General features: G+C 35.2%; 1 protein-coding gene and 1 pseudogene across 2 annotated transcripts; both read right to left on the reverse strand.

Annotated features, from left to right (window-relative positions):
* Positions 1-30,804: 30,804 nt before the first annotated feature.
* On the reverse strand, positions 30,805-87,817 carry LOC131144288 (F-box protein SKIP19-like). 2 transcript variants are annotated; one of them, XM_058092839.1, is made up of 3 exons: positions 87,283-87,817; positions 31,085-31,738; positions 30,805-30,938 (listed from the first exon to the last, which is right to left on the reverse strand). In XM_058092839.1, exons 1-2 carry the CDS (start codon positions 87,606-87,608, stop codon positions 31,117-31,119), a joined length of 948 nt encoding a protein of 315 aa, XP_057948822.1. In that variant the 5' UTR covers positions 87,609-87,817; the 3' UTR covers positions 30,805-30,938; positions 31,085-31,116. The 2 variants fall into 2 exon arrangements, with proteins under 2 accessions (XP_057948822.1, XP_057948821.1); XM_058092838.1 differs by having other exon boundaries at positions 30,805-31,738.
* Positions 87,818-88,074: 257 nt separating this feature from the next.
* Positions 88,075-88,260, reverse strand: LOC131143844 (large ribosomal subunit protein eL39-like; annotated as a pseudogene).
* Positions 88,261-144,179: the final 55,919 nt, after the last annotated feature.

Consider the following 144,179-nt stretch of genomic DNA (forward strand, 5'->3'; position numbering starts at 1 on the left):
TGGTGCAAAGGATACTATTCCTCGAAAGAAAAAGGAAATGAATAAAAATGACACTCCAAAAGAGGTCATTAACACTCAAGAAGAGGTTAAAAGAAATATAGATCAACAATCTCATATTTCTACATAAGCAATACCATAAGTGGTTCCGGTACCGAAAAATTATGAGATCACATTAAAATTTGGAAATACACGGAGAAGAAATGAAGTTGTTATTGACAATGTGTTTGCATATCTTTACATGTGGTGATACTACTAACTCATGGCGATCTGTAAAGCAAACGATCACCGCTACCTCTTCAAACCATTCAGAAATATTGGCAATTCACGAAACAAGTTTTGAATGTGTATGGTTGAAAACTATAATCCAATACATTAAAAGGACAAGTGGATTATCACTAGAGAATGGCACGCCAACAACATTGTACGAGGACAATGCAACATGTATTGCACAAATCAAAGGCTAAAGAAAGGAGATGTTGACATTTGTAAAATTCGTTCAAGTGAAGACTCAGTTGATTTATTCACAAAAGTATTGTCAACTTTAATTTTCAAGAAGCATGTACATAACATTGGAATGCGACAACTTAAAGATATTTCTTAATTGATTGTATTTTTTAAGGAAAGTATGAATATTGTACTCTTTTTCCTTCATTAAAGTTTTGTGCCACTGGGTTTTCCTTAACAAAGGTTTTAACAAGGCATATTCATAGTGTATAGTCATCCAAGAGAAAGTGTTTTAAAACATGTATATTTATGTGGATGATTATCTAGATAATAGGTTACAACTTTTGGTATGCCCACATAATGGTTCATTATATGGTTAACCTTTGAGATGTCAATGTATTTGCCTATATAAGGACATGTTTTACAATAAAATGAGATAATAAGTTGATTAGTAACATATAGTTCTTGAAAAACTAAACTGTTGAATTTCTATAATTTTAAATTTTTTTTTCTTTTTTTATTTCATTTACAACAGTTTTTAAATTTTCAAATAATTACCAATACTATTTTAACTTTTTTAAAAATAAGATTGCATTTGTGTAAGTTTTTGGGAAAAATAATAATAATAAAAATTGAAATTACTTTGTGAACGGGGTTCGGGTGTGTCCTGAGTTTTGTCAACCTGCTCCTGAAATAAAAATAATTTAAAATACCCAAAAGTCACAACGCTCACACGCGCTTTACCATTATCCCTTCGTTTCCAAGCATTCAGAGTCCAGCCAACCTCCCACGCCATCGCCGCCCTTCCCCCCAGACCCTCTTTGCCTTTCTTTGACCTTTGCCTCCCTGCCTATACTATGAACCCTACAATAACATGAACGGCTCGCAGCTGTCTGACGTGGCGGCCCCACGTATGCCACGTTTCAGGGACTGATTGGAGGATGGTAGCTTTATGGTAGGGTAGGGATCGGACAGCAGGGGGACAGTTCCTTTTAATTGAGCTGGTACGACTGCCTGCCCGGCAGCCTCTCACGTGAACTCCCCGCACCCCATGTGTTCTCTCTCTCTCTCTCTCTCTCTCTCTCTCAACATATATATATATATATATATATATATATATATATATATATATACATGTGCGCGTACAGATCCTGGGTGACTAAATGGATGAGATATTAATTAACCAGTTTATAGAATTAATAGTAACTAAATATAATATATACACCATTGTTAATTAATTAATTAATTAATTGATTTCATAATATATTATTTTAAAGATAATAATAAAGTATAAGAGTATTATGCTTGTTTTGCGACATCAAAAATATGCTAGTGAAATGACATTTCAAAGAATTTTATTCTTAAAAAATGATAATTGTATCGAAAAAGTATTTTATTTAATTGGCATTATAATATTTTGAAAAATGTATAGACCATTCTTATGTCAATATCTATGCAAGATGAGAATTCAAATACTTATTTTAAAAAAGATAATAATTATGCTATTGACATATCTCTAACTAATATTCGAAAGTAGTTATATTTTCAACATAAAAACTTGCTAGGTGCTAGAACTTAATTTTAATTATATTTTAAAATTTTTAACACGTATAAATTTAAAACAATTTAACACTCATGCACTTAATTTTAATTATATTTTAACAAGCATAAGTTTAAAACATTTAAGACTTAATAGTTGATTCACTTCACGATAACAAAATTTTTATAAAACTTATTCATTGGGGGTAACAATATAATGTTCATATTATTATTTACTATTTCTTAATTTATTCGTTGGGAGTAGCAATATAATGTTCATATTATTCTTTACGATTTCTTTTTCTTTCTTTTTTCTTTAATTACATAAGAACTTCAGTTACCAACAAGCCCTTCAAACCTCCTGGTGCGGCACCAAATCTACGGACCAGCGTCCTCCCCTTCGACCTCGCTGATCGGGTAAAGTCCGAAATGCAGACACGATTTTCATTATCAACCACGAGTCGCGTTGACTCACAGAAAACTCTCACCATTCACAGTCTCCATTGGCTCACAGAACGAACTCTCACCATCCATGGTTCTCATCGGCTCACAGAGTAAATTCTCATTATCCACAAGTACTGCTAGTTTTGTAAGTATATCTACTTGAAATTGAACCCCTCATATTCCTTTTCATTGATTTATTTTCATCGCATCATAGCCGTGAAGGCAATATTTCTTTTTCTCAAGAATAGTAAAAGGCAGGGATGTCACCGAAGAGTTTCATAATAAATAAACATCCACGGCATTTTCAAGAATCTTAAACCAAACGTCACCTGGGGTGTCGGTCCATGAAAAGGGCGTGATCATGAGAATAAAACTTTCCTCTTTACCACGTTGTGTGTAGAGACGCCTGCTTTCTTTGGACCCACAAATAAATAATAAACCGGAGTTTAAATTAGTAAGGGAGGGGACATTGGGAGCCGGCTATGCCTAGGTTATGCCACACATGATTCTTAATTACCGCATGATCGAGGCTTTTCTCCAGCACCCAAACAGCTTAGCTTGTTTTAGTGGCCCCTCCTATTTTCTTTCTTTCTTTTTCTAATTAATATATCTATATATATATATATATATATATATATTTTTAATGGACTCTCTTGGTTTGGTTGCCAATAGCAAGATTAGTGAAAAGACAATGCAGTAGTTCACTTGCAAAATTTTCCCATGTTTAGGGCGTTTGATTCTTGATTCAAAAATGAGTTTTTATATTGTTATTTTTTAAAAATAAAAAAAATAATAATGGTTTGAAAAATTATTTCTGAATAATAAAAGTTGTGAAACTGTAATGGGTTCATTTATGTAAATATTAATTAATATAATAATAAAATAATAATAATTGCTATTATTTTAGGAGATATCGATACTTTGCATTTATTTATTTATTTACGTTTTTAATAACAAATTTATCCATTCGTTTTTTTGTTTTTCAAGTGCAAAAGGTAAAATAAGAAAGAAAGGGTGAATTAATCATTTTATTGTGAAAAAAAAAAAAACACTAAAGGGTAAAACAATCATTTTAATACATAAAAAATAAAGGTAGATTATCAATGACATTTTTTTGGAATCCCAATAAAAATTTCCTATTATTTATATTCACATTATTATAAAGTTATATGTCTACACCTTACGTTTTCATTGTATTTGAAAAAATTATGTCTAAAAGCACAAGAAAACCTTGAAATTTTTTTCTAAAATTCCACTATAAACACAATACACAATGTTTGAAGGGGCGAATCCCTACACACTTATGAAGAAGCTCTCAATTGAGAGGTGCTACCTCTACAAATCAACCTCCTACCCTATCAAATGTGGTCACACTTATCTAAGTAACAACCTTCTAGCAGAGGATCAACGGTGTCAACATGTTATAGAGGCTCAAATTTATCAGAGTGAATCTTTGAATTGCCTTGACGTGGATGACAAACTTGAAATGAGAAAATGGTGTAATGGGGTTATGTAAGAACCCGAACCGTGATAGGTGGATTTAATTAAAATAAGAGAGAGGTAAAAAGGTAATTAAATAGGCTTCGTCGACGAAACCAAAGTTCGTCGACGAAGGCCTTATATTTCTCGTCGACAAGGAGAGGTGTTCGTCGACAAGAAGAAGCCAAAAGGTATTGTGAAGTGCGACGAAATTCAAAGGCTCATTGACGAGGAGAAGCTAAGAGATTTCGGGAAACCGGTAATATCAGGATTCGTAGACGAAGCCATCATCTCGTCAACGAGCTGACTATATGGTCTCGTCAACGAGGGCGCCATTCATCGACGAGGGCGGCTGGGTCAAAGGAGCTATAAATTTCTTTTCTCATTACTTCTCAACTAAGAAAACTAAATATCTTCTCTCTATCTCTCTAGAAACTCTCCACACACTTCCTATCTCTAGATTTCTTCGTCGTTTATTATCTGATTTGACGATCCGAAGTTACCACGAGGATCAGTGAAGGATTTTCTACAAGTTTTGCGGATTGGAAACTCGTTTCAGAGATTTTTAGGTTTTGGGGAAAAATCGAGGTAAGGCTCGGTTTCTTTTCTAATATGGTAGTTAGGTAGAGAACGAAATCGTGAGTATATTTTGTACTGCGTTTTATAGGTTTTGAAAATTCAGTTCGCTGTTTAGGAGCCGTAGAGTTTGAGATTGGTCTTTTGGGCGAAAGGTAAAGGAATACAGTTTATATTGGTTATTTTTGAAATCAGACTCAATAAAACTGTGGTTCACGGTCCTGTATGCGTTTTTGTTACTCATTTGGGGGGATCTAACAGGTAAAACTATGAGTTTTTTATGATTACAGTTTTTGGAAAATGGGGGTATTGGGCTTCATCCTTGGTTTTGTTGAAAACCGTATGTATATGATGATTTATACTGTGATATAAGAATGGTCGTGCCTTGACTTATTTAAACTGTATGTGTTTGAAAAATCATGATTTTATATTACCAAATAGGTGTGGTTTGTTTGATTATATAAGCATGCATGGTTGTGTTTTGTTGAAATGCAGTAGGAATTGGGTTCCAAATTGTTCCAAGTACGAAAGAGTATCTGACTCTATATTTGATGGTGTGTGTTTATTGCCTGCCATGTAGACAAGAGTGTCCGGCTCTATATCCAAGGACGTGAGCCTATACTGACTGATCACTGAAGGGTGTTGACCCACCAGTTTGCGCCGGTACGTTGCCATGGGAGTCTGGGACTAGCCATGTGCTGGTGGTGCCGTGTATTGCGGGTTGGTTACGGGCTAACGCCCGATATTGCAGACCGAATTCGGGGCAAGGGATGTGATGACACCGGTAAATCATGGGCATGTGTATGTGTGTGTGTGTGTGTGTGTGCGTGTATGCACTGTACTGGAACTACATTGTGAAAACACTGGAAATGCTTTTAACTATGTATATTTTTGCTGTCACGATAACACTTAAATGTCACACACCAATGTAACCTATGTTTGCCTTATTGAGATGTGTCTCACCCCTACTGTACCTACATTTTTACAGGTCCTTCAAGTAACCGGAACTAGCGTCCTAGTTTTGAAAACATAGTCGTCAATGTACTGCGAGTAGCGCGTGGGTAAGTACTAGGACTTTTGTTTCATGGGTTGTTGTTTTGGGGTATGTTTGGCACCCGGTTGTACATTTTGTATGTGTGGAGCCTGGACTCCGTTTCTTGTATAGACTCTGGTATGGTACCATGTATGTATAGAATGACCTTTTTCCGCTGCGTACATTATGTTGCGTATGAATGTGTTTAGGGTGCCTAGGAACCCCACGGGGTCGGACCCTCATTCATTGTCCCGTGTTTTTGAATGGTTTATATGATACAGGGACATGTTAGATTACATTTTTACCCTTAGGTCCCATTTCCGGGTTCGGGGTGTGACAACTTGGTATCAGAGCTAACAGATTGTTAGGTCTTGTAGACTTGGTTAGGCTTAATTGTGAGTACATACCAGAGTATAGGATGTTGGAAATTGGTAAAGTTAGTTGAGGGTTGTTTTGTTGTTAGGCTGGGACTTGTCGGAGGTATTCCATGTTTTTCCTGGAATGACGATTTCAGTAAAAGCAAGGTAGACCATTGATAACATTCGTGTCGGTGTGATAGGACAGACCTAGACCTGGTAGGAAGTAGTTAACATGATTAGTGCTAGATAATTGTGTTAACTGTACATCTGTACGTGTTATAAGAGTATTGATTAGATTCCTATTGTGTCGCAGAATGGAGCCCAAGGATAATGACTTGGGAAGTGGCTCCGAGGAGACTGCAAGTGATAAGTCTCCTACTGTGCCTCAAGGATTGACGAGGTAGGTGTTACGGGAGATCAAGAGGAGTGTAAGGAGACATGAACGCTTTACTATTGCTGCGGGGTGCACCATTGAGAGGTTCACACATATGCACCCTTCGATGTTCTCTAGGGGACATAACCCAACGATGGTAGAGGACTGGGTGGAGAAGACTGAGAGGATCTTGGAGGTCCCGCACTGCACCGATAGGCAGCGAGTCCTCTATGCTACCTTTCAGCTATCTAGGGAGGCAGGTCGATGGTGGACTGCGGTGAATCTACTAGAGAAGCAGAGGGGCGATTCTGAGGAGATGTCATAGAGCCGTTTCAAGGAGGTTTTCTTTGACAGATACTTCCCGTCTTCTGTATGTGATGCTAAGGCGGATGAGTTTTCTACTCTGACTCAGGGGAGTATGATGGTGCAAGGGTATACGGCTCGGTATATAGAGCTGTCCCATTTTGCGTCGTGTTTGATCTCAAGCGAATACGAGAAGACTCAGAGATTCAAGAAGGGTTTGAGGAAGGATATCAGCAAACTAGTGGGTATGCTTCAGATTCACGAGTTCTCGGTGTTGGTGGATAAAGCCACTGTGATTGAGACTAGCATCCGAGAGGATGAGGTGGAGCAGGAGTTGAGGAAAAGGACAGTACCTTCTGGTTCTCAGTCGGGATCTCGTCAGGGGTCATGGAAGAAGAAGATCAAGGGCTTGGGTTACCATCAGAATACCGAGCCCCAGGGTGCTCAAATGAGCCATACCAGTGATCATTGTACCAGGTGCCTCCGACGACACGAGGGCGAGTGCCGATCTTTTGGGGATAACTGTTATAACTTTGGTCGGTTAGGCCACATGGCTCATGACTATCATGCATCGAGGAGAGATATGCCTACATCCAGTGTGATCCGGGGTAGCAACCAGATACCTCGAGGAACCATTCAGGCGAATACAGCTCCAGCCAGAGTATATTCTCTTACTCTAACGGATGTTGAGCATAAGGGGAATGTAGTGATAGGTACCTTATTATTGCTTTCAAATAAGGCTTCTATTTTGTTTGATTCGGGTGCAACCCATTCATTTGTATCTGTGAGCTTTGTTAAACGGTGTGAGGTTGAGACCCAACTCTTGAACGAGGTGTTATCTGTTACTACACCATCTGGGAGTATATCATTTTATAGTAGGATGTTAGAAGACTGTCAAGTGGTAATTCAGGGAAGGCTGCTACTGGTGAATTTTATGGTGTACGACATGTCGGGGTTCGATGTCATTCTAGGGATGGATTGATTATTCTCCAGTTATGCTATGATCGACTGCCATAGGAAGGTGGTAGTGTTTAGACCTCGTAGGGAGTAGGAGTATGAATTTATGGGATCGTGTGTGCATTCAATGCCACAAGTTCTATCAGCATTGCAGGCGAGGAGGTTACTCTTGGATAGGTGTCAAGGCTACCTAACTTGTGTGAAGGAACCGCCGCGGGATGAGTTGAGGCTCGAGGATATTTGGGTAGTCAGCAAGTTTCCAGATGTGTTTCTAGATGATTTACCCGGTTTATCTCCTATTGGCCTTACAAGGTTTAAAATCTTGTTATTTTGTTTTGACGCTAACAAACAAGTGAAATTTAATGTATTTGTGTAAGTAATGATATTTCAGGGCTCATATATAAGAAAGTAAGGTCAAAGTGCTCACAAGGATCAAATGAAACTTAAATGAGTCAAAGCATGGATTTAAAGGGGGAGCCTTGAAGTGCTTACAAAGATAAATGAAGTTTAAATGAGTCAAAACATGGATTTAATGATATATTAAACCTTGAAGAATATGAGGACATGAATGAGTTATTGAAAGCCAAGGAATATTAAAGTCAAAAGAGTCAAAGAAAGGCAAAGTGATAAAGCTCAAAGAATATGGAAGCTTGAAGAAAAGATGGACTCAATCCAAGGACAAAACATGAAGACTCAAGAACCTAGAATGTTAATGTCTTAAAAGTCTCATGTAAGTGCTTTAATGTATAAAATATCGTTTGAAATATCATGAAACTCTTAGGTTAACTTCTTGGACCTAGATACCTTTTAAAATACTTGGAAAATATTTTTATAAGGTCAAAAATTATTTTAAAAGGGTTAGAAACATTTTTGGAATGCAAAGCACCAAAAAGAGTTTTTCCAAATGCTGTCAGTTTTTATACATCCGCATTGAGGTGAATTTTTCTCTATAAAAAACTCCTTATTTTAAAATGTGTTCAACATGAAAGTTGTAGTATTTTCTATAATCCTTCTTTTGACACCAAGAACACTTACTTTGGAGTTATAAAAAAAAAAAAAAGTTATGGCTAAAATACTGAAACGGGGTCACAGCTAGCAGTCATCCGAACACTGTTCACGGGAGGAACTTCAGCTGACTAAATAGCACATAGAACCACTTCAGACGTCCGAATATTTTTTGGGACAAAATAGAAACATGCAGTAGCAGTTCAGACATCTGAACTCAACACTTCAGACATCTGACCCTGTGTTCAGTTCATTTTTTAAAGGGTTTCAGGAACTTCAGATGACTGAATTCAACTCTTTAGTCATCTGAACACTGTTTAACGGGCAAATTTTTTAAAATCTAATATTTTAAATTATAGCCATTTGAGCTCTAAATTTTCTAACTTGGGAAATTCTCTAAAGAAACTTTAGCAACAAGGAAACTTGTTTGAAAGCCTATAAATACATGATTTTGCAAATCAAAACACATCCAAGAATTGGAAAAATATGTTTTGAGAAGCTAAAAACACTCTTGTTCTTCCAAAGTTCTCTTGCTCACTCATTGCAAATCTCTTTTGCTGAGATATTCTAAAGTGCTAATCCTTCCTTCTCTAAATTCCTACTGCTAAACCTTATCTAAGAAGGATATTAGTGAATTCTACACTTAAGTTTCATTGTATTTCATATTGATATTTTACATTCAAGTATATAGTGCTGAAATTGTACTAACTTGCTCTTTGAGAGAGTATACTTGTACGCAGATCTTATATTGTGTTTCTTGTAATTCTTTAACGTTCTAAGGATCGTTTGGATCATTGGCTAAGTAAGGGAATATTGCTCAGAGAGGCGGGCTTTAGCCTAATTAAGAAGTGACCAAACGATGGCACATCGTTTGGAGAGGTGGGCTCTAGCCTAGTGAAGGAGTGTTTGAGCGTGGGGTATCGCTTGTAAAGGTTTGGTTCCACCCGTCAACGGAACAAGTTTAGTGAATCCTTTGGTGGTTTGCTTGCCAAAGGTGAGGACATGGGCTGGGTATAAGCTAAACCTCATAAAAATCTCCATCTCAATCTCTCTTTCCCTATTCTTTATTTTCAATGCATATTTAAATTGTGTGGATGGTTTAAATTTGAAAATCATATAAACTATGTATATTTGGAAATCAAACAAACTTAAAATTGAATTTTGATTTGAGTTGCGGAAACCGAAAGGGAGTACGTTGGTTACACCATATTTTGCATAAACCATACGGGAGTACGCTACTTGGTTAACATCCCAAAGATAAACTTATCAAAAGTTTATTTGAGTTCTAAAAATTTGGAAAGAGTGATTGGATTCATCTATATAGGGCTTTACATAAGCAAGCATAAATTTTCATTCACTACAAGGCTTGGTTCAAATTTGGCTAATATCAACAAATAACCATTTTGAGTTTTTATATTACATAAGTGTTGTGTATTGGCTTGTTTTTTTGCTTTCTAATTATAGTTAATTGGTTTGGTTAAATGGTTGGATGTTTGTATGGTTAAGGATTAAATAAAGAAACTAAGTTCTTGAGTGCTTAACAAATTAAATAAATAAGTCACAAATTGGTTAAAAGAAATAAAATAAGTTTAAGAATTCTAAAAAGGAATTAAAAGAAATTTTTAAAAGCCAATTCACTTTCCCCCCTCTTGAGAAACTATTCCTAATTTCAATTGATAGCAGAGAGGGGTTATAGAAAATCTTAATTAGTAGCTGTAAAAAAATCTTAATGGCTAACTTGGGTGTAGCTCCCTTTGGAGAGGGACAATCTTCAATTAGGCCACCAATCTTTTATAGTTTGAATTATACTTTCTGAAAAAAGAGAATGCAAATATATCTCCAAACTATGAATTGGAAAGCATGGGAGGCTGTCATGGAAGGTGACCAAATTCCCACTAAGATAGTTGATGGAAAACATGTCCCTAAGGAGAAAATTTATATGACAGATTTAGACTATAAGATGCTGAAGTAAATTCTAGTGTCATGAATACTCTATATTGTGCCTTGGATGCTACTGAATTTAATCGAGTAATGACATGTAAATCAGCTAAGGAAATATGGGATAAGCTAGAAGTTACTTATGAGGAACAACGGATGTTAGGGATAATAGGGTTGATATGCTCACAAGCCAGTATGAAGCCTTTAAGATGAACCTAGATGAATCAATTACAAATATGTATACTAGATTCACTCGCATAATCAATTCCCTAAATGCACTAGGAAAAACCTACACTACTTATGAAATGATAAGGAAAATTCTTAGAGGGCTACCAACCGTATGGGAACCAAAAGCCACTGTCATAATCGAAGGAAAAAATTTGAAAAATACTTCCTTAGATGAACTTATAGGTTCTCTCCTTACATATGAAATGGAAATGAATGAAAAGAATGGAAAAACCAAAGCCCAAGAATCAATAGCCTTTAAAGTCTTAAAAGAAAACTCAAGTAGTGAAATGGATGAAGATGAAGAAGCCTTCATATCTAAAAAGCTAGCAAGGATGCTAAGAAAGAGAAACAAATTTAAAAGAAGAAATCAAGACTCCGAATCAGAAGAAAAAGATATCAGCAAAAATAAGTCAAAGAATAAAACTCATAAATGCTACAATTGCAATAAAACTGGACATTTAAAACCAGAATGTCCACTATTTAAGAAAGAGCCTGAAAAGAAAAAAAGAAGGCCATGAAAGCCACTACTTGGGATAGTACAAGTAGTTCGAAGAATGAAATAAGTGACCAAGAGATTGCTTACACGTGCTTTATGGCATGAGATAATGAAGAAAGCTCCTCAACTAAATCTTCAAATAATTATTGTAGTGATGAATCAAGTGATGAGGGTATGCCATCTTATGATGAACTTCAAAATGATCTATTCAAAGTACATAAGATGCTGATAAAAGCAAATAAACAAAACACCTCATTGAAGAATAAGAATGAAAGTTTAATAAAAGAGTTAGAATTCTTAAAGAATGCTGAAAGAGATAAAGACTCAAAACTCAAGCAATTAGAACATAAGTACGAATCAGCAATGAAAGAAATAGAATCCAAAAATCTTACTAAAAAAGAAAAAAACAACTTGAAAATTGAGAAACTAGAAAGCAAGAATGACCAAAAGATAGAAGACCTTCGATCCTTATCCTCTACTATGTATGAGAAAGATATGAATATTTTTGAATTAAAGGATAACATAAGAAAATTATCTCTAGAGTTAGAGAAATCATTAAAAAATGTTGATAATAAGAAATACATAAAGTTAAATGATCTCAAAAATCAAATCAAAGATAAGGATAAAATTATTTACAACTTCACAAAAGGAATGGAAAATCTTGATAAGATGATTGGCTTACAAAAAATGTCTCTAAATAAAGAATACATTGGTTTCAATAGAATTGAAAATAAAATGAAGAAGAATTCTTACATAGGATATTTTTCAAAAGAATCTAAAAATTATACTTGCACATCTTCTAATGCCTACACAAACACTATATGTTATCAATGTAAAAAAAAGGGGCATATAAAGTTTGAATGTCCGTTTAAGAGGAAAGGTGTTAAAACCAAATAAGTATGGAAAATAAAAGAAATCTTCCTTCAAAAATCCTCTGGACCCAAGAAAATATGGGTACCAAAAATAAAATAATGATTTCACATATATATAAAATAGAAAATGACATTGTTGACCAAAATCATAGGATGACTTCTTACAATGCTTAACTTAAGAAAATATAAAGAAAATATCAAATATGAGCTTATTATATAAGCACCTTGATGTTACATGCTACATGTTTACTTGCCTACATGTAATGTATTGATATGCTATATGCTACATGTGTATTAATTAACTTGACTTGATTTACATGGAAAAGTATGACTCATTATGTGATGACCCAAAAAAAAAAATATATATATATATATATATATATATATATATATATATATATAATTAAACTACAATAATAATAAAATAATAAAATGGTCATTAAGTTAATATCAATATAAAAGTGTTTTTCTGTAAGATCCTTGATTCCATGTTTGATGCCTAAGAAAGACATTGTCTTAGCGAGTGCTCAGAGACCATTGCAACTCAATCGCTTCCTGGAGGTTGGCCTGATCAAAATGGAATTTCATAAGATAAATAGGATAGACACTATTTGTACACGTAAATAAGTATATATACATAAAATAGTGTTTTGACAAATATGATATGTAAAAATATATAATAAGATAATAATATAGGTATCATATGTGGGGCCTACAAAACTATGTGGGGTCCACATGAGTCCCGGAGCCACAAGACACTGTTTATATACGTAAATAAGTACATAAAATAATGTTTTGACTGATATAATTTGTAAAAATATATAATAAAATAATAATAATATAGGTATCTTATGCGGGGCCCACAAGATTGTGTAGGGCCCACATGAGTCCTGAAGCCGTATGGAGGTTTACACAAGTCTCAAAGTTATGTAAGATGCATAAAATCGTATAAGAGTTACTCGAGTTACGTAAGATCCATTTGAGTCTCGAAATTGTATGGGGCCCACAAGACCAGATGGGACCCACATAAGTTTTCAAAATTTAAATTTAATTTTTGTTCAAAAATAAATAATAAAATAAATAAATACTAAAAATAGTTTAAAAGTAAAAACAATGATAATAATAATAATTAAGAAAAATAATAAAATAATAAAATAATTAATTAACTAATTGACTAATTAATTAGGTAAGTGATTAATTAAAAATTTATTTAATAGGAATGGTGGTAAGCACTCACACATGGCCTCCATCCCCATCCCATACTCAACCCATACCTTGCCCATCCCTTACTCATTCTTTAATTTTTAAAAAATTATAATTTCACCCATCTCCCAACACTTTTATAAATTTCATTTCTACCTCAAAATTTTCCTATAAATAAAGAGCTCTCAACCTTCATTTTTCACAATAATTTTCCAAGGAAGAGAAGGATTAGTGAGTGAAAGAATTTATGGTGGAGAGAGAATTTTTGAATAAGTTTTCAATCACCAACTCTTTCCAATCTCATTTCTTAGAGATAGTTACAGTGTTCGTAAGGACGAAGGTAAGTAAATTCTGATTATGTTAGTTTTTTTTTTTATTTAAAATTTATACCCGAGTTTATTTTATAAGTAAATTTCAATTATGTTAATTAGTTCCACAAAATTTTCATGAGTTTGTTTTTATGCATATTTAATTATACCAGTTCTATCTTTAATATACTTGTATCTATTTTTGGGTTAAGAAATGTTCTAATCCCCTCGGGTAAATTTTCAACATATATTTCTATTCAAAAATAAAATTATATATATTTTTAACATAACAATTGTGTGGCATGAGTTTATTTTTACGTTACATTTTTTATGAAAATATGAGTAAAGATGAGATTTTTACGATATTATTTTAAATTACATAAATTATAATAAGATAATTTTAAAACCCCTTATGGCAATGAAAGTTTAAAGTTACAGATGGTCGGTACTGCAGCTTAAAGTTTATACGGATCAGAGTGCACCCACACTGTTTACAGAGTGGTTATTTATGTTAATGGATTTCTCCTCAGTGCACACCTAGTTCCGGATCAAGACTTAATAAGGAAAATCTCACTTAAAGTTTACGTACGTTAATTTAGTTTGGTCACCCAACTAGCTAAGTTCAGTTTTCGAACCGCACAACCCAGTCATGGAAGTAAACATGACTTACGGCAAACAGGGCTAAGGGTGATTTTTTCTATAATATATGTTTATACATATTTAATTACGAGTACAAAGTTACTGATGATTTGAAGGAAAAGTGTAAGTTTACATAAAAAGGATCATTTTGGTGCTTAAATGACGATCTAAGGAAAACGTATAAGGAAAAGTATATGTATGTTTATCATTAAATGTTTATACAGTTTTAAAGTTAAAAGTTTAATTTAACAGTTATAATATATAATTATAAAATTTTACTATTATAATTGATGACAAAAGTTTTCTGCAGAAATTTTTAAATTTATATTTATTTTAAAAAAATTTTGAAGTTATAGTATTAAATATTGTTTTACGAAATTTTTAAAAAGCTCATTTTGGCCACACACTAATAATAATTTTATTTACTTACTGAGCGTCGTCTCACTCTAAATCATATTTTTATTTCAGATAACTCTAAAAAATATGTTGGAAATCAGGCTTAACAAGCATGCAGGTGGGGATAGAAAAATAAAGATTTGTTTAGAAATATTAGTATGATGTCAGATATTTACCCTTGTGTAATTTTTCTTCTTTCGAAATAAATGATTGTAATATGGATAATTAGCGCTCTGATTTAATAAAAATTGAATTTATTTTGCTTCCGCTGTAAATCAATAGTAAAAAGTTAATATCTCAAGCCCCTCGGGGTTGAGGTGTTACACACTATGTTGAAAATTGAGAATAAGATTATTGAGCTTAAGCATAAATTTTTAATATAAGGATAATTTTTGAACATGCATGATTTAATGAATCACATGGATAAACATACTGCTCTTTATCTATGAGCTATGAAAGATATAGTAGTTATATTGGTATCCATGAACTATACATTATGTGATATTAAGCTTTGATATCTATAAAGCATTTTTAGTTTCACATATTAAAAATTTCAATAGATATCAAATCTAAAAGCTCACTTGGTATGACAAAATCAAATTATTTATGAGCATGATTATGTCTACGAGCATGATGTGACATTGATGATCTTAACATGATATTGATATTTGATACATGATATGATTCAATATTTTATATGGGATGATAAAAAAAAAATTAATAACAAAACTAAATGTATTGAATTCAGGAGGAGTGTCATGAATCATTAATCAATTGATATCATGAATTAAATTTTAAATTTTAAATTGGTATCATAAAAACCATCAAATTAATATCAGCTGGTATCTTGAATAAATGTTGTGAGCTACACACTACCCATGCTATATTGAAAAACGATAACTTGAGTGTGTACATATGTTTGGAATACATGGTTATTGATATGCTTAAAATGATTTGTATTTGAATTTAAATCATTTTTTTTTCTTTTTGATTGTTGTCAAAAAGGGGAGAAGTTGTGAAACAAAAATTGAGCATAATTGAGCATGAACATTATATTTATTCAAAAGAAGTATTTAAGTATTTAATATTGATTGAAAAAGCTTGTAAAACCAAAAGAAAGTGATGAGCATGATTGATGAAATTAACATTGATCGTATTAAGATGAAACTTATTGAAAGGGGGAGCCTTTTTAAGACTTACTCAAATTTTTGCTCCTTGTTTGTCTTCATCAAAAAGGTGGAGATTATTGACCTTACAAGTCTTAAAATCTTGTTATCTTATTTTGATGCTAACAAACAAGTGAAATTTACTATATTTGTGTGAGTAATGATATTTCAGGGTTCATATATGAGAAAGTAAGGTCAAAGTGCTCACAAGGATCAAATGAAGTTTAAATAAGTCAAAACATGGATTTAAAGGGGGAGTCTTGAAGTGCTCACAAGGATCAAATGAAACTTAAATGAGTCAAAACATGGATTTAAAGATGATATATTAAACCTTAAAAAATATGAGGACATGAATGAGTTGTTGAAAGTCAAAGAATATTAAAGTCAAAATAGTTAAAGAAAGGCAAAGTGAGAAAGCTCAAAGAATATGGAAGCTTGAAGAAAAGATGGACTCAATCCAAGGACAAAGCATAAATACTCAAGAATCGAAAATGTTAATGTCTTAGAAGTCTCATGTAAGTGTTTTAATGTTTAAAATATCGTTTGAAATATCATGAAACTCTTAGGTTAACTTCTTGGACCTAGATACCTTTTAAAATACTTAGAAAATATTTTTATAAGGTCAAAAATTATTTTAAAAGGGTTAGAATCATCTTTGGAATGAAAAGCACCAAAAAGAGTTTTTCCAAATGCTTTCAGTTTTTATACATCCGCATTGAAGTGAATTTTTCTCTATCGAAACCTCTTTATTTTAAAATGTGTTCAGCATACAAGTTGTAGGATTTTCTCTTAACTTTCTTTTGACACTAAGAACACTTAATTTGGAGTTATACAAAAAACGTTATGTCCACAATATGAAATGGGGTCACAGCTGTTAGTCATCCGAACTTTGTTCACGAGAAGAACTTCAGCTAACTGAATAGCACACAGAACCACTTCAGATGTCGAAAGATTTTCTAGGACAAAAAAGAAACAGGCAGTAGCAGTTCAGACTTCTGAACTCGACACTTCAGACATCTGAACCCTACTTCAAAAATTTGACCCTGTGTCCAATTCATTTTTTAAAGGGTTTTAGGAACTTCAGATGAGTGAACTCAACTCTTTAGTCATCTGAACATTATTCAACGAGAAAATTTTTTAAAATCTAATATTTTAAATTATAGCCGTTTGAGCTCCAAATTTTCTAACAACTTGGGAAATTCTCTAAAGAAACTTTAGTAATAAGGAAACTTGTTTGAAAGCCTATAAATACATGGTTTTACAAATCAAAACACATCCAAGAGTTGAAAAATCTGTTTTGAGAAGTTGAAAGTACTCTTATTCTTCCAAAGTTCTCTTACTCACTTATTGCAAATCTCTTTTGCTGAGATATTCTGAAGTGCTAATCCTTCCTTCTCTGAATTCCTACTGCTAAACCTTATCTAAGAAGGATATTAGTGAATTCTACACTTAAGCTTCATTGTATTTCATATTGATATTTTACATTCAAGTATATAGTGCTGAAATTGTACTAACTTGCTCTTTGAGAGAGTATACTTGTACGTAGATCTTATCTTGTGTTTCTTGTAGTTCTTTGACATTCTAAGGATCGTTTGGATCGTTGGCTAAGTAAGGGGATACTGCTTAGAGAGGCGGGCTCTAGCCTAATTAAGGAGTGACCGAACGAGGGGACATCGTTTGGAGAGGCGGGCTCTAGCCTAGTGAAGGAGTGTTTGAGCATGGGGTATCGCTTGTAAAGATTTTGTTCCACTCGTCAGCGGAATAGGTTTAGTGAATCCTTTGGTGGTTTGCCAAAGGCGAGGACGTAGACTGGGTATAAGCCAAACCTCGTAAAAATCTCCGTTTCAGTCTCTCTTTCCCTATTCTTTATTTTCAGTGCATATTTAAATTGCGTGGATGGTTTAAATTTGAAAATCATATAAACTACGTATATTTGGAAATCAAACAAACTTAAAGTTTAATTTTGATTTGGGTTGCGAAAACCGAAAGGGAGTATGTTAGTTACACCATATCTTGCGAAAACCATATGGGAGTACGTTACTTGGTTAACATCCCAAAGATAAATTTACCAAGAGTTTATTTAAGTTCTAAAAATTTGGAAAAAGTGATTGGATTCATCTATACAGGGCTTTACATCAGCAAGTATAAATTTTTATTCACTATAGGGCTTGGTTCAAATTTGGCTAATATCAACAAACAACAATTTTGAGTTTTTATATTACATAAGTGCTGTGTATTAGCTTGTTTGTTTGCTTTCTAATTGTAGTTAATTGGTTTGGTTGAATGATTGGATATTTGTATGGTTAAGGATTAAATAAAGAAACTAAGCTCTTGAGTGCTTAACAAATTAAAAAAATAAGTCACAAATTAGTTAAAAGAAATTAAATAAGTTTAAGAATTCTAAAAAGGAATTAAAAGATACTTTTAAAAGTCAATTCACCCCCCCTCTTGGGAAGCTATTCCTAATTTCACCTTCGGATCGTGAGGCGGAGTTCTCAATAGAGTTGCTATCAGGTAAGGCACCGATCTCTAAAGCTCCGTACCGGATGGCTCTAGCAGAACTTCGGGAGTTGAAGGAGCAGTTACAAGAATTACTGGACAGAGGTTTCATTCGACCTAGTATTTCGTCCTGGGGAGCTCCAGTACTATTTTTGAAGAAGAAGGGTCGATGCGCTTGTGCATTGATTACCAAGAGATTAACAAGGTGACTGTGAAGAATCGCTATCCTTGACCTCTTATAGATGATCTCTTTGACCAGTTGCAGGGGATACAGGTCTTTTCGAAGATTGACTTGCGGTCAGGATATCATCAAGTGAGGGTTAGATCTGAGAATGTGGTGAAGATGGCTTTCCGAACCAGATATGGCTACTACGAGTTCTTAGTCATGCCATTTGAGTTGAGAAATGCTTCGGCAATATTTATGGATCCGATGAATAAGGTTTTCCATAAGTACCTGGACCGGTTCATGGTGGTATTCATTGACGATATTTTGGTATACTCGAGGAGTTTGGAAGAGTATGAGGGTTATCTGAGGTTAGTATTACAGGTTCTGCGGGAGAAGAAGTTGTATGCTAAACTAAAGAACTGTAAATTCTGGTTGGATCAGATTGCATTCCTAGGCCATGTGGTGACTAGTGATGGTATATCAGTTGATCCTAGCAAGAACAAAGCGGTGATCGACTGGGTCAGGCCGAAGAATGTGTAAGAGGTTCAGAGTTTTCTAAGACTGACGGATTATTATCGTCGATTCGTGGAAGGTTTCTATAAATTGTTTGGGCCTCTAACTCAATTGACCAAGAAGGGAGTGAAATTTGAGTGGACCAGTGATTGCAAGCAATGTTTTCAAGAGTTGAAGCACCGACTGGTCACTGCTTTGGTTTTGACCATTCCTTCGTGGGATGGCGGTTTTATGATCTATAGCGACGCGTCTCTAAAGGGTCTAGGATGTGTACTTATGCAGCAGAGTAAAGTAGTAGCATATGCTTCTCGGCAATTGAAAGAACACAAGAAGAATTATCCTACAGATGATTTAGAGTTGGCTACTGTGGTATATGCATTGAAGATCTGGTGACACTATTTATACAGTGTGCAGTGTGAGATCTTCACTAACCATAAGAGCTTCAGATATTTCTTCATGCAGAAGGAGTTAAATATGAGGCAGAGGCGGTGGCTCGAGTTGATCAAAGACTACAATTGCACCATCAGTTATCACCCGGGGAGAGCTAATGTGGTAGCTGATGCATTGAGTCGGAAGTCGGAACCTATAGTGTATCTGTAGTTGTAGCTCAGCATCACATCAGATAAGATCTGGAGAACTTAGGTATAGAGTTGGTGCATGGTGATCATCAGGCTTTCCTTACTAGTTTGGTGGTTCAGCCGACTTTGTTTGAACGTATAACAGCGGCGCAGACTAGTGATGCGAAGTTGGTGGAAGTTATGGAAAAGGTACAGCAAGGATTAGCTACGGATTTCAACATCTCTGAGGGAGGTGTTGAGGTTTGAGACCAAGTTATGTGTTCCAAACGATGATAAGATCAGAAGGACGATTCTAGAGGAAGCATATCGTTCGTTATATATGGTACATCTTGGTAGTACAAAGATGTATCGGGACTTACGAGAGACCTTCTGGTAGAGTGGTATGAAGAGGCAGATTGCTCAGTTCGTGGAGTAGTGTCTGACATGTCAGCAGGTGAAAGCTGAACATCAAAGGCCAGTAGGGCTGTTGCAGCCTTTGCCTATTTCGGTGTAGAAATGGGAGCATATTTCCATGAATTTTGTTACCGAATTGCCGCTAGCGTTTCATGAGCAGAATGCTATTTGGGTGATCGTAGACAGATTGATGAAATCTGCTCATTTCATACCAATGAAGGTTAGCTATCCTTTGAGTAGGCTAGCAAACTTGTACGTGCATAAGATTGTTAGGATGCACGAGGTACTGGTATCCATTGTATCAGATCGAGACCCGAGGTTTACTTCTCAATTCTGTACGAGCTTACAGGAAGCGTTGGGGACGAAACTTACTTTCAGTACAGCGTTCCACTCCCAGACTAATGGACAATTGGAGAGGACGATACAAATCTTAGAAGATATGTTGCGAGCTTGTGTGTTAAACTTTGGTGGTAGCTGGATACAGTTTATGTCACTAGTGGAATTCGCTTATAATAACAGTTTCGAAGCTAGTATCGAGATGGCACCGTTCGAGGCTTTGTATGGTCAAAGGTGTCGATTTCCTTTGTGTTGGGATGAAGTTGGTGAACATCGAGTGTTAGGATCTGAACTTGTGCAGCGGGCGTCTGAGAAGGTGGGTTTGATCTAGAAAAAGATTAAATCAGCTTAGAGTCGGCAGAAGAGTTACGCAAATATTCGCCGCCGTGAGTTAGAGTTTGAGGTGGGGGGCACGGTATTTCTATGGATCACTCCAATGAAAAGGGTGATGATATTTGGGAAGAAGGGCAAGCTGAGCCTGAGGTATATCGAACCATTCGAGATTCTTGAGTGAGTGGGTCTAGTAGCCTACAGGATTGCACTACCCCGAACACTCTCGAGGGTCCACGATATGTTTCACATGTCCATGTTGAGGAGATATGTGCTGGATCTATCACATGTTATCAGTTATGATGGTTTGGAGATTGGGGATACTTTAGCGTATGAGAAGATACCTGTTCAAGTTCTGGACCGTAAAGTTCAGAAACTTCGTACTAAAGATATATCATTAGTGAAGATATTGCGACGAAACCACAAGTTGAGGAAGCTTCTTGGGAACTGGAAACGGAAATACACCAGACGTATCCATAGTTGTTTTGAATACGTGTACGTTATCCTGCTTTGGGTTGGGATAGGTGGTTAATCATCGAGAATGTGTATTGTGAACTCCTGAGACAGTTTATGTTGTAACCACGGTATTCCTCTGCCATAAGTGAGGGTATGTATGTTTGTGTTATGATGGGGCTGTGCTATAGTAGTCGCCAGCTTTCTCTAGAGTTGAGTGCATGTGTGAGTGTTTGATTGTATGTATAAGTTCATGAATGAGAGATTGCAAATTTTGAGGATGAAATTTTTGTAAGGAGGTGAGACTGTAACAACCCGAACCGTGATAGGTGGGTTTAATTAAAATAAGAGAGGGGTAAAAAGGTAATTAAACAGGCTTCATTGACGAAGCTAGAGTTCGTCGACGAAGGCCTCATATTTCTCGTCGACGAGGAGAGGTGTTCGTCGACGAGGAGAAGCCGAGAGGTATTGTGAAATGCGACGAAATTTAGAGGCTCGTTGATGAGGAGAAGTTGAGAGATTTCGAAAAATCAATAATATCAGGATTCGTCGACAAAGCCATCATCTCGTCGACGAGTTGACTATATGGCCTCATCGATGAGGACGCCATTCATCGATGAGGGTGGCCGGGTCAAAGGAGTTATAAATATCTTTTCTCATTACTTCTCAACTAAGAAAACTAAATATCTTCTCTCCATCTCTCTAGAAATGCTCCACAAACTTCCTCTCTCTAGATTTCTTCGCCGTTTATTGTCTAATTCAATGATCCAAAGTTACCACGAGAATCAGTGAAGGATTTTCTACAAATTTTGTGGATCGAAAACTCGTTTTGAAGATTTTTGAGTTTTGGTGAAAAATCGAGGTAAGACTTGGTTTCTTTTCTGATTTGGTAGTTAGGTAGAGAACGAAGTCATGAGTATATTCTGTACTGCGTTTTATAGGTTTTGAGAACTCTGTTTGTTGTTTAGGAGCCGTAGAGTTCAGGATTGGTCTTTTTGGGGAAAAGTAAGAGAATACAATTTATATTAGTTATTTTTGAAATTGGACTAGGTAGAATTGTGGTTCACGATCCTGTGTGCATTTTGGTTACTCATTTAGGGGGATCTAATGAGTAAAACTATGGGTCTTTCATGATTACAGTTTTGGGAAAAATGGGGTATTATGTTGCATCCTTGGTTTTGTTGAAAACCGTATGTATATGATGATTTATATTATGATATAAGGATGGTCGTGCCTTGACTTGTTTAAACTATATGTGTTTAGAAAACCATGATTTTAAATTACCAAATGGGTGTGATTTGTTTGGTTATATGAGCATGCATGGTTGTGTTTTGTTGAAATGTAGTATGAACTTCCAAATTGTTCCAGGTATGAAAGAGTGTTCGGCTCTATATCCGAGGGCCTGTGTTTATCGCCTGCCATGTAGGCAAGAGTGTCCGGTTCTATATCCAAGGGCGTGAGTCTATACCGGCTGATCACTGAAGGGTGTGGATCCACCAGTTTGCGTTGGTACGATGCTATAAGAGTCTGGGACTAGCCATGTGCTAGTAGCGCCATGTATCGCGGGTTGGTTACGGGCTAACGCTGAATATCGCAGACCAGCTTCGGGCCAAGGGGTGTGATGACACTGGGTAGATCATGGGCGTGTGTATACGTGTGTGTGCGTGTATGCACTGTACTGGAACTATATTGTGAAAACACTGGAAATACTTTTAACTATGTATATTTTTACTGTCATGATAACACTAAAATGCCACACACTAATATAACCTACATTTGCCTTACTGAGATGTGTCTCACCCCTACTGTACGTATTTTTTTACAGGTCCTTCGAGTAACCAGAACTAGCGTCCTAGTGTTGGGAGCGTAGTGGTCGGTGTACTGCGAGTAATGCGTGGGTAAGTGCTATGACTTTTGTTTCACGAGTTGCTGTTTTGGGGTATGTTTGGCACCCAGTTGTACGTTTTGTATATGTGGAGCCTGGACTCCATTTCTTGTATAGACTCTGGTATGGTACCATGTATGTATAGAATGACCTTCTTCTGCTGAGTACATTCTGTTGTGTATGCATGTGTATAGGGTGCTTGGGAACCCCACAGGGTCAGATCCTCATTCATTGTCCTGTGTCTTTGGATGGTTTGTATGATACAGGGACATGTTAGATTACATTTTCACCCTTGGGTTCCATTTCCAGGTTTGGGGCGTGACAGGTTAAGAGGGGGGTCAAAAATTATCAGCGAAGTCGCCACTAACCTACTACTCTATGTGAGGTTAGAACACCTATTTAATTAGTACTAATTGATTTGGTCAACTAGTTACACCTAGGGTCCAAGGAACCCATAGTTGAAGGTCTATAAACTAAAGTCAAGTTTAAGAGTTTACTTATGTGCCCCCTATGCACTCGTTTTATGAACGATACGTACTAAACTAGCTTAATTACAAGTCTAAAAAATTGGTATCCTTCGCTTTATTCACATGACTTATCGATTTAATATTGTTCCACCTTGCATTCCCATAGTATTCTAATTTGGAACGCAAGGTTTCCCTCACTTTGAAAGCCAATAGAGGGTGCTATGCATCTTACTGTTAGTCATTTTTTCACCAAACATTTCGTAACTTAGCCGAACAATTCAAGAGTAAAACTAAAACAAAGAGAAAGGTAAAATTATACACCACGATTGACTAGCTACTTAAGGGTGATTGATTGGTCTTTGTTATCCTACAATGCAGGAATCAAGCCGGTTGTCATCCCAAAAAGAATTTCAAAGCGAGTTTTAGAAAACATTTAATTTTTTGAATTTTTTGAGAAATCTCTTTAAAACAACTTGAAAACTCTTGAAGATACTTGAAACCTTATAGAAAAATCATTTATCATTTCATTAGAAAGTTGATTTTTCAGTACAAGCTTTGTAAACAAAGTTTGAAATCAACAAAGAAAAATCTTTTTTTTTTTTTCCACCCTCAAGCCACTTCATGGCCGATTGCTTTGAAAAAAGAAATGATTTTTCTATAGTAGAAACTTGAAAACTTTGTAGATTTTTGGTTGGAGAACCACAAATCAACCTTAAAATCACATTTAAAACTTGGAGAACATCCAAAAGTTGCATTCACGAATGTATGATTCCATGAACGTTTGGAAAAAATCTTTGAAAACTTGAAAACTTTTTGGAAAACTTGAGTGAATTTGCTCTTAATCATTAGAAGTTTGGTTTTTTTAATTATTATTATTATAATAGAAAAAGAATTAATATGATTTGCCTTCAAGAAACTAATTGGGTGGGGGAGAAAGTTAGAAAAATTGATAAATCAGGATTTAAACTTTGGTACACTAGAAAAGAAAAACATAAGAATGGAGTAGACATTATTATTGAAAAAAACTTAAAAGATAGCATTGTGGATGTAACTAAAGTAAGAGATAGAATTATAAAAATCAAGATAGTATTAGGACAAGAGATAATAAATATCATTAGTGCTTATACTCCTCAAGTTGGCTTAGCAGAAAATCTTAAGAGACAATTTTGAGAATATATGGATAGTATTATACAAGGCATACAAGAGACTGAGAAAATATTTATAGGACGAGATCTAAATGGATATGCTGGAAGCGATAATAAAAATTATGAGAGGATACATAAAAGATATGGATATGGAGACAAAAATAAGTCTGGAGAGATGATCTTAGACGTTGTTATGTCATGAATTCAGTATAATGAATACTTGTTTTAAGAAGAGAGAAGAATACTTAATAACCTTTAAAAATGGACAAAATAGAAGTCAAATAAATTTTTTTCTTCTTTTAACTAGGAGGGTAGATCATTTATCATGCAAGGATTGTAAAGTTATTCCAGGTGAAAGTTTAACCACACAACATAGAGTCTTAGTGTTAAATATATATATATTAAAAAATGGAAGAAAAAGGATAAATAAACTAGTGTCCGAGACATAGACGGTGGCAACCTAAACGGAGCAACTCTACCTATATACCTCCTTACCCAGCTTATTTACCCCCCTCAATCCCGATGTGTAGGGGCGCTTGGTGAGCTACAGCAAATTCGATAGCTAGCACACTCCTTCTTCTCTTCATCTATTAGATATGCCTACTCCTAAACCCAGATCTGTCTAAAGCACCGAACTTTAGGACTAATTACGGGAGGACGTCCTTGTCGCATCGCCCCCTCAGTAGGTCGGGCCTTGAATTTGAGCCATGGCATAATAAATTAAAGAGGATTGGTAATCTGATACCTTCATGGATAATAGTTTATACTTCACGAATGAAATGTACAATGATGGGAATAGAAATAATTCATTCAGGTAGAGGTATACTAATAAAGTAATGACTACCTGATTACTAGAAATTATTAAAAATTCTGATATACAATTTTTTGTATTTTCTCATGCTATTTTGGGACTTATTGTTTATTTTTTATGCATGACTTTCTACTTTGTGCTTTCACTAGATACATACTTTCGCTTATGGTTGCTCTTTGCCTTAATACTTATATGTTTTTCTTGCTATCTTACTTTTTTTTATTGATATCAAGAGGGAGAGAAATTTTGGACAAAAATTGAGCATGATAATTAATCTTGAATTATGACGTGATGTGATATTGAGCTAACCTTGATATATGAGCATGATATGAAATTGATCTTGATATTACAAATATTGTTAAGGTGCATATTGTAAGATGAAGCCTTTTTGAGGCTTACTTATTTTTGCTCCTTGTTTGTCATCATCAAAAAGAGGGAGAGTGTTGGTCTTACAAAACCTAAAATCTTATTTTGATGATAACAAATTAGAGGAACTTAACATATTTGATTAAGTGATGATATTTCAGGACTTAAGTATGGAAAACAAGGTCAAGTGCACACAAGGATTATTGAAAGCTTATACTCCAAAGAAAGAAGATCTCATAAAGCTTGTATTATTAAAGCATGGATCCAAAGATGACTTGATGAAACTTAAAGTAAATTGAAGTTGGAAGTCAAGATAGACTCAAGAGATGGAAAAGCATGAAAACTTAAGTGGTAAGAATGTATAAGTCTTAAGAAGTCTCGTGTAAGTACTTCAAGCGATTTTAATATGGATACATGAAGTTCTTAACTTAATTTATTGGACCTAGATACCTTTTAAAATACTTGGAAAATATTTTTATAAGGTCAAAAGTTATTTCAGAAAGGTTTAAATTATTTTTGGAATGAAAAGTACCAAAACAAGATTTTCCAAATTCTGTTCTTTTTTTCTACATTTGCATTGATAAGCACTTTTCTCTATCAAAAACTCCTTATATTAAAAAATGTTCAACATGAAAGTTGTGGGATGTTCCCTTAGCTTTCTGTTGATAGCAAGAACGTCTAATTTAGAGTTGTATAGAAAATGTTATGACCCAAATACTGAAGAGTAGTGGAAGCTATCAGGCGCTGGACAATGTTGACCCAAGTGACTAACATGTAGACAGAATGATTTTTGGACAACCCGTGAGGACTTAGGTGACCGACTCTTCATACCTAAACGACTGACTCTTTATACCCAGGCAACTGACTCTTCAAAAATTCAAATTTTAAAAATAACGAAAACTTTCCAAAAGTGATTTCTTGGCCACCAAACTTTGTGAAAACTTGGGAAATACGTCAAGCAACTTAGGCAACACGAAAATATGCTTTTTAACTCTATTAATACATACTAAACATAAGGATTTTATACACCAACAATTAAGAAATCGGCTATTGTTTGAATTCTTCCACATTCAAAAAGTTCTTGCTGAGCATACTTTGCTGAAAGCTTTTGCTACGAATTTGCTGAATTAAAGCTTGAGGTTCCTATGCTTAAATTGAGATTTTTCAAAACTAAAAAACCTCAGTGTTATATTCTTGAGCTTTATTTATTTATATTGATTAACTGTTGAAGTATATTGTGCTATAAATTTTACTAATTTGCTCTTGAAGAGTGTCTTTCTACACCAAATTAGCTTCTTGTTTTTCTTGACAGTTTAGGATTGTTGAATCGTTGTACCGAGCGTGGGGTATTTCTTGGAAAGTGGGCTCCACCCTAGTTGAAGGAGGTATTGTAAAATGTTGCTCCTGCCCATCAAATGAGTGTGTAAGGTTGTTTCTACCCGTAAAGGAGTGGTAAAGTGGAATCCTTGGGTGTGTTTGCCTAAGGTGAGGACATAGGTAGGTATAGTCGAACCTCGTAAAACTAGTGGTGTCACTCTCTTCCCTACTCTCATTTAATTTTCAGCTCATATAAATTGCGTGGTTGGAATTAAATTTTTCTGTTCATATAAACAACATGGATTGGATTACAAATTAACTGAAAATTAATTTGATTGAGATTGCGAAAACCAAAAAGGGAGTACGTTGGTTGATCAATATTTATTGCGAAAATCATAAGGGAGTACATTGATTGGTTAACACCCAAGACTCATCAATTGAAAGTTTATTTAAATTCTGAGTTTTTGGAAGAGTGTTGGAAATTTCAATTGTGCTTTATATTGAGAAATCAAATTTACTAATACAGGGTTTTTTATCAGTTACATTCTTAAACTCTACTTTGAGTTACTCAATTTTGCTAAATCTTGGAAGCATTACTGAATTCATTCTATATTGTGAATCTTGTTTTGAGAATTTTGGTTAGTTGAACTAAATTGTTGAAAGAAGTATTCAAGTAGAACTCTCATTCATAAAGGTTTACAACTAAATTAATTTTCCGCTGAACTTGTGATTGTAAAACAACTTTATATGTGTTTGCTGAAACCAAAAAGAGTTAAGAAAGAACTAATTAAACGGAGTATAAAGAAATTTTAAATTTCCAATTCATCCCCCCCCCCCCCCTCCTCTCTTTGGAATACACCTTCCTTTTCAAAGGTCAACTTAGACATTCCTTAAAAATGTAGGTCTAACACCTAATTCTTACTTTCTTGAACATAGAAGTGAATTTATCCACTGACTCACTTGGCAATTGTTCCACTCTTTGGGCGAGATCACCTAGTCTCACCTTAGGTTTGGCCTTGAAGAAGTTCTAATAAAATAGATCTTATATTTCCTTGAGATACGTATGGATCTTTCATGTAAATTCATTGTACTTGGTAAAAAGTGACTTGGTAAGCGAGGCAAGGAATAGATGTTGCCTTAGATTGTAATTTGACCTTGCCTTTCGATATTTGGACCACAAATGGGTTGTGTGCTTGATAGTGGATTTGTTCTTTCACCTGGAAAGAGATCAAAATATAGGATTTTATACCCCCTCAAAAAAGGGTATAAATGGTTAATATCCTCTTAATCGGATTTTAATAAGGAATTCTCCTAATCATTTTAATTCTTTCTCCAAAATTTGGGTTCACTCCAACTATATGATTACGGTGGAAATTGATTGACCAACCTCACGTCGACTACTGAGGTGGCTAGTTAAAAGTCACCTCCATACTATAGGTGAGGAGCATGACTTCTAGATGGCATATCTTTTAATCCAACTCATGTCACTCTTCAACCCTATCAGTTAGACTAGTTTCCTCTTAGTGCTAGCCCACTAGCCTAATTTCCTATAGTCGATAAGCTACTAATGTGGATGACTCATGGTGTTTCCCATAGCCTTTATAGAACATCAATTTTCTCAAACCTTACAAGGCATGGCTGGGGTTTCTTAATAGAGGTGTTCAAGTTGGTCTTATAAAACTCTTTGAACATATCTTTCATCCAAGCCCTTATTTCAGCTTGAAGTCCTCCACGATGGTATTCATGATGATGATGACCTCCTAAGAGATATGTGGGGCCAAATATTGGTTCTCCTTGGCCACCTGTTCTTATGGTTGCCAAATTAGTATTTGTTAACCTCGTAGGTGTCGACAATATAGAGGGTTGGAACTAAGTTTCTTCCCAACTCCCTCTTGGGGGTTATCCTGAAAAAAACTGTATTGGTCTATATCTTCAATGGTATCCTGAGAGGGTACCTTTAGGGTTGGTGCCACTAGTACCACCCTTTATGCTTCCTGTGGGAAATAGTGGTATAACACATCTTGCGCAAACATGCCAAAAAGGTGTTCAATCAAAATAGGTGTCAAACATCTTTTGATATGTGGTGAGAGGTGATTGGTTATTAAAGATGCTTGAATGTGGATGAAATGGGATCGTTACACCAACTCTCGTCAAAGGTATTAAGATAGTTGCCCTATTACACAATGAGCACCCTTGTCAAATAATGATGGTAGGAAACTATAAAAACAATCATAGAAATCATAGAAATTCATTGGAGGGAGAAAAATAGGAAAGTAAAGAAACTCATATTAGAATACGAAAGTAGAGAACAGGGAATAGAGCAAAAATAGAAGATAATAAGAGAGACGGATAAATTGGTACTGGACCATTTTGCATTGGGCTAATTGTATTATTATATGAGTTGGACTGAAGCTTTAGAAGCTAGAAATTACACATATTTACACCCCTATTGCAATCAAACTTGGAGTTACATACAATCCCCAATTGTGCGTCATAAGCACATAGAGTATAAATTCACGACTTAGCTAATCAATGACCTCTTAGAAAGCTAATCTTAATTTGCCAAGCATTTGAAATTCTTAATATAAATAGAATCTCTCTAAATGCCGACACTTTATTGTACTTTATTTTCTTTCCTTTAAGAACCAATTTTATTTGTAGTGTACAAAGTCAACTATTTGACTAATTTTATTTCATAGACAAGGCAGAGGTAGCCTTTCGCATGTCTAAGCTGTGCATGCCTCATCCACCCGTCTATTAAGTCTTTTCTTTAGCCAGCTGAGGGCAAAGATCCTTGGGCTATTAATTTGTTCCTCTTTAGGGAAACACTTGACTCACTCTTGAGTAGCTGAGGTAGGTAGCTAGTTGGTAGTACAATATTCACCTAGGCGAACTTGGTTCAACTTCATTTTCCTTCACCTATTTAGGATTTCACTTGCTAGACATAATTTTTTTTAAAGTGCTCAATAATTGCACAATCTATTAGATTTAGATTTTAATGAATATGAAAAAAAAAATTCAAAAATTCCATGCTCCTAAACTGAGGTGAAAGTCTTATCAACCTGTGTTCAATATACTCAACCCCCAACACTACCTTGTCTTTAGGGCATATATATGTCTAAAAAGTTCTAACTCAAGATCTCTCCAATTCATCAAAAATAGGCTACAAGGAATGAAAAGAGCTTCACATATTTGTTGTCTTCGAACTCTAGTTCACATTACCTTGCTACCTACTCGAGCATTAGAAAATCCCCCAGAAGCCAACCTTGAGCATCCCGTCTCATGAAGCATCTCTCCCAAGAACCAAGGTTAAAAATTGATAGTTTGCAAAAAATTGAATTTCAAACTATCAAGACACCAATGTTAAACCAAATGACAAACACACAAATCTTGAATCAAACCCATCTACAAGTTGTGCGAAGTTACAGAGAGGAACAAGCCGGTTGCACTATATGCCTTGTGGGCTCTAGATGTCCTTGACCTCAATGTAAAGCTGAAACACCATAGCCAACGCAGCCCCACAAGCAAATAAAAAACAGCCTACACAGCTCGACCACTACTAATGCATATGCTATTAAAAGTAGGTCGCACTCGTGGGTTGTGCATATTTGTGCCATGTTTAAAGGAATAAACAAGGACAATAACAAGCAAACCAAATAGATAGGCGCAGAATCTAAAGGAAGTTCTGAGAGTTGGAAGAGGGGACCGGGCAATTAGGCATCGCTGCCCCGCATATAGCAGACAAAAAACACATGCTGACAGGTTGGAATTATAAAACAAATGAAAATAAAACAAAGCATATATATATTTATTGCAGGAAATTGCATATGCCATTCACAGAGAAGCAAATGATAGCCCCACTATGATGCCATTCCAGACTGCTACGGATCTCCATCAAGAAGGCCCCAACAACACCATCAGCTGTACAAAATCAAGCACCACAATCTTATCGAAGAAAATCTGGGCTATATTTCAGAGAAGTGCAATTTTTAAGTTTTCAGTTTTAGCTTCACTGGAAATCTTACAAATTAGTAGAGCAGAAGTTTGCAGGCTTCTGGTTTCCTCACCTGGAAAATTTTGAACTTAAATCAACAAACTATTATTCCAACTTGAAAAAACTGCCCCCATAGTCGGAGAAATCACTGCCACCAGAGAATTCATAGTACTCATCATCAGACAGGATATCAAGATCAGAAAATTCAGATGGGTAGAGCTCATCAAAAGATCCATAAGACCCAAAAGAACCATCATCAGGAATCGCAGCATCAAACTCATAGTCATCTGTGGAGTCATAGGGGCACCGCAATTCTTTAATCCTCTCCGCACATGTTTTCCTCAAATTAACCCCGAGATTAACGTTGAAACACTGGCGCAGGTCAAGAGATTCAAGGTATGGACAACCATCAAGAATGGCCTGCAAGCCTTCATTTGTTAGCTTATTCCCAAAGAGCTGGAGATGGCGTAACTCATGCATGTTTTCTGCAATAGCCATAGCCTCCTCGTCACACTCTATGTGTGGGCGTTTGAAACCATGACTGTTCAGTTTGAACGATTTTAGGAGAGGACAACAGCGACCAACAGCTTCCAGAGCTTCTATTGAGAATGAGCAATAAGAAAGCTCAAGTTCTCCCAGAAATGAAAGCTTTTTAGCTCCTTCACTCAGCCCATCATCTGAAATGCCATGGCAACTCACGAGTCTAAGACATCTGAGATGACTTGATCTGCACACAGGTGAAGGAATGACACAGCAACAATCAGCAATTACATTTATTTTTAAAAAAGTGCATTTAAGGTCATGTGATTGGGCGACCAGCTTTGGTGCAAAATTCATGCCTAAAAATCCAACAAGCATTACAGTCATACCAGTGGCATGAAAAAAATGCAGACATGAAAATGCATGAGCTTCAAATTAACCAGCCATGGCCACATGTGATGAATCATAAAAAAAAGCCAAAAATTGATCAGAGCATGAAAAAAAATGCAGACGTGAAAATGCATGAGCTTCAAATTAACCAGCCATGGCCACATGTGATAAATCAAAAAAACAAGCCAAAAATTGATCAGAGCATGAAGAATAATGCAGACATGAAAACGCATGAGCTTCAAATTAACCAGCTATGGCCACATGTGATAAATCAAAAAAAAAGCCAAAAAGTGATCAGAGCATGAAAAAAATGCAGACATGAAAATGCATGAGCTTCAAATTAACCAGCCATGGCCACATGTGATAAATCAAAAAAAAAAGCCAAAAAGTGATCAGAGCATGAAAAAAATGCAGACATGAAAATGCATGAGCCTCAAATTAACCAGCCATGGCCACATGTGAATGAAAAAACAAACCAAAAATTGATCAGAATGGAGAACTCCCATTCTATTAGTAAATAAATTCTCATAATAATATCTATTACTTCCCTAGAGAGACTTTTATTGAGATAGAATAGTTCAAAACAGTTGTGAAAGGTGCCTTGGTACCAAAAAAACCCAGAGGCAACAAGGCTTTGCCTAGGCTCAAACCAGGTGTCTTCAATCAGGAACACGCCAAGCCTGAGGCAAAACAGGTGCAAGGCCCTTATAAGATGCATTTTTATCTGATTGCTACAGGCTTTATCTTTTTACGGCTTTGTCTTTTGCACATTTGGACCAACTTACTTGTGCAAACTGAACACATAGGTCAAATACCCTCAAGGGAAAAAATTGATAATAAAAACAAAATAAATAAATATGATTGATACTTTCTTCTTCTTCATTAAAATATTGGGATGCATAATTGTTCCATGTGTTTGCCACAGTTCATAGGAGTTGGTCAGCATGTTAAAATATGCATACCAAATACATTATTTTCTTGTACTACATTATGTACATCATTTATGACACTTGACTGTATATATGAACCTTACAGTACTTCTGTTCCTTTTAGTAGGATTGAACATAAAGCACATTATGACACCTACTTGGATTAGCACTTAAGTCACAGTTATCAAGAAACTTGACTGATGTACACGGCCCATTTTGTTGCTCTTATATCACACAGGCCAGGTTTCTTGATAAATGGAACTTAACTGTTAATCCAAGTATTAACCTCATGCACTCCAGGTTCACAACAAGAGAAATAATAGTTCTCGAGTATGAACATAATATACAAGCCTCTAATTGCCCAAGGCTATGAGTGGTTCAATCCTAAGGAAATATGGCAGAGAAGCTGTCAAAAATCCCTCGTTTGACACCAGGGCAAAAGCAATGACATTTTATCACACATTCACATTTTCTTGTCACTGCTGACAATTTAGTTCACTTTATGACTGCTGCAATTCTATTGTGAGTAGATTGTAGTATGGAGTCGAGCATCTTTTTGAGGGATTAGAGACAGATAGTATCGTGATCCAATGACTTGTTATAGCCCTAATCAAGTCTAGCACTCAGACAAGTGAACTTGGTGGTTGCATGGATCATTGGACTATAAGAACAGAGTGGGCAATAAAGCTTTGGAGATGAGGCTTAAAACATTTTTCCATCTACAAACAAGAGGGAGATGATGGACTTCAAATTTATATCTGAATAGGGTTGCCTATGAATGACCCAACTCAATTAGCACATACACTAGTAATTAGAATCCATGCAGTGGCCTCAGTGACTTATTGATACCGTACAGCAGGGAATAGCAGGGAAAGAGAGAAGTACGAGAGAGAAAGAAAGAGCAGAAGGGAGGAAGAAGAAGAAGAAGAAAGAACTATTTGCTGTAGATAGATGGAGAGAGAAGAGAGACATGGATTTGGAATTTTGATTACCAGTAACTTCAACATACAAGTATCAAATCTATTTCAGCATTCCTACCCTACAATTAACTAAACTACTTGGGAAATGGCTTTAGAGGTTCATGAATGAAACAAGGTCATTTTGGAGAAAAAGACCATTTCAAAATATGATCTACAACGACCGAACTTCTAAAGAAGTTAAAGAATCCAATCATGTAGGAGTTGGAGATACAAATGGAACGACTGAGAATATTTTTTTCTCCTCTATCAAATTTGACATGAGGAATTGAGATAATATTTTCTTTGGCATGACATTTGGTGTTGCCCTCTCCTCTTAGCACAAGGTTTCCAGCCATTTTTAGTTCCACAAAGATGCACTTATAGTAGTTGACTCCAACTTTCAGCCAATGGGATTACCTGGGACATCCCACTTGACAAGAAGACCCATGATTAGGAAATTGGAACCATTGTAGACTTCTTTGGCAGCCTGTACAAACTTCGTTACGAAAACATCCCTAACGAACCAAAGTGGACCCTGGACAATAGCGGCAACTCTACAGTCAGTTCCAAAAATAGGAATCTCCAGCAGTAACCAGCAGAAAATTATCCTGGAGGCTCATTTTGAAGACACCTGCCACCACAAAGGTTGCTTCTTTTGCATGGGCTGCAACCCTAGGGAACATCATCATGGTCAACAACCAGCAAAGAAGGGAACTGCCCCTTGCAACAAAATGCAGCTTGTGCAAAAAAGAAGCTGAGACAATTGACTATATGCTTCTACCGCTATAGGACCAGACACATCTGGGATCTGGCCACTGCACTGAACTGGCAGCAATGGGCCACTGGTATGAGGGGGGGAGGGGGAAGAAATCCAGGCAAGGAAAGGAATTTCGGTCAAGTAAGGACAGCTTTGGCTCTTATACCCTGAACCCTTTTTTAGATTGTGCGGAAGGAAAGAAATGGAAGAGCTTTTGAAGGATCAGCTACACCACTGAATATAATCAAAGACAGATGGACTAGCACTAAATATCAGTTGGCATAGTGGATTGTACATTACAGACATCCACACTGTTCTTAAATTTTTTGACACCTATATAACGAGTACTTTCTCTTTTGATACTGTTTTGTACATGGATGGCACCCTTTAATGAATTCTGTTCCTGATTATTTTTTTTATAATAAAAGAAGATATATTAGGAATAGAATATAAAATCATAGGGAGGATACTAAATCCTCAAAAAGGAAAATAAAAAAGGAAAAGAAAAGCAAGAAAATAAAAAGAGGGAAAAATAAAAATAAAAAAACAAAAACAAAATAAAAACTGCCACAATCAGCTAAGAAAACCCCTCTTTAATCGCTTCCCGTCATAGTTCACCAAATGTTTCAAATTAGCTAATTTTTTTTTACCTTTTTCACCTTAGATTTGCCACTGTCAAACCTAACTTCATTTGCTCCTTCATCAGACCACATGGAGCCCAAGTCATCCAACATCTGTTCCCGATTATTAAAAATTAAAAAAATTTAAAAAAAAATGAAAAACGGAAATCACACTACAATTCTACAAGAAGGTATAATATATCAGACATGCACGCTAATGCACATATATTCATTAAGGAACTCTAGAAGACCAGCATGCTTAGTATTCTACCTTTTTGTAAACACAAATATCGCGAAGGAAGGTGGTGTAAGAAGTACAAACGCTGGGGTAAAAGCAATATCTTCAATGTTATAGGGATCTCACCACGGCATAAAGCTCTTTATCATGCATGTTGCATTTTTATTTGCCTCTTAAGAGTTTCTCATTTCCAAATTAAAAACTCTACCTATGCCTACCCAGGAGGCATCATAAGCAACCTCAAACACTACTAAACTATGCCTAAGTACATGTGCTTTTGTTAATGTCTCTAAAAGCTCCAACCGAAAGGATCAATGAAACTCCACTTTCTTAAGGCAATCAAAGATGGGAGCCATAATGGTGCCAAAACCCTAATAAATCGCCTATAGAAAGTAGTCGTGAAAGCTGCAAACTTAATAAATAGTCCTAATCTCAATCCACTTCTTAATAACTATTCCTTGCTCAAAAACCAAAAAAAAAAAAACAAGAGAGCACACTAGGATGGAGAAAAATACATTTTGTTAGGTTAGCATATAACATAGCTTCCTCAAAGTGACAAAACCTAGCTTGATGTCAAGCAACAAAGATTTAAATGGAAAGAGAGATATATGAGAAAGAAAAGAAAAGACTTTGATGAGAAAAATAAACACAGATTCTGAATTCAAATTGATAACTAACTCCATCATACAATTACTAAAAGCATCGATACTCCATAGTTAACTAACAAGCATGATTACAAATTAACCCCAACAGAATAGAAAATTGCACAACAAGAAGAACTAATACTTGCATCCTAATGTTCTAATTATACACCTAAAATATGTATGCTGGATAGGCAGCCTAAATAATGATTGCGGTTCTCTCATCCTCTCTTAGTTATTTTCCTAGGTGAACTTTGGATGGGGGAAGGATAAACAAGCTACGTAAGAATTCACTAAGGGTCTGTTTGGTATCGTTATTGTTTCCTATTTCTCCAGTGAAAAAACATATTATAAAAACACATTTTTTCTGTTATCAGTTTTCTGTATTTGTTGCCGACTTTTAGCTATTTTCCAAAAAACTGGAAACCAGATTTTTTGGTTTATTTTAATATCCATAATAACTTTTTTTGGATTAAATTATTCATTTTATACACTTAAATAAAAATAAAAAATTAAATGACATATGAATTTAAATATAATTAAAATAAAAATATACATAAATTTTGAAAAATAATAATAAAGCCAATTACAAAATACTTTTACTATTTTTCAATTGTCATGTCCAATAAATTTTTTATTGCAAAATAAATTTTGAAAGTAGAACAATTAAGTAAAATAATTATAATAAGTTTTATTTTTATTATATTTATTTTTTTAAATGCGTATTATTTGTAATTTTATTATTTTAATCATATTTTTATAATATTTTGATTTAAAGATGAAAATGAGCATTTTTTTAATTAATTTTTTAATTTGTATTAGTTTCATAAAAACTAAATAGGTTGTTGGTTTGTAGTTTTTAGTTTCCGTTTTGGGGTTTTTTTTCGTTTCTGGTTTTTGTTTCTCTAATTTTTGACGGTGATACCAAACGGCCCCTAATTCTCATATGCTCTCTTCTCTCTTGCTCTCATATTTCCAGAATTTTATTTTTTGGATTAAAAAACAATGCATTAACAACAATCTAAAGGGATACAGTGGGGGGAGAACAAGAAGTTCTCCAAACGACAAAAGAAGACAAAAGAAAACAAACAAAAAATTATAATAATGCTGCCTTCCAATCTCTAACCAGGTAAGAGATCACACACAGATTGGGAGGAGATTACGAAATTCTACAAGTATCTGTTTACAGATTGACCTAGTTGGTTTACATTGGAGAGCCTCGATTGGAATCCCATCAAGGTGAGGTCAGATCACTAGCTCAAGAGGCCAAAATGAAGAACAATTTAGGAAAATAGTGTTGGAAATGTGTAGGAATAACCTCCCCCCCCCCAGCTCTAACGAATTCACAATGGCATCTTATTAGGAGAATTGGGAGATCTAGCACAAGGACATCATGAGGTTTTGGGGGGAATTTCATAGAAATGTATTTGTGGGTATCAGTGCAAACTCCACCTTCCTTACCCTTATCCCAAAGAAAGAGAGATCTAATACTGCTGATTCAAGCAACCACTAGCTACCCTGTGAATGCAAGTGAAAGAAACCCGAATTGCAGTCCCTAAGGCATGGGTATTCAATCCTTATTCTAGTAATGTGGATTCAGGCAGGTTGTTCAATTTAAGAATGAAAATCTGTTTATGATTGTACTCCTCTAATCCCCTATTAGTTATTTTCCCAGATGAACTTGGAAAGGTAAGGACATATAACTTATCTCTTACTCTCTTCTCTCCTGCTCTCATTATTGCTAGAAATTTGAGATAAATTCTCAAGGTGTGGACACCCCATCCTTATTCTAGTAATGCAGATTCAAGAAGGTAGTTCAATTTCAGCAATATCCTGAGAAACTTTCTTTGTAATGATTGCAGTCCTCCCATCCACTCTTAGTTATTTTCCTGGATGAACTTGGACAGGGGAAAGGACAGATAAGGCATAAGAATTAACTAATTCACTTAGTCCCTTCCCTGTTTCTCTCATTATAGCTAGAAGTTCGAGACAATTCTCAAGCTGTGGATACTCGATCCTTATTCAAGTAATGTTCAATTTCAGTGATATCATGTGAATAATTTCTTTGTGAATTGTGATTATTTGAGCAATTTCTTACATATTTGGAGACCTTACGTGAAACACCTCAAACTGACTTCGCAAGATTCAGTTGAGTGTTTCCATGAGGTATGGGTATCATGTTGGCCTAACAAGGCTTAATCTCGTTTTTGATAATAACAAACAAAGAACTCTACTTGTGCGTTTAAGTGAAGTTTTAGGTTTTATATCTTACAAGCAATATGATAGCACAATGGAAGCAAAATGGATCTTATTTAAAACTTAAAAGCCATGAAGGATAAAAGCTAAATGAAGATTGGCTAAAGCTTGGATGAAGTTATAGCTTCAAGACATGAGGGCTTAATTTCTATTTGATGTGTATTGTATTAGAAGTCTCATGTAAGTACTTCTCAATGTTAAGATTGTGTACGAAGCTCATAGGATAAAATTGGACTTACAAACCTATTTCAAAAACTCGGAAAATGTCTTTTCGAAGTTTAAATATCTTTTCAAAAAGATTACAAATGAGTTTTGAAATAAAGAACATTGAATTCACAAGAATCTGAACAAACTGTTCTGGCAACAGTGAGTTCGGGCTACCGGACTCTTGGTCCATTCGACCGAAGTGGTACTGCCATTGAAAAAGCCAAGACAGTGTTGGTTCGGGCGACCGAACAAGAATGTTTAGGCAACTGAACAGGTTCGGGTGACCAAAGTCAAGGATCGGGCGACCGAAGTGCTACTGCCTATTTGAAATTCCTATTTCTTAATGGTTCGGGCAACCGAAGCATAAATTCCGGCGACCAAAGTGTCACGGTTTAAATTATAAACAGTGCGATTTCTTAGCGTTTTCAAAATATATTTTTTCTAAATTTTGGGCAAGTGATCAGATTTCAAAACCCACTATTTAAGGGCAAGCCTAATCGTGTTAGGGCAACCTCAATCAATCCAATCGCACATATTATTCATCGACTTCAACTTTCATAGCTGCTGTGCGCTATTCTTCACTGCTGAAAATCAAAATCTGGTTTTTGATCTTCGTTTTTCATATTTCTTAGTCCAAAAAACCTAGATTTCTCTTGAGCTTTATTACATCTTATTGTTGAGAGGTCATTTGTGTTTTAAATTGTACAAATCTGCTCTTAGAGAGTTTTCTACTTCTACGAAAATCTGTGGCTGTATTGCTTTTGAACTTTCGATTCAGGGATAGAATCGAACAAGCAAGAGGGTGTTCTTGCTTGATAGGTGTCTCTACCTACTGAAAAGAGAGAGGGAAATCCACCTATTGAACGAAGAGAATAAAGGAAATCCTCACAGCGGGTTGCTTGAGGCAAGGACATAAGCAAGCCTCCGAACCTCATAAAAAATCTTGGTATTCTTCTTTCCCTTAAATTTCTTTACTTTCTTGCACTTATAAATTGATTATTATCTGCTGTGAATGAATTAAAATTGATTTGGGAATTGTATGAATGCTGAGGTAAATTTGTGGATACTTTGAATGATTTAAATTTCCATTGTAAATCAAACGCTGCTGAAATTGTAAATTCAGAATTGAGTTATTCGGCTGAGATAATTTAATATTGATTGATATTGATTGGTAAATTGTTCAAATTCTAAAATAATATTTGTATGGTTAAATAATCTTATTGTCAATATTAATCTGCTATAGTTACACATTCAGATGAGATTTAACTTGCCGGGATTGATTGTTATTGGTTAATTAACTGTTTAAATACAAGAACAAATACTTGTGATTGATCATATTGGTATTGAAATTAATTAGTCAAGAATATTGTTAATATTGAGATTTGATTATATATTTAGGATTGCTGATTGGTATAGCTGTTCGCTGCTTAGTTTTTCGTCGTGATTGAAATAGTAAAGGTACGTGATAATTAAGTTTTAAAATGAATCAATCTTTTGCGTATTAAAATTTCAAAATACCCAACTCACCCCACTCTTGGGACTACACCATTACTTTCAATTGGTATCAGAGCATAGGTTGTAACATATCCTAATAGGTAGTTGCACAAAGATCACAATGGCGAACCTACGTGTATCCCCATTCGGTGAAGGACATTCCTCCACTAGACCCCCAATCTTTTGCGGTGTAAATTACACCTTCTAGAAACAAAGAATGAGAATATTCTTACCAGCGATGGATTGGAGAGTCTGGACAGTCATAATCCAAGGGAACTATGTTCCTTCTAAGATTATTGTAAATAAGGAAATTCTTAAGGAAGAAAACAAAATGAATGAGGCTGACATGAAACAATTACAAATAAACTCTAGTGCAATGAATGTCCTGTATTGTGCGTTACACGCAAACGAGATTAATAGGATAAGGGGCTGTAAGACTGCCAAGGAAATCTAGGAAAAGCTAGAGATAACATATGAGGGAACCGTAGATGTTAGGGATAGCAGAATAGACATGCTCACTAGTGAGTATGAAGCCTTCAAGATGAAGCCAGAAGAATCTATATCGAGTATGTATACTAGGTTCACCCACATTATAAACTCCCTAAATGCACTTTGGAAAAACTACTCAACATACGAAATGATTAGGAAAATCCTTGGTGGACTTCCACCTGTTTGGGAACCCAAGGCCACGGTTATAACTGAAGGTAGGAACCTAAAAGCTATAACCTTAGATGAACTCATTGGGTAACTTCTCACGTATGAGATAGACATTAATACAAGATCAACTGAAGTTGACAAAGCTAAGAAATCCATTGCACTTAAAGCTTCCAAGGAAAGCTCGAGTGACGATGAAAATGAAGAGATGGATGATGATGACCTAGCTTTATTCACTAGACGACTAGGTAGATTCTTTAAAAAGAATAAGAGATTTGCTAAAAAAATTTGAGAATCTAAAATGGACAAAAGAGAAACAAGCAAGAAAGAAACTAAAGCAGAACCTCCAACATGTTATAATTGCAAAATAGGTAGGTCACATAAAACTTGACTGTCCACAGCTCAAGAAAGAGTCTACGAAGAAAAAGAAGAAGGCAATGAAGGCCACAACTTGGAACGACTCCAGCTGAACAGCTCGGAAAGCGAGTCGAGTGATCAGGAAATAGCAAACCTCATGGCGTTAAATGATGAGGTAAATTCTCATTCAAACTCATTCAATGACTCTAGTGATGAATCTTGTATTGAATCTTGTGATAGCATGTCATCATACACTGAAATACAAATCAAACTATTTAAATTGCATAAAAGCTTTGTTAGAGTGTCTAAAAGAAACATCACACTAAAAAGCGAGAATAACATGTTAATCAAAAAATTAGAGTCAATTAACTCTGTTGAAAAAGAAAAGGACTATATATTGCTGAACTAGAGAGTAAGATCAACAAGATATCAAAAGAACTAGAGAACGTAAAATTACAAGTCACTTCTAAAAATGAGAAAAACTCAAAAATAACTAGTCTAGAAAGAAAGATAGAAGATTATTGGCCTAACAAAGCTTAATCTCAAGTTTTGATGATAACAAATTGAGAATACTTAACTTATTTGTTTAAGTAAGGATTTAGGCTTCAAAAGTGTTCTTAAGATCAAGTTCAAGTGTTTGAAGAGAATGAATGAGGATTGTACTTAAAGACATGAAAGATGATGAAGTTTATTGAAGAAAGAGTTCAAGATGGACACAAAGAATGGAAGCTAAAGCATGAAGACTAGAGCTTAGATAGTCTTATTTTACAAAAGTCTCATGTAAGTACTTCATAATTTCAATATGGATGTTTTGAAGCTCTTAAGAATATCATTGACATAAAGACCTACTTTTAAATCATGGAAAATATTTCTATTAAGTCTCAAATAAATTTTACAAGATTAAAGCTAAGTTTTGAAATCAATTTTTGAAGAACACAGTATTAGCAAGAGGACAGGCAACTGACATATTATCCTGATTAATAATAAAGCAAACAGATATGAAGCAGCCAACTGACCCTCTAACATTTAGTCAACTGATTTAACACTGATCTTCAAAACATGCTGATTTTAAGAAGCTCAGGCGATTAACCCTCGGGCCTTAGTCAACTGAAGTACATGTTTAAGTTTTAAACAGCGCTGATAAAGTTTCCAAAATTGATTTCTCAACTCCCAAACAAAGAGGAAACTTGGGGAAAACAGTAAGAAATTTTATCACTCTATAAATACTTGATATTTTCGAAAATTATACACAACATCAAAGCACATACGAATCAAATATTTTGAGTTATCTTGCTTAAAATCTTTCTGAAACACTGCTGTGCTATTGCTGATTTAATCCACGGATTTTTAATCTATTTTGCTAAGATTCTCAAATCTAAATCAAAACCCTGGTTATATTTTTCTGAGTTTCATCTTCTATATTGTATTTTGATTGAAGTATACTGAATTTCAATTATACAAATCTGCTCTAACTAAGAATACTCCTTGTACGAACAAAATTGTTTCTTGTTTCTATTTTTGTTTGACGATTTAGCATTGTTGGATCGTTGCCTAGAGAGAGGGGTGTTCTCATTAGAGAGAAATCTCCACCTCAAACGTAAAGAAATTCGAAATAAATTCTCACAGCGTGTTGCTTGGAGCAAGGACGTAGGCCGCTGGCCGAACCTTGTAAAAAATCTGGTGTTCCTCTCTTCTTCCCTTAATATCTTTAAATTATTGCAAGTATATCAACTGCATGTGTGATGATTGCTAAGAACTTATTGGTTATTGGGAATTGCTAGAATATTGATCAAAGGAACTATATTGATTGTTTGTTGTTGGATTAAACAATCAGATTATACTTAAATACTAAATTGCTAAATATTGGGAGCTTACTTAAATTTTGATTTTAATTGTTATTAGAATCAAGTAATTGACTGGTTGTATGATTGAAAATATTTTGAACACTGAAGTTTTAAGAATACAGCTGATCTTGAATATTGTTCATTCATAGAAGATTGAATTTGCATTGTGATAATATACATACAAAGAATTGTTGATTGTGTGGTTGCTGATTAGTGTTATTGTGTTTGTGTGACTGTTGGATAAGCTATTTGTAAACTAAAGTTATTAAGAAAATTTTAAAAACCCAATTCACCCCCCCCCCCCTCCTTCTCTTAGGAGTACACCTAAATTCTTAATTGGTATCAGAGCCCTAGGTTGTAGTAAATCTTAAACTAGAAGCTACATAAAGATCCCTATGGCACACGTAGGTGTATCCCCATTTGGCGAAGGCCAATCTTCATCTAGACCACCTCTCTTCTACGGTGTTAACTACACCTTCTGGAAACAACGAATGAGAATATTTTTACAAACCATGGATTGGAAGGTCTGGAAAGTAGTCACACATTGTGACCTCATTCCCACTAAAAATATAGACAATACCTAAAGAAGAAAAAGAAATGACGGACAATGATATAGAGATGCTGTAGATAAACTCAAGTGTACTGAATGCACTATATTGTGCTTAGGATGCCAACGAATTCAATAGGATCATGGAATGTAAATCAGCTAAAGAAATCTGGGATAAGCTTGAAACTACTTATGAAGGAACAGTTGACGTGAGGGATAGTAGAATTGACATGCTCACTAACGAGTATGAGGCGTTTAGAATGAACCCTGGAGAGACTATCACTAGTATGTACACTAGGTTCACCCACATAATAAACTCCCTTAATGCATTAGGGAAAAACTACTCTACCTATGAGATGATTCGAAAAATCCTTAGAGGACTTCCACCAGTTTGGGAAGTCAAGGCCACTGCCATAAAAGAGCGCAGAAATCTCAAGAATACCTCCCTAGATGAATTGATAGGATCACTCCTCACATATGAGATGGTGATAAATGAACGAAACACTGAAGGTAGCAAACAAAAGAAGTCAATAGCTCTTAAAGCTACAAAAGAAAGTTCTAGTGAGGAAGAAGACAACGAATTAGACGATGATGATAGTCTTATTCACTAGAAGACTTGAAAAATTATTCAATAAGCACAAGAGATTTGCTCGAAAATTCAGAGACTCAAAAACTGATAAAAGTGAAACTAGAAGAAAGAAACAAAGAATGAACCTCCTACATGCTATAACTGCAAGAAAGTTGGACATATAAAACTTGATTGTCCACAGCTAAAGAAAGATGCAAAGAAGAAGAAAAAGAAAACAATGAAAGCAACCACGTGGGAAAACTCAAGCTTAAGTGAATCAGAAAATGAATCAAGCGATCAAGATGTGGCAAGCCTATGCTTCATGGCAAGAGACGACGAGGTAAATTCCTACTTTAGCTCATCTGACGATTCTAGTGATGAATCAAGTAGTGACTCATTTGAAAGCATGCCTTCATATAGAGAAATTCGGGCTGAACTATTTTCTTTGCATAATAGGTTCATAAAAGTAACCAAAAGAAACATAGCATTGAAAGAACAAAATGAAAAACTAATGAACAAACTAGAAACATCAACATTAGCTAAAAAATAAAAAGACTCGCTTATTGATGTACTCATGAGTAAAATCAACAAGATGTCTCAAGAACTAGTAACCCTGCAAGTAAATGGCAAAAATATAAAAGACTCAAAAATATGTGATCTTAAGAGTAAAATTGAGGATCAAAACAAAATAATCTACAATTTCACTAGAGGAAAGGAGAACTTTGATAAACTGGTTGGATCGCAAAACATGTCCTTGGATAAAGAAGGAATAGGATTCAATGGGTAGGTACTGGATTCTGGTAGGGAACTAGATCAGGTTCTTCTGGAGGAAGTAATCTTTCTTGACGAAGAATTTCAAGAGCTCTGTCATAGATCCATAGGGGCTTAGGTTTAGGATCTGGACGCTGGATTCCTATTCATGGGCTGCTTGGGTCATCAGGCTTTTTGTGAGGAAAAGGTTTACAGGATGGTTTGGTTTCCTTCTGGTGTGATTTGTGGCAATCGCAATCAGGATCACACATTAAAGGGTCGACATCCCAGATAAAATGTAATTCAATTTTGTCAGTGTAGATGGGAGATCCATCTGTATTAACACTATTGATGGGAATGTCATCTTCAAAAGTGACAGGCTTTATCATCAAGGATTGGAAGACCGGTGGTGTGCTGGAGGAAGCACCATTTTTGGATTAAACACAGTTTTCACGGTTCCATCCGGCAGTCTCTGAAATTTCGGATCTGAGAGATGAATAGGTACTGACTAGTGGTGAAGTTGTTCATAGCTAGTAATCCATTCCAAGGGGATTAACTGCTTCAATTCGTCTCTAGGGATTTGCCGTGGTATCTACAGAATGGTTGGCACTTCATCTTCTCTTTCAACAGTGATCAGAATAGTGTTGTCAGACTATCCCGGAAGGGGAAGATCAACAGCATGATCTTGAAGTCTGTAAATAAGCTAATGGTGAAGAGTGGCCATGTAAGCAGAAGATATCTGAGGAGCACCAGTGATTTGAAGCTGAACCTTTATGCAATTCTTCAAATTTTTATCCCTTAAAGGAATATTGAAGTTTGGGAAAAAGGTGAGGCAGCGCTTTCAACCAGCTTGAAATGTAGTGAGAGAAGTTCTGATTGCAGCATGCTCATACTAAGTATAAGTAGTGTTGAGGAGAGTGATCCTGGCTGTAACAGGAAGTCCTTTTCTGCCATGTAGAGTGAGGAGAAGACGAACAGCTCCAAAGTGAAGGCGAGTATAACCTTCTCTGATCCATTGGCTGATCAGATCTTGGTCAAGCTCAAGATCAACATACTGTTCTCTAGAGGATGCTGGGATGAGGCATTTATCAAGGGTTGTGGTCTGAACGAATTCTTTGACTTGAGGTCTATTATGGGATATGAGAAGAGTACGGACTTGGTTAGCTAAGGATTTCTTTTTTCTGAAAATATTGTAGGGACTTACAAGTGGAAGAGAGGTTTCCTGAATCTAAGCAGAATCAAGAATATAAGAATATTCAAACTAAGTTGGTAATCTTTGAAGAAGTGGTTCTTTTTATGGAAGGAGGAAGAGAGATTGAAGAAGAAAGTCTGGCTGGGGTAATTTCCGAACTTTGAGGGTGAGAATCCATAGGTGAAGTTTTTCTCTTAAACTATTTGTACCTCGTTCTTCTAAAAATCACTTCTATGATCTTAACTCTCCTGGTCTCCAGGAAAGAACATGACTCTAATACCACACGAGAGTCGGGGAGCCCTTTGACCTTCCTAAGGAAAGCAACCAATCTAAGACCACATCTCCAACACAGGCCTTCCCATGGCCACTCAAACAGAGAACTCAGGTCTTTCAACCAAAGCCTCAAAACACTTTGCAAGCACATCTTCCACAAATACCTACAAACACACTACGTGTTTCTTGTGTAAGAAAAAAGGGGCACATAAAGTTTGAATGTCCATACAAAAGAAAAAATGTTAAAGTCAAGAAAGTATGGAGAGTCCAAACTAAAACTAAAACTAAAACTAAAAGACCTAAAAAGGCTTGGGTACCAAAAGTAACACCTTAAAACCCTTCTTGTAGGTATGTTTTAGTACCACTCCATCAAAAGAGAAATGGTACTTGGATAGTGGATGTTCAAGACACATGACTGGAGTCAAGTCCAAGTTTACCTCATTGATGCTAAAGAATGGTGGACATGTCACCTTTGGAGACAACAAAAAAGGCAAAATAATCGGCATCGAGAAAGTTAGTAAAGAACCCTCCTTAATTATTGATGATGTTTTATTGGTAGATGGGTTGAAACATAATCTGCTTAGCATTAGTCAATTGAGTGATAAAAGTTTTTGATGTAACATTTAAACAAGACAAGTGCATAGTTGAACATAGAGAAAAGCATGACACTTTGTTCATTGCAAATAGGGTTAACAACGTATATTGCATAAATTTTGAAAATCTAATATCTCAGGAAGTCACATGTTTCACAGCCTTGAATGAAGCCAGCTGGTTGTGGCATAGGAGACTAGGACATGCTAGTATGGATCTATTGTCCAAATTAGCTAAAAAGAACTTAGTCAAGGGTTTACCTAGCACTAAGTTTGTTAAGGATAAGGTCTATGATGCTTGTCAGCTTGGGAAGCAAACTAAGACAAGTTTTAAAAAGAAGAAGCATATTTCCACTGGTAGGCCTTTAGAACTTATTCACTTAGATTTTTTTGGCCCCACTAGAACACACAGTCTCGGAGGAAAGCAATATGCTTTCGTCATTGTTGATGACTACTCCAGGTTTACCTGGGTACTTCTCTTATCCTCCAAAGACGACGTGTGTAAGATGCTAATTAACCTATGCAAAAATCTCCAAAACGAAAAAGAGTATGGAGTTCTAAACATCACGAAGTGTGTAAGATGGTAATTAACCTATGCAAAAAGCTCCAAAACGAAAAAGGGTACGGAGTTCTAAACATCAAAAGTGATCGAGGTAGAGAATTCAAGAATAAAGATGTTGAGAAATTCTCTGATGAATATGATATAACTCACAACTTTTCAACACCTCGTACTCCTCAACAAAATGGGGTTGTAGAAAGGAAAAATAGGTCGCTTTAGGAAATGGCTAGGACCATGCTAAACGAGCATAATTTACCTAAGTATTTATAGGTTGAAGCGGTAAACACCGCATGCTATGTGATGAATAGAGTCTCTCTTAGGTCAAGCCTAGATAAGACCCCCTATGAGCTTTGGAAAGGAAGAAGACCAAACATATCTTACTTTCACGTATTTGGATGCAAATGCTTTGTTTTGAATGATAAAGAGGACTTAGGAAAATTTGATGCAAAATCAGACGAAAGAATCTTCTTGGGATATTCAATGAATAGTAAAGCTTTTAGAGTCTACAACAAAAGGACCCTTTCAATCATAGAATCAGTCCATGTAGCCTTTGATGAAGCAAACCCATCCTCAAAACCATCTGATATTGAGGAAGCTGAAATTAAACAAAGAATAGAAGACTTAGAGATTCAAGAAGTAAAAGATGAAAGTAAGGAATCAAGCTCATCCTTGGATAATAGCCCTCTAGATCAATCTAAATTACCTAAAGAATGGAAATTTGTAAGAAATCACCCAAAGGACCAAATCATCGGTGAACCTTCACAAGGAGTATCCACTAGGTCTTCGTTGAAGAATATGTGTAATCATTGTGCGTTCCTATCCCAAGAGGAACCTAAGAACATAAACGATTTATTAAATGATGATTCACGGATAGTAGCCATGCAAGAAGAGTTAAATCAATTTGAAAAAAATAAAATGTGGAAATTAGTTCCTAGACCCACTGATCACTCAGTAAAGTGCGTAACAAGGCTAGATTGGTAGCTCAAGGTTACAATCAAGAAGAAGGAATAGACTACAATGAGACCTTTGCTCCCGTAGCTAGAATGGAAGCAATAAGAATGCTACTAGCCTATGCATCTCACAAAGATTTTAAACTTGATCAAATGGATGTGAAGAGTGCATTCTTAAATTGATTCATAAATGAAGAAGCATATGTAGCACAACCTCCAGGATTTGAGGACTTTCATTGTCCTAATCAAGTGTTTAGATTAACAAAAGCCTTATATGGCCTAAAACAAGCTCCTAGAGCTTGGTATGAGCAACTAAGGGGCTTTTTGTTGGAAAATGGCTTTTCAAGAGGAAAAATGGATAGCACCCTGTTTATTCAGTCTAAAAATAAAGATATGCTTATCATACAAATATATGTGGATGATATCATCTTTGATGCTACTAATAAGGACTTATGTAAAGACTTTGCAAAATGCATGCAGGACGAGTTTGAGATGAGTATGATAGGTGAGTTGACTACTTTCTTGGTCTTCAGATCAAGCAAGCTAAAACTGGCACTTTCATTAATCAATCGAAATATATAAGAGACCTGCTCAAGAAACTTGATATAGAAGGTGGAAAGTCACTGGGGACTCCAATGAGTACTTCTATAAGCCTTGACAAAGATAAGCAAGGAAAGCCGGTAGGTATGAAAAACTACCGAGGCATGATAGACAGTTTGCTCTATTTGACTGCTAGTAGACCTGACATCATGTTCAGTGTCTGTATGTGCGCCTATTTTCAAGCAGCTCCTAAAGAATCACACCAAATAGCTGTCAAGAGAATATTTAGATAATTGATAGATACTATTGATTTAGGTATGTTGTATCCTAAAGACACAGGCTTCGAAATGATTAGTTATGCAGAAGCGGACTATGCAGGATGTAAATTGATCGAAAAAGTACGAGTAGTACTTGCCACTTCCTAGGACGATCTCTTGTGTCTTGGTTCTCCAAGAAACAAAATTCAGTGGCACTATCTTCTGCGGAAGCAGAGTATGTGGCAGCAGGTAGCTGTTGTGTACAAACTCTTTATATAAAACAACAATAAAAGGATTTCAATTTGAAATATTCGGCGGTACCAATAAAATGTGATAATACCAGCACCATTAATATTTCAAAAAATCCCATATCTCATTCAAGGACTAAGCATACCAATATTAAACATCACTTTTTTGAGAGATCATGTGCAAAAAGAAGATATCATACTTGAATTCGTAAATACAGATGATAAATGGGTAGACATATTCACAAAACCTCTTTTAAAGGAAAGATTCATCTCTATAAAATGAGAGCTAGGATTATTGCATAGTAGAGAAGTAATTTGAAAAGGATAAAGGATGAGTAGTTTAGTTAGGAAGTAAGTCAAAATACTGAAGGCCAGGCGACTGATAACTTACCCTTAGTCGACTGATCACTCTCTGACTTACTTAGTCTTTTAGGATCAGGCTCATCAGTCGACTGACCCCTTGAGGCATAGTCAACTGACTTGCTACTGGTTGTGAAATTTTAGAGAAATACAAATGTCAGGCGACTGACTCTTCGAGCACAGTCAACTGTCCCACGGCAGTATAAATATTAACTGTTCGAAAAACCCTAATTATTCACTCCTCAGTCTATTGACCCTGCTTCTCTTCTCCTCTAAACTCTTTCTCCTTCATCCACAAGTGTTCCCACATGAAAAATCCTCCAATTAAACCTTGCAATACATCCTCCTACTTCTTTCCCATCGTATTTTTTAGGGTCTCACCATTTAGTTTCTCCAAAAATCATGCCTAGAACGAAAACCACAGCAAATCTAGGTTCTACCTCTAGGACAAATGACAGCACCAGCATTGAACAATGGCTAGTGACACCCCACGCCAAGCAACTCTATCGGGAACATATTCGTGCTACTGAACCCATACTCGGTAAGTTTCAAGATGTTGCATTTTTTAAAGAGGATTTTCCCGCCATTTTGCCTATGTTCAAAGCTTTAGGTCGGTATCATTTTATTACATATCAAGCAAAAGGAATGTATCCAAATTTGGTTAAGCTCTTTTATGCCAATCTGATCAAAGGAGAAACAGTGACCTCCACCCAGGTCATGGATAAATCATTTGCCATTACTCCCCAAAACTTAGCTGCCGTTCTAAAAATCAAAAAGGGAGAATTTGAGTGTCCACCTCTTGGCCAATCATGGTTTATTGATCAAGACTTTACCCCTGAAGAATTTCTACCTTTGGTTATGACTACAGACCCTGTCTACTTTGGTCATCCTCCACTTTATAATCAACTGAACTTGCAGGCACAAATCCTACAAAAGCTCATTACTTACAAATTACAATATCTTGCCTAGGATAGGATCTCATGATCACGTTTCCTATCTTGATTGTTGTGTAATGTGGTGCCTGCTTAAAGGGAAAAAACTTGATTTACCAAGCTTAATTTTGAAATGGATGATTTCGCGTGAAGAATCCCAAAGAGTAGTTCTTCCATATGATGGAATTCTAACTCTTATTTTTTACCATCTTAGAGTAGCCACACCATCCACATTGTTTATCAAGCAAACCCATTATGACATATTTTCTTCTACCGCAATTAAACAAATGGGCTATGAACGACATGACCAGGGTTGGTTTCACAAAGGTGGTAGGAGACGTAGACAAGCTCCTAAACCACAGCAACATGCTCAGCAACCTGCACCTCATGCGGATGATACTGCTTCCTGGTTTGTTGCCTATCTGCAGCAGATGACTAATCTTTGTGATAAAGTACGTACAAGTTTTAGCTCTCTACAATCGAGTTATACTTCTATTGACCAGCGACTTGGCCGGATTGAAAATTATATGGCTGAATCATCTTCTTCACGAGGCAAGGCTCCTATGGAGACAAGCTCAAGTGAAAATGAAGATGACGATGATGATGAGGAAGGAACTGATGATGCAGATGATGCGTAGTCATTTAAATGAACAATCTTGGCTTGTAATATTTGCATTTGACACTATTTTTTTATGTTTTTCTTATGCTTTTATCATTTTCAAATGCCATTTTGTTGATTTTTGACTATCGTATTATGCATGATGAATGATCTATTTTGGTTATCATACTAAATACTCAGTTTTAGTCATTATGCTGGTTACATGCTTTGCACTTTGCACACGATTCTTGTTATCTTTCTCTTTTTGATTGATGTCAAAAGGGGGAGAAGTTTGGGCAAAATTGAGCATATGAAGTTGTTTGTATTGAGCAAATGAAGTTGATATGAATATGAATTTGTTTTGAGCAAATAAAGTTGATACGAATATGAAATTGTTTCATTTGAGCTGAAACTGAGCATAAAGTTGTTTGAGCTGAGCAACATTATGAGCATGAAATCTAATGATGAAATCTGATATTCCTGATATTATGTATATATTTCATTCAGGAGGAGTTATATTTGATAAATGATGATATCATATGAATTCTGATATGTAATCTCATTACTTTACAGATCTTGTTAAGAATATGTTTATTGTAAGGGAGAGCCTTATTAAGGCTTATTCACTTTTGCGCTTTATTTGTCATCATCAAAAAGGAAGAGATTGTTAGCCTAATAAGGCTTAATCTCAAGTTTTGATGATAACAAATTGAGAATACTTAACTTATTTGTTCAAGTAAGGTTTCAGGCTTCAAAAGTGTTCATAAGATCAAGTTCAAGTGTTTGAAGAGAATGAATGATGATTGTACTTAAAGACATGAAAGGTGATGAAGCCTATTGAAGAAAGAGTTCAAGATGGACGCAAAGAATGGAAGCTAAAGCATGAAGACTTAGAGCTTAGATAGTCTTATTTTACAAAAGTCTCATGTAAAGACTTCATAATTTCAATATGGATGTTTTGAAGCTCTTAAGAATATAATTGACTTAGAGACCTGTTTTTAAATCATGGAAAATATTTTCATTAAGTCCCAAATAAGTTTTACAAGATTAAAGCTAAGTTTTGAAATCAAATTTTGAAGAACATAGTATTAGCAAGAGGACAGGCGACTGATGTTTTAACATCAGGCGACTAACATATTGTTCTGATTAATAATAAAGCAAACATAATTGAAGCAATCAACTGACCCTCTAACATATAGTCGACTGATTTAACACTGGTCTTCAAAACACGCTGATTTTAAGAAGCTTAGGCGACTAACCCTCGGGCCTTAGTCGACTGAAGTACATGATTAAGTTTTAAACAGCGCTGATAAAAGTTTCCAAAATTGATTTCTCGACTCCCAAACAAAGAGGAATGTTGGCCTAACAAGGCTTACGAATCTTATTTTGATGATAACAAATCAAGGGAATTTAACATGTGTTTGTTAAAGTGATAATGTTTCAGAAAACAAACATATAAGTTCAAGATTGAATTTTCAAAATTCTCACAAGCATTATCAAAGGAGAAAGCTTACCAGATATTGAAGCTCGGATTTAAAAGAGAGATGAAATCTCAATGAATATTGAATCATAGACAACACTAATGAAGTTTGAAGCATATTGAGACATGAAATCAGGATGGACTCAAAGAAATGGAAAAAGCATGAAGACTTAGTGCTTAAAGTGTTTACATTTAAGAAGTCTTATGTAAGTACTTCATTCAATATCAATATGGATATATGAAGCTCTCTATGATACATTATAGACTTAGAGACCAATTTTTGAAAACCCCGGAAAATGATTTTCAAAGTTACATTTGATTTTTTCAAAAATTAAGGATTCAAAGTATTGAAAAATTGAAAATTGTGAAAATTTGATAGCTCAGCCGACTGACCAGAAAGCCCAGTCGATTGACAATTTTTTTAACTGAATTTCTGCTCCGATAGAATGGACCCAGTCGACTGACCCAGCCGACTAACCCCAAACAGAATAGGCCCAGTCGACTGACCTGCAAAAATTTTAAATTTTAAACAGCAACGGGAAATTTCCAAAAATAAGTTTTTGAATTCTAAACGTTGTAAAAACTTGGGAAACACTCCAAGTAACGTAGGAAACAAGGAATTACTTTCTAGAACTCTATAAATACTCCCTAAACCCAAGGATTTTTACTACCAAGCAATACAATCAGCATTCAAGCATTGATATTGCAAATTCTTCTAAAGCGCTCTCCTACTAAAACTCTTGCTGAAGAATACTACTGATATTTTGCTGATTAAAAGCCTACGGTTATTGATTTGCTACAGCGTTTCTCAATTCTAAGAAAGAACCTCCGGTGATATTCATTCTTGAGCTTCATATTCTCTATTTGATATTTGATTTGAAGTATATTAGTGCTCTAACCTGTACTAATCAGCTCTGTTTTGAGAGTGTCTTTGTACACCAAGAATTTGTTCTTGTTTCTTGTAGTTCTTTGACGGTTCAAGGTTGGTTGGATCGTTGTACCAAGCGTGGGGTATCACTTGGAGAGAGGGCTCTACCCTTAAGGAGATTCCGCCCAAAAAGGAACGGTATAGTGGAATCCTTAGGTGGTCTTGCCTAAGGTGAGGACGTAGGCTAGGCATAAGCTGAACCTCGTAAAAATATCGGTCTCACTCTCTACCCTTTCTCTTTAAATTTCCGCATATATAAATTGTGTGGTGTGTATTTGAGTGCAGGAAGCTAAAAGCTGAGATTGAGAAGACTTTTAATTTAGGGGGGTACGTTGATTAATCTTTTGCGGAAACCTTAAAGGGAGTACGTTGATTAATCGTTTGCGGAAACCTTAGCTAAAAGGAAGCAAACAAAATTTTAAACAGGGCTTTAATCAAAATCAACACAAGGCTTTCATTCAAACTCTACTTTGGGTTTTTGCAAACACTGAATATTGCAAGGAGCTGCGGCTTATACATTGGTATTTTGATTGGTTGATTAATTGGTTGTTTGGTTGGTTGATTAATTGATTGTTTGGTTGGTTCATTGTCATTGAATTGTGTTGATATTGAATTTTGGGTTGATCAAATTAAAAATTAAAATCAAACAACTCTTGTGTGTTTGCTAAACTTACTAAAGGTTGTGAATTTGTAAAAAAGACTCAAAATAAACTTTTAAAAACCCAATCCACCCCCCTCCTTGGGACTACACCTTAGTTTTCAAGGAAGCTTGGGGAAAACGGTAAGAAACTTTATCACTCTATAAATACTTGATATTTTCGAAAATTATACACAACATTAAAGCACATATAAATCAAATATTTTGAGTTATCTTGCTGAAAATCTTTCTGAAATATTGTTGTGCTATTGCTGATTTAATCCACGGAATTCTGATATATTTTGCTGAGATTCTCAAATCTAAATCAAAACCCTGATGATATTTTTCTAAACTTCATCTTCTATATTGTATTTTGATTGAAGTATACTGAATTTCAATTGTACAAATCTGCTCTAACTGAGAATACTCCTTGTACGAACAAAATTGTTTCTTGTTTCTATTTTTGTTTGACGATTCAGCATTGTTGGATCGTTGCCTAGCGATAGGGGTGTTCTCGTTAGAGAGGAATCTCCACCTCAAACGGAGAGAGGTTGTAACTTCACCTCGTAAAGAAGTTGGAAAGGAATTCTCACAGCATGTTGCTTGGGGCAAGGACGTAGGCCGCTGGCCGAACCTTGTAAAAAATCTGGTGTTCCTCTCTTCTTCCCTTAATCTCTTTAAATTATTGCAAGTATATCAATTGCGTGTATGATTATTTGATTGCTGAGAACTTATTGGTTATTGGGAATTGCTAGAATACTGATCAAAGGAACTATATTGATTGTTTGTTGTTGGATTGAACAATCAGATTATACTTGAATACTAAATTGCTGAATATTGGGAGCTTATTGAAATTCTGATTTTAATTGGTGTTTGAATCAACTAATTGATTGGCTGTATGACTGAAAATATTCTGAACACTGAAGTTTTGAGAATACAGCTGAGATAAACCTTGTGAATCTGAATATCTCATTGAAGACATATTGCAGGGTATTTGAGATCAATCTTCTGAAATCCTATCTTGATATTTCTCTTTGAAATTTACAGCTGATCTTGAATATTGTTCATTCATAGAAGATTGAATTTGGATTGTGATAATATACATACAAAGAATTGTTGATTGTGAGGTTGCTGATTAGTGTTATTGTGTTTGTGTGACTGTTGGAAGTTAAATTGAAAAGGGCAATACTTAACTAAGGTATTTGTAAACTAAAGTATTAAGAAAATTTTGAAAACCCAATTCAAACCCCCCCCCCCCCCTCTTTTCTCTTGGGAATACACCTTAATTCTCAAAGATCAATCTAAAATCATCTACGACTCCACAAAAGTAAAAGAAAATTTTGACAAACTAGTTGGATCTCGAAAGATGTCCTTAGACAAAGAAGCCATTGGATTTAATGGAATAGAAAATAGGAGGAAAAATAATCTTTACATGGGCTATTTTGTAAAGAGTCTAGAAACTATGCAAGCACCTCCTCAACCAATGCATACGCACACACCACATGTTTATTGTGTAAGAAAAAGGGACATATAAAATTTGAGTATCCATTTAAAAGAAAACATGTTATAACCAAAAAGGTGTGGAGAGTCAAAGAAACCTCTAAAACTAACCTAAAAGGACCTAAGAAGGTTTGGGTACCTAAAGCAACAACTTGAATCTTTTTGTAGGTATGTTTTAGGTCCACCCCTTCAAAAGACAAGTGATACTTGGACAGTGGATGCTCAAGGCATATGACGGGAGATAAGTCCAAGTTCACATTGTTAACCCTAAAGCAAGGTGGACACGTCACTTTTGGAGACAATGCTAAAGGTAAAATTATCGGCATTGAGAAAGTCAGTAAGGAACCCTCTTTAATAATTGAGAATGTATTATTAGTTGAAGGTTTAAAGCATAACCTGCTTAGCATTAGTCAACTTAGTGATAAAGGATTTGACATAACATTTAAAAAGGATAAGTGCATAGTTGAAAATACTGAAAAACATGAAATGCTGTTCATTGCAAATCGAATTGAGAACGTATATTGCATAGACTTTGAAAACCTAGTATCTCAAGATGTAAAATGCTTTACAGCCTCAAATGAATCTAGTTGGCTATGGCATAAAAGATTAGGATACGCTAGCATGGACCTCTTATCCAAGTTAGCTAGGAAGAACTTAGTTAAGGGCTTACCCAGCACAAAGTTCACAAAAGACAAAGTCTATGATACTTGCCAACTTGGGAAGCAAATCAAGACAAACATTAAAAAGAAGTAATTGATTTCCATCGGAAGTCCATTGGAGTTAATTCATCTAGATTTGTTTGGCGCCACTAAAACACAAAGCCTAGGAGGAAAGCAATCTGCATTTGTCATAGTAGATGACTACTCCAGGTTCGCCTGGGTATTATTCTTAGCCTCCAAAGACGAAGTGTGTAAAATGCTCACCAACCTATGTAAGAAACTTCAAAGTAAAAAAGGGTATGGTATTTTACACATAAGAAGCAATAGAATCCATCCACGCCGTATTTGATGAAACTAATCCATTTTCTTCTAAAACTACTGATAATGATGATCTAAATATAAGAAAGAGTTTAGAAGACCTAACAAATCATGAAATCAAATATGAGAGCATTGAAACCAAAGAACCATCTAATGATGACTCTTTAGAACAAGCTTAATTGCCTAAGGAATGGAAATTCGTGAAGAACCACCCTAAGGACCAAATAATTGGTGAACCATCACAAGGGGTGTCGACTAGATCTTCACTTAAGAACCTGTGTGATCATTGTGCGTTCCTGTCTCAGGAGTCTCAAGAGGAACCCAAGAACATTAATGATGCAATCAATGATGATTCATGGGTATTAGCAATGCAGGAAGAATTAAATCAATTTGAGAAATAAAGTTAGGAAGTTAATTCCTAAACCCGATGATCATTCATTGATTGGCACTAAATGGCTTTATAGGAATAAAAAGGATGAAAACAGCATTTTTATCTGTAACAAGGCTAAATTGGTAGCACAAGGTTATAATCAAGAAGAAGGTATTGATTTTGAGGAAACCTATGCTCCTATAGCTAGAATGGAAGCAATTAGTATGCTACTAGCCTACGCATCCCATAAAAACTTCAAACTATATCAAATGGATGTGAAAAGTGCATTCCTAAATGGCTACATAAATGAAGAAGTATACGTAGCACAACCCACTGGTTTTGAATACTTCCATTTTCCAAACCATGCGTTTAGATTGACAAAAGCCTTATACAGATTAAAACAAGCTCCTAGAGCTTGGTATGAAATATTGAGCGGCTTTCTATCAGACAATGGTTTCTCAAAAGGAAATATGGACAATACCTTGTTTATCATAACTAGGACAGATGACATACTTATCATTCAAATCTATGTTGATGATATCATATTCGGTGCTACAAATGAGAATTTATGCAAAGAATTCACTACACGCATGCAAGATGAGTTTTAGATGAGCATGATGGGCGAACTAAGATACTTTCTTGGTCTTCAGATTAAACAAGCCAAAAATAGAACTTTCATAAACCAATCCAAGTATATAAAATATTTGCTCAAGAAGTTTGACATAGAAGGTGGCAAGGCATTGGGAACCCCAATGAGCACCTCTATTAGTCTTGATAGAGATGAGCAAGGAAAATCGGTAGATGTTAAATACTACCGAGGTATGATCGGTAGTTTGCTGTACTTAACAGCCAGTAGACCAAACATTATGTTCAGCGTTTGTATGTGTGCTAGATTTCAAGCATCACCTAAGGAATCACATCAAATTGCTTTTAAAAGGATTTTAAGGTATTTGATAGGTACTATAGAGTATAGACTTACGTTTATGGTATCCTAAGGATACATCCTTTGGAATGATCAGCTACTCTGATGCGGACTATGTCGGGTGCAAAATAGACCGCAAGAGTACAAGTGGTACATGTCACTTCTTAGGATAATCTCTGATATCTTGGTTTTCCAAGAAACAGAATTTTGTGGCATTATCTACCGCTGAAGCTGAGTATGTTGCAGCAGGTAGTTGTTGTGCACAAGCGTTGTATATGAAGCAACAACTCAAAGATTTTAATTTGGAATATGAGGTTGTACCCAAGGACTTAAATTTCGATTGAAATCTCGAAATTTCTATGAAGCAACAACTCAAAGATTTTAATTTGGAATATGAGGTTGTACCCAAGGACTTAAATTTCGAGATTTTAGTGAATTTCAAACGAAAATTTCAAAAATTTCGGATGTTCTTCCGAAATTTTCTGGGAATCATTGAGGAAAAAAATTGGAGGGGGGAATTTCAGTGCTGTTCTGAGCGTTCTTTGACTTTATTTTGCTTTTCCCATGTGATTGTGCAAGTTGTACATCCCGTGAGTGTATACAGTGGAAAGCAAATATCTTGCAGAGATGTTGTACAGATTCAAGCCAATAATTCCACAAATTCATCAAAGGCCTAAGACTACGGGCTACCACTACACAATTTTTTTCTATAAATTAACTTCATGCAGCAATAGGATACATACCTCTGGGACCTTGAGAAAAGCCTTCTTCTTCTTCCATCTTCAAACTTCAAAAAAAAAACCTAGATTCCAAATTCCCAACTGCCTCCTGCCTCCACCTTCGAAATTCAAACTCCAAAAAGCCCTAGCCTTCGGATCCCCTCCAATGCTCTAACCCTTCGACCCTCTGCCTCTAGCCTTCGACTTCACCCTCCACCTCCATCATCGTCACACACTCACAACTAACAAGAAGAACTCCCATTGCTGCAATCTTCCTCTCGGCTAAGGCTCTTGCAGAGCTGCGAACAAGAAACTGAGAGACTCGAGACTCGTCACTCGAGTCCATTGTCCCCCCCCCCCCCCCTCCATGAGCAGCATCCAGCACAACGAAAAAAGAAAGGGCTGAACTAAAAGGCAAATTGCTGGTTTATGTTTTAAATACCATGTTTTAACTTATATATTTTTTTATTAACTCAAAATCTTCCTTTTCCCCAATATATTTATAAATTTAGAGTAATTTAACACTTAATCATTATAGCCTAGTAATCAAATGAATTAAAGCACTTATTAGCTTAATATAGTTTAAATTATTTCATTTAGTTGACTAATTTAATTTCCATAATTTATTAATAATTTTGTACATTATCATTAAATTTCGCAAAATTTAATTTAATATTTTAATGTTTTTCTTATTTATTAATTTTATATTGATAATAAAACATCTCAAATAATTTTATTTTAAAATTGTTGACTAATTTAACACTTAATTTTTTATTCATTGTAACCTTGTAGGAAAGTAAAATTATCTACAAAAAAGTCTGAATGAAGAAAACAAGATCTAGCATAGGAACATGAGTACCCGATGCCCAATGTAAAGAATGGACTTACTTGCAAATACTGCAAAATACAAATGAAGAGTGGTGGTGCAACAAGATTAAAAATGCACTTAACAAATTATGACCCGCAGCATAATATAAAATTCTGCAACAAAGTACCTCAAAAAGTTAAGCAGGAAATGAGAATTGTTTTAGAAAGAAAAACAACAGCTAAGGCAAAGAAAATAGAAAGAATGGATCAAATAAAAAATGAATTGTGTGGGAACTTGATGCAACCACAACAAATTGATGAAGAGGACGATGTTGATGATATTGCACACCCACCTAACATTTCTCCCTATGAAAGGTCTGCATATCGTCAAGCATTCTATGCTTCAAAATCTCGTAGGTTTGCAAGTGGCCAACAAGGAGGCAACCTCTGATGAGGCGATCTCAAAGTGTGTAAGAGCCAGAAACAAAGCCATATATTTCAAAGCCTTATCAATATTACAAGTCAGACGTAGCAAAACAAAAACGCTTGAAAATTTTATTCGGAGGTAAAATAAAAGAAGAAATGAATAGGTTGATTTCAAAGTTTTTATATATGATAATGTTCCACCTGAGAAGGCAAAATCGCCTCATTTTAAAAACATGGTATAGGTTTGTCAATCAGCTAGAACAAGAATCGATCCACCGACACCCTATGAAATTAGAACAAAATACCTTAATTTAGAGGTAAAAGAAATGGAAGGCCATGTAGAAGAAGTGAAGAAAAAGTGGGCCACGTATGGCTGCACTGTAATGTGTGATGGATGGATAGACCCTACAAAATTATCCATCATAAATTTCATGGTTTACTTGAAAGGAAGTACAATTTTTCTAAAGATAGTAGATGCTTCTGACAAAATAAAAGACCATGAATACATATTTTTCCTATTAAAACATGTTGTGCAAGAGGTAAAAAAGCAACATGTTGTTCAAGTGGTGACCGATAATGGTAGCACCTACAAGAAAGCAGATATAAAATTAATGAAAAAATTCAACTTGTATTGGACTCCTTACGCGGCCCATTGTGTTGATCTCATTTTTTAGGGGATCGGAAAAAGAGAGGCAATGAGCACAGTGATCTTGCAGGGGAGACAGATCACTAAAATGAGGGAGCACTGTCAAGGGGATATTGTGCATCCAGGAGCCACACGATTTGCTACAAACTACATTGCCCTTGATAGCCTACAAAGAAAAAAAATAGTAGGTTTAAAATCTCTATTCACATGTGATAAATGAGCTGAGCATGCTTTTAGTTGAACAAAAATGGGTAGAGAAATTGAAAGCACAATTCTTAACCATCAATTTTAGGATAGAGTGGCGAAAGTTTGTAACATTTATGAACCTATATATCGAGTATTGCGCATAGTCAATAGTGAAGTGTGACCAACATTAGAAGTTGTGTTTGAAGCAATAAGGGTGATGAAAGAGGCCATTGAAGTAGGTGTAAGAAGTGCAAGATGGGTTCTCAAAGTAATTAATGACCGGTGGGAAAGAACCCTTGAAAATTCTCTTCATGCAACTAGTATAAAATATTTATAAATTTCAAAAAATTCATATATCAAATAACTTATTACATATTTTAATTTTACTTTATTTGATTGACAACTCATTTTTTAAATCCAAAATGTCAATACAAAGAAGGTGTCGGGGAAGATCCTTATTTTCTTGATGCAATTCACAAAGTTTTTAACACCCTTGAGCCACTTTCCTCTAGCCTGGATCAAATTGGAAATGAGGTATATTTTTAAAATAAAAATTAAATAAAATAAGTCTTAATCCATGTTTAATTATTCAATAACAATTTTTTTTTTAATATTATTCTATTTAGAGATGCTAAAAGAAGCTTTGAAGAAGCAGCTGCTTTACCATGGCACCTAGTTAGTATTTATATATAAATATACAATACAAAGTTACAAACTTCAAGTACAATCTACTGAGTACAAACTTATGTTCTTAAAATATATTACACAACTAATTGGTGGATGATGTATGGATCAAGTGCTCTAATCCTAAGGAAGCTAGCATTGCATATTTTGTCACAAACTGCATCTTCATCAGCTTGTGAATAAAATTGGAGCACATTTGCACTCATTCACACAAAGCAAAGAAATAGACTAGCCTACACCAGACTTCAGCAGCTTTTTTTTTTTTTGTTATTACAACATGAAGCTTCGAATAAGAGATATGGAGGCCAAAGTGGACAAAGTGGCTGAACAAGATCCCCTGGACTTTCTTGACATATCAGTTGAATTGGGTGATGAGGATGAGTATCCACTTTTCTAGTGGATTAGACCATCCCATCTTGATGAACGAGATGGAAGTCCCCACCCAAAAATGGCCAAGCATGCACGAGATGACTTTGGCATTAATGTTAATTAGGTGATGGTAAAAGAAGTAATATCTAGTAGTAGTGATTCACCAATGAATCTTGGGTCTAAATACGGAACTTCATCCACTATGCCCTCTAGTGGTGATGATGATAATGACAACGACGATGTTGGTGGTGACGGATCTAACCCCGGTAGTAGCAGTTGGCAAGGTGGTGATGATGGGGACTATGGAGGAAATGAAGGATGGCAAGATTATAGACCAGAAGTAGAATATACACGTCCTCCCCAACTAGAAGATGAGGGTCCACAAAGAGAAACACATCCAGTTGATAGGCAGTACAGTCGTAGAAAGGGAAAAGGGAAGATACATCAAATAGAAGAGGATACCTTTTCCCTTACTATGAAATCTATGAGTATAGGAATAGAGCATGACTCTAATAGTTATAGTAGTTATGGATCTACACAAAACAACTCCTCACAATCTACATATGGCCAGTCGTTTCCATATGCAAATGAGCAAGCACGACAAGGAAATTGGCAATCACATGCCTATGGGTATAGACAAATAGGCCAAGAATATGTGTATGGCCAGTATGCAAATGCAAAACAATCCTATGGATATACACGACAAGTAGAACCTACAAGAAGACATCCTAGTACACGAAGATCTTTTGACCGAGTAGAAACTGCCATGAACCAGATGACTATGGAGGAGTATGAACAACATATGTACACCTATACTCAATGGAGTGATTATTGTAAACAATACATGTCGTCTTGAAATCCCAATGATAGGGATAGGAGAGATGACTTTGAGCCACCAAGAAAGTCCATGTGGTATTAGATCATTAAATGTATGATATTTATTGAAAATGTAGTTGCTTAAATGATAAATTATTGCCTTATATCATTAAAGGAATAGCTTCAAAACTTTATAATCATTTGAATATTCTTCAGTTCATAGTTTGTTTCGCGATATGCAGTTTAATATCCTATACACTAAAAATTTGTCATATACGCATTTTTTTTAATGTATTTTGATACCATATTAAGCATAATCATCTATTCTAATATTTCGTAAAGTTCTATTGAAAATTTCCATCATCTACTATAAATTTCCATAATTTCTTTAAATGGAAATCGAAATTTCCATCTAAATTTCCGTAAATTGAGACCATCGAAATCGAAATTTAAGTCCTTGGTTGTACCTATAAAATGTGATAACACTAGCGCCATTAACATATCCAAAAATCCAATATCTCACTCAAGGACTAAGCATATTGACATAAGACATCATTTCCTTAGAGATCATGTGCAAAAGGAAGATATCATTCTTGTTCGTGAGCACGGATGAACAATGGGCAAATATATTCATGAAACCTCTTCAAGAGGATCGTGTCATTTCAATAAGACGTGAATTAGGCTTGTTGCATGCTTGGGAAATAATTTGAGAAGAAAGAGCTCATTAATTTGAGAGTTCTAGACAAAATTTTAAGTTAACTCAAAACTCTCAAAACTTCGGGCAACCCAAGGGTATTGGTCAGGCAACCGAACACCTACTGAGTTCTGAGGTTTTAATCTCCAGTATAAGTTCGGGCGACCGAACGTGCGGGTTGGGCGACCGAACACTTACTGTTTTAGAGGTTTCTGATTTCTAGAGTCAGTTTAGGCAACCGAACAAAACGTCCGGGTAACCGAACTTCACAGATATAAAAGGTGTTTTTCGTGAAAAACCTTAACTTTTGAGAACTCTAGCCGACCGAACCCTCATTCTCTCTCACCCGAAGTTGCATCCTTCCCTCTTCAAGCCTTCTCCAACTCGATTTTTCTCCAAAACCTCATATCTAAACCTAGATCTTGTTGTTTTACTTTGGATTTCTCAGTTTTACCTTGCCTTCACTTTCAAAATCATGCCAAAGAAGAAGCAAACTGCCAACAAAAACAAATCTTTAGGACAAGATGACACGGAGCAAATCACACGCTGGCTTTTGACTTCGGGAGCAAGGAAAATTTACAACGAACATCTTCGTACCATTGAACCAATTCTTGGTAAGGTTTTAGATATGAATTTCATGGAAACACATTTTCCCAAAATTCTTAGCATGTTGCCATGTTCGCTGTTTTAGGTTGGGATCATTTCATTTCTTATCAACCTAAAGGGGCTTTTCCAAACCTAGTTCGTCTATTTTACGCAAACTTAGGAAGGCAAGGGGATATATACACGACCCAAATCATGGACAAAGCTATTGCCCTAACCCCGCAAACAATAGTTGAAAGATTTCGTATTCAGTTTGGGGAGTTTGAATGTCCAAACCTAGAACAATCCTAGATTATGGAACAAGGCTTTACCCCTCAAGCCTTTTTGCCGTTAATCTTAACAAATCCACCAACTTAGTTTGGTCATCCGCCTTTGTATAAGCAATTAACTCTTGAGACAAAGATTATACACTTGCTTATAATGTATAACATTCTACCTAAGAGTGGGTCCAGAGACCATATCTCTTATCTAGACAGTTTCCTTATGTGGTGTATTTACAAAGGCAAACATTTGAATCTTCCTACCCTTATACTAAAATGGATGATCACTAAAAAAGACGGGTAATTCTCCCTTATGGAGGGATTTTGAATTTCATTTTTTAGCACCTAGGTCTAGCTCGTTCTTCCACTCTTTTTGTCAAAAGGAAAACTTTAGATCAATTCTCATCGACCACTGTTAAGCTAATGGGATATGAGCTTGCTGGTGTACTTGGATTCCCAAATACCATCCACCTTAGAGAGATAATGTAAATGTATAAGTGGAGGCGGGAAATGAACCTAAACATAGGAATGATCCACCCCAGGAAGTACCACCTGCTCAGTTTGGTGCTAATGATCCTCCTGTTTGGTTTTCAGCTTATCGCCGGGATATGGATGCGCAATATAGTGTCATTCATGCAGATATAGAAACTAAGTATAATGCACTCCAGAAGACCTTTCAAACAAATTTTAGCTCCTTTGATCAACGACTCGCCCGAATCGAAAGCAATACGGGTAGTGGTTCCTCATCCAGAGGGAAAGCTCCCATGGTTGCGAGTTCAAGTGAAGAGGAAGACAATGACGAGGAGAAAGGAAGCTCATCCGGTGACGATGCTACTGAGGAGGACTAGACGAGAGTTGTTGTTGTTGTGGTTGTTCAAACATCTTTTTTGGAACAATTGAAATCCTAATTGTAATAATTTTTCTTATTTGTTTCTTAAAACAGCTTCATAATGTATGTATACATTGCTATCTATGTTATTTGAAATCATTATCTATTGTGGTTGAGCAATACTGAACTTGTGAATTGCATGCTAAATATTGAATGATGCCATACTTGTGAACTGCATGTTGAATGTTTGACAAACTTATGATTGATATGCATGTGTTCTTGAATATCCTTTTTGCTGATGTAAAAAGGGGGAGAATAAAGCAAAATATAACACATGTATTGAACAACATACTGAGAGAACTATATGAATGTATACTGCTGTGTATACTATACTGAATATTAACTGGGTATACTACGAACTGAGAGAACAAAATAAATGAACTGAAAGCAAATTGAAAACATGCTGCTTGTACTGAAAATATGCTCTTACTGAACATATGATTGAACTGAAAAATGCTCGTACTTGTATTTTCCTAAGGGGGAAAATATTGAAATTTTATTTGCATGATGATTATGCTTATTGTGAGGGAAAGCCTTTTCAAGGCTACCTTATTTTGCTCTTTATTTGGCATCATCAAAAAGGGGGAGATTGTTGGCCTAACAAGGCTTAATCTCGGTTTTGATGATAACAAACAAAGAACTCTAATTGTGCGTTCAAGTGAAGTTTCAGGTTTTATATCTTACAAGCAAAATGGATCTTATTTAAAGCTTAAAAGTCATGAAGGATAAAAGCTAAATGAAGATTGGCTAAAGTTTGGATGAAGTTAAAGCTTCAAGACATGAGGACTTAATTTCTAATTGATGTGTATTGTATTAGAAGTCTCATGTAAGTACTTCTGAATGTTAAGATTGTGTACGAAGTTCATAGGATAAAATTGGACTTAGAGACCTATTTCAAAAAGTCATAAAATGTCTTTTCGAAGTTTAAATATCATTTCAAAAAGATTAAAAATGAGTTCTGAAATAAAGAACATTGAATTTCACAAGACTCTGTTTGTTCTGGCAACAGTGAGTTCGGGCGACCAGACTCTTGGTCCAGTTGACCGAAGTCAAGGCTCAGGCGACCGAAGTGCTACTGCCTATTTGAAATTCCTATTTCTTAATGGTTCGGGCGACCGAGGCATAAGTTCGGGCGACCTAAGTGTCGCAGTTTAAATTATAAACAGTGCGATTTCTTAGCATTTTCAGAATATATTTTTTCTAAATTTTGGGCAAGCAATCAGATTTCAAAACCCACTATTTAAGGGCAACCCTAATCGTGTTAGGGCAACCTCAATCAATCCAATCGCACATATTATTCATCGGCTTCAACTTTCATAGCTGCTGTGCGCTATTATTAACTGCTGAAAATCAAAATCTGGTTTTTTATCTTTGTTTTCCATATTTCTCAGTCCTAAAAACCTAGATTTCTCTTGAGCTTCATTACATATTATTGTTGAGAGGGTATTTGCGTTTTTAATTGTACAAATCTGCACTTCTTAGAGAATTTTCTACTTGTACGAAAATCTGTTGCTGTATTGCTTTTGAACTTTCGATTCGGGGATAGAATCCAACAAGTAAGAGGGTGTTCTTGCTTGAGAGGTGTCTCTACCTACTGAAAAGAGAAAGGGAACTCCACCTATTGAATGGAGAGAGTAAAGGAAATCCTCACAGCAGGTTGCTTGAGGCAAGGACGTAGGCAGGACACCGAACCTTGTAAAAAATGTTGGTGTTCTTCTTTCCCTTGAATCTCTTTACTTTGTTGCACTTATAAATTGATTATTATCTTATGTGAATGAATTAAAATTGATTTGGGAATTATATGAATGCTGAGGTAAATTTATGGATATTTTGAATGATTTAATTTTCCATTGTAAATCAAACGCTGCTGAAATTGTAAATTCAGAATTGAGTTATTCGGTTGAGATAATTTAATATTGATCGATATTTATTGGCAATTTGTTCAAATTCTAGAATAATATTTGTATGGTTAAATAATCTTATTGCCAATATTAATCTGCTGTAGTTACACATTCAGATTAGATTTAACTTGCCAGGTGTGATTGTTATTGGTTGATTAACTGTTTAAATACAAGAACAAATACTTGTGATTCATCATATTGGTATTGAAATTAATTAGTCAAGAATATTGTTAATATTAGGATATGATTATATATTTAGGATTGCTGATTGGTATAGCCGTTCGCTGCTTAGTTTTTGTTGTGATTGAAATAGAGAGGGTACGTGATAATTAAGTTTTAAAATTAATCAAGCTTCTGCGTATTAAAATTTTAAAATACCCAATTCACGCCCCTCATGGGCTACATCATTACTTTCATATCCTATCTTAAGGAAAATTAATATCCAACAACTACAACATGCATCACAAAAAATGAGTAAAACAACAAGAATCAAAAATAAAAAAGGATTTCTACTCATTAAATAGTAAAGAGCACAGTTATTTTTTCATTAAAAAAAAAAAAACAGAGAGAGAAACGGAGAGAGTTATACTAACAAGTAATGTTTTGCAATATGATAAATCCTTAAATGTAGCTCTCAAAAGTCTATATGAATTTGCAATCGCATACAAAATAAAATGAATAAAAAGATGTGCTCCAATTATGCAATGCAACCAATAACACAGATACAACCACCTGCGTGCATGCCCCCACACACATGAAGAGAGAAACTGAGATGGTTATACTAACAAGTAACAAGTAAAGTTGTTCCATGCAATAAATCCTTAAATACAGCTCTCAAAAGTCATTATGAATTTGAAATATCATACAAAGTAAAGTGAATAAAAATGGGCTCCAATTACGTGGCCAATTAATAACACAGATACAAGCACCCTGGAGCATGCCCACAGGCACCACACACACACACACACACACAAAGAAAGGAGGGAGAGGGAGGGAGGAGAACTTCAACATAACAATATAAAATTACCCTGCAGCTCTCCTAAATTATATGAGAGCACATGAGAGAATTCCTGAGTTAACAACTTACAATGATCTAGAGTTAAAGGGGGCTTGGATCTTGAGAATTTGGGGTTTTAAAACATTGCCCTTTTAGATAAGTGGTTAAGGCGATTTCCTCTAGTAACTGTCTTTGGCCTAAAGTTATCAAGAATAAATTTGGTATACAAGAGAATGGATGGAATGCTAATATTTGAAAGAGTTTCACATGAACGTCTATAGAAATTTATTTCATGGATTTCATCCTTTTTCTTTCCTTGTATTAAGTAAAAAATGGAGGGATGGTACTTGGGTCTGTCCTTGAGGGATTTTTTCTAGGGGAGCATTATTTTTGTGTTGTTTTCCTTCTCTATTTTGCATTACTTTGTGTCCACCGCTCCTATTTCTTATTTTCTGATTATCAAAGAAGATTCTGTTTCCCACAATTTTCATTTTCATAATAATTTTAATGACAGGGAGGCTGAGGAATTTTGTGTTCTTTGTTTGTTCAGCTAATTCCAGCCTTTCCATGGAGGGGAAGTCAAGATTTGAACTTCGGATGTTTCTGGTGTGTTCTCCTGTGAATTGTTTTATTCTTCTTTCATTCATTCCTCTAATTCCTTTCCTCTTGTTAATATTGTGTGGAAAAAAAAAATCCCTCTAAAGTTGAGTGTTTTGTGTGGATAGCTGTTCCAAATATAGAAACACCAACAATCTATTGCAGATTAAAATTCCTCACAAGGCTTTGTATACTGAAGTTTGAGTGATGTGCTATGCTAGTGGTGAGACTCATCTCCATTTGTTTCTTCACTGCTTTCCTGCTTGGGACTTATAGAACAAGCTATTTGGTTTTTTGCTAGTCATGAGACTCATCTCCATTTGTTTCTTCACTGCTTCACTGCTTGGGGCTTATAGAACAAGCTATTTGGTTTTTTTTATGAGTGCTGAGTATGCCCTAACTCTTTGGAAGCTTTTTTGCTGATTGCTTGCAAAAGGAGGAGAGGATGGAAGCATGATCCTAAATTTACATGAAATAGTCAAAATTTCCGCTTTCCATCGCCCTCAAAATCGAAAACACAATCAATTTCCGTCAAAATTTCAAAGAACCATCCAAAATTAAATGAAATCTTTAAATTTTAGTGAAGCTTGTGAATTTTAACCATAGAGTGCAATTTCCTTGGAATTCAAATGTGGATTTAGATGCAAAGTGAAATTTCTCTCTTAATTTATCGTATTTTTATTGAAACAAAATATTATAACAAAGACTTTTGAAATTATATGAAAAATTAAACTTACAACAACATTTTATTTAACCATTCATGTCAAAATTATCTTTATTTGTATGTTATCTAAAAAAAGTTATCTTTATTTGTATAATAAATAATAAACCAGAATACGAATTTCACTAATACTAATCAAATATGTGTAATACATATATCAAATTACAAATATGTTTATTACCCATATTATATTACGATTATTGCACCTCAATACACAGCATAGATAAATTTAAATTATAATCTATTAGTCCTAGAACTTATATTATTATGCCTATTAACCATTTCTAAAGTTTCATAAGCGAATTCCATGCTTTGCACTAATTTCCCTTGTTTTTTTTTTTTTTTTCAAATTGAATTGAAATTGACATAGAAATTGAAACTTCCATCAAAATTTCCGTACTTAAGCTTTGAAATTTTAGATTGGATGGCAATGTCCATTATTGCGGTTTTACATGGTGGTTTGGTTTTAGAGAAATACTCACACTTTTCATGATGAATATATGCTACTGATTGATCTTGGAAAAGGATCATATTTTTGCATCATTATGGGTTTTCTCTTCTAGTTGTTTTGAGTGTTTCATTTTCTTCAATCTCCAGTGTAACTGATTGGCATTGTTAGTTTGACATTTTGTATGTATTTTTTATCTTTTATTCCTTCTTTTGTTTTTCTTATTGTTTAACAAGAATCCTTGTCCTCGTATATTCTTCCTTATCTCACTAAGGTTTTGTTAGGGAAAAAAATAGTGCAAAGGACAATACAAAAAAGGCAGCAGAAAAAATTTCCTCAAAACATGTTAGGTAGCGTTTGGTTCACAGTTGGAATCAAAATCGGAATCGAAATTCAATGGAATCGGAAACGGAATGCTAGATTCCTCTCATATTTGGCTCAACACAAATCGGAATCGAAATTGTATTATAGTATTTGGTATATATAGACTTAGGAATCAGAAATGAGTCTAGTTAGCATAAAAAAATTTATTCAATTAATTTAATATAAAATAATATTATAAATATAATTATTATATAATATTATTTTATTAAGTTATATAATATATAATTTTTTAAATAAAATCATTTTAATTGCGTATTATATTTTACCATATTTATTATATTATTTTGTTTTAACTAATTATTATTTTATGTGTTGTAATATTATTATATATCATGTAAATATTAATAATAATGGTTAAAATATTTTATATTATAGTTTATAATATATTATTAAATATTATATTTAATGATAATATTAATATTATTTTTTAAGATTTATGTAATATATATTATATTATATTATGCATAGTATTATATTAACATTACTTTTATATTTATATAATATATTATATTATGTATAATATTACATTATAATATTTATATTATGTATAATATTACATTATAATATTTTTGCATGCCTATACATACTTAATATACAATAGTACTATATTTTTTGCTATACTATATCATTATTAATTTTAATTTTTATATGTTTATAATTGATGATAAAAATATAACATAATATTTTATTTTATTTTATTTTATTTTTAATATTATAAAAAATAATATAATAATTCAATAATAATACCATAAGTATATAGTAATATTTTAACATCTAATATTGTTCTATTAATTTTTATATATTATAATATTGTTATATATAATAAAAATATTAATAATGATGGTTTAATATTTATACTAAAATAAATAATAACATTTTAAATATTAATAATGATATCAAAATATTAATATTATTTTTTATATTTATATAATATAATATATTATATTATATTATATAAATTATCGAATTATAATAAACACTGTGTTTTTAGGAACTGGGATTTGATTCCAGAGTAAAAATTAGGAATCAAAATGTAAGTAAAAAGGCGAATGTCATTCTTGCATGGAATGGAAATCGGAATAAGATTACTATAAAACAAACATTAGGAATGGGAATTAACCATTCCGATTCCGATTCCGATTCCTAGAGTTGATTCCCAATTACCTAACACCGACTTAATGATGAATCAAAGGACCATAAAAGGTTCTATGGAGGAGAAAAAATTAAGATTCAAATCCCCAGTTGCCTGCATCCAAACAAATCTAAGCATGCAGTGTGGGCGAAAATCAAGTCAAGCTAATGTCATTTACATGCAGCCTTATACTCACCACCCCAACTAACACCACAGTAGAAAAAGGCACTGACCCACACAAATGTGAAGACGAATCAATTCAACACTACCAACAACAACAACAATAATAACAAGCCTTAAGTCTCACTATGTGGGGTTAGCTATAAGAATCATTATCCGCCAATTCAAGCGATGAAGGGCATTTTCTTCATCTAAATTAAAGGATATTAAATCCTTCCTCACTACTTCATTCCAAATTATTTTAGATCTACCCCTTCCTCTTCTACACCATTTAAAATGACTAGCTCACTTCCCATCACCAATGCACTAGTTAGCTTGTGTTTCAAATGGCCAAACCACCTAATTTGCCCCTCCTTTATCTTATCTTCTACTAGTGCTATACGTAACTTACTGTGAATATGTTATGTGGCCTAACAAGGCTTAATCTCGTTTTGATAATGACAAACCAAGGCATCTAATTGTGTTGTTAAGCGTGTATACAGGTATTACAGTATAAAAGCACAATGAAGGATGCAAATTGGAAAGTCATGAAGCACACAAAAAAATGAAAGATGGCTGTTGAAGAAAAGCTTGGATGAAGACCAAGCTTAAGGATATGAAGACTTAGTCTATAATGTGTATTTTAAACCAAGTACATCTCAATTGGTTTTGTTACGAAGCTCTTAGGTTATTTATTTGGACCCAGATACCTTTTAAAGTCTTGGAAAATATTTTCTACAGAGTCCAAATGTTATTTCAAAAAGATTCAAATCATTTTTGGAATTTAAAATATAAAAAAATTTGAATTTCTAAACAAACTGGTCTAGCATCTGAGAGTTCAGGTGACCGAACCTCAGGTCCAGTTGACCGAATGGCTATTGCCATTATAAAGTTCCAAACACAGTTGGTTCAGGTGAGTGAACCAAACCGAATGGCTATTTCCAATTTGGAAATCCTGATTTTAATTGGTTCGGGCGACCGAACACATGGTTCAGTCAACCAAAGCACTGCGATAAGTTTCTCAAAGATAGAAAAATTTTTCAATTCTCAAATATTATGTTACCAAAACATGTACAACAGTTATAATTCAAACCTATATATAAATGGCTAAACCCTAAACGTGCTTTAGACAAGAGATTACACACATTATTGAATACCAAGAGTGATTTGCGCCGTTCTTGCTGAAAAACCTTTTTTGAGTTTGTTCTTCAAGCTTATAGCTTTTAAAAACCAAAAAAACTAGCTTATTCTCTTCGAGTTTCGTATCAATATTATTCTGAGAGTATATTAGATTTTATCACGTACATCTACTCTATTTAGAGAGCTTCTCTTTGTACAAACTCTGTTGTTCCAACTGCTTTGTATTCTAACGGTTCTAGTGTTGAATCGTTGAACAAGTGAAAGAGTATTTTCACTTGAGAGGTAACTCCGCCTAAGTAAAGGAGAGAAGCGACTCTGCCTAGTGAAGGAGTGGGGTACTCTGCCCAAGCAAAGGAGATAGGTAACTCCACCCACGTAAAGGAGAGAGGTGACTCCACCTATTGAAGGAGGTTTGTAAAAGGTATCTCCGCCTGCTAAAAGAGAGAGGCTTCTCCGCCTATTGAAGGATTAATTAGTGAATCCTCATAGCGGGTTGCTTGAGGCAAGGACGTAGCCACGGTTGCTGAACCATGTAAAAAATTTGGTGTCATTCTCTACCTTATCTTTTATCATTCCCAACATATTTACTTTGATTTGTGAATGCTGTGAATATTCTTATTGATTAAAATCTGTAGTAGTTACTGATATTATATTTATTCAATTTGCTAGGAATTTTATTGTGATTGGTTTATCACTTAGTCCAGTTATAGCATAAACTATCTTGTGGATTGAACATATTTTTAGTGATATTGATTTGTTGTCAGTATTGTTAATATTGAGTAGTTTGGTTTAATATTGAAATCTTAGCTTAGACTCTTTAGTATTTAAGGATATATAAATTGATAAAATAATTTGTTGAGAATACTGTTGTTGTCAAGAAGTTAAGAGCACTTATAAATTCAAATCATCTAAAATTGATTAATCTTCCGCAACAAACTTTATTAAAATACCCAATTCACCCCCCTTTGGGATCATACCTCGACTTTCAATTGGTATCAGAGCATAGTTGCAATAAATCCTAACAAGTAGTTGCATAAAGATCTAATGGCAAACCTAGGTGTGTCCCCGTTTGGTGAAGGTCAATCTTCCACTAGGCCTCCAATATTTTGTGGTGTTAATTACACCATTTGGAAACAAAGGTGAGAATTTTTATTCAAACTATGGATTGGAGGGCCTAGAGAGTGATTGTCCAAGACGATTACGTGCCTAGAAAGTTCACTAATAATAAAGAAGTTACTAAGGGTGAAAGTAAGATGAATGAAGCTGACATGAAGTTAATGCAAATTAACTCAAGTTCCAGGAATGCCCTTTACTATGCGTTAGACGCAAATGAATTTAATAGGATAATGGGTTGTAATAGTGCTAAAGAAATTTGGGAGAAGTTAGAAATAACTTATGAAGGAATCGTGGACGTTAGGGATAGTCGTATAGAAATGCTCACTAGTGAGTATGAAACCTTTAGAATGAACCCAGATGAATCTATCTCTAGTATGTATGCTAGTTTCACTCATATTATAAACTCTCTCAATGCCCTTGGAAAGAATTATCCCACCTATGAAATGATTAGGAAAATTCTTAGAGGACTACCATCCATATGGGAACCTAAGGCTACAGCCATAGCTGTAGGCAGGAATTTGAAGGCAATGACTCTAGACGAGCTCATCAGGTCACTTATGTATGAGATGGCCATTAATGAAAGAGCACGTGAAAATCCTAAAGCTAAGAAATCTATCACACTCGAAGCTTCCAAGGAAACCTCAAGTGATGAAGATGAAGAAGAGATAGATGTAAATGACCTAGCCTTTATGACTAAAAGACTTGGAAAGTTCTTCAAGAAGAACAAGAAAGTTACAAGAAAATTCTAGGACTCCAAGATGGCTAAAGAAGAGTCAAGAAGAAGAGAATCAAATGTAGAACCGCCTAAAATAGAAGGGACACATAAAATTTGAATGTCCATTTAAAAGGAAAAATGTTAAAACCAAAAAAGGGTGGAGAGTTAAAAATACCTCTAAAACAAACATAAAAGGACCTAAAAAGGTTTGGGTACCAAAAGTATTATCTTAAATCTTTTTTGTAGGTATGTTTTAGGTCCACCCCATCAAAAGACAAGTGGTACTTGGATAGTGGATACTCAAGGTATATGACGGGAGATAAGTCCAAGTTCACATCGTTGAACCTAAAGCAAGGTGGATATGTCACTTTCGAAGATAATGCTAAAGGTAGAATTATCGGCATCGGAGAACTCAGTAAGGAACCTTCCTTGATAATTGAAAATGTTTTGTTGGTTGAAGGGTTAAAGCATAATCTACTAAGCATTAGTCAACTAAGTGATAAAGGTTTTGATATAACATTTAAAAAGGAAAAATGCATAGTTGAGAATACTGAAAAACATGAAATACTATTTATTGCAAACCAGGTTGAGAACGTATACTACATAAACCTTGAAAACGTGGTATCTCAAATGTTAAATGTTTCACAGCATTAAATGAAGCTAGTTGGCTATGGCATAGAAGACTAGGACATGCTAGCATGGACCTACTGTCCAAGTTAACTAGAAAGAACTTAGTTAAGGGTTTACCCAACACAAAGTTCATAAAAGACAAGGTCTGTGATGCTTGCCAACTTGGGATAAGAAGAAGCAGCTAATCTCCACTAGAAGGCCATTGGAACTAATTCACTTAGACTTGTTTGGTCCCACTAAAACACAAAGCTTAGGAGGAAAGCAATACGGTTCGTCATAGTTGATGACTACTCCAAGTTTACCTGGGTGTTATTTTTATCCTCCAAGGATGAAATGTGTAAAATGCTAACCAACCTGTGTAAGAAACTTCAAAATGAAAAAGGGTATAGTGTTTTACACATAAGAAGTGATAGATGTGGAGAGTTCAAGAATAAGGATGTTGAAAATTTCAGTGACGAAAATGGAATTTGTCACAACTTTTCAGCACCACGTACACCTCAACAAAATGGAGTTGTTGAAAAGAAAAATAGATCACTACAGGAAATGGCTAGGACTATGCTAAATGAGCATGACCTGCCTAAATACTTTTGGGCTCAAGCAGTGAACACCACCTGTTACATGATGAATAGAGTGTCGATTAGGACTAGTCTAGATAAAACCCCCTACGAACTTTGGAAAGGAAAAAGACCAAACATTTCATACTTCCATGTATTTGGATGTAAGTTTTTTGTCTTAAATGATAAAGGGAACCTGGGAAAAGTTGATGCTAAATTAGATGAAGGAATCTTCCTAGGATATGCTGTAAATAGCAAGGCTTTTAGAATCTACAAAAAAAGAACACTATCGGTTGTAGAATCCATACATGTAGCATTCGATGAAGCCAATCCTTTCTCTTCTAAATCAATTGATGTCGATGATCTAGACATAAGAAAAAGTTTAGAAGATCTAGCAATTCATGAAATCAAGGATGAGAGCAATGAAACTAAAGCACCATCTAATTATGACTCTCTAGAACAATCTAAATTGCCCAAGGAATGGAAATTCGTAAAGAATCACCCTAAGGACCAAATTATAGGTGAACCATCATGAGGGGTGTCCACTAGATCTTCACTGAAGAGCCTGTGTAATCATTGTGCGTTTCTATCTCAAGAGGAACCTAAGAACATTAATGAAGCAATCAATGATGATTCATGGGTGATAGTCATGCAAGAGGAACTGAATTAGTTTGAGAGAAATCAGGTTTGGAAGTTAGTTCCCAGACCTACTGATCGTTCAGTAATCGGCACTAAATAGGTCTATAGGAATAAAAAGGATGAAAATGGCATTGTAGTCCGTAACAAGGCTAGATTAGTAACACAAGGTTACAATCAAGAAGAAGGTATTAATTATGATGAAACCTTTGCTCTCGTAGCTAGCATGGAAGCAATCCGAATGCTACTAGCCTACGCATCTCACAAAAACTTCAAACTCTATCAAATGGATGTGAAAAGTGCATTTCTAAATGGTTACATAAATGAAGAAGTGTACGTAGCACAACCCCCTGGCTTTGAAGACTTTCATTTTCCTAATCACGTGTTTAGACTAACAAAAGCCCTATATGGATTGAAACAAGCTCCTAGAGCTTGGTAGGAAAGGTTAAGCGGCTTTGTGTTAGAAAACGCCTTCCTGAGAAGCAAAATGGATAGCACTTTGTTTATTAAAACTAAGAACGACGATATGCTTATCATACAAATCTACGTTGATGATATTATATCCGGTGCTACAAATGAGGATTTATGTAAAGAATTTGCTACATGCATGCAAGATGAGTTTGAAATGAGCATGATGAGCGAATAGACATACTTTCTTGGTCTTCAAATAAAACAAGCCAGAACTGGAACATTCATTAATCAATCTAAATACATAAAGGACTTGCTCAAGAAATTTGATATAGAAAGTGGCAAGCCATTGGGAACCCTGATAAGCACTTCTATTAGTTTAGATAAAGATGAGCAAGGAAAAATGTTAGATGTTAAGTACTACCGAGGCATGATTGGTAGTTTTTTCTACTTAACAGCTAGTAGACCTAACATTATGTTCAGTGTTTGCATGTGTGCTAGATTTCAAGCAGCACCTAAAGACTCACATCAAATAGTTGTAAAAAGAATCTTAAGGTATTTGATAGGTACTATAGACTTAGGTTTATGGTATCCTAAAGATACATCATTTGAAATGATGAGCTACTCGGATGCGGACTATGTCGAGTGTAAAATAGACCGTTAGAGTACAAGTGGTACTTGCCACTTCTTAGGATGATCTCTAGTATCTTGGTTTTCCAAGAGACATAATTTTGTGGCATTGTCCACTGCTGAGGCTAAATATGCAGCAGCAGGCAGTTGTTGTGCACAAACATTGTACATGAAACAACTCAAGGATTTTAATTTGGAATATGCGACTGTGCCTATTAAGTGTGAAAACACCAGCGCCATAAACATATCCAAAAATCCAATATCTCATTCAAGGACTAAGCATATTGACATAAGACATCATTTCCTTAGAAATCACATACAAAAGGAGGATATCACTCTCGAATTCGTAAGCAAGATGAACAATGGGCAGATATTTTCACAAAACCTCTTCAAGAGGACCGTTTCATCTCAATACGATGAGAATTAGGATTATTGCATGGTAGGGAATGATTTGAGAGGAAGTAATTCATTAAGTGTTTGGGTCAAAAGTTCAAGTTAGTTAAAATTTTCATAACTTCAGGCGACTATCCCATCACTCTCAGTTGACCTAACAGCTACTGACTTGTGTCTTTAAAATATCCAAGCAATTCAGGAGACTGAACGTTCAAGTCAGGCGCCTGAACCACGCAGATATAAGTACTGACTGTTCGCGAAAACCCTTAAATTTCGCACCCTCAGGCACCTACACTCTATTCTCCTCTCCTCTGTAGCTTCTTCTTTCACTCTTTGGAGCTCTCCCACTCCGATTTAGCCTCTAAACCTCCACTAAAGCTCCAAACCTTGTCCAATATTCTCAATTTTTTGGGGTAAATCTGAACTTTCTCTTCCAAACATCATGCCTAGGACGAAAACTCGGGCAAACCAAAGCCAAATCTCAGGAAAGGATGATTAAAAAGGCTATTCAATGATGGCTCATCTCTCCTGCAGCAAAAAGAATGTACAATGAGCATATCAGATCTACCGAACCAATACTTGGTAAGATAGTAGATATTCCTTTTCTGCAAAAGAGTTTCCCAAACACTCTTCATATGTTTAAAGTCTTGGGATGGGATAAATTCATATCGTATCAACCAAGAGGCATTTACCCAAACTTGGTTCGATTATTTTATACAAACTTGGAAAGGGGAGAAAATATGTACACCCCCACAATCATGGCCAAAGCATTCGCACTCACCCCACAAATTATTGCAACTAGACTTAGAATTCATGCTAGTGAGTTTGAATGTCCTAACCTAGGACAATCCTAGATTATGGAACATGACTTTATCCCACAAGAGTTCTTACCTCTGATCATGACTGAGCAACCTATATATTTTGACCACCCACCTTTATATAGGCAACTAACCCTTGAGGCAAAAATAATTCATCTCCTCATTACATATAACATTCTACCTAAGGTTGGGTCTCGTGATCATCTTTCCTACCTAGATTGTTTTGTAATGTGGTGCTTATACAAGGGGAAACGCTTCCCTGATCCTAAAATGGATGATTTCAAAAGAGGAAACGAGGCGATTTATCTTATGGAGGAATCTTAAACCTCATTTTTCATTATCTTGGTGTTGCCAACTCATCCACCTTTTCATAAAACACACATCATATGATCATTTTTCATTCCCTACTGTGAAACTCATGGGATATGAGTTGGACCGAGCACATGAATGGGTACCTAAGCCAAATAGAGCTCAGCATGGCAGTGTAGAATTACAGGAAGATCGGCAACGTGGTCAAGATCCACATCAGGATGCACCACCTGCTCCAGCTATTCCAGATACTAATGCTCCTTCATGGTTCATGGATTATATCGACATATGGACTCCCAGCTGAGTGCTTTTCGTGGCGATATGGATTCAGAGTATAATGCACTTCAGTCCAGTTTTAATTCGTTCAATCAGAGGCTCGCACGCATTGCGATCCATATGGGCAGTGCTTCCTCTTCGAAAAGAAAAACTCCCATGGAAGTGAGTTCGGGCGATAAGGATGACGATGATGATGAGGAGGAAACTTCATCTGGTGGTGATGATGTTGATGCAGACTAGTTGTTTGTTTGAATTCACTTGATGAAAACAATTTGGGTTGTAATATTGTGATACTATATTTTTTAAAAAAACTCTTAGTTATTTTCTTGTCATGAATGCTTAATACCTCTTCTATTTTCTCCTGATTACTATATTCAGATTATTGTAAACTGCATTCTGGAAAAGGATCTTATTGATGATATGTTGCATGATAGTTTAATGGACATACTGCTGGATATATTGTTTGAGAATTGAATGCTGACTATTGGACCTATTGTTTGTGAACTGAATGCTGGTTAACGGTCCTATTGAGAATTGCATGCTAAATTTTCTGTTTCATTCCTTTTTGTTGATGTCAAAAGGGGAAAAAGCTTAAGCAAAATGAGAAGTTAAATTAAATGTTGAATGTAAATGATAAGTTAAATGAGAAGCTGTTAAATGCTAAATGTTATGCTGAACGTGGCTTAAGGAAATCTTATATTCAGGGGGAGCAATACATATTATTTGCTGAAGCTATGTTAAAATTCTGAAATAAGCTTTGTTGATATTAAGGGGGAGAGTAAGCTATGTTATGCTGAATACATGTTGAAATTCTGAAATAAGCTTTGTTAAAATTCTGAATTGTGAGTGGAATACATGATAAAATATGTTATTCTTGAAAAATACGTTTTATAAATGACTTGTTGAGGACAATCTTTCTGAAAAGGAGAAACACCAAATCATGAGTAAGCTTGAACAAGTATGTGTATATTGATTATGTTTTTAGGTTTCATGTTTATTGTGAGGGGGAGCCTTATCAAGACTACCTCATTTTGCTCCTTATTTGTACAACAACAACAAAACCAAGCCTTAGTCAAACTAAGTGGGGTCGGCTATATGAATCATTTTCCACCAATTTATGCGATCATGGACCATTTCTTTTGATAGATTCAAGGATATTAAATCCTTACTATCTCCTCCCAAGTTATTTTAGGTCTACCCCTACCCCTTCTACTACCCCCCACAATAACTAAGTCACTCTTCCTCAGAGGTGCACTATGTGGCCTACATTGCAAGTATCCATACCATCTGAGTCGTCCCTCCCTTATCTTATCTTCTATATGAGATACACCTAACTTACCACGAATATGTTCATTCCTTAATTTATCTTTCAATGTTATACCACTCATCCATCTAAGCATTCTCATCTTGGCAACTTTTACTTTTTGGATATTATGTTTCTATGTCGCCCAACATTCCGATTCATGTAGCATAGTTGGTCTTATAGCTGTCCTATAAAACTTCCCTTTCAATTTTAAGGGTATTTTACGATCACATAGTGCACTTGAAGCACTTCTCCATTTTACCCAACCTGCTATACATTACATCATCTTCAATTTCTCCTTCAGCTTGCATAATAGATCCAAGGTATCGAAATCTACAAGTGCTATCTTTTTCTTCATCATCAAGTTTAACTTTGTCTCCAATATTGCTCCTTATTTGTCATCATCAAAAAGGGGGAGATTGCTGGCCTAACAAGGCTTAATCACATTTTGATGATAACAAATTAAGGATACTAATTGTGCTTTCAAGTTATATTTCAGGTATAATATTTTTCACAAGCACAATGGATAAACCTAGTAAAGATTGATTAAAGCTCACCATAAGTTCACAAGTCATGAAGAATACAAGCTCACTGAAGTATTGATCAAGCTTGGACAACATTAAAGCAACACTACATGAAGACTTAGGATTTAAATGTAGTTGAATATTCTTAGAGTCTCATGTAAGTACTCTAAAACATCAATTTGTTTATGAAGCTCTTAGGAATTAATACTGGACTTAGAGACCTGCTTAAGAATCTAGAAAATATTTTTATAAAGTCCAAAATGCTTTTCAAAGTAAATACAAACAAATTTTGGAATCAAAATATAGACAAACACTTGAGTTATATAGTGTTCAAGCGACTAAGGGCAAATTGCTCAGGCGACTGAATTGCTACTACCAGTGTAAAAAGAAATCAGAACAAGGTCAGGCGACCGAACTCACGAGTTCAGGCGACTGATACGCTACTGCCAGTTCTGGAGCGCATATTTTAAATGGTTCAAGCGACTGAAGTCTGTGTTTAAAACTTTCGAACAACGCTGATTTCTTTCCAAAATTGAAAGATATGGTTTCCAAACTTAAGGATAATGGTAAAAATTTAACCTAATCTATATAAGGTTTACTATTTGCGCATTAGGGCAACCAATGCACACGCATACACATTGATATACATTCAATTCTCTTTGATTCATACTCTAAGATTGCAGCTGTGCGTATTCTTGAGCCCTAATTGATTTCTGATTCAATCTTCTGAAATTTTCATACCACAAATCATAAAACCTTCAAATTCTTTGTGAGCTTCAATTGCAAATTGTTGATTTAGAGTATATAGTGTCTCTCTTTGTACAAAATCTGCTCTTCTATGAAAGTAATCTACTTGTACGAATAATTGATTTGCTGTTTTTGCAATATGACGACTATGGGATAGAGTTGTTGCCTAGTGAGAGGGTGTTCTTGCTAGAGAGGGGTCTCCACCTTCCAATGGAGAGAGGCTGCTCCACCTATTGAACGGAGTGGGTAAAGGAAAATCCTCACAACAAGTTGCTTGGGGCAAGGACGTAGGCAGGAAGCCGAACCTTATAAAAAATCCGTGTGTTCAATCTCCTTTCTCTAACTCTCTTTAATTTCTACACTAATTAACTGCTATGTATGTTTTGAATTTATTGGGAAAATTGGTTGAATGCTGAGTTTGGCTTTGAATTACTTTGAATAATTAAATTGGTTTGTTAACGCTTTGTATGGTTTAAGTTTCCAGTTGAGAATTAGACGATTGCTGAAACTCTGAAGCATTGATTGGCTGAGGTAAAGCTAATTTTGTTGGTTGATTGTTCAAACATAAGAAGCTTACTTTTTTGAGTTATATTGTTGAATATTGTCTTAAATACATACTTGCTCATTGTTTAAAACTCAGAGTGGTTGTTTAAAATCTGATGAAGGTAAAATACTGATTGTGTTTTTAAATTATATATATATCTAGGATTGCTTATTGGCATAGCAAGTCCCTGATTAGTTGATTGTGAGGTGATTGAGATTGTAATTGAAATTGTTATAAAGGTTAAAAATAAGTCAAGCTTCCGCGTAATAAATTTTAAGTACCCAATTCACCCCGCCTTGGGATTACACCATACTTCCAAGTTGTTCGTTTTTCCACAACAGTTTTTATAATAAAGTTGAATAGATTAATTAACCATATATTTCCTTTATCCCTTGGACATTTCCAAACCTCAATTAGGATGCTATCTGGTCCTATAGACTTCTCATTCTTTCATTTTTTTAAAGTCATCTTAACTTCATTTGTTAGCCTTAGTGGCTAAGGTTTCCCATTCCAGTAAGTTTTGATGATAACAACCCATTAATGTCCCTTAGGTTATCTAATCTATGAATTCTAGTTCAGTACAGATTAAACAGGTCAATACCAAAGTAAGCAATTAGCAAACAAATCCTTGAAGAAGCAATGAGCAAACGTCTTGGCCAAAGCATACTCATTGAACACTCAAAGCACAACCAACCGGATCATATGCAAAGTCTTATTTGTTTACATGTATGTTGGGTTGTGTGTGAGGTAGGATTATCTTGTAACTCTTGCACGTGTGATGTAAGAATACCTTGCAAGAGCTAAGCAAATACATGTGCATGTAGTTCATACGGTTTTAAAAAAAAAAAAAATTGAGTTTACACATGCATAACGAATCATGCTAAGTGCATAAGATGTCAAACGAGCTTTAAAACTTGGTTTTCCAAACAAGACATCTTAAAACCTCATTTGGACAAGCTAAAGGTATCATTAGATCAAATATTATTCATGTGCACTTGTCCTAGCATGAGTTAGTACATTTAGAGGCTTACTAGTGTGGAAATCAGGGGACTTGTCGACTAGTGGGGCTTGGCTCGTCGACAAGAAAAACCAGTAGCTAAATCATGTCTTGAAGCCCAAGTGACTCGTCGACAAGAGTAGGGCACTCATCAAGTAGTGAGTGCCACTCGTCAAGTAGTGAGTGCCACTCGTCAACAACTGACTGCGGCAGACTCATATTAAATGAGCTTCAAACGGCTATTTTTTTATTTGTCTTGCCTCAATAAATGCCCAACGACTAGCCAACGGCTAGTTCGTCTCCTTGGCCATAAATATAACCCATTTGCATTCATTAAACACATTTTGATTGAATATTGGTTGTTGAGAAATTTAGTTGGAGCATTCATTCTAGGTTTACATTTGCTCAAAGCTCTCTTGCACCTTGTTCTTGTTATACATCACTAGCTGAAAGAGAGTAGTGTGAGGCTTTACTTGTATTATCAGCTCAAGAAGGAGCATCATTTGTAATCTCTATACTTATTATTATTTGTGAAGCTTGAAGGTTCTTGGTGAACCATTGTTAAGGAGGTTCTTGGTGAACTCCTTGGTTTAGCTCTTGGTGAGCAGCTGGGATTGATTCCCTTTGTGTAAAGGCTTCTCCGTCTTGAAAGGAGATCGTTTAGTGGATTTGGCACTCAAGGCGTTGATGTAGGCTGGGTGTCGAACCACGTTAAAATCCTTGTGCTGAGCTTTACTCTCCCTTATCTCTTTACTTGCTTGTGGTATTTACTTTGTCATTTATTTTGATATCAATCACTTATATCTTGCCAAAATTTTTGTTTTGTAGAAAAACTCATTATCCATGAAAAACGTCTATTCACCCCCCACCCCCCCCCCCCTCTCTCTCTCTCTCTCTCTCTCTAGACACACACTTGGGCCGACATCATTGACTCTAATTTTGTGAATAAACCTTACATTTTTTTTTCTTTTCCTCTTTTGTCACTTCTAGGTTTAAGCTTTCAATTTGGTTTTCATTAAACAACTTATTAAAAGTATCTTCACTACCTCTCTTTTATGTCTTCTTCTTCTACCAAGACATTATCATTCTTATCCATTTTACATTCCTTAAACCTTTGCACTTTCTTTCTCTATCTCTAACTAGTTTATATATGTATCTTTCCTCTTCTTTGTCTCAAGTTTAGCATATATATTATCATAAGCTCCATGTTTAACTTCACTAATGACCTTTTTCACCTCTTTTCTTGCCTCTTTATACTATTCAATGTTATTTATAGTTCTACATTTTTGCCATGTTTTACACCAAATTCTTTTTGTCTTCACTGCTTTTTTAACATGTTGACCCACCACTAACTTTCTTTGCTGTCAAAGAGTCTTCATTTGGATTCACCTAAAATCTCTTTTGCTATCAATTTTTAATAGCCATCCATTCCATTCCACAAAGTGTTTGCATCTACTTTTATCCTCTTTTGTCCGCTCACCATCTTTCATCATTTTATCTTTAAATTTTACTATATTTTCTACCTTCAAACTCCACCACCAAATCCTCTTGCACTGCTTTATGTTGCTCTTTTTCTTCCATTTCTTTGTACAAGTATCTAATACTAAAAGTCTATGTTGTGAAGTCAAGCTTTCCCCATAGATAACTTTACTATCTTTATAAGATAAATGATCTCCCCTCCTAGTTAAGAAAAAATCTATTCGACTTTTATTTTGTCCACTCCTAAAGGTTATTAAGTGTTCTTCTCATTTCTTAAAGCAAGTATTCATCATAACAAGATCAAATGGCATGGTCAAGTCTAAGATCATACCCTTGAGCTCATTTTTATCTCCACATCCATTACCTCCATGTACCCTCTCATAATCTCCATTATCCTTTCCAATGTGTCCATTCAAATCAGCTCTTATGAATATTTTTTCAGACTATGGTGTCCTTTGTATCATACTATCCATATCTTCCCAAAATTATCCTTTAAGGTTTTTTTGTTAATTATAGTTGGGGAGCACATGCAGTAATGACATTTATTATCTCTTGGCCTACAGTTATCTTGATTTCTATGATCTTATCCCCTATTTTTCTAACAACTATCACATTATCTTTTAGGTCTTTGTCTACAATGATTCCCACCCTATTTTCACATTTTTCTTTTCTAGTGTACCAAAATTCAAATCCTAATTTTCTGATTTCTCTAGCTTTCTCTCCTATCCACTTACTGTCTCTTGGAGGCATATTATGTTATCTTTCCTCCTGATCATTGTATCAACTAACTCCAAACTTTTTCTTTAAGTGTCCCTATGTTCCAAGTTGCTAGTCTAACCCTAATTTCCTGAATTACTTTCTTGATCCTCTCCCATCCAAAGTGGCTTGACTTAGCCCACCCTTGTCCATTTTTTTGCTACAGAGGGTGGTATATGTGCAAAGCGTTGCTCGTAGGGAACAACCCCCCCCCCCCCAATGAACATTTGGTAAGTATTCATATCATAAAGATCTAACAAATTTTACATTGGTTGTTAGCTACCTAACCCAACCCCCCCTCCAGTTTTCGGGGCTTGAGATTAGCTATGTGTAAAGGTATTTAGGGCATTTAGTGCTACGAAGTATAAGTATCTACCGAATGAAGAAATATACAATTTAGTAAATAAATGTTGTAGCCTTGCACTAAAAAGGACTAGTGCTTAAATTGAATAACATAAATCGTGCATGCTCTAAATTGAAAACAAAAACAAAATATACTTGCTTATATTTCTAAACTAGGTTGCAGGTGATGCAAATTTAGGCACGACCTATGGCGCTCTCTCTCTCTCTTTGAGGATTTGTCTTGAAGCTGTGATCTTGCATGATCTGATGAGGAAGCTTCCGACGACAATGACAAGCTAAGACTCAGCCTGCTCTGACAACCACCAACAACAGCCAATCATTCAAAGAGAGTCAATGGAGCTGCAACAAGCCAAAGGAGCTGCCGGAGGGTCTCTAGTATAGATCTGCAAATCAACTTGAAGATCCCTTGCTCAGATTTGTAAGGCTCCCCCCAAAATCGCCCTTTTCTCTATGAACATTCGAAGCTAAGGTCGAAGCTCTTCTCCCCTTCAACGTCTCTCCCTCTCGTCTCTCTTTCTTTTGCATCTTGCTCTCTCCAATCTTGTGTGCTCGAGCCCTCTCTATGAACTTTTCTTAGCCTCTCCCACAACCCTCACCTCACATCGAGCACACGCACTAGCACGCTTCCTTTTTGACTCACATTTGAAAACTCAAAATTAGATTGGAAACACCAAACACAAAAGCTCGATAGATCAATCCTAGATTTGGAGGATGCTGATGGTGACTTTGAACCAAATGATTTGGACCAGAAAGCCGCACTCACCTAACTCTGGCATCATTGAACTCCTATTTGGCCACTTGCATAGCCGTAAGGCTAAACACCACCTCTCCAACACTATAGGGCAGCTCTAGTGGGATCTATTCTCCCCCCTCCCCATCCCACCATCTTCTTAGACCTTGTTTATACTCTTGGAAGCACCTTAAGGGAGTAGGTTCTTTTTTTTTTTCAGTTCAGGCCACTGTAAACCTTTTCTATTTTCAATCATTGATACAAGTTTTTTGCATTAATTCTCAATTAGCAAGTGCCAGTTACATAATTTTTCTTAACACTCTCTGCCCCATACATAATTTTTTAAATCATTACTCAGTTTATTGGAGCAGTTCATCCATCAGATGCACCTGAATCTCAAAACACCACACAAACATTTGTATGAACTGTAGTTTCGGTGTGTGTGCAAGGCTTTCTTCTACTCCAGATTTTGAAAACAAAACTATTGCACTCAGTCCTTTTACATTCTATAATTTTAGGGTAAACAAGACGAATACATTGAATTTCCCAAAATGCTATACGTAATGAAATTAAATTAATCCATTCAATTTCCACAAGATGATCAAATGCACCTTAAATGACTCACAGCAAGTAAATTAATTCGCCAAACAGAGCACATCAGAGTCCCTCAAAAGTGGGATTTTAAATTAAAAAATGAAGATTAAAGCCTCAAATCGGTCAATTAAATTTTTTTTAAAAATGTATCCAAACTACAACATTACCGATCTGCAATATACTCCAGAAGATTGTCAGATCCAAAGTACTCGATATTGATGTCCACTAATTCGCCGCAGCTGCGATCGACGGCGTGCCTGGCCATCTTCTCGGGATCGTACTCCACGCCCCAAAGATCGCCGAGGTTGTGCATATCAATGGATCGCCACATTGAAGTATCCTTGCATATATTGCGCCAGAAAGAGCATACGTTCTGCGCATTCAATAGGATTTCGATTGCGCCCAGCTTGAGGAGAATTGTCGCCGTCACGTCGCGAGGGAGTTCCAGCCAATTCCTGTACGGCTCCGAGGAGTTTAGGACGGGGGTTTCCATGGAAGTTGGCTTAGGGAGCGAGCTTCTCTCAGGAAAATTTTGCAGACTGGGCTCTGTGATTTTGTTGGAGATTTGCAGGGTTACCAAACATTGGAGTGACGATCAGATGGGCAGGGAGATGCGAGTGAAGTGCCACTTCGGCTTAGGGCTGGCAAAACGGTCGGGGGGCCCGGCTTCGGGGGGTCAGGCTGGGTCATAAATAGGGCAATATTAAATGAATCACATGCATGTTAATTATAACCTGCTCGTTTATTACGGACAAATCACGGGTCACCAGTTTAAAAAATAAATAAAATTTATTTATTTTAAATTTTTTAAAAAAATTTCATATTAAATGATATTTTTTATAAAAAAATACTGCATTTTAATTATTAATATCTAAATAAAAATATGATAAAGGATTTGATTGAGTTCCCAACTGATTAAACAACAAACAGAGTCTCACAAGTAAACAAAAAACGCTTGATTAGAACATAAACAAGCAGATGCTTCGACCTTCAAACCCTAACTTCGTACGCCGCCAGTGCCTGCGTTTCGCATTGTACCTGATGGTGTTGTTAGTCCTCATACAGATCTTGTGAGGAATAGGCATGTTCTACGTCATCTTCTTGGCCAGCTTCTTCTTGATCCTAAAGGTTTTGTGTGACGGCATCTTCAATTCTTTACGATTAAAGAGGAAGTCGAACGGCCGAGGGAAACGCTAGCAACACAGGATTGTAAGGGAGCTTGATCCGTGAGGGAGCTTGATCTTACCGTGGAGTAGTTGGAGCTGGAGGTGTGGAGTTAAGTGGTCTATGGAGCTGGGGGGCTGACACCTGTGGAGGAGACGACGACTTGACCTCGAGGATGAGGAGTGGTCTGACTGTTCGAGTGGATCATTCGTAGCAGCACGCAGCAGGGAGCATCGTAGCAGGCACTGAGGCAGCAGCGCACCTGACCAGAGGAGAGGACTGAGAGAGTAAGAGACAGAGTGAGAGGCGAGAGCTGAGAGGAGAGCCGCAGGAGATGGACTAGGATTTAGGGTTTTTTTGTGTGGCATGTGGACCGTGTGGTGTGGGTGGACTGACCGTGTGGCCGTGTGGATTTATAAATCATTCAAATAAACGTTGGGTGACTCGCCTAAACCCGGTTAAACTCGTTTGTAAATGGGTCAACCCGCGACTCGCCTGTTTATTAAACGAGTTAACTTCCTTAAACCCAAACCCGTTTTAAACCGACAGGTCTGGGTGACCCAATGGGTCATTACCCGTTTTGCCAGCCCTACTTCGGTTGTTGACACTTAGAAGGAAAACAGTTTCTCCATTTGAGAGTGCCCACTTAGCACTAATCACTATGGATTTAGGGTGAGCATGGGTTAAAACGGAATTAAATGAGTAAATTTGATTGATTCCTTTAAAATTTTCTTTGATTCGAGATAGATTGCTTGGGTAGAATCACGCCTTGTAGAGATTGAATAACAGATTAAGCTCTATCAGTCAAGGATCGGGTAGTGACAATTGGTGATACTTCTCAAGTCAAACTTCTCTAATCACTTTCTCGTACCACTGTACTCGTGAATAGAGTTTAGCTCATTGGTAATATAACCCTTTCTCTACCATTACAGGCTCTGATACCAATTTCTCTCATATTCAATGCTTTATTTGTAACTAATATGGGCATTATAGCACTCAATGTGCCCAAAACCCTAAAACCAGGCTAGATTAGTTATATGGAGGAATGAATTGCAATATTACTCTTGGCCATAGATATAGGTAACCCCAAGAACAGGGGCAATCATTAGCCTTGTGACTCTTCTTGCCACAAAACCAACAACAGTGAAGTGGACTATGCATACCCAAACTACATATTCCTAGCAACTACTACTGGTCATTCCTGCAAGCATTTAGATATCTTGTTAGACAGTTTGCAATAATATTTTCACTTTGCTTAATTCCAAAGTTACCAGATAATTTATTCTTCTCTTATCTGGGCCTTCACGAAGTTGTAAAAGGTAATTAATCTTCCAATCCCACTGTTATGCTAGTGCCTATGTGGTGCCTCTACAAGTTAACACGAGGGACTGGCAGAATATGTTAAAATGCAACCCAGATAGGAGGTGTATTAGACTTATTGCTAGATTATATTTAAAGTTAATGTCCTGTGGGCTTATTAGGGCATGTTATAGATTTGGGCTAAGTAGTCATTTTTTGCATATAAAAGTAAATTCTCTATCTAGATAGATTGACTTGTATCCAAATTGACCGGACACTAGTCATTAGCCTAAAAAATTAGTCATTTCAATCTTTGAAAAGCTAAACTAGTCAATAGCCTACTTAGGTTAGTCGACTGCTCAAACTTTCTACCAAAAATGATCAACTTGCCACCATGAGATGGTGCACAGCCTAGGCATTTTGCTTAAACTAGTCGACCACCCCATAGAGTTAAGTGACCTTGGTATCAACTTGGAGCAGTCTTTCTTTTTTATATAAAACACATTTTCAGTTTTAGACTTTTACTCCATTAGTGCCAAGACCTGAATATTCTAAATGTAATGATCCCAAAATATTATATACATGAGTAGAGTAAGGTAATATAATATCTATATAATAATAAAATAATAAAAATATAATATATATATATATATATATAATGATGGGGATATAAAATAATAATAATAATAATAAAATGACGTCGGTAACATGGATAAAGAGAGAGAAGCTGCCAGCTGCCCCCCATCAATTTTAATGGCCCCCAAATCCAATTGCAGACAACCCACTTCAATTATATATATACACTACTAGTCGCCTCCCCCAATTCCACCCAATTCAGTTATATACATACACATTACACACTGTGAGACGCCCCCGCCAATTGTCGTAGGCTATAAATAGGAGACCATCCTTCATAACCTTTACGTGAAAATTTTAATAAGATTCAAAGGAAAAGTGAGAGAAAGATTTGAGTGTTGGAAGGAGAATTTTTATATATTTGAAATTCTCACTCTCCCACTCTTTCCAATCTTATTTTATTTTAAAAAGATAAAAATTCATTTATGACCGCTTCATAGGAATAAGTTAAGCTAAGTAAGTTTGATTATGTCAATTTTTTATAATATAGACGCGAGTTTAATTGTAAGTAAGTTTAATTATATCATTTTATATATATATATATATATATATATATATAAAATATACACGAGTTTAATTGTAAACAGGTTCAATTATACTCAAGTTTATTGTTTTAAAGAAAATATTTCAATCCTCTCAAGTAATTTACAGCATTATGATATTCTATTAAGAATAAATATTTATAGGCACGCAAATCGTGTGGTAGAAACTTATTTTTATTACATGTTTTACATTGAGTAATGATATGATTTTTATGATGTTATTTTTATTACATGAATTATATTAGTATGTTTTAAAAATCCTTATGGCTCAAAGATTATAAGATTACTAATGCTCGATACCATAGCTTACAGTTTACAAAGATCAAAGTGCATCCACACTGTTTTACAGAGGAGTTTTACAGAGTAGTGGATTTCTCCCAAGTGCATACATGGTTTCGGACCAAAACTTAATAGGGAAAATCTCACTTACAGTTTAAAGTTAAAGTTTGATTTAGTTTGGTAGGTTAGTCAGTTAAGTCTAGTTTTCGAATAGCACAACCCTATCGTGAGAGTAAACATGACTTACAGTTAACAAGTCTAAGGGATGTTTTTATAGAATAGCCTAAAAGGTGATTTATAGAACAAACATAAAAGAAAGTATATATGTAATGACCTCAAATATATATATATATATATATATGTATATATATATATATATATGTATATATATATATACACACCATTAGTATAAAAATAAATAAAGAAAAATAAAAAATAAAAAATTATTAATTAATAAAATAAATAATATAATATAATATAATGTAATTATATATATATATATATATATATATGTATATAATACTATTATATGTAAAAAGATATGGATGCATTCAAGTGAGGATTAGATTGAATTTCAAATTCAATCTGATCCACATCTTGCAAATGAATCTCGTGTCTCACTCACATGCAAGCACACACGTAACCTCCTCCCTTACAAAATTACAATTTTACCCTTTCCCTATTCCCTATAAATAGGATCAGTTCCTAAATTTATTTTCATAAGAAATTTTAAATAGGAATTAAAGGAAAAAGTGAGGAAAAATATTTAGTGGTAGATAGAGAATTTTTATACGCTTAAAATTCTCATTCTTCTACTCTTTCCAAACTCATTTTAGGAATTCATTTATAATCGCGTTAGAGGAACAGATCAATGTAAGCGGGCTTGATTATGTCAGATTTTTTATAAATATACCTGAGTTAAATTAAAGTACTCGATCTGATCATAACTGCTTTTTATTTAAATATATTTGAGTTAAATTAAACTATATGGATTTGATCATACCTGCATTTTTTTTAAATATACCAGAGTATATTTTGTTAAGAAATATTATAAATTTTTTTGGGTAATTTTATAGCATAATAAATAATTATTAGCACACAAATCATGTGGCATGAGTTTGTTACCTAAATGAACAAGTGTGAGATTTTTATTATGTTATATTAATTACATATTTTATTATAAATAATGATGGGATTTTATTACATGTTTTATATTGAGAAATGATGAGATTTTTGAAATACTATTTTATTGCATAAATTATAATGGTATGTTTTAAGAATCCTGATGGTTCAACGATCAACGATTACGATGTTCGGTACCGTAGCTTACAGATGATCATAAGTGCACCCACACTGTTTATAGAGTGGTTTTATATGGTAGTGGATTTCTTCGGAGTGCACACTTGGATCGGATTAGAACTTAATAGGGAAAATCGCACTTAATGATGATGTTGATTTAGTTTGGTCAGCCAACCAGCTAAGTCCAATTTTCGGCCCGTACAACCCAGATATGGGGGTAAACATTGCATACAACTATGCACCAAAAAGAATTTTTTTATACATATTTATATATTTATGTGATTAAGAAAAATTAATAGGTCTAAATGATGATTTGAAGGAAAATTATGCATATATATATATATACATGATCATATTTAAAAGGCATACATGATGATTTACAGTAAAAGAAAGTATACACATATTTATATATGTGAACAGGGCCCTATTTAGTAGGGCTAAATGATGATGTAAAGGAAAATATAAAGGGAATATATATATATATATATATATATATATGCATACAATTATATGGATGAAAATAAATTATAAATGAATTACAGTTGTTCAAATGCGGATTTTAACAGTTTCGGTATTAAATATTAATTATTAAATGAATTTTGATATTATAGAGCCCATATTAGCTACACACTTCTAATAGTTTTTTCCACTTATTGAGCATCGTCTCACCTCAAATATTACTTTACATTACAAATAACTCTGAAGAGTGTACCAGAAATCAGGTGTAGCAAGCACGTGGGCAGGATTAGAAAGAGCAATTTAGATTAAATATTAAATTAGTTGTATTTTTATATTTTGAAATTTTAAGGATGTTAAATTTGATATTGGTGATAGTTTTGCAATGAAGTTATTTAGCACTCTAGTATAAAAGTATTGAAAGTTTTATTACTTTCACTGCGAAAAATTTATTAAAAGTTGCACCCTAAACCCCTACCGGGTTTGGGGAGAACCAATATATATATACAAGTATTACAGTTATAGTTTACAGTTTACAATTACAACTTAACAGTTACAGTATACTTGTAACGACCTGCTATTTATTTTCCAGTTCTTTTTTTTTTTTGTTTATATTGAAAGAATTATAATGCTTTGATACCTACTAGACTAAACCAAACCATCAACCTAAGTAGCAAGAAGCGGAATTCATATAAACACAATCAAGAAAATATACAATACCAGAGTGCTAAAATGTGTCCCCAAAATATACGTATATGACAGTTTCCTAAAATACCCTCATCTGGCCTAGGCTATACATAAATACCCTAAAAAATACTCACTCTACTCACAAATCAGTACTGAAACCGCTCTATCTGCGAGCCTGATCTGCTTGCCTACCTGAATCACATGAAAAATGTTAAAGTAATGGGATGAGCCAACGCTCAGTAAGACGAAATATGATATTGCTAGTGTGTGGCAAATGAGTTACAATACTGACAAGATCTGTTTCTATATAAACACATATAACTGAATCTGAAAATATAGTACAAATAATAAAACAACCACCTTCCTATGTTGCTTAACATATCTGTATTTTAGGTTTCTATACATAATACTTTTAATACATATATACATATATTCCCTATTTCTGTGAAACTATACATACATAATAATAACTGAAAACTTCCCTAGATGGCTGTATGTCATGATTTAACCCCTCATGATAGGGTTGTGCAGCCTGAAGGCGGGATCTACCCTGGCTAGCCGACCAAGATAAACCACTATACCCCATCAGTCTGATCAACCCTCCTCAACCCATATCTGATGGCTAGCCTGTCCGCTCCTGGGCATGTGATCGACATACTTACCACATATTATCTAAATAGGTGGTTGCACTCTATACTGAATATCTATATATAGCGACAGTATCGTGCTCTGCTGAATCTAATCCATCAGGGTCTGATACTAAATAATACATTACTATATACAATCTATCTGTTTTACCATGATTCTGTAATATCTATATTAACCATGACGCTGTGATAAACTGTATTTGTATCAACTGTATTTCTGAAATGAACTGTAAAACTGTATGTCATGGTACTGAAAACTGTATAATCATGGTATTTTGAAAATACTATAAAACACATTCCCTGTCTGTATAATTTGTAAAACATAATTCTGAAAAACTGTAAAAACATGTTTCTGTACTATATCTATATTCTCATGCCACACAGTAATTTAAAACATTTTAAACATATTTGATAAACTGTATAAATTCTTGTTGTGAAATAATAATCTGGTAAAAAAACATATAATTCATACTTAAATCATACTAGTATTACCTAGCATAGCATATTTCCCTTACCTGATTTTTGCTAAAATCTCCCTACTATGAAGGGTCCTACACCCGTAGGGTTCTCCACTCAACACCCGGAAAACCATATATCTCAGAACAAAACATCATTATTTCTACGTCTACTACATTTCTTACAATTGCTAAAAAACCAAATTTTACTTAAAAGACCTTATCCTGAATTTGGGATAAAATCCAACTTTGTCCCACTAACGATCCGCTCCAGCAGACTTGGAGAGAACTTCCCTAGGAGCGTCGTGGTGGCCTCAGATCGTCGATTGGGCGAACGACGGGGCTGAAATCAAAGAGAGATGGAGGTGGGGCCGTAAGAGAGAGAGAGGGAGTGAATTTCTAAGAATTTTTTGTGTAAAAATCCAACTTTCAACTATTTGTAGAGCCAGATTCGTTGACAAGACACGTCATCTCATCGACGAGTCCAGTAGAAAGTTTGTCAACGAACCTGCACCCTTGTTGATGAATTTTAGACTTCCAAAAATCCTCTTTTGGTATCTTCTCGTTGACGAAACTTATTTTCGTCGACGAGGCCCTCTTGTACCCTCGTCAACGAGGACCTGATAAATTCTCTTGGTCATTACATCCCAAAGTGCAACATCGTCGATGAACGCGAAGCGTTTGTCGACGAAGTCGGCTGCCTTATTCTGTTCCTGTTTCCACTTCTACATTTTTTTATTATTTAAATACCATTATTCTTCGGGGCGTTACAATACTGTTACAAAATATATAGCTATAGTTTGATATACATAATTTTATGCATAAATTTATAAATGTTTTATAGTTTATCAAATATAGTTTTGAAGTTATAGTATTAAATGTTAATTGCTACGAAATTATGATATAGTAAAGCTCATCTCAGCTACACACTGATATAATCCTTCTTGCGCATGTGAAGGCATCAATGCTACTGAGGTGCTACATGAGGTAGTAGAGCAAGTCATGGCAAAGATTTTGTAGAACTTAAAGGGACAGAATCATCCACCCATTAATGATGGTTGTACTGTTGAATAGTTCAATCGCACAAACCCTCCGATCTTTGAGGGAAAAATTGATCCAATTACTGCAGAAAATTAGATCCACGAAATGGAAGAATTACTACAAGTCCTTCGTTGCATGGATGAACAAAAGGTGTTATATTCTGCCTTTAAAATGACTAGTGAAGCCAAACGTTGGTGGAACTCAAGACAACTTCTCCTAGAATAAAAACTAGGTCCAACAATCCTTCCATGGGAACATTTCAAGGAGATTTTCTTTGAACAGTATTTCCCCACATCTACTAGAGATGCCAAAGCCAAAGAGATTGCAAACTTAATACAAGGAAACATGACCGTCCAACAACATGTAGCGAAATTCATTGAGTTATCCCATTTTGCATTATATTTTATTCCTAATGAGTTAAAGAAAGCTCAAAAGTTTGAAGAAGGTTTAAGGCCAAGGATCTATGATCGAGTGGTGGTATTCCATGTTAAGGAGTTCTCTGAATTGGTGGAAAAATCAACTGTTGTTGAGAGAAGTCTACAAATGAGTGCTGAGATGTACGACCAGAATAAGAGACTCATGCCTCAAGGATTTCACTCTAGTAGAAATCAAGGTTCTTAGAAGAAGAATAATAATAATTTGGGTCAGAGGCAAGCAACGGGAAACCAAACCTATTAAAACAATCAACAAGGAACCCATTGTCCAAAATGTAATAAAACGCATAAGAATGAATGTCTTAGTGAATTAAACATTTGCTACTGGTGTGGTAAAGCCAACCACTATGCCCGAGAATGTCGTATGCCATAGAATAACACCTACAATCCTAATCAATATAAAGGAAATAATCAAGAACCTAGAGGCAACAATCAACAAAACACCGCATAGATGCGTGTTTATGCTCTTACTCCAGGAGATATGGAAAATGGTAATGATATGGTGATAAGTAATATTCCCATATTATCTAAGAAAGCAATAGCGTTATTCGATTTAGGAGCTATACATTCCTTTATATCTATGGCTTATGTTAAACTATGTGGGGTTGGGACCCAACCATTAAATACTGAGTTATTTGTGGTGACACCAACGGGAACCTCGGTAGTATGTATAAAGATACTTATGGTTTACCCAATTTGTATTAAGGAAAGAGTACTACTTACCAAGTTAGTAGTATTCAACATGCATGGCTTCGATGTAATTATAGGGATGGATTGACTAGCTTGTAGCTACTCTAGGATAGATTGTTACAATAAATAGGTAGTGTTCAGACCTCCTAGAGAGCAAGAGTACAAGTTTGTTGGATACCGTGTGCGCTCTTCACCGTTATTCAGGCAAAGAGACTACTCTTGGATGGATGTCAAGGGTACCTAACATGAGTGATAGAGGCACCAAAGGAAGAATTAAAGCTTGAGGACATCCCAATAGTAAGGGAACTTTTAGATGTATTTCCTAAAAACTTACTTGGGTTGCCTACTGTTAGCTTTACTGTAATCCTAAGAGGTGGGTGAATTGGTATTTTAAAATTTAATCTCCTAGGTCAATCCACTAGCAGCAGTATTATACAAGTCTAAGGTCGATCTAGTGTGAATAAAATAAATCAGTATATATATATTCAACGAAAATTAAATTGCACAAGAGATTTAATTAAGCATGCACTATAAAATAGTAAATAGAGACAACACCAGAAATGTTATCGAGGTTCGACAAACTGCCTACGTCCCCACCTTGGCTCACAAGCACAAGAATTATACTATAGGCTCACTTAATGGGTGGAGAGGAACCTAAATACAACCAATTCAATTAGGACAGGGCTGATCTCAACCTACACAACTAATCCTTCTGGGCTGGATTATCGCCCCCTTAGGTCACGCTTGGAATACAACAGTATTTTAATACAAGATGCGTACAAATAAAATGCTTCTTAATCAAGCAGATTGTACTAGTAATAATCGAAACACACCAATCATGTAAGAATAATAAGCTCAATGGTGTAAATGTGCAATCAACACTCAGAATAGTGATTATCTCAAATTAGGCACAAAAGTGTATCTACAAGCAAATCTTTGAAACTAAGTAATGCTAAAATATCAATCTCAAATTAGGGTTTCAAAGATTCAAGTTAATGAAAATTTAGAATATCTCAATAATAGTTTTTCTCAATATCAAGCACAAGGAGATATTCAAATCTGATCTTGTAGAAAATAATTTTTGCACACAAAAATACAAGCTCTAATGAGTCTTGCAATAATAATGTAAAGACCCACAAAGCTATGTGAATTTTTCCCAACCAAAGATTTCCTATATAAAATCAAGGGGAAAAATTCTTTACTTAACCCTCAAATAAAAATCAAATGCACTAGAACAAGTGAGGGTTTCTAGCAATAATACTCTATAAATAAAACACTCACATTGTTAGATATATCAAAGGAATGAAGGTATTTGAGTGTATGGGCTTAGTATATCAAAATAGGGTTTAGGATTTTTCAAAGAGTTTTTTGCTAATCAGTTTGCTAATTATTGGCTAATCCAAGCAAATGAGCCCCAATATATAGAGAAGGGCTAAATTTTGACTATTGAGGACATAGGGGTAATTATTAAAATTGTTTTAAAACTATTTAAGAAAATTAATCTCATTTAACCTTTATTAACCACGGTAAAAATTAAAACAACCCGAGAGTTTCGGGCACCTGATCCATGGTTCGGTCGTCCGAATAAACATAATGAAAAAGTTAATTTTTGAAGTTCGATTGCTTGAGTATGGGTTCGGTTTGTTGAACCAAGGCGATTTTTATTCTGATTGAGGTTTGGTTGCCTGGTTTTGAGTTCGGTTTGCCAAACACTTGTGTTTGGTAGCCCGAGGCATTTTTGAAAGTGAAGTTTGGGCTACCGAGTTGGTTGGAAAAATTAGAAATATGATTCAGTTGACAGAGGACAGTACGTCCCTTTTGGTTCGGTCGCCCGATACTAAGTTAACATTCTGAATAGTCAATGGTTCGTTCGCCCGAAGGGTTTTAAACACAACAGTTCGGCCGCCCGAAGCCTCACCAATTTTACCCTATAAATCTAGTTTTACTTCAATTAATTCCCCTAATAATATATGTGTTTTTGGGGACATCTTATGTGTATGTACAAGGACCTAAGGTCTTTTTAAGGTCATTTGAGCTTATTGTATCTACATGCATGATATGCGGTGATTATTACAGACCTTTTTCTAAGTTACTATTACAGACTCGAATGATCATAAAATAAATTACAACAAAAATAAGTCTTCTGGGTCTTTAGACTTTAAGTCTTCTTAGCCATCAAGTGATCTTGCAAATATGAACCTGCACACAAACTTGATAGACATTAAATACTTGAGTATTTGTCATAATCAAAACCAGGTATGACCTATAAGGTTAACACCCCCCGATCATGAAATCAAGTTTGTTGGCCAAACGAGGCTTTTCAATCTTATTTTGATGATAACGAATGATGCTAGTATAACTTGCTTGTTGAGTGTTTCTATTTCAGGAATATATATCTTAACACAAGAGAAAGAAGCTATGAATTATAGTATCATCAAGAGAAAAAGTTGTGTATTTTCACTATATCAAGAGAACAAGTTATGAATATCAAGAGGAAACTTCAACTAAAGCAGTAAATAAAAAGGCTTGAAGCCTCAGTACTTAAAAGCTTAAAGATAAAAAGGGGACTTGAAGTCAAGAGGCTTATCGAAGACTTGAAGCATCATGTTTAAAGAAAAGCTTGTTGTAAGTACTTCGTATCAAGTGACAATTTAGAAAATATGAAGCTCTTTAAGGGATCAATATGAACTTAAGAAACTCATTTTTAAATCCCTGAAATATTTTATGAAAAATCAAATCATAAGTGTAAAGCTAAAATGGAAAAATCAAAAAGAAAAATCAGTTTTTTTTTATCCAACCAACTAACTTAACCAAGGAAAAATTACCCAGTCGACTGATAGTCAGCCGACTGACTCAAAATGAACTGTGTTTTGCCAGCCAACTAACAATTTCTTGAAATAATTTTTGGGAGATAGAATGGTTCTAGTCGCCTGTCCAGCCGACTGACCCTATGATTTTTGAACTACCAGTCACCTGTCCATTCGACTGACTCCACGGGTTTTATTTTTTTAAACTCCAATAGGCAAATTTCAAAAATTGGTTTTTCAAAATATAAACGTTGAAAAAACTTGGAGACCACTCAAAGATACTTGAGGAATAAGGAAACTAAGCTAAGAATGCTTATAAATACTCCTTTAAAATCAAGCATTTCATCATCCAAGCAATTACTCAGCTTTCTTGAAATTAAAGCATTTAATCTCTTAAAGCTTTCTATTGCTCACACTCCATCTAGGAGAAAAATTCTGAAACTCTGCTGAAATATCAAAGCCAAGATACATACTCTGAGTTTGATTATTCAAAACAAACTCTTGGTGATCTCTAAACACTTGAGTTTCATAGTTTCTTTATTGTTTATTTGATTGAAGTATTGATTGTTCTCTAACTTGTACAACTCTACTCTGTTTCGAGAGTCTCTTTTATACACAGATCATTATAGCAATCTCTTTGTATTATTGATGGTTCAAGGCTTGTTTGGATCGTTGTAGTGAGCGAGGATTGTTCACTTGGAGAGGTTTCTCTACCCAAAAGAGGGATTTTTGTAAAGGCTTGCTCTGCCCGGTAAAGAGCATACTTAGTGGAATCCTTTGGTGGAATTGACCAAAGGCGAGGACGTAGGCTGGGAATAAGACAAACCTCGTAAATCTCGGTGTTCTTCTTCTCCTTACTCTCTTTACTTTCTGCATTATATACTGTGTATATCAAGTGCAGGTTGTAGGGCTTATACATCATATTCAAGGAAGTCTCTTGATTTAAGAAAGTATGTTTTTATTAACCGTTTGCGGAAACCCAAAAAGGGAGTACGTTGGTTAATTTGTGAATATCTTGGTTAAGAGATAAATTAATAAAAATTCATTTAAAACAGGTTTTGCAAAACAGCTGTAGGACTTCTATCAAAGGGAGAAATTATTCTTGAATGATTGGTTGAGTTTTATATTTGATTGGATTGTATTTTGTTTTAAGTTTGTGGTGTGATTTGGTTTAAATTGAAAATTGATTATTCACTTTTAGAGTCTTGAATTACGACAAGTAAGAATAAAAAGAAAAATAATAAGTTTAATCTAAATAAACCAATTCACTCCCCTCTTGGTTGCTATCCTAAATTTCAAAGTTCACTATCGACCTACTTCCAAGAACGATGCCAATGTCTAAAGCTTCACATAAAATGACACCAATAGAATTGAAAGAATTGAAGAAGTAGTTATAGGAGTTACTGGACAAAAGTTTCATTAGATCTAGTATGTCACCATGGGGAGCACCAGTTCTATTAGTTAAAAAGAAGGGCAGGTCGATGAGGATGTGTATTGATTATCAGGAGATAAACAAGGTGATGATTAAGAACGAGTATGATTGCTTTGGTGTATTCCCAAAAGGGGGGCTGAGTTGAAATTTAAAACTTTTTCCTAGGTTTGACCTAAATAGCAGCAGTACATTCACAACCTAGGGTTGTCTACCCAAATGCGTAGATAAGTATAATATGTAGAATTTAAATCATGCACATCATTTACACAATAACATACACATGTGGTAAATATAAAGTGTGAAAATATAAACAGACACGATATGTTATTGGGGTTTGGCCAACTATGCCTACGTCTCCGCCTCTAGCTCGCAAGCCCGAGAATTCCACTAATGGCTCACTTAACGAGTGGAGAGGCACCTAAAACAACAGGTCAATTAGCATAGGGCTAACCTCAACCTTTACAAAATCTCCTTGTGGGGTGAAGAAGGCCCTAGGTTAAATTCACAAGGCTGACCCCAACCTTTACACAATCCTTACCGGGTTGGATTACCGCTCCCTTAGGCCATGGCTGGTAATACAACGATATGTTTACTCAAATGGTACATTGATTATGCTTTCATGTAAAGTAGATATGTACCCAATACGCGCAATCACATACATATCAATAACGTAGGTCATGTAAGCTCAGTGATGCAAATAGTTGTGCTAACAACACTCAATATGATATAATCAGTGATATGCTCAAGAATGTTCAAAACAAGCAGTATCTTGGAATCTAAGCAAAACATAGTTCAGTAGCAAATCAATATTCCAAAGATATGAATATGATAATCAAACTAGTTCAAGAAGATTTTCCTAAATGAAATAAGCACACTACTAGTTTGAAAATATTTTGCTTGTTTGAAAATAACTTTGCACAACCAAAAACAAAGCTACTAAATACTTGCAATAACAATGCAAATATCCTAAGCTTACTAGGTTATCCCAATACAAGATTTATAGTATGAAAATCTGTGGGATAAACCTAAACTAAACTCCCCAAAAATAATATCACAATCACACAAGCAAGTGGGAGTATTAGTAATCTAATATACACTAGCACAACCAATATACTCTCATAATACTAAAATGTATCAAGGAAGTAGAATTTTGAAAGTATTTGGACAAAAGGAGTATTTTCAAAAGACAGGATTTTTAGCTAATTATTTTTGGCTAATCTCACACTAATCCTCACAAATGAACCCATGTTTATGGACAAGGTAAAAAATATAACCGTTTGGGACCTATTGGGTATTATTAAAAAAGTTTCAAATAGTTAAAACACCATTAACCCAACTTAACCCATTTTTACCGTGGTTAAATTAATTTTGACTCACCGAGGTTGGGGTGGTTGAACCGTGGTTCGGTTGCCCGAATAGACACAACTTGAAAAGTTATTTAAATGAGTTCGGTCGCTTGTGTCGTGCTTCGGCAATCCGAATCAAAGTTAATAGCCTTTGTTTGTGACTTCAGGTGCCCGGTCCTTTAGTCGGTGGCCCGAACTCAAGTGTTCGGTTGCCTGGGGCTCTTTTTGAACTAAACCGCTTGGTAGCCTAAGTTGGTGGAATGTCCCTTTTGAAGGGTTCGGGCCCCCGTGGATAGTACACACAAAATGGTTTGGTCGCCTGAGAGCCCAAGTCAACTGTTGACTTTTCAACAGTTCGGGCGCTTGAGGAGTTTTGAACTCCTAGGGTTCGGTCGCCCGACCTCTCTTATTTTATGCCTATTAGGTTTATTTTCACTTCAATTGATTTCCCATATATTATAAGTGATATTGGGGACTTTCTTTTGTGCAAGTACTGAGACCTAGGGTCTTTTCTAAGGTTTTACTGAGTACGCCAAAAACTTGGCGTTGGTCGACCATTATACAGCCCCTATGGTCATTTTACGGTCATTTTGAGCTTACAAAACCTACATGCATGATATGCAGAGATTATTACAAACCGATATACTTAGTTACTATTATAGACCCAAATTACACAAAATATAAATTACAATAAATCTTCAGGGTCTTTAGTCTTCAAGTCTTCATGTGCCATCAATTGGTTTGCTAATATAAACCTGCACACAAACTAGATAGACATTAAATACCAAAGTATTTGTCATAATCAAAACAGGGAATGACCCATAGGGTCAACAAAGTACTCACTACCTCGCATAGATGACTTGTTTGATCAACTTCAAGGAACACAAGTTTTTTTTAAGATTGATCTTCGATTAGGGTACCATCAATTGAAAATCATGTCAGAGAACGTTCCAAAAACAGCATTTAGAACTAGATATGACCATTAGGAATTTTTAGTTATGCCATTCGGGTTGACTAATGCCCCCAATGCATTCATGGACCTTATGAATAGGGTCTTCCATGAATATCTAAATCAATTTCGTTGTAGTCTTTATTGATGATATCTTGATTTATTCAAAGAACCCGGAGGAACATGAGAACTAATTAAGCCTAATACTTCAGGTTCTAAGAGAAAAGAAACTTTATGTCAAACTAAAGAAGTATGAGTTTTGGCTAGATAAAGTTGCATTCCTATGGCACGTGACATCCAAAGATAACATTTCTTTAGATCCAAGTAAGATAGAGGTCGTAGTAAATTGGGTGAGGCCGAACAATATTCACAAGATCAAGAGTTTTTTAGGCCTTGCCGAATACTATCGTTGATTTGTAGAAGGATTTTCCAAAATATCGGTCCCACTAATGATGTTGACAAGAAAGAATGTTAAGTTCAAGTGGATTGAGGAATGTGAGTGAAGCTTTCAAGAATTAAAGCAATGACTCATCACCACTCCGGTTTCGACAATTCCATTAGGAGTGGGGGGTTTTGTGATTTATAATGATGCATCTCAAAAAGGGCTCGGGTACATGCTAAAGCAACATGGAAAGGTCATTGCATATGCTTCTCGAAAACTCAAGGATTGCGAGAAAAATTATCCTACGCATGATTTGGAACTAGTAGTTATGGTGTTTGCACTAAAGATCTGGAGACTCTATATGGTGAAAGGTGCAAGATTTTTATAGATCATAAAAGTCTCAAGTATTTCTTCACACAAAAAGAATTGAACATGAGACATAGGAGATGGTTAGAACTAATCAAAGACTATGATTGTACCATCAACTACCATCTTGGAAAAGCCAACGTGGTAGCAAATGCTTTAAATAGGAAGTCATTGAATGCCTCAATTTGAGCAAAGGTGACTCAACATCAAATCATGATGGATCTGGAAAGGTTTGGTGTTGAAATAGTGGAGGGAAATCATCAAACTCTCATTTCTAGTTTGGTAATTTAACCGACCTTTATGAAAAAGATTACGCCTAGACAGATAAAAGATATCGAATTGATAAAGATCATGGGTAAGGTATGAAAATGGACTAAAAGCCGATTTAAACATCTCGAATGATGGGGTTTTGAGATTTCAAAATAGATTATGTGTGTCCAATAACAAAGATATTAAAAGAACAATTTTGGAAGAAGCTCATCGATCTCTCTATGCGGTGCATCCGAGAAGCACGAAGGTGTATCAAGACTTACAAGGGTCTTTTTGATGGAATAACATGAAAAGAAAGATTGCACAATTCATAGAACAGTGCCTTACTTTTCAGCAAGGGAAGGTTGAACATCAGAGACAAGTAGGGCCCCTGCAAACACTTAACATTCCTGAGTGGAAATGGAAACACATTTCGATGGATTTTGTGACAAGATTACCACAAAAACTCCATGGCCAAAATTCCATTTGGGCAGTTGTTGATCGTTTAACAAAAAATGCTCATTTTATTCCAATTAAAGTTAACTACTCTATGAAAAAGCTTGCAGAGTTGTATATTTAGGAGATAATTAGGCTACGTGGCGTACCAGTGTTCGTCGTATTGGACCGAGATCCACGATTCACATCTTAATTTTGGAAGAGTTTGCAAAGTGCCTTGAGATCCCTACTTACCTTTAGAATTGCATTTCATCCTCAAACTGATGGACAATCGAAGAGAACAATTAGGATATTGGAAAATATACTAAGAGTGCGTGTGCTGGATTTCAAAGGAAGTTGGATTCAGTACTTGCCTTTGGTTGAGTTTGCCTACAACAACAGCTATCAATCAAGCATAGAGATGGCACCTTATGAAGCATTATATGGAAAAAAGTTTCAATCACCATTATATTGGGATGAGGTTAGTGAACGATGACTTTTAGGTTTAGAGATTATACAAAGAACCTTTGAGAAAATTAAGCTCATTCGGGATAAAATAAAAACAACTCAGAGTTAACAAAAAAGTTATGACGATACTCGTCAGTGAGAGTTAGAGTTTGAAGTGGGGGATAATATATTTCTAAAGGTTGCCCTAATGAAAGGGATTAAGAGGTTTGGAAATAAGGGTAAGTTAAGCCCAAGTATATTGGGTCATTCGAGATATTAGAGAGGATTGATCCAGTCGCTTATAGAATAGTCCTACCTCCTGCATTATCAAAATTTATGATGTGTTTCACATTTTAATGCTAAAGAAGTACATTCCAAACCCTTCTTATGTGATAAGTTATGAGTTGTTGGAATTCAACAATACTCTATCATATGAAGAAGTACTAGTTTAGATTTTAGACAACAAGGATCATGAATTGTATACCAAAAAGATTCTATTGGTAAAAGTGCTTTAGTGCAACTATGCTATTAAGGAAGCATCGTGGAAATTAGAAGAGAAAATATGCCAGAAATACCCACATCTTTTTAACGATGTGAGACTAGATTAAAAGCTTGACACTATACAAGGTACTCATTTAATAGATTTTCATTAGAATTATATTTAGCAAATTTCGAGGACAAAATTTTTATAAGGAGAGGATGATGTAATAATCCCAAAAGTATATATACACGAGTAAAGTAGGGTAATAATATATAATAATAATAATAATAATAATAATTAATATATGTATATATATATATAATGATGATGATGGGGATATAAAAAAAAATAATAATAAATACAAAAAATGATGTGGACAGCATGGATAAAGAGAGAGAAGCTGCCAGCCGCCCCGATCAATTTTAACCAACCCCCCCCACCACAAAACCAATTGTATAGAACCTAATTCAATTATATATGTATATATATATATACACTGCCAGCCGCCTCCCCTAATTCTACTCAATCATTTATACACACACACACACACACACACACACACACACACACTACTAGTTGTTAGCCTAAGAAGACTTAATCTCATTTTGATAATGACAAATCAAGACATCTAATTGTTCTACTAAGTGTGTACACAGATATTAAGGCATTAAACACAATACAAGATGCAAATTAGAAAGCCATTAAGCATATAAGACGATGTTATTTGGCTATGAACATGGAGCATATAAAGACGAAGCTTGAAGACTATGACTATGATTATGGAGCTCATAAAGTCCAAGCTTGAAGAAATTAAAAGAATTTATTTCATGTATTTTGCAAATAGGGCCTATGTGAGTACCCTATCATTGATTATGTGAAGAAGCTAATAAGTGACCTTAGTTGGACTCTAAGAACTCTATATTTCATTTAAAATCATTTTACAAATGTGCAAAAATTATTTCAAAGTGTTAAAATCATTTTTGGAATGAAAAACCCCAAAACAAGATTCTCTAAATACACTTCTTTTCTTTGCTATCGCATTGATGAGCGATTTTCTCTTTTAATAACTTCCCATCTTCACAAATCTTTAACACAAAAGTTGTGATATTATCTCTTTGTTTTCTGTTGATACCTAGATCACCCTTTTTAGAGTTCTATTTTGAAAGTTATTCCCTGTAGCTGAAATTCCCTAAAAATTCGGGCAACCGAATTAGAAGTTCGGCTGACCGAACCAATAGTTCAGTCAATCAAACCAACACTTCAGTCAACCCAAGTGCTACTAACTTTCAGAATTTCCATCTCTAGGTGGTTTAGGCGACTGAACCTTCAGTTCAGTCGACCGAACATCGTAGTGGAAAGCCGTAACGGTTAGAAAACGACTAGTTTTTGAAATAATAAAGTATCTTTTAAAGCCCATTGACCATAAAACGGCTAGTTGACGTTCTTGCCTATAAATAAAAGTTTCTAAACTTGTTTTAGATGATGAGAAAAGAGGAACATACATTTATCATATAAATCCAAGCTTTTGGTTTTTGTTGAAAATCTTTCTCTAGTACTTTGCAATTTCTTTGTTTATCTTTCAAGTGCTCACCATCTAGTTACTCCTTGAGCTTCATTCCATAATCTATTGAGAGTTTATTAGTGTGATATCTTATTGTACAAATTCGCTCTGTTGAGAAAGTCTTTCATTGTACAAAATCATTATTGATTTCTTTGTAACTGACGGTTCTAGTTGTGAATCGTTGACAAGCAAGAGGATTATTCTTGCTTGAGAGGTAACTCCACCTATTGAAAGGAGAGAGACGACTCGGTTTAGTGAAGAAGTGGGGTGCTCCGCCCAAGCAAAGGAGAGAGGTAACTTCACCTATGTAAAAAAGAGATGCGACTCCGCCTATTGAATGAGCTTTTGTAAAAGGCATCCCCGCCAACTAAAAGAGAGAGACTTCTCTGCTTATTGAATGAGGGATAGTGGAATCCTCAGAGTGAGCTGCTTGAGGTAAGGACATAGGCAAGGATAGCTAAACCTTGTAAAAGTCGATTTTTATTTTCTTTTCCCTTAACTCTTTATTTAGAGCACATTTACATTTATTCATACTTATTGTGAATATTGATAATATTTGTATTGTTATATCACTTGCTTGGATTGTGGGAAAAATTGTTTAAGAGTTTTCTTAAATTTCTTAAAAGCCCAATTCACCCCCCCTCTTAGGATCACACCTTGGCTAATACCAGCCCCCCCCCCCAACAGTTGCCATAGACTATAAATAGGAGACCATCCTTCACAACCCTAACGTGAAAATTTCAAGAAGATTCAAAGGAAACGTGAGAGAAAGATTTGAGTGGTGGAAGGAGAATTTTTATACATTTAAATTCTCACTCTCCCACTTTTCCAATCTCATTTTATTTTAAAAGCTAAAAATTCATTTGTGACCGCTTCATAGGAACAAATTAAGGGTAAGTAAGTTTGATTATGTCAGCTCTTTATAAAATATACCTGAGCTTAATTGTAAGTGAATTTGATTTTATTAGTTTTTTTTTATAATATATACCCAAGTTTAACTGTAAGCGGATTCGATTATACCTGAGTTTATTGTTTTACAGAAAATATGTTAGCTCGGGTGTACGTCTAGAGGGGGGTGAATAGACGTTTTTCGCGGATATTATATTAAAATTTTCTTCAATCACAAAAATTCTTTAGCAAGAAGCAAGAGTATTATACCACAATATATTTCAAAGCAATTAAACACAAGCAAGCAAAGTAAAAGAGATAAGGAGAGAAGAGCTTAAGACCGTGATATTAACATGGTTTGACACCTAACCTACGTCCACGCCTTGAGTCCAACTCAAGGATTTCCAAATCCACTAAATGATCTCCCTTCCAAGACGGTGAAGCCTTTACAACACGGGAACCAATCCCAGATGCTCACCAAGAGCTACACCAAGGTGTTCACCAAGAACCACCTTCCAATGGCTCACAAAGAATCTCCAAATACATTGAATCAAAGCAAGTAGATACAACACAAAATGCTCCTTCTCAAGCTAATATTACAAGTATAAACCTCACACTACTCTTTGTTACAAATGATGTGTGACAAGAATAGAGTGCAAGAGAGCTTGAGCAATATGAACCCTAACAATGAATGCTTCAACTAATATTCTTAACAATCAATGCTCAATCAATGTATCTAATGAATGCTAATGGGGTATATTTATGGCCAAAAAGACGAGCAAGTTGCTGGCTAGATGTTGGGCATTAATGAAGATAAGACAAGGCAAAAACTAGTTGTTATCGCGCATTAAATTTCTATCTGTTGCAGTCACTAGTTGACGAGTCCATGGACTAGTCGACGAGTCACATACATACAATAGTCAACAAGTGCCCTATTCTCGTCAACGAGTCTTCTCTGCAAGTCTCAAACTAGTTTCGGGATCTTCTAGTCAATGAGTGTCCTACACTAGTCAATGAGTCAATGAGTCCTATGTTCTTGTTGATGAGTCACCTTTGCAATCTCAGGTTGGTCTCGAGATCTCCTAGTCAACGAGTGCCTTGCACTAGTCGATGAGTCCCATGTATACACTAGTTGACGAGTCCCCTATTCTCGTCGATGAGTCTCTTGTTCTACTACATAATTAAGTCTCTTAAATGTACTAGGACAAGTCCAAATGAAGTGTGTTTGTTCTAATTATAATCCAACCTTGTCTAAATGTAGTTTTGACCAAGTGTAATATGTCTTGGTTAATAAAACATATTTGGAAGCTCGTTTTGACATCTTATGCAATGGTGTGACTAAGTATGCATGTATTAACTCAATTTTAATGTTCTAAACTAATATGAACTATATGCATATGAAATTGCTCAGCTTTTGCAAGGTATTCTTATGCACATCACATGCACAAGAGTTGCAAAGTAGTCCCTACCTCCACACAACCCAACAATCATACAAACAACATAAGTCTTCATATATGCTCTGGTTGGTTGTGCTTTGGGTGTTTCATGTATGTGGTTTGGTAAAATCCTTTGCTCATCGCCTCCTCTGTAAACGTTTGAACCTTGTGCTTGCTTTGGTGTTGACCTGTATACATGAACTTAGCTCGGGAATTTAGATTAGGTAACTTGAGGGTCACTAATGGGTTGTCATCATCAAAACCAATTGGAATGAGAAGCCTTAGCCACTAGGGCTAACATTTTCTCCCTTTTTGATGATGGCAAACCATTGAAGTTCTTTTGAAAGATTTTTCTTAAAAATGCTCCCCCTCAAAATATGCATACCTGCTTGAAAAATTTTAAAAAATTCCTCCCCTTAATTGTATGCACTATATGCATGGTTTGAAAGCATTTAATCAAAGAAAATCAGTGTATCCAACAATTTAGCAGTATTCCCAATAATAATCAGTATGTCCAATCATAAGCAGTTTAGTATACACAAGTATGTTCAACATATAAGTAGTTCCATATGTCCAACACAAGTAGTTCAGTATGTCCAATATGACTTAATTAAATAGGCAATTAAGTTAAGTAATGACCATTAATCATAAATCATCAGTTGATCACAGTGGAATCCATAAAAAGTTGTTTTTCATTAGCTTGTTTTTCGTTAGCATGTATCATGCTTACTAAATAGTGGAACAACAACAAAACCATACAAGTTTTCTTTTTCCAATACAAAAATTCTGTTCTCACATCCTACCTTTCTTAAAAAAAAAAAAAAAATTCCTACAACACAACTTTCTTCTCCCCTTTTGTCATCATAAAAAAAATAAGGGGTTCCTATTGTTGGTGACGCAAATGGTCAAGGATGGCAACAAGATTAGCGTCTATGGAGTCAAAACAGGCACAGTTTCTTTGATCCATTATTGCCATGCCCAACTCAATCCTATCCAGGCACTCCAAGATGGGATCAACTGGTTGTGCCACTTGAGCATCCTCAGGAGCATCAGTGAAGAACTATTCTTCAGGTGTCAGGTCCTCTTCCATAGTGGCTTCCACTTCGTCTTCCGACTCGCCAACCAGTTCTTTGGGTTTCCTCTTAGTCAAAGTCTGACCATCCCTCAAAAAGTGTGTACTATAAAGGGTGGCCTCAGTGTATACGTCGTCCTGGGAGGGTACAACACTGGACATGCCGGCTTGAATAATATCGAAATGATCAAAGAATTTGGTAAGCAAACGTCCATATGGCAAGCACCCTTTTCTCCTTTTTGAATTCTCTTCCATATGCTGAACAATGACAATTGGAAAATAAATTCTCCGCCCATTCCAAAGACAAAACATAGCAAAGATATCACCTAGTGTTACCTAGTCTCGCCCGCCTTGTCATGGTGAGAAATTGTAGGTAATCATATGATGTAAAACTGTAAATTCAATTGTTAGTTCCTTAGATTTTAGTCTTGCTATTTCAGGAATATTAGGATTTCCTGTCACTAATTTCAATGCATTGTGTGAGTCAATCTAGCCATAGCCCATAGGCCACATTGCCTTGGGAAGGCTCTAAATAGGGTAAAATTCACAAGATAAGATCTCATAAAAAGTCTGATCAGTTAGCCTAATGATTTTACCTCTAACGGTGGAGTAAGCTACACAACCTTAGGATGGTGGAACAAAATTTGCATAGAACTCCTTAACTAATTCAACATAAATGAGCTCATTCATAGCAAACAAAGCTTCCCATCCTACATCTTCGATCTTATCTAACAAGGTAGAGAAATTATCCTCAATAAATTTTTTCGGAATGATCTTACCGAAGAAAATACTTCGCTTAGAAATGTCATCATTGTAGCAAAACTTAGATTTTGAAGACACGAACCACACCCTACATTTGACTGAGGCTTTTTGTGCTTGTTTGGAGGTGGGGTTACAAGAAGAGCCCTCGCCAATCTCAGGTTGTTGGGAAGAGCCGATGGCTTTTCTCTTGGAGCATGATGCAACAGAGTTTTTTTTAGGGCTTGAAGATGTTGGGATGAGAATTTAGGGCTTAGATGGACAAGAAAATAGGAAATAGGAGAGAGTTGGGTTTTTAGGGCTTGAAGGGTTTTTGTTGTGGGCGCGTGAATTTTAATTGGCCTGTCAGGTCTTGTCTATGAGTGACACAAGTTAGTTGATAAGTGGCTATTTATCGCTCGTCGACGTGTGATATATGATAATCGATGAGTGGATCTTTATTGCTCGTTGATGAGAACCTCTAGCTCGTCAATGAGTGCAGTAAAAATTGTTGCCTTGTAATTTCAAATTTAAGCCAATAAGGACCAAGAATGATTTGGGTGTTTTCACATAAGTCCTTAGAAGTGCACATACCCAACTCATGTCTAATTTTGCCGAATCTTTTCTCATTTAGGGGTTTCTGCTAATTGATTTTTGGTGTTAACATATACTAGCTTAATGTCCCCCTTTTGCACATGGTCTCGAATGAAGTGATGCCAGATTTTGATGTGTTTAGTACTAGAGTGCAGACACGAGTTTTTTCGAGATGTTTATGGTGCTGGTGTTATCACAATGAATTGGAGTTCCTTTTACTAAAACTTTGAAATCCTCGAGTTGTTGCTTCATATATAACACTTGAGCACAACAACTACCGGCTGCTATATATTTAGCCTCAGTGGTTGAAAGGGCAAATGAGGTTTGTTTTTTTGCAAAACCATGAAATAAGAGAGTATCCATGAAAGTAAGACATTCCACTAGTACTTTTCCTTTCAGTTTTGCATCCCCCATAGTCAGCATCTATGTAGCAGGTTAGATAAAAAAGGGCATTCTTCGAGTAGGAGAGCCCTAAGTCATGTGTTCCTATCAGATACTTGAAAATTATCTTAACGACACTTAGGTGGGATTCCTCGTGACATGATTGGAATTTGGCACATAGGCAAACATTGAACATGATGTTTGGCCTACTAGAGGTTAGATAAAGAAGACTACCAATCATCCCTCTATATAGTTTTTGGTAAACCTTTTTTCCGTCCTTATCATTATCAAGCTTAGTTGTTATGCTCATTGTAGTTGTTTTTGTTTTTCCCATTTCTAAACCAAAATTTTTGCACATATCTTTTACGTATTTAGCTTGATTTATGAATATTCCATTTTTCAATTGTTTAATTTGTAAACCAAGAAAGAAGGTTAATTCACCCATCATACTCATCTCAAATGTCTCTTGCATAGTTTGGGCAAATTATTTACATATATTTTAATTTGTAGCACCAAAAATGATATCATCTACATAAATTTGTACGACAAGTATTTCATTTCCCTTATGTTTTAAGAATAAGGTAGTATCAAATTGTCCTCTTGTGAACCATCTTCCAAGAGAAACTTACTTAATCATTCATACTATGCTTTAGGTGCTTGCTTAAGTTCATATAAGGATTTTGAGAGTTTAAATACATGTTCAGGGTGAGTATGACTCTCAAAACCTTGAAATTGTCTAACATATACTAGTTCATTAATATATCCATTTAGAAATGCACTTTTGATGTCCATTTGAAATAGTTTAAAGTCTTTGAAACAAGAAAATGCAAGTATCATCCTAATAGCCTCAAGTCTTGCTATAGGGGCATAAGTTTCATCATAATCAATACATTCTTGTTGGTTATACCCTTGTGCAACTAGCCTTGCTTTGTCTCTCACAATGTTACCATCTTCATCTTTCTTATTCCTAAACACCCATTTTGTGCCTATTATCATTGTGTTCTTGGGTTTAGGAACCAATTCACATACTTTGTTTCTTTTGAATTGGTCAAGTTCTTTGTGCATGACAATGATCCAATTTTCATCATTTTCTGCCTCCTAAAAATTTTTGGGTTCAATTTGGGATATGAAGGTTATGCTATTGCATCCACTTCTTAGGTGTGATCTAGTACGGTCTCCCTTAGATGGATTTCCTATAATGAGATCAGTTGGATGGTTTCTGACAAATTTCCAAGCTCTAGGGAGTTCTTGAGCTATTTCTACAAATTCTTCTGGAGGTGAGGACTCTTGACGATCATTTTTGATTTCTTGGGAAATTTCTTCTTGTTCTATATTTATCTTGAGTTGCTCAAGTTCCTTTTCAATTCTCATGGTAGTTACTTGATCATCTTCTTCCAAATCAATTGTTGCTTTGGGTGCAAACAGGTTTGATTCATCAAAAACAATGTGAGTTGACTCTTGAATAGTTTGGGTTCTTTATTAAATACTCTATAGGCCTTATTGTTTATTGCATACCATAGGAAGTTCCCTTCATCGGATTTTGACTCAAATTTTGCTAGGTGATCTCTATCATTTAGAATAAGGCATTTACAACCAAAAACCTTGAAGTGTGAGATGTTGGGTTTTCTACCCTTCCATATCTCATATGGGGTGTTGCCTATTTTTGATATAATGATGACATGATTGCTGACGTAGCAAGTTGTACTAACAGCTTCAGCTAAAAAATATTTTGGAATCCTATGTTCATTGAGCATTGTTCTAGCCATTTCTTGGAGTGTTCAGTTTTTTCATTCAACTCCTCCGTTTTGTGGTGGAGTTTTTGGTGCGAAGAAGTTGTGTGAGTAACCATTTTCATTATAGAAATCTTCTAACTCTTTGTTTCTAAATTCTCTTCCACTATCACTCCTAATGTTAACAATAGGCATTCTTTTTTCATTTTGAACTTTTCCACAAAAATGAATGAAAGGATTGCAAGTATCACTTTTGTTTGCAAGAAACATAAACCAAGAAAATCTAGAGAAATCATCAACAATCACAAAAGCATACAATTTACCATTAATACTTGTTACATCATTTGGCCCAAATAAATCAAGGTGTATTAACTCAAGAGGTCTAGTTGTGGAAACCAATTTCTTGGTTTTGAATGAAGATTTAATGTGTTTCCTATATTGACATGCGTCACAAACTTTGTCCTTGACATAGTTTTCCTTTGGTAAGCCATTAACTAGATCCTTGGAAGATATCCTATGCAATAAATCCATACTAGCATGACCAAGCCTCCTATGCCATAGCCAACTAGATTCATTTGTAGCAGCCAAACATTAATCATCACAAGAATTTATATCATCAAATTCAATAGTGCAGATATTTGATTCACGTTTGCCTACTTGTATATTAATTCCATTCAAATCATTTATTAGGCATTGGGTGGACTAAAATATAACAATGAGTCCCTTATTGCATAGCAGACTAATACTCAATAAGTTGTGCTTAAGTGTGTCAACAAGTGCAACATTTTCAATTGAAAACTAAGGTGTAGTCCCAAGAGGAGGAGGGTGAATTGGGTTTTTAAAAGTTTCTTTTGAATATTTTTACAAATTCACAACCTTTTGTAAGTTTCTTAATCACATAAGAATGATTTGATTTTCAATACTTAATTAAGCCAATCACAAACCACACTTAATCAAGGAATTGATCAAATACAAGCCAATGATTCTTAATGTGATACTTTCAACAATGTCAATCAATACCCAATCAATCAGCCAATTAATCAATCACAAGTTACTTAACCAATATAAGAGTTTTAGCAGCACTTCCTTGATTCAGCGTTTGTATAACTCAGCGTAGAGTTTGATAAAAGCCCTACATTTATGAATTTTATGCACTTTCTTTTAACTAATGTTTTTGCAAATGATTAATCAGTGTACTCCCTTTAGGGTTTTTGTTGACCTTATAAGTCATACCTTGTTTTGATTATGAGAAATACTCTGGTATTTAATGTTTATCAAGTTTGTGTACAGGATCATATTGGTGAGATCATATGATGGCATGAGGTGACTTGAAGAAGGTAAAGACCCTAAATATTTATTTTCTTTGTAATTTATATTCTCTTCAATTTAGGGTTCATAATATTTAATTAGAAACTGTCTATAATAATTGATGCATATCATGCATATAGCAATTGATAAGCTTAAAGACCTTAGAAAGACCCTAGGCCCTTGCACATACACTTAGAATAAGCCCCCACTTTCAAATATGCAATGAGGGGAACATATACTATTTAGGTCCTAAAATAGTAAGGTTTTGGGCGACTGAACCTTGGTGTTTAAAACAACTCGGTCAACCGAACATAAGAAAAATCAGAGTGTTGACCTGACGTCGGGCAACCAAACCAAAAAGACCTTAGAGTCTTCGGTCATCCAAACATTTACCCTGGCCTTTTCCAACAACTCGGGTGCTCGAACGTTTACGTTCAAAATACCCTCGGGTGATCGAACATGCAAGTTCAGCAGACCAAACTTGAGGACGGGCGACCGAACCTTGGACAATTTAGAAAATCACCTTATTCAGCCACCCGAAATTCAAAAATTACTTTTCTTCATGTGTTTGTTCGGGTGACCGAACCTATGGCTCAGTTGGACGAAACTCTCGAGTTGGCCTAATTTTTACCGAGGTTAATTAAGGTTAAATAGGTTTAATTTTTTAAAACTCAATTAAAATAATTTTAATAATTCCCCTAGTGTCCCCAACGATTATAATTTTGGCCAAGTCTATAAATATGAGTTCATTTGTTCAATTAAAAAGTGATTAGCATTGAAACTCTCTAAAATTTTTCAAAGCTCAAAAAGCCAATACCCTTACATACTGCTATTCTTTTGCTAAATCAAGCCTTCTGAGAGTACCTTAAGCGATTATACTTTATTCCCTTTTTCTAGAAACTCTCATTGTGCTCATTGTTTATTTGATTTTTAGATTGAGAGTTGTGCATAGGTTTTCCCCCGATTTAATCTAATAAATCTATTGTGTGGGAAACCTTAAAGCTTGTGGGTCTTGGCATTTGAATTGCAAGACAACTTAGCTTGTGTTTTTGAGTGTGCAAAAATCGTTTCACAAATTCATTTTTCGAATATCTCTTGTGTTTGAATACTAAGAAAATATTTTTTAGAGATATTTTAATTACTCTTGGTGAAAATCTTTGAAACCCTAAATTGTTATTGAGATTTACATCTATACATTGTTTCAAAGATTAGCTTGTTAATACACTCTTGTGCTTGATTGAATATAGACATTATATTGAGTGTTGATTGCACACATATAACACTGAGCTTATAGTTCTTATATTATTGATGTGTATTGATTGATACTGGTACAAATTTGCTTATCAGAGAAGCATAAATTTTGTACACACCTTGTATTGTGAATTGGTTGTATTTCAGGTGTGGCTTGAGGGGGCGTTAATCTAGCTTACAAGGATTGATTGTAAAGGTTGAGGTCATCCCTATGTTAATTTGACCTGGTTGTATTTCGGTGCCGCTCCACCCGTGAAGTGAGCCTTAGTGGAATTCTTGTACTTGTGGGCCAAGGTGGGGACGTAGGCGCATTTGCCGAACTTCGATAACATATCTGGTGTTATCTCTCTTTACTTGCTTTTCTGTGCATGCGTAATTAGTTTAGTAGCGTAATTTAATTTCAGTTGAATATATTGATTTATTCTATATCTGCACTAGATTGACCCTAGGATTGTGTAATACTGTTGCTCAATAATTGACCTAGGGAAGAAATTTTTAAAGTACCAATTCACTCCCCTCTTTGGATTACAGTAAAGCTAACAATTGGTATCAGAGCAGTTGCTTATACTTGATCATTAATTTGCATAAAAATCTAGATGGTCATAACACTGGAACCCCTTTCCTTGAGGGACCCTCTTCCACACGTCCTCCTGTTTTCAGTGGTGTCAATTAGAAACAAAGTATGCACATTTACCTTCAGAACATTAACTGGAAGGTGTGGAGAGTTGTCTTTAAGAGAAACTATGTTCCCATGAAAACTAAAGGTGAGATTAGAATTACTAAGACAAAAGATGAATATACTAATGAGGATATGAAAACTGTTAGTTTAAATGCTACTGCCATAAATAATCTCTATTGTGGACTTGATGTTAACGAATTTAATAGAGTTATGGCTTGTTCTTTTGCTAAGGAGATATGGGATAAGTTAGAGGTCACCTATGAGGGTACTAGGGATGTTAAAGATAGTAGGATAGACATGTTGACTAGTGAGTATGAAGCATTTAGAATGAATATTGGTGAGTCCATTCAGAGCATGTACACTCGCTTCACACACATTTTTAATTCACTGCATGCTTTAGGTAAGACATATCCCACGTATGAAATGATTAAGAAAATCCTTAGGGGATTGCCATTGGTTTGGGAAGCAAAGGCTACGGCCATATTTGAGGGTAGAGATCTTAAGGCTATGTCACTAGATGAATTGATAGGTTCACTTATCACCTATGAGTTAGCTATTAATGAGAGACTAAATGAGCATAATAGAATAAGAAAAGTGACTACTTTAAAAACGTCTACTAATACTTCTAGTGAGTGCAGTGAACCTGAATTTGGAGATGACATGGCTATGCTTACTAGGAAGTTGAGCAGGTTCTTTAGAAAGAATAGCAGGGCATATAGAAAATTTAGAGATTCAGTATCTACAAAGGGAAAGCCTAGTAAAAGAAAATAAAAATTGAACGCTTCCACGTGCTATAATTACAACATGGTCGGGCATATCAAACCTGATTACCCGTTGCTGAAAAAGGAGTCTAGGAAAAAGAAAAAAAACCATGAAAGCAGACACCTCGTGGGATAGACAAAACAACAGCAATTCAGATTCTGATTGTAGCTACTCTGAGATTGCCAACTTGTGCCTGATGGCACCAGATGATGATGTATTGTCTTCTTGCTCTTTATCTTCATATTATTCTAATGATGATTGTGATTCTGATAGCATGCTTACATTTAAATAATTGCAATATGAATATATTCGTGTATCTAAGTTATTAAAAAAAATAACTAAGGAAAATGATGTTTTGAAAAAGAAATGTGAAAACTGGTCAAAACTTTTTGATAATGCAAAGAAGTCTCATGCCTCGGTTCTTAAAGAAAAAGATTTGAAAATTGCCGAGCTTGAGAGAAAATTGGAGGATAGCTCTAAAATTGTTTATAAATTTACTGAGAGCCAACGTAATTTTAAAAAACTTCTTAGGGCCCAAAGAAACTCTCTTAGCAAAGAAGGTCTCGGATTTGATGGTATTGTAAACGTGAGACGACCTGATCTTTATTTAAGACATTTTACTCGAAAATCAAAATCCCAAATTCCACCTAAAGATCCTCGGTGTCGAATGATATGTTTTAAATGCAAACAAATTGGTTATATTTAGTTTGACTATCCACTTAGAAATAGCCATGTAAGAATTAAAAGGGTGTGGAGAGTCAAGGGTGAATCAAGCACTAACCCCTATGGACCCAACATAATTTGGGGACCAGCTTCAGTTACTTAGATTTTCTTGTAGGTGCGCTTAAGATCATCCTCATCCAAGGACAAGTGGTACTTGGATAGCGGCGGCTCACGACATATGACCGGTGACAAGGCCAAGTTCGCATCCATCACTCCCAAGGATGGAGGGTTCGTGACATTCGGGAACAATGCAAAGGGCCGAATCATTGGTGTAGGTAAGGTTGGTAAGGAACCTTCCCTTGTTATTGATAATGTACTACTTGTTAATGGTTTGAAACATAATCTGTTAAGTATTAACCAATTGTGTGATAAAGGGTACAAAATATCTTTTGAAAATGATAAATGCATTGTTGAAAGTAAATCTGATAGCAAAGTACTTTTTATTGTTGAATGTCATGAAAATGTCTACACCACGAGTTTTGATAATTTAGCTTCTCAACAAGTTACATGTTTTTTTGTTATAAATGAAGTTAATTGGTTGTGACATAGACGTTTAGGACATGCTAGTATGGGTCTTTTATCAAAACTTGTGAAAACGGACTTAGTTAAAGGCTTGCCAAAAACACATTTTGTAAAAGATCAAATTTGTGATGCATGTCAAATTGGTAAGCAAACTAAATCAAGTTTTAAGAAAAAGAAATTCATATCTACCACTAGACCACTTGAAATGCTACACTTAGATTTATTTGGTCCTAATCAAGTTCAAAGTTTAGGTGGAAAATTGTATGCTTTTGTTATCGTGGATGATTATTCTAGGTTCACATAGGTGCTATTTCTCTCTCATAAAGATGAATCATGTGAACAATTCACTAAACTATGTAGAAGAATTCAGAATGAAAAAGGCTACAAAATCACACACATAAGAAGTGATAGGGGAACTGAATTAAAAAATTATGGCATAGAAAACTATTGTGACCTAGAGGGCATTTTACATAATTTTTATGCACCTAGGACCCCACAAAAAAACGGAGTTGTAGAAAGAAAGAATAGGTCTTTGCAAGAAATGGGTTAGACAATGCCAAATGAACACAAATTACCCAAATATTTCTGGGCCGAAGCTGTGAGTACTGCATGTTATGTAATGAATAGAGTGTTAATTAGACCCTCACTTTGTAAGACTCCATATGAATTGTGGAACGACCATAGACCTAATATTTACTATTTTCATGTATTTTGTTGTAAATATTTTGTACTTAGAGATAATGAGCACCTAGGAAAATTTGATTCTAAATCCGACAAAGATATTTTCCTAGGTTATTCACTTAACAGTAAAGCATACAGAGTATTTAATAAGAGAACATTAACTGTTATTGAATCTATTCATGTTGAGTTTGATGAATCTAATCTGTTTTCTAAAAAAATGATGAAGATGATATTGATATTAGAAAATGATTAGATAAGCTATCTATTGAAAATAATGTGGATAAAAATTCAAAAATTAATGATAAATCTATTGAAGAAAATAAAGTTGAAAGTGAGGTTCAAGAGCTGCCTAGGGATTTGAAATTCATTAGAAACCACCCTTTAGATCAAACTATAGGTGAACCATTACGTGGTGTAGCCACTTGATCTTCCTTAAGAAATTTAGTTAGTCATTTTGCATTCTTGTCACAGGAAGAACCAAAAAATATTAAGGATGCCATAGAGGATGAATCTTGGGTAATGTCTATGTAGGAAGAGTTTAACCAATTTGAAAGAAGCAAAATTTGGACCCTAGTTCCTAGGTCCGATGATCATACTATTATTGGAACTAAATGGGTGTATAGAACAAAAAGGATGAAAATGGGGTAGTAACTAGGGACAAAGCTAGACTAGTTGCCTAGGGATACAATTAGGAAGAAGGGATAGCTTTTGTGGAAACCTATGCTCCCGTAGCTAGAATGGAGGCCATTTGTATGTTGCTTGCTTATGCCACTTTTAAGAACTTTAAATTGTATCAAATGAATGTTAAAAGTGCCTTTCTAAATGGGTATATAAATGAAGAAGTCTATGTAGAAAAACCTCCCGATTTTGAAAATCATAAATATCCTGATCATGTATACTGATTATCAAAAGCCTTGTACAGATTGAAATAAGCTCCTAAAGCTTGGTATGAGAGACTTAGTGGTTTTCTCCTAGATAATGGTTTTACTAGGGACAAAATTGATACTACACTTTTCATCAAATCTAAAAATGATCATATGGTCCTTGTGCAAATTTATGTAGATGGTATTATAGTTGGAGCTACTAATGATGAGTTGTGTAATGAGTTTGCCAAATGCATGCAAAGTGAATTTGAAATGAGCATGATGGGTGAACTGAGTTTCTTCTTAGGACAACGAATTAAACAAGCTAAATATGGGACTTTCATATGCCAATCTAAATATGTTAGGGACTTACTCAAGAAATTTAATATGTAAGATGGTAAAACTCTTGGCACTCCTATGAGTTCTTCCACCAAACATGATAAAGATGAGCAAGGAATCCCTGTTGATGCGAAACTTTATCATGGCATGATTGGTAGACTCCTATATCTTACAGCTAGATGGCCCGATATTATATTTAGTATGTGCATGTGTGCTAGGTTTCAGGCTGTTCCTTAGGAGTCTCATTTGTTAGCAGTCAAAAGAATTCTTAGGTACCTAGTTGGGACTATAGAATTAGGCTTATGGTACCCTAAGCATACAACATTTGAGATTGTTAGCTACATTGATGCTGACTTTGCCGGTAGCAAGGTAGATAGAAAGAGTACTAACACCACTTGTCACTATAGGACAATATCTGGTTTCTTGGTTCTCCAAGAAACATAACTTAGTTGCCTTATTTAGAGCCGAAGCGGAATATATTTTGGCTGGAAGTTGTTGTGCTCAAACGCTTTACATGAAGCAACAACTTATGGATTTTGGATTGCACTAGGATACAGTTCTAATTAAATGTGATAATACTAGTGCAATCAACATTTCAAAGAATCCTATCTCACATTCACAAACCAAACATATTGAGATTAGACATCATTTCATTCATGATCATGAGTAGAAAGAGGATGTGGCACTTGAGTTTGTGTGCACTAATGAACAGTGGGGTCATATTTTCACCAAACCTCTTTAAAAGGATAGTTTTATACAGATTAGACGAGAATTACGTCTAATGCATAGTAGAGAGGCCACATATGAAATTGATAGAGTGCACAAACTTAGGGGGAGCTACTCAATATAGAAATATATGACTTTGAAAACTTTAATAAATCTATCATTGCTTTATACCTTGTAAATTTGTTTGTGGTTTACAATGCATGACTATCATATCTTTTGCATGTTGAGATCTATACTTATGTTTTTCTATCTTGATCCATACTGGATAGAGTTAGTTATTGTGGATAATTGTAAACTTGAACTCAATTAGGTCATTTTTATACAAAATTTTTTGGGAAATGCTCTATTAACAAACGACATGTTGTCAATTTTTTCTAAAAATCTTCCCAAACCGTATCTTGTATTTGAATGATTCTTACTTAATGCCTTGCCTATATGCTTAAAATTTAACATGACCTTTTTTTTTGTTGCCAAAAGGGGGAGAAGTTGGGCAAAATTGGGTACCTTGAGAAAATGTTTGAACTTTTAAAATATATAAAATTCTCATTATGCATATTGTTAGGAGAAGACTTCTTGGCTGTACCAACTTTTGCATGATGTATTTGTCATCATCAAAAAGAGGGAGAATGTTGACCTTATAGGTCATATCCTATTTTGATTATAACCGATACTTTGGTATTTAATGTCTGTCAAGTTTGTGTGTAGGATCATATTGGCGAGATCATATGATGTCATGAGGTGACTTGAAGAAGATAAAAACCCCGAATATTTATTTTCTTTGTAATTTATATTCTCTTCAGTTTAGGGTCTGTAATATTTAATTAGAAACAGTTTGTAATAATTGATGCATATCATGCATGTAGGAACTGATAAGCTCAAAGACCTTAGTTAGACCCTAGGACCTTGTACATACACTTAGAATAAGTCCCCACTTTCAAATATGCAATTAGGGGAACATATACTATTTAGGTCCTAAAATAGTAAGGTTTCGGGCGACCGAACCTTGGTATTTAAAACACCTCGATCGATCGAACATGAGAAAAGTTAGAGCGTTGACCTGACGTTGGGTGACTAAACCAAAAGGACCTTAGCGTCTTCGGTCAACCAAAAATTTACCCAGGCCTTTTCCAACAACTCGGGCACTCGAACGTTTACATTCAAAATACCCTCGAGTGACCGAACATGCAAGTTCGGTAGACCAAACTTGAGGACGGGCGACCGAACCTCAGACAGTTTGGAAAATTGCCTTATTCAGCCACCCGAACCATTTTTCAGGCACCCAAAATTCAAAAATTACTTTTCTTCATGTGTCTGTTCGAAACTCTCGGGTTGGCCTAATTTTTACCGAGGTTAATTGGGGTTAAACCGGGTTAATTTTTTAAAACTAAATTAAAACAATTTTAATAATTCCCCTAATGTCCCCAACGGTTATTATTTTGGCCAAGTCTATAAATATGAGTTCATTTGTTCAATTAACAAGTGATTAGCATTGTGATTAGCATTGAAACTCTCTGAAATTTTTTAAAGCTAAAAAAGCCTATACCCTCACATACTACTATTCTTTTGCTAAATCAAGCCTTGTGAGAGTACCTTGAGCGATTATACTTTATTCCCATTTGCTAGAAACTCTCATTGTGCTCATTGTTTGTTTGATTTTTGGATTGAGAGTTGTGCATAGGTTTCCCCCCGATTTAATCTAATAAATCTATAATGTGGGAAACCTTAAAGCTTGTGGGTCTTGGCATTTGAATTGCAAGACACCTTAACTTGTGTTTTTAAGTGTGCAAAAATCGTTTCACAAACTCATTTTTCAAATATCTCTTGTGCTTGAATATTGAGAAAATATTTTTTAGAGATATTTTGATTACTTTTGGTGAAAATCTTTGAAACCCTAAATTTTTATTGAGATCTACATCTATACATTGTTTCAAAGATTAGCTTGTTAAAACACTCTTGTGCTTGATTGAATATAGACATTATATTGAGTGTTGATTGCACACATATAACACTGGGCTTAGAGTTTTTATATTATTGATGTGCATTGATTGATACTGGTACAAATCTGCTTGTCTAAAAAGCATAAATTTTGTACACATCTTGTATTGTGAATTGGTTGTATTCGAGGTGTGGCCTGAGGGGGCGTTAATCCAACCCGCAAGGATTGGTTGTAAAGGTTGAGGTCAGCCCTATGTTAATTTGACTTGATTGTATTTTGGTGCCTCTCCACCCGTGAAGTGAGCCTTAGTGGGATTCTTGTACTTGTGGGCCATGGCGGGGACGTGGGTACATTGCCGAGCCTCGATAACATATCTGTGTTATCTCTCTTTACTTGCTTTTATGTGCATGCATAATTAGTTTACTTGCATAATATAATTTCAGTTGAATATATTGATTTATTTTATATCTGCACTAGATTGACCCTAGGGTTGTGTAATACTGCTATTGGATAATTGACCTAGGGGAGAAATTTTTAAAATACCAATTAACCTCCCCTCTTAGGATTAGAGTAAAGCTAAAAGTTTCCAAAATAAAATTAGTCAGTGTACTTCTTTAAATCTCAATATTTCAGCTTCCTGCACTTAGATACACAACCACACAATTTATATATGTATAGGCAGAAATTTAAAGAGTAAGGGTGGAGAGTGAGGCCGAGCTTTTATGAGGTTCGGCTATACCCGCTTACGTCCTTGCCTTAGGCAAGACCACCATAGGATTCCACTATTGCGCTTCTTTACGAGCAAAGAAAACCATTATAATCCCTTCTTAATTTAGGGTGGAACCCCCTCTCCAAGAGATACCCCACGCTCAGTAGAATAATCTAGTAACCCTAAACCATCAAGAAAACAAATAGACAAGAAAGAATTCTTGTGTACAATAAGTGTTCTCAGATAGAGCCTATTAGTACAAATATAGCACAACGAATACTTCAAAGTAAATATCAAAGAGAATTGCATTGAAGCTCAAAGAAGTATGTCACCGGGTTTCTTCTTTTGATTTGTATCAAACCTCAGAAGATTAGCCTTCTAATCAGTGATCAAAGACTCAGTTTATCCCAGAAAATTATTAGCAGGAATATGCGTGCAAGAGGGCTTTGAGAGAGAGTGAGCAATATAGCTTGAAAACTGATTTTCAATCTTGGTATATGTTTGATTTGAGAAACCATGTATTTATAGGCTAAAAAAGTGTTAAATTCATGTTTCCCAAGTTACTTGGAGTGTTTCCCAAGTTTATACGAAGTTTGGGGCACAAGTAACTCAATTTTTTAATTTAAAAAGCTATTTTAAAAACTTGCCTTTTGAGGGTCAGTCGCCTGAGCCCTTCGGGGTCAGTTGCTTGATCCTTTTGAACACAGTGCAAATTTTCAGTTTGAAATAGGGTTAGGCACCTGAGGATTCAAGGGTCAGTTGCTTGATCCTTCATTGCCTGTTCAAAATCAGTTCAGGAAAATCTTTAGTCGCCTAACCAAACATAGGTTAGTTGCCTGAACTGTTATAAAAACTATTTTTGAGGTTCGTTTCCATAATTCTTAGTCATCTTGCTTTGATACATTTAAAAAACATTTTCTAGAGTTTTCAAAGTAAGGTCTCTAAGTCCATATCAAGCTTTAAAGCATTCAAAATGATATTTATAATGAAGTACTTACATAAAACTTCCTAAAGACTTAAAAACTCTCGAAGCTTGAAGTCTTTATGTATATCTTTGATTTGAATCCTCTTAGACTTAGCTTCAATATTATTTAAGCTTCCATATGTTTTGAACATCTTGGTCCTCTTGAGCTTTCTTTTGATCACCTTGTTGATAAGGTATAGCTTTATGGTACTTGTGATCTTGGACTTTCATTTCTTTGAACCTTTTGAATTTTGTCATACTAGGTTTCCTAAAATATCATCACTTAAACAATAACTTGTTAAATTAACGTTTATTTGTTATCATCAAAATAAGATTCGAAAGCCATGTTAGGCCAACAATCTTCCCATTTTTGATGATGACAAACAAGGATTAAAAATGAGTAAGCCTTAAAAAGACTCCCCCTTATAATAAGCATCAACTTAACAATATTTACAATATCAATAACAATATCAATTTCAATATCATGCTCATATACATCATTTCATAGTTGAGCCAATTCAGCAATTCATATCAATTCATTATAAGCCATATACATGCTTAAGTATGCAGAGTCATGCTCAATTTTAGCCCAAAAATTCTCCCCCTTTTGACATCAATCAAAAAGAGTAAGATATACCCCCAGGGTGTGGTTCAGGTGGTAGTGCGGACTACGGGAGTCCCTCTCACGAGGTTAGGTGTTCAAACCCTTCCGGACTCGTTTCCACCCTTAGACTCCTGAATTTACCCTCCTTTTGGAGTTATGGGGTCAACTTCAAGGGGAGCAGGATTAGTCACGTGGATCGTAAAACGGACACGCGGATACCCGGTGCGTAATCCCAAAAAAAAAAAGAAAAAAATAGTAAGATATCAAGAAAAATATATAAATACCAAGGCAATGAGCAACCATAAGTAAAAGTATATATCTTGTGAAGACACAAAAGAAAACTTTGCATTCATCATGCATAAAAAGATAGATAATAAGTGTCAAAGTAGCATGAGAAAATACAAAATATTGTATATCAAAGTTTTCAATAATGAACATAAATCATCACAAGTATAACTCCCTTTGAATGAAGTGTATTTCATATTCAATAGATTTAGAATTTCATTCTTCAAGTACAAATTATGTTTCCATGTATAATATGAATATAAATATCATAAGAAGAATTCATCATTATCAGTCATCATTAGCAATCATCAATGTCAGTCATGCTTTTAAACTTATCATGTCATGCTCATGCTCCGTTTGCTCACATTCAGTTTTACTATATTTTCTCCCCCTTATTATATCAACAAAAGGACAGACCGAAAGAAATATTATGTAAAAGTACTAAGGATCAAAAAAATTTTGCATTTAGATCACAATAGCAAGGTTCATAGGCCAACATATATTTTCAATCAAAACATGGTCATCCATTATTCAGCAAAAGAAAATTTAACATAATCCATTATCAATATCATATCATGCGCTGTTCATGGATATCAATTTATTCCATACTCAATTTTTCAACTCAAATCTCTCTCCTCCTTTTTGACACTAATAAAATAAAGAAGGCTATCAATAAGCATATGAATTCTAATGCAAGGAGCAGCACAAGACAAAGAAGCTATGGACAATTCATCCATTGATTATGGCCAACAATGCCTTGTTTTATATTCATGATTTTCACACTAATGTCATCAATATTAATCTTCAAGAAAGATATATTCCATTTCAGATTTGTTTAATTTCTATCTTATTGGCTTCTTCTAACATGATCTTATTCTCCAAACTTGTCTGATTTTTACGTCCTTTCTTTTTAATAGACATTCAAACTTAATGTGTCCTTTCTCCTTACATAGAAAATATGTGGTATATGTGTAAGCATTTGAGGAGGTGCTAGCATAATTTGGGAGGCTCTTACAAAGTATCCCATGTAGAGGTTCTTTTTCTTTGTGTTCTCAACTCCATTGAATCCTATGCCTTCTTTATTCAAGGACATTTTTTATGCGCCAATTACTTTATCAAGATTTTCTTTTCCTTTAGTGAAGTTGTAGATGATTTTGGCTTGATCCTCAATTTTTCTCTTAAGATAATAGATTTCTAAATTTTGTATATTTTTACCCTTTTCTTGATTTTAAGACATTTTGCTGATTTTTTTTTTCTAGTTCAAAAATATATAAATCTTTCTCATTTTACATGGAGGATTGAGATCGTAGATCTTCTATTTCTTTCATCACTTTTTCATTCATTCTTTCTAATCTCTTGATTTTTAAATCCTTTTTTCTTTCAGCAAGATTTTTTGATTCTAATTCTTTCATTACAACTTCATTCTTATTTTTTAACGATGTATACCGTTTGGTCACTTTAACTAGAATTTTATGAACCTTGACTAATTCACTTTGTAGTTCTTCATAAGATGACATACTACCATCACTAGATTTATTGGATGAATAGGATTCATTACATGATGCATGAATCGCTAAATGGTTTGGATGAGGAACTTTGTACATCATCATCGTCTCATGCCATAAGATAACCATTTTCAAACTCTTGTTCACTTGATTCATTCTATGAACTACTAGAACTTAGATTGTCCCATGTAGTGGCTTTCATTGCCTTTTTATTTTTCCTTTTAGAATCCTTCATGAGTTGTGGACAATCCGATTTTATGTGTCCAACTTTCTTACAATTATAACATGTTGGAAGTTCAACCTTTGTTTTCTTCTTACTGATTTTCTTTTATTCATCTTCATCTGATTTTGAGTTTTGGATTTTTCCTTCTGTTATAACTGTGGCTTTGGGTTCCCAAATGGGTGGAAGCCTTCTAAGTATTTTTCGGATCATCTCATAAGTAGAGTAGGTTTTCCCTAGGCATTAAGGGAGTTTATGATATGAGTGAACCTAGTGTACATATTTGTAATAAATTCATCCGGATTCATCCAAAAAGATTCATATTCGCTAGCAAGCATGTAAATTCTATTATTTCTCACATCAACGATACCTTCATAGGTTACCTCTAGTTTGTCCCATATTTCTTTTGCTGTTTTGCATGTCATGACTCGATTGAATTCATTTATGTCAAGAGGACAATATAAAACATTTATAGCACTTTAGTTAACTTGCAACATCTTATGGCCATTTTCGATCATGTCTTTTTCTTCTTTGGGAACTTTTTTTCCATCTACAAGTTTGGTAGGGATAAGATCACCATGTGTGACAACCTTCCATGCTTTCCAGTCCATAGTTTGAAGGTAGATTCTCATTCTTTGTTTCCAAAAAGTATAGTTAAATCCACAAAAGATTGGAGGTTTGGTTGAGGATTGATCCTCTACAAAGGGAGCTACGCCTATGTGTGCCATTTAGATCTTTATATAGCTTCTAATTAAGATTTACTATAACCCCACTCTGATACCAATTGAAAACTAAGGTGTAGTCTCGAAAGGACGGGTGAATTGAGTTTTTAAAAGTTTCTTTGAAATCTTTTTACAAATTCACAACCTTTTGTAAGTTTCTTAATCACATAATAATGATTTGATTTTCAATACTTAATTAAGCCAATCACAAACCACACTCAATCAATGAATTGAAACAGGGTCAGGCGCTTTAGGATTCAGGGGTCAGTCCCCTGATCCTTCACTGCTAGTTCAAAATCAGTTCAGGAAAATCTTTATTCGCCTGACCAAACACAGGTTAGTCACCTAAACAGTTATAAAAACTGTTTTTGAGGTTTGTTTCCAAAATCCTAAGCCATCTTGCTTTGATACTTTTAAAAAGCATTTTTTGGGGTTTTCAAAGTAAGGTCTCTACATCCTTATCAACCTCTAATGAGTTTCAAAGCATTCAAAATGATATTTATAATGAAGTACTTACATAAGACTTCCTAAAGACTTAAAAACTCTCTAAGCTTGCAGTCTTCATGTATATCTTTGCTTTGAATACTCTTAGACTTGAGCTTCAATATTCTTTAAGCTTCCACTTGTTTTGAACATCTTGGTCCTCTTGAACTTTCTTTTGATCACCTTGTTTATGAAGTATAGCTTTATGGTTCTCGTGATCTTGGACTTTCATTTCTTTGAACCTTTTGAATTTTGTCATACTAGGTTTCCTAAAATATGACCCCTTAAATAATAAATTGTTAAATTAACCTTTATTTGTTATCATCAAACAAGATTCGAAAGCCATGTTAGGCCATCCTCAATGGATATAGATGAATTACTTATTTTGCCTTTACCGATGATTATTCCCTTGGCATTGTCTTCAAACATCATGAACCCTTCTTTTTTGTAGTTGAGAGAGGCAAATTTGTCGGCGTCTCCCGTCATATGCCTTGAACACCCACTGTCAAGGAACCACTTGTTCTTCATAAAAGAGGTTTTCAAGCAAACCATCAAATAGAGTTAGGTGATTTTTTTTTGGTACCCAATTTTCTGTGGGTCCTATGGGGTTAGTGTTCTTGATCACCAATACATACTTCTTTTCTTATCCTCTGTTTCCTATAAAAGGAAAAATGAAGCATACATGACCCTTTATTTCACAATATAAACAAGTTTTATTAACATGCAAAGGGTTTGGTTTAGGTGGTGGTTTTTTGCTTGGTAATGAGTTTCTTTTGACACATAGATTTGTAAAACCAATAGATTTGGATGATGAAAAGCCATAACCTAAACCTTCTCCATGCTGATTATTGCCTTTGTTTTTGAATTGTGGGCAATTAGCCATTTGGTGTTTGGTTTTCTTACAATTGTAACACCTTATGCTTGATTCTCCTTTCTCCTTTTGCTTACCACCCCATTTGTTCAACAAAAGCCTTCTAAAACTTTTTGTGAGGAGAGCTACTTCATCTTCATTGTGACTCTTTTCTTCTTCCTCCACAATTTATTTTTGACTTGTTGCCATCAAGGCAATCCCCAGTGCCTTTTTCGATTTTTCCACTCCAAGTGCAGCATTTTTATTTTTGATTTCATAGGTCATGAGAAACCCGATGATCTCATCAAGTGTGACCTTTGAAAGGTCCTTCGCTTCTTCAATGGCCGTAGACTTTGCATGCCACAATTCCGGCAATGAACGAAGCACTTTCATCACATTGTCTTCCATTGAGTATTCCCTACCAAGTGCTTTTAAGCCTTTTGTTATATGTGTAAATCGTGTAAACATGGAAGTAATCGACTCACCTTCTTCCATTTTAAACATTTCATATTCTTTAAACAATGTATAAAATTTTGAATTTTTAACTTGAGACATACCTTCATACGTTACTCGGAGCTTTTCCCACATTTTTTCTGCGTTGTTGCATTCGCAAATACGATTGTACTCTTCATCACTTACAACACAATAAAGAAAATTATTTGTTTTGTAATTTAGTTGAACTAACCTTAATTTGGCGTCCAAAAACTTCTCGATTGGTATGAGCTCACTTTTGTCATCTTTGAATACGTAATCTCCTTGGGTGATCACATTCCACATTTTCAAGTCGTATGATTGGATGAATATTGTCATTCGGTCTTCCCATGTCGGGTAGTTGCTTCCAATGAACTTTGGTGGATGATCAACAGATTGTCCTTGGGAAAACATATGTGCCATTTGATCTTTGCACTTTAACATATGCGCCATTTGATCTTTGCGCTCTAAGATTCAAATAAGCTTGCTTAAATTAACATGATCAAAATGTTCAAGGGCATGGTATTCAAAGAGAATGCTTAAATTAACAAGAGCAAAATGTTTATGAACGTTGTGTTCAATTGAGAATGCTCCCTCTAAACCAATGCATGTCCAAATAGTAGAAATTTCAATATAGTTACTACATATTGATCTCAATAAGTATTCATAAAAAATATTATCTATAACATTTCAGCACTGCAACCAATTATTGACAAGGCATTTTTCTAATGGGGATCAACATGCCCTACCCATCTCCTTTGCAAAAATGGTAACACGTGAATGACCTCCTGATGTCCACTCCTTTGCCGATATGTTGACATGTGGACAACCTCCAGATGTACACTTCGGTTCGTAACTCTTTCATAGGTACACATGGATTACATGATGACTTTCGGTACTTGAGGACCCCAGTTGATATGCCAGAATAAGTTCGAGTTCAAGACCCATGTGGGCCCCATACAGCTCCATGGGCCCCACATGGATTGGGCCACCATTTTACTTATGTTTTATATTTAATTTGTCACATTGCAAGATAATTAAGCTTGCTTGCATGTGTGAGTCTAGTAAGTTGTGTGAGTGTATTTAATGTGTTAGTAAGTTGTGAGTGTTTATTATTTGTGTCTCCCATGCTTGTGTGGGAAGTGTAAGTTGTTTAATGCTTTGTCCCCTCATGCTAGCTTAGTTAGTTAATTTCTTGTTCCCCTCACCGCATGTTAGCTTATAAATTTTTCCATTGTAAGAACTCAAAAATTAGCTAAGTTTGAATATTGAATATTAAAATGAATTCCCTTTACTGTGCTTGAAATCTTGTCCAATCTTCTGATTGTGTAGTTTGAGGCTGTGTCATTCTCTCCAGAGATTAGGTGGTGAGAGACAACAATCTATCTAGAAACTCCATCGCCATATCCTCCCTCCCTCACCCTCACAACCTCCCCTTTAACTCATCCACACGACCACCACATCATACACCCCCATGACCACCTCCCCTCCACTCCATTGCTGTGTTCGTCTCGGTGTTTCAAAGCTTGCACAAAGGACTTATGTTGACTTTTTGAGTCCGATCCCTGTTTTGATGCTGATAAAGCACAAGTATCTTATGTGTGCGTTTAGTGTTTTTGAACAGGTTCATGACTCAGCACACACATGAGGTAAAGGACATGGAAGCCTGAAGGAACATAAAGATCATATTATCAGGCGTATTCCGTGAAGAATGAAGAGCAAAAGACGAAGACGTTCATTTTTATTTTAATATGTGTTGCATTTAATTTTTTATTATTTGGCATGTAATAATGCATACATTTTGCACGATATGTTTTGAATGCTCAAAATGACAGTAGATTGACCATAGGGAACCAAATGACCTTAGGGACCCTTCGGTCGACCGACGCCAGGTTTTTTAGCCTTAGATAGACTTTAGGCTCCCACACTTAAGTGCAGAGATCCCTAACATTGTTCTCATATTATTAGGTAAATTTTAGTGCAAAGAAAATGACCTAAGGTAAAAATCAGATGGCTTTCGGGCAACCGAACCTTGGCAGTTCAAACTGCCTCGAGCGACCGAACTGCTGTCCGGTCAAAAAATTGACTTGGTTTGGGCTACTGAACCAATTTGAATTGAGCTTCCCCGGCGACCGAACATATGTCAAGACACCTTTTCACCAACCTGGGCACCCGAACCCCATGCTTAAATATGCCTCGGGCGACCAAACTTGCTGGTTCGGTTAACCGAACTCAGCTTCGGGAACCCGAACTGCAGACATAAAGATTTTGTCTTTGGGTTAGCCGACTGAACCCAGGCTCAGGAACCCGAACTTCAAAATGACCTTTTTCTGTTGTGTCTGTTTTGGTAACCGAAACTCTCGAGTTGGGGTATTTTTTAAATGCTAAAATGGGTTTAAAATTTATTAAACTTTTCTAATAGTACCTAGTTTGTCCCCAACGGTCAAAAATTTTCCTAAGTTTATATATACTCCTTCATAAGCTAGGATTAGCAACTTTGATTGGCCAGCTTTTCTCTCTAATTTTATCCTAATCAAAGTTCCCCCAAAAACATTTTTATTGCAAAAACTCTTTCATTGGGGCAAATATTTTACTCTCCAAATCTCTCTTTATTATTTCTTAGAAAATCTTTTCAAAGAAAGCATACATTTTATTTGGGCATTTACTTCTTGCATTCATGCTTTCATAGAAAATATTTATCTTGCAAGAATCATTTGAAAAATCAAAACCCTAGGTTCTCCAGTTCGTTCTTGAAAAATATTATTTGGAGAAAATCTTTTGTAGGGTTTAAATCTTTGAAGCTCTTTATCATATACACTACTTTTCAAAGATTGAAAATATTATGTTTAGAAAAGCACCCTTACTCTACTAAGCATCATTGCATATCATTTTAGAGTATAGGTATTGAACTTTATTGTGTACATTTCTGCTTGTATTTTTTAGAAGCATTTTCATGTACAACAATGGTCTTAATGTAATGGTTGGGTTCAACCCATTAATTGAACTGGGGAGTCTCAGCCCCGTAAATGAGACCAATTCGGTTCAGCCTGAAATTGAATTGGAGAGTCTCAACCCTGTAAGTGAGACTAGTTTGGCTCAGCCTAGTAATTGAGCTAGGGTTTTCCTCGTTCCGTAAGGAGAGAATATAAAAGGCTTTTGCTCCGCCTAATTAAGTGAGTAGGTTTAGTGGAATCCTTGGGGGGGGTATGCCCAAGGCGGGGACGTAGGCTGGTTTTGGTCGAACTTTGATAACAAATCTTGTGTGTGTGTCTCTCTCCCTATCTCATTTAAATTACTACACTTTAAATTCAGTATATGTATGCCTATTCATTTATTGTTATATTTAGTTGCATGCACACATTTACGTTGAATGAGATACACGTGTATGCATGAACCAATAGCTTAATCATTTTCCATACATGCGTTGAATATTGAATGGGATATGATACTTGGTGAATCGACGTAATTGTTTAAATTAGAAAATTTTTTTTAAAAGCCAATTCACCCCCCCCCCCTCTTGGGATCACACCAATTCCAACAACTTATGGTGTGGTCTAAAACTTGTGTTGAATAATGTCAAAGTCATCCAAACAAATTTGTTGGTAACTTCAGTACTTGTGTTTGAATCCTTGCTATATTTTGTGAACCATTGCTAGTAGATTACAATTACATCTTTGAATAACCCATTTGAATCCATAGATTGTAGTATTGATACTTGATAGATTAAATCGATTGTATGAATGTTATCTTGGTAGCTTAGAACTTGGAATCTTGATTTTTGAGAGTAATATCTTCTGCATAAAACTAGACTCCTTGATTAGTAAACACTTGGGACTTATTTCTGGACAAAATCATACACCGTTTAAAAATTCAACAACATGTGAAATATAACATGATTTATTGTGTTTATGTTAAGTTAATTGAATTCTTAATTTAAAGTGTTTTGAGTGTATCTGCTTGTGTGAAGGTTGAACCGTAGGACTAGGTCGATCCATCCCGTCCTACATCATTTTCACAGATTATTAATTATATTATCATATATAACAATGCAAAACCATTTCCATGGATGTGGAAAGTACACAATTATAAACAAACATGAATTTATTTCCACCAAACATTGATCCATTTCCCAAACACAACCATAAGTCTACATCAAAATCTCCGTTTAGTTGAAGGACCAACAACCATTATGAATCCACTATCACAAAAAGAACTCACTTGCACAACATATCTGTCTATCAAATTTCATAATCATCATTTACAACACAAATCACAAACATCCAAAATATTATCAAAATTACCATTTAGTCTACAATCGAAAACCCGCATACATAAGTACTTCATGCCAAATACACATGACCAAAATATAAAATACATAATGCATACATGAAAGTAATGATGTGATCCCAATAGGGGGAAGGGTGAATTAGTTATTTTAAAAATTATTACGTGGAAGCTTGGTTTATTTTAAACCTTTTAAAATATAACAATCACAATTTCAATTTAAATAGACAATCCTAGGTATATATGAAATTGAAAATCAGAATTTGAATTTTTCTTTTAGCAAGTTCAACAATCAACCACGAATTCAAACAATGATTAACTATGCATTTAAGACAACATTCAATCATATAACTTAGGCAAGTTAACTTCTTACGATTTAAATAATCAACCAAATACAATAGCTTTATCTCAGCAAACCAAAATTGAATTCAATGTTTCAGCACTTTTCTAAATTTCAACTAAAAACTTAAACCATACAAATCATCAATAAACCAATTTAATTGCTTAAAATAGACTTCAATCAAACCTCAGCACTCAGTCAATTTTCCAATAACCTTAAAACATGCACAGCAATTTATACGTGCATAATTTAAAGAGAGTTAGGGAAAGAAGATTGGACACACAATTTTTTTACAAGTTTCGGCTTACCACCTACTTCCTTGCCCCAAGAAACTCACTGTGAAGATTTCCTTTACCCAATCCGTTTAATCGGTGGAGTTGTCTCTCTCCGTTGGAAGGTGGAGACCCCTTTCTAATGAGAACACCCTCTTTCTAGGTAACAACTCTATCCTTGAGTCATCGGATTGCAAAAACAGCAATAATAATTTGTTCTTACAAATGTAGCACTCTCATAGCAGAGCATATTTTGTACAATAATCAGCGCTATGTATTGAAAACAACAATATGCAATTGAAGCTCATAGAGAATTCAAAGGAATTCTGATTGTGGTATGAGAATTTTAGAGAATTGAAATCAGAATTTGTTTAAGGCTTTGAGCAAAGCACACAACAACTTTTTCAAGGTTTGAATCAAGAGAATAGAATGAATTTCAATGTGTATGCATAAGTGTTGGCCTAATAAGGCTTTCACCTCTTGTTTTGATGATAACAAATGAAGGAAATGTTTGATGACATTGTGCGTCCAAGTAATGAAGTTTTTCAGGTAACTTAGAAAGCCAAAATCAACAAAGCTTCGAAAGATCACCAACAAGCTTAAAAGTACATATGTCATGAAGTGATAAAAAAGGGAAGCTCAAAGACATCTAAAGATGGAATGAACTCAAAGATTCAAGATGGCCATGAAGTTTTCAAAGAACAAGAAGTGTTTAATTTGTTAGGAAATTTTCATGTAAGTACTTCAAAGGTAAAAATATCATTACGAATGAAATGAAGCTCATTAGGGGACATAAATGAACTTAGAAACTTTATATTAAAACCCCAAAAAATATATTTTAAAAGTAAGAAAGCAAGGAAGCCAAATATCTTTGAAAAAGAAAGAAGAAAAACTGTTTTTGTTCTGTCCAGGCGACCTAGGTGCAATCCTCAGGCAACCGAGGATTTTTGGTGAAGAAAATGAAATAGGCAGTGTGTCTTCAGGCGCCTGACCCTGTAACTTCAGGCTCTTGAACTCACTTCAGGTGACCGAGGTTGCACTTCAAGCAACCGAAGTTCGGCAACGGGCAGATTTTTTAAACTTCTAATTTTCAAATCTAATTGATTTGTGCCCTAATCTTTTTGGAAACTTGGAGGCCACTCCAAGTAAACTTGGGCAGCACGATTGTGAATGTTTTTCAAGTCTATAAATAGATGTTTTATGATCTTCACATATACATCAAGTATTGAACATTCTTTCAAAATCTCTTTCACTCAAAGCTCTTGTTATCTGCTCTAAGTGTTGAATTGCTGCGAATTTCTTGGAAAATTTCTGAGCTTTTACATCTTCTATGAAGTATCTGAATTAAGTTCTTGATCCTCATCAAAGAGAAGTAAATCGGTGATATTTACATTGAGCTTCTTACTTCATTCTTTTGATATTTTGAAATTAGAGTATATTAGTTTCTAAAGTGTACTAATCAGCTCTTTATGTGAGCATTATTTGTATGCATCTATTTGATTTATTTCTTGTAGATTGAAAATTCCAAGGATTGTTTGAATCGTTGGCTAAGCAAGGGGATATTGCTTAGAGAGGTGGGCTCTAGCCTAGTTAAGGAGTGATCGGACGAGGGGATATCGTTTGGAGAAGGCGGGCTCTAGCCTTAACCAAGGAGTGTTGTAAAGGTATTGTTCCTCATGTTAAAGGAATAGGTTTAGTGAATCCTTTGGTGGTTTACCAAAGGCGAGGACATAGGCTGGGTATAAGGCGAACATCATAAAAATCTCAATCTCACTCTTTCTTTCCATTACTCCCTTTTTTTTTTTCAGTACATATTTCAGTTGTGTGGATGGTTTAAATTTGAAATCATATATACTACATAAATTTGGAAATCAGACAAACTTAAAGTTCAATTTTGATTTGGGTTGCGGAAATCGAAAAGGGAGTACGTTGGTTAAACCTTACTTTGCGGAAACCATACGGGAGTACGTTACTTGGTTAAACACTTAAAGATAAATTAACTAAAAGTTTATTTGAATTCTAAATATTTGGAAAGAGTGATTTAATTTTATGTTGAACATCATATTGAAGAAACAAATTCACAACAGGGCTTAATTCACATTCTTACATTATTCAAAGTGCTGTATATCTCAATCTTGGTTTGGCTATTGTTACTTTCAAATTGTGAATGATTGAATTGGATAGTGTGGTTGAAGATTGAATGTTTAATTAGTTGATTGTTTAAAAGAATCTCAGTTATTGTGTAATTGATAAATTAAACAAACAAGTAAAAGAATTGGTTAAAGAATTAAAAAGGTTAAGAATTCGCCAAATGAATCAAAAGGAAGTTTTAAATTCCAATTCACCCCCTCTCTTGGGAAGCTATTCCTAATTTCAGTAAGTATTAGTTGCCCTAATGCATAAATAAATATCTTTATATAGATTAGGAGAAATTCTTACCATTTTCCCCAAGTTTGGAAACCATATCTTTCAATTTTGGAAAGAAATCAATGCTGTTAGAAAGTTTAAAACACGAACTTCAGTCGCTTGAACCATACGTTCAGTTGCTTGAACTATTTAAAAATAGTGCTCCAGAATTGATAGTAGCCATTCAGTTGCTTGAACTCGTGAGGCTAGTCACCTGAACTAAAGTTCTGATTTCTTCTACACTGGCAGTAACAATTCAGTCACCTAAGCTCTAAACCTCCGTCGCCTGAGCACTATGCAACACAATGTTTTTCATCTTTGTTTCCAGAACTCATCTGTATTTACTTTGAAAAGTATTTTGATTTTTATAAAAATATTTTCCAGATTCTACAGAAGGTCTCTAAGTCCAGTATAACTTCCTAAAAGCTTCAGTCATAAAATTAAAGTTTAAAAGTACTTACATGAAACTTCTAAGAAAAAAAATTAAATTCATTTAAATCCCAAGTCTTTATGTCATATAGCTTTAACATCTTGCAAGCTTGATCAATACTTTAGAAAACTTGTATTCTTCATGACTTGTGACTTTAAGTTGATCTTTAGTCAATCTTCATCAGGTTTAACCATTGTACTTGTGAAAACCATAATACCTGAAATTTAATCTTGAAAGCACAATTAGTATCCTTAATTTGTTATCATAAAAACTAGATTAAGCCTTATTAGGCCAACAATACATAATTGTGCCAAAATGACACAACTTTATCAAAAGTGTTTGCAAATGCCCGATCAAAGCTTGTTCATATCCAAAGAGTTCATACAAAACAAAGCAAATAAAGTAGTGTAGAATAACAAGTTAATCACATCGAAGGTGTTGGAGGAGGCTAATACCTTAAGAACTCCATCATCTGATCTATTCGAGAGATCATGTCCTATCGAAATGAGTACATATCGTTTCGCTAGTATTCTTGTTTAGCAATAATCATAGCCATCTTACCGTGCATGTATTGTTGCTCAAGATTCAACTCCTCCATTTAATTACCCAAATCTTTTAGATTATCTTGGTGAGCTCTTTATCATCCCCATCATCATCATCATCATCATCATCATCATCATCATCATCATTGGCATTATTGAAATTTCCCTCTTATTCTAATCCTTAAAGTTAGATGGAGACAAAGGATGATCTAAATGCATTCATGAGGGTCTGGAATCGCCTATACATTGATAAGGATCTAGAATACCCAACCTAGGCAATTCACATGAACAAAATATTATCGAAAGAAGCATGCCATAGGACAAGCAATGGGATACACTAGAGGTAGATTTGAAGGACTCTATTATATAAGGATATAACGTCTCAAAGTCTGTTAGCTTTACCATGATACCAAGAGGGGGGGTGAATTGGTATTTTTAAGATTTATCTCCTAGGTATTCCTCCTAACAGCAGTATGTTCACAAGCCTATGGTCAATCTAGTGCAAATAATATAAATATACGAGAAATTAAATAAAGCAGTTTAAACAATCACACAAGCACCAGAAAGCAGTAAAGAGAGGATGACACGCAGATATGTTATCGAGGTTCGGCTAACTGCCTAGGTCCCCGCCTTGGCTAACTAGCACAAGGATTATCACACTAACTTGCTCACTTAAACAGATGGAGCGATACCTATACAAACCAGGTCAAATTATCACAGGACTGACCTCAACCTTAACCAGGTCAATTACCATAGGGCTGACCTCAACCTTTACCAATCCTTACCGGGCTGGATTACCGCCCCCTCAGGCTACGCCTGGAATCTCTCAGATATACAATCAAAAGGTACAATGAATGGGTGCTTTCATGTAAAGCAAATTTGAACCACAAATGCGCACAATATCACATACACCACAGATGATTTAATCATATAAGCTCAGTGTGGTCTAAGTAGTTCAACTCTCAAATATATGTTTTCTATCAGTATTATATGTACGTGAGAGTGTCAACCAGCAATTTTCATATTTCTAGATGTTCTCAATCAAGAAGCTCAAACTAAGATATCATGCAATGTTCAAATATCTCAAATAGCAGGATATGTCAATCATGTGAATAGTGTATATGCTTGGTTTGCAAGATATATGTAATCTTTGTATTTCAGCAAATGATGTAGACTTGAATGGATATTTCCACAAAGATTAATATAACACACACAAAGATCTTTTCACAAATATATCGATATGAATACCACAAGATATTTGAGTACGTTTGAAAATATTTTTGCAAGCTAAAAAACAAATACAAACTTCCTAAGATATTGCAATGAGAATGCAACACTTAGAAGTTCAGCAAAGTGTTCTTAGGATAGGCTTATGAGAAAAGCCCCCTAAGAATACTTAGGTAATGCTCTCAAGAAAATCAATTTAAGCAATCAAAGAATGAGAGAGCAAAACCTCAAGCCAATAACACTCAAATACACTTACAAATGATACTAAGATGAAGTAGGTAAGTTTGAGTGAATTTGGAGATAGTATGAGTAAATGGAAGTATTTAGCTTGAGAGAGAAATTTGATTTTTGGTTTTTGCTAATCCATCCTTAATTCTCCCAAATGAAGGAGTATATATAGATATACTGAAAATTTTGACCGTTGGGGACCTATTTGGGATTGTTAGAAAAGTTTAATGATGTTTAAGACATTTTAACCCTATTTAAAAATATTTAACCCACGATAAAAATGATGGCAACCCGAGAGGTCTGGTCGACCAGGACTCATATGGTTCAGTCGACCAGGGGGTTTTTGAACTGAGGGCTCGGTCGACCGGAAGTGGGCAATTTTCCAAATTTTCCGAGGTTCGGTCGACCAGGCCATTTTGAACTACCTGGTTCTATTGACCAGACCGCTGGGAATTCTCCCGAGGACCCTCCGGTCGACCAGGTAGTTGGATAAAAAAAGTTCTCGGTTGATCGGGAGGTCAAAATGTTGACTCTCAGGTGGTTCGGTCGACCGGGGTCAAATGAATTGAAAGGGCTCGGTCGACCGAACTGTGGTCAACATGTTGACCTGGCCCGGTTTCGGTTGACCAGGAGAAAATGACCTGTGTGGGTCGGTCGACCGAAAGTACAAGACTTGTACATTTTTGTCCTTTTTCAAGCATGCAATTACTTAAGTCAAATATTCAAACATATGTATGCATGAGTGAGTGTCCTAGGGTCATTTGTGTCATTTGTGTCTAGGTCACTATTTGGTTTGAGCTTACAGATTAAACCATGCATGTGTTGTGTGTGCTTATTGCAAACCAAATAACCTAATTTACTATTACATACCAAATGTGCAAGAGGAATATATATATTACAACACTTAATAAAAGATTTGTCTTCAGTTCTTCATTTTCTCCATGTGCATGTGTATTATGATTTTGACAGTTTTGGTTCCTGCACATATTCTCAAACACCCATTAGATATATCATAAGTATTTGTCATAATCAAAACCGGGCGTGACCCATAGGGTCAACAAAGTCAAATGAATATAATGGACAAGGGCATGAAGGATTTTGTCTTGGAAGATAGTAAAAGCATTAGAGGGGCCTCTGTTGGCCTATCTAGGTTTCATCCTGCTTTAATACTTTAATGCATGTATACACACTTAATAGAACAATTAGATGTCTTGGTTTGTCATTATCAAAATGGGATGAAACCTAGATAGGCCAACAATCTCCCCCTTTTTGATGATGACAAATAAGGAGCAAAATAGCAACCTCATCTAGCTATTGGGCTCGTTTTATGGCTTGATAATATAGAATCTTAGTGATTTTATTGTTGTTTTGATAAGTATCGCATGAGCTTTTGTCGACTGAGCTATGTATTTAGTCGCCTGAACCAATTAATTATGAAATTTCAAAAATAGAAAGTATCCATTTGGTCGGCCGAACCTCGACATAACTTCAAGGTTCGGTCGCTCGAACCAACTATGATTGGAAATTTAAAATGGCAATAGTATTCGATCAACTAAACCCAGAGGTTCGGTCACCCAAACCAAATGAGTTTGGAAATTAAAAATGGTAGTAGCCATTCGCTCGACTAAACCCTGAGGTTCGGTCACATGAATTTCCTGATGCCAGACCCTTGTTCAGACAGTATACATTCGATCGACTAAGCACTTTGCCTCAGGTTCCTAAACATCCTGAAATACAAAATACTTCATATTTTTCATTCCAAAAATTATTTTAGCCTTTTGAAATAACTTTTGAACTTTCAAAAATATCTTACAAGAATTTTAAAGTACCTAGGGTCAAATTAAGTCACCTAAGAGCTTCATCACAATGATCAAGTGAGGTGTACTTACATGAATCCAAATTTCAATGTACATAACAAATATTCTCTTGATTCTTCAAGCTTGGACTTCATAAGTTCTATGATCATAGAAAAATACTATCCTCCTTTATGCTTCATGGCTTTCTATTTTTGCATTTGTTATTATACTTTAATACTTTAATACATGTATACACACTTAATAGCACAATTAGATGCCTTGGTTTGTTATTATCAAAATGGGATGAAACCTATATAGACCAACAATCTCCCCCTTTTTAATGATGATAAACAAGGAGCAAAATGAGGTTGCCTTTACAAGGCTCCCCCTCACAGTATGCATAAAGATTAAAAAAAAATCGATGTATAATATTTTTAGGCATATTTGAATGAAGACTTAAGAATTTTCAAGTATTTTAATAAATACTTAGAATTTTCAACTTTGATTCAATTTTGCAAATTAGGAGAATATATCAAAGATTATGAGTGATTAAGCCATTTTTAAAAGTTCAGTAAAATGAAATAATCATTTTGCTCAAAATTCATTGTTGTTGTTGGCTTTATGAGGGCGTCTACCCATGCTCAACAGTGCTTGGCGTGCCAGCCCATTGGCACCTAAAAAATGGTGCAGCCCCTATGCCTACCTGCCACTTAGTGCGGGGACCTGTGCTGCTAGGCACATGAGGAAATAAAGTTGTGCATTCCTAATAGCCATTGCTTTTAGGAGAGTGGTAAGCACTTGATACTCAAATTGGTATCAGAGTATAGTTGCAGTAAACCTAACAAGTAGTTGCATAAAGATCTTATGGCAAACCTACGTGTATCCCCATTTGGTGAGGGTCAATACTCCATAATGCCTTCAATTTTTTTCTGTGTTAATTACACTTTTTGGAAATAAAGAATGAGGATTTTTATTCAAACCATGGATTGGAGGGCTTGGGGAGTGATTGTCCAAGGCAACTATGTGCCTACAAAAATCATTGATAATAAGGAAGTGCCTAAATTTGAGAATGAGATGAACGATATTGATATGGAGTTATTGCAATTTAACTCTAGTGCTATGAATGCCCTATACTGTGCATTAGATGCTAATGAAATTAATAGAATAGTGGTATGTAAGAGTGCTGAGGAGATTTGGGAAAAACTAGAAGTCACATATGAAGGAACCGTAGACGTTAAGGATAGTTGTATAGACATGCTCACTTGTGAGTATGAAGCTTTTAAAATGACCCATGATGAATCTATATCCAAAATGTACACTAGATTCACACACATTTTAAATTCCTTTAATGCTCTTGGAAAGACTTACCCCATTTATGAGATGATTAGGAAAATACTTAGAGGACTCCCATCCATATGGGAACCAAAGGCTACAACTATTGCTGAAGGTAGGAATTTGAAGGCAATGTCCCTAGACGAGCTCATCGGGTCACTTCTCACGTATGAGATGGCCATCAACGAACGAGCAAATGAAACAAACTAAAACCAAGAAATCCATCACTCTCAAAGCTTCCAAGGAAAGCTCCAGTGATGAGGATGACAGAGAGATAAATGAATATGTTATAGCCTTTATTATCAACCAAAAGACTCAAATAGTTCTTCAAAAAGAACAAGAAATTCACGAGAAAATTTTGGGACTCCAAGATGGATAAAGGAGAGTCAAGAAGAAGAGAGTCAAAAGTAGAACCACCTACTTGCTACAAATGCTAGGAGGTTGGACATATCAAATCAGAGTGTCCACTACTCAAAAAATAATCCAAGAAGAAGAAGAAGAAGGATATGAAGGCTATTACTTGGGATGATTCAAGTTTAAGTAGTTCTGAAAGCGAATCAAGCGATTTAGAGGTTTTAAACTTCTGCCTTATGGCATTAAATGACAATGAGGTACAAATTTCTTCTTCAAACTTATTTATTGAATCATGTGATGAATCTTGTGATAGCATGCCTTCTTATA

Source organism: Malania oleifera, chromosome 12 (assembly GCF_029873635.1).
Source record: "Malania oleifera isolate guangnan ecotype guangnan chromosome 12, ASM2987363v1, whole genome shotgun sequence".
Taxonomy (NCBI): Eukaryota; Viridiplantae; Streptophyta; class Magnoliopsida; order Santalales; family Ximeniaceae; genus Malania; species Malania oleifera.

Coding starts and splice junctions, on each gene's coding strand:
- LOC131144288 (XM_058092839.1), bottom strand. CDS start 87,608: ATGGAAACCCCCGTCCTAAACTCCTCGGAGCCGTACAGGAATTGGCTG. Junction 31,739..87,282: donor CTGGAGTATATTGCAGATCG/GTAATGTTGTAG, acceptor ACCTGTGTGCAG/ATCAAGTCATCTCAGATGTC.